General features: G+C 41.4%; 2 protein-coding genes across 3 annotated transcripts; both read right to left on the reverse strand.

Moving 5' to 3' along the window:
• Positions 1 to 14,052: 14,052 nt before the first annotated feature.
• Positions 14,053 to 30,767, reverse strand: ZNF622 (zinc finger protein 622). The gene is made up of 7 exons (XM_075270976.1): positions 30,719 to 30,767; positions 28,037 to 28,658; positions 27,323 to 27,589; positions 26,504 to 26,666; positions 25,545 to 25,660; positions 18,507 to 18,650; positions 14,053 to 15,496 (listed from the first exon to the last, which is right to left on the reverse strand). The coding sequence occupies exons 2-7, from the start codon at positions 28,623 to 28,625 to the stop codon at positions 15,369 to 15,371; spliced, it is 1,407 nt and encodes a 468-aa protein (XP_075127077.1). The 5' UTR covers positions 28,626 to 28,658; positions 30,719 to 30,767; the 3' UTR covers positions 14,053 to 15,368.
• A 6,883-nt stretch (positions 30,768 to 37,650) lies between these two features.
• Positions 37,651 to 121,524, reverse strand: RETREG1 (reticulophagy regulator 1). Of its 2 annotated transcripts, XM_075270982.1 has the most exons (9): positions 121,264 to 121,524; positions 113,497 to 113,603; positions 105,834 to 105,864; positions 50,985 to 51,111; positions 48,955 to 49,039; positions 47,491 to 47,628; positions 45,778 to 45,845; positions 45,282 to 45,408; positions 37,651 to 43,499 (listed from the first exon to the last, which is right to left on the reverse strand). In XM_075270982.1, exons 1-9 carry the CDS (start codon positions 121,416 to 121,418, stop codon positions 43,021 to 43,023), a joined length of 1,317 nt encoding a protein of 438 aa, XP_075127083.1. In that variant the 5' UTR covers positions 121,419 to 121,524; the 3' UTR covers positions 37,651 to 43,020. The 2 variants fall into 2 exon arrangements, with proteins under 2 accessions (XP_075127083.1, XP_075127084.1); XM_075270983.1 differs by lacking the exons at positions 105,834 to 105,864; positions 113,497 to 113,603; positions 121,264 to 121,524 and adding an exon at positions 60,163 to 60,345.
• Between the last annotated feature and the right edge of the window lie 372 nt (positions 121,525 to 121,896).

Raw genomic sequence — 121,896 nt, forward strand, 5'->3', positions numbered from 1 at the left:
GGCTGACTGCCTCTAATACATGAAATTTTAATGTTTTGATGTTTCCATGATGAATATCACTGAAATGTTTAGAAGCCCCAGATTTTCCTACTTTGTCATGGTTAAAGATATCTCTAATATGTTCAGCTATTCTTTGTTTTAGCGGTCGGATGGTACACCCCACATACTGTAATCTACATTGTTCACAAATGATTGTATATACTACATGGTCTGAATTACAATTAGTGTATGAATTAATGTTATAAACTTTGGTACTATAATAACTTGAAAAATTCTTTGTCTTTTTTATAAACTGACAAACATTACATCGTGTGCCACCACATCCAAAAAAACCTTTATGAATGTGTGTGTGCTGATCTTCCTTTTTTGATGTATATTGGCTAGGAGAAATTCTATTACCAATGGTACGTCCTCTTTTAGCAACAAAGTTACATCCTTTTGATAGGATATCATTCAAAGTGTCATCCTGTTGAAGAATGTTAAGATTTCTTTTAATTATATTAATGATATTATTGTATTCTCTACTATAAGGTGTAGAAAAAAATAGCTCTCCTGTTTTTTTATCATGAGAGGGATTGATTTTTTTATCCTGTAGCAGAGATGCTCGATTTTTGTTTTTAACCAAGTTGATGGCTCTATTGAGATTCCACTTGGAATACCCACGTTCTGATAATCTAGAACATATGTTATTGGATTCTAGTGTGTAATCAGAATTTTTAGAGCAAATTCGCCGAGCTCTAATTAATTCTCCTACCGGAATTGCTTTTATTGTATGTGAAGGATGAGAACTTGTAGCATGGAGTGTAGTGTTTCCCGCATTGGTTTTTCTGTAGAGTTTCGAAATAACACATGAATTGTGGAGATCCCCCATCAAAGTTACATCCAAAAAATCGATCTGATGTTCATTGAACGATGATGTAAATTTCAAATTGTATTCGTTGTTATTCAAATGGTCGGTGAAGGAATGAGATTGCGACACTTCCCCCGACCATACAATTAAAATATCGTCTATATATCTGCCATAGAACTGTATATTGTTGACGTATGGATTGTTAAGTGAATGTACGAAATATTCTTCAAACCATGCCATGGTCAAATTGGCAAGGCTTGGAGAGAATTTAGCTCCCATAGGGACTCCTTGTAACTGAAGATAATAAATATTGTCAAACATGAAAAAGTTATGTATCAATAAATATTCCATGACTTCTATGATATATTCGTTGAAGTCTTCTGAAAATTTGGAGTATTTATATAAATGATGTCCAAGTGCTGCTATGGCAATATTGTGTGGTATACTGGAATACAAAGATACAACGTCACAAGTTAACCATTTATATCCCGATTTCCAAATAAATTTATCAAAGATGTTCAAGAGATCTTTAGTGTCTTTGATAAAGCCTGGGACTCTCATAGTTAGAGGTTGTAAGATGGAATCCATCCAGGCACCTAATTTTTCATTTAATGACCCAATGCCCGCAATAATGGGTCTGAGCGGCGGTGGTAAAACATTTTTATGTATTTTTGGAAGGCCATGGAATATAGGGGTAATCGGTTTTTTGACTAATAAATAGTGGTACTAAATTTTTAACTAATTTTTAAATTTTTGACTAATAATTAGTGGTACTAAATAAACAAGACTATGAGACTAGTGTCTTAACAATTTTAGAAGACACAACCACTTACAAAAAACTAGAACAGGACCCTACAACAATTTTTTCTATGAAATTATCCCGATTATTATCAGAGGGTGTTCACAGAGGTTTTTTTAGTGAAAGGGAAGCTGACTATTTATTAGTCAAAAAACCGATTACCCCTATATTCCATGGCCTTCCAAAAATACATAAAAATGTTTTACCACCGCCGCTCAGACCCATTATTGCGGGCATTGGGTCATTAAATGAAAAATTAGGTGCCTGGATGGATTCCATCTTACAACCTCTAACTATGAGAGTCCCAGGCTTTATCAAAGACACTAAAGATCTCTTGAACATCTTTGATAAATTTATTTGGAAATCGGGATATAAATGGTTAACTTGTGACGTTGTATCTTTGTATTCCAGTATACCACACAATATTGCCATAGCAGCACTTGGACATCATTTATATAAATACTCCAAATTTTCAGAAGACTTCAACGAATATATCATAGAAGTCATGGAATATTTATTGATACATAACTTTTTCATGTTTGACAATATTTATTATCTTCAGTTACAAGGAGTCCCTATGGGAGCTAAATTCTCTCCAAGCCTTGCCAATTTGACCATGGCATGGTTTGAAGAATATTTCGTACATTCACTTAACAATCCATACGTCAACAATATACAGTTCTATGGCAGATATATAGACGATATTTTAATTGTATGGTCGGGGGAAGTGTCGCAATCTCATTCCTTCACCGACCATTTGAATAACAACGAATACAATTTGAAATTTACATCATCGTTCAATGAACATCAGATCGATTTTTTGGATGTAACTTTGATGGGGGATCTCCACAATTCATGTGTTATTTCGAAACTCTACAGAAAAACCAATGCGGGAAACACTACACTCCATGCTACAAGTTCTCATCCTTCACATACAATAAAAGCAATTCCGGTAGGAGAATTAATTAGAGCTCGGCGAATTTGCTCTAAAAATTCTGATTACACACTAGAATCCAATAACATATGTTCTAGATTATCAGAACGTGGGTATTCCAAGTGGAATCTCAATAGAGCCATCAACTTGGTTAAAAACAAAAATCGAGCATCTCTGCTACAGGATAAAAAAATCAATCCCTCTCATGATAAAAAAACAGGAGAGCTATTTTTTTCTACACCTTATAGTAGAGAATACAATAATATCATTAATATAATTAAAAGAAATCTTAACATTCTTCAACAGGATGACACTTTGAATGATATCCTATCAAAAGGATGTAACTTTGTTGCTAAAAGAGGACGTACCATTGGTAATAGAATTTCTCCTAGCCAATATACATCAAAAAAGGAAGATCAGCACACACACATTCATAAAGGTTTTTTTGGATGTGGTGGCACACGATGTAATGTTTGTCAGTTTATAAAAAAGACAAAGAATTTTTCAAGTTATTATAGTACCAAAGTTTATAACATTAATTCATACACTAATTGTAATTCAGACCATGTAGTATATACAATCATTTGTGAACAATGTAGATTACAGTATGTGGGGTGTACCATCCGACCGCTAAAACAAAGAATAGCTGAACATATTAGAGATATCTTTAACCATGACAAAGTAGGAAAATCTGGGGCTTCTAAACATTTCAGTGATATTCATCATGGAAACATCAAAACATTAAAATTTCATGTATTAGAGGCAGTCAGCCGACCCGAACGGGGAGGCGACTGGCAACGTTTATTATTAAAGAAAGAAGCCCAATGGATTTTCAATTTGAAAACCAGATATCCCAAAGGAATGAATTTTAAAACTGATTTATCATTTTTTTATTAGATTGATTATATCATATGTAAAAATATGTAAAAAATTCATAAAAAAAGTATTATCATTGATTAATATTTCATATATTTACATATTGTTTAAAATAAACTAAACAATTTAAAATACTTCATACTCACTTTTGTTCCTTTTTAGTTAAGTTTAATTTTTCATATTCTTCAATACTCTTGTAGACAGGTATTCCCTGTTTACAAGATGCTGTTCTGGAATAATATTCCATTGCGCATGCGCAGTCGATACAGTGCGCATGCGCAAAACTTGTACAGATCACACAACATCACAATTATAGATGTCCTTCCTTGCAATGATATTTGACTACCTCACATGTAAAATTAATAAATGATATATTATAAATATCTTATACTCACCTCTACTCCTTCTTAGTTAAGCTTAGATCTTCACATCTTTTCAATCCTTTTGTGAGCAAATATTCCTTGTTCATAAAGTGCAGCTTCGTAATAACATTCCATTGCGCATGCGCAGTTGACATAGTGCGCATGCGCAGAATTTGTACAAAACACACAATATTAGAGCTACATATGTCCCTCTCTGTGACAATATTCTGCTGCGCATGCGCAGTGATTTTAGTGCGCATGCGCGGAATTCGTGCTATACTCAGCACTTCGGAGTTTCTACATCCTGTTAGAGCGTGCTCTTTGTGTTGGTCGTACATTCATGGGATGTTCAAATGATGCAAGTACAAAAACTTGTATGATGATTTATTAATCCTCTGTATAGTATGTTTATCATTTTTTGTTCATATGCTTTTTTTATTTTTCAAATAGTGATGAACAAACAAAGGGGATCGAAGATATTAATAATGGATCAGCTAATTATTGTTTCATTATGCACAATTGTTTAATCAACTAGCAGACTGTATCCTTCCCATGGTGTTTTACTTTCTCGCAGTTAAACAAGCTCGAATTGTATTTATTTGTAAATCAGTGCATGGATGGCTAATCAATGGCTAACCACAGTTTTCTTTGTGTTTTCTTTGTGTTGTCTTTCACGAACGTCTATGTCAGGTGTAATTTAATTAAGATAATGAACGGATGTTTCGTTTCAATACAGACGGGAGGGTTTCCGGTACTTTGGTTTTAAACAGTATATATATACATACATGCTTGTTGGTTTGTAAACCATGATTAAGAGGTGAAGCACCTCGAAACGCGTCGGTTTTTGCTACCTTACCGTCTGCATTATTACATGATATGTATACACCCAGATTTTAAAAGGAGCATGTCTCCGGAATAAAGTTTGTATTTTTTATACAAGAAGTCACGGAGTGCTGGACATTCATCTATTGCCATTCTCTCCTCACCCTCCGGAAGGTTCTCCGTGCATCTCCAGGATACTTCTTGGGTCTCATTGCATCAGAAAAGTAAGATAATAAGCTTTATATATATATTTTTTGATATATCAGTGCTGGGCTGTGATCACACTTTGTTTCATACAACAGATCGGGTAAGCCAAGAGTGCGCTGAATTCAGCGCACTTTCAGCTTTCCAGCAGTATATACAACTGCCTGTTCGTCAGGCTGTGAAGTGCTGAGTGCACGAAACGGATGTAGCTTGAAATTGTTACTTCCCCTCTTCCTGTGTAAAGTGTTTTAAGAAGGATGAAATAAAGGATCATGATTTTAAATGAAGCACCCCTGTAAGTGCCCTGCTTATTTCTTTTTTTTTACAGAAACAAAGGGGGTTCACCACTGAATCACTTGGCACAAAAAGTTTGGAGATTTTTCTGTTAGATTATGCATACACATTTTGAACTTTCAATACATATGATGATTCTTTGACCTTGTTGGTAAGTTTAGTTTTGTAATACAAGATTCATTGCAGCAAGGGAACTTTATTACATTTGTAAATGCTGCAGCCATTAAATATTTAATCAGAATTGTTTAAGTTCTCCATTAAATGAAGATGAACTAAATTTGTAAATGCGGTAATAGCCAGTTTCATACTCATTTCTATAAATGATGCAAGTCCAGGTAAACAATTGTGCTGGGAGAATCCTGTCGTAAAAAATATATACATAATAAAGCACTATGAAAATAGTAAAACGTGCTACAGGTCAGTAGAGTAGGATTTTTCAAAAGAAAAGTTTTTATTGGTACAAGTATTTTTTTTCACATTTTAACTCCCTATGCTGATCATATGGCCTATTTTCCTGTATGACTCCTTCAGTATCGAAATGTGCTGTGGATGTTTGCTTTATTTTACAAGGGTGAACGTTAAACCAAATTATTTTTGGTTTAATAATTCAATCATTCTGAGCGTATCGACTAAATTACCATATGTACAGATAAATGGATTTTTGCGTTTTATAAGGGTTTTTAGAGCTCTGGTCATGTTGGAAACTGCGAACTATTTTTCTCAGTCTGAGGTAAAGACAGCTTTCTGGGCTGCCTTTTACTAATGTTAGTGAGCCCTGTAAAAGATGTAATATATCATGAACAAGGAGGGTATCATCATTCCCAGACTCCGTATAAAGTGAAAGACACAGCTGTGAAGTCAGAATCAAATAAAGGTTACTGAGATAGGCAAAACAGCGAAAAAATGGCGCTTCTGCTCTTGATTCCCCCCCCCCCCCATGGCATTCACTGTATGGGAATTTTTTTTTATGGGAATTTTGTTTTAATATAAGTTTTGTAGATTGGAATGAGCAGTTTCAGACACAGGGGTACCTAATATGTATGTTTGTTCACTCTAATTATTTATTTTTACTTTTATATGTGTTTTAGGGAAAGGGGGTTGATTTGAACATATATATGTACGGTATGTATATATATATATATATATATATATATACTGGACTATAAGACGCACCCAGGTTTTAGAGGAGAAAAATAGGGAAAAATAAATTTTTAGGCAATAAATGGTAAAATATTTAATATATGGGAGTTGTAGTTTTGGAACAGCTGCAAGGCCACATTGACAGGTGACCCTGCAGCTGTATGGGGATGTATAGGGCGTTTTTTTTGTGGGGCCAGGTGTACTTTTTAGATATACCATTTTGGGAAATGTTTATTGCTTAGATCACCTTTTATTTAATTCAGAGGCAAAACAGAGAGAAAAACCCAGCGGTTTAGCACTTTTGATTTTGACGTTCACTGTACATAAAAATATTAGTAGACCGGGCATTTTCAGACACAGGGATACCTAATGTGTATGTTTCACAGTAATGTTATACTTTTATATGTATTCTAGGGAAAGGAGGTGAACTTTTATTTATTTTATTTATTATATTTTTTTTAAGTGTTTTTTTTTTTTTTTTTACTATTTTATTATCCCCCACCTAGGGGGCTTGAACCTGCAATCATTTGATTGCAAGTCCCATAGACGGCAATACAAGTGTATTGCCGTCTATGGGAGATTCTATACATTACTATCGCGGAGTGTCATAGACCAGCCGCGATAGTAATATATAGCTATGACAGGCCTGGGAGCCTTCATTAGGCTCCCAGCTGTCATCGGAACAGGTCGGCTCCTGTGGCCTCGCCGTGCAGGAGCCGGCCTGCATCACTAAAGGTACGGGGCCGGTGGGGACCGGCCCCGGGGCTAACTGACTGCCGGGACCTGCGGAGGAGGAGCGGATTTGCAGCATGGCCGCGCTACTGCCACCGCTGGTTTTCTTCAGCGGCAGGAGCGTGGCAATCTGCTAAGACAGTCCCTGGCATCTGCTGTAATAGACCGGCGGATGCCGGGGAGTGTCTTAGCTGCCGGGGCCTGCAGATTGTCACGCTCCTACCGCTGAAGAAAACCAGCGGTGGCAGTAGCGCGGCCATGCTGTAAATCCGCTCCTCCCCCCACATTCGGACTATAAGACGCACCCTCATTTTCCTCCGAAATTTTGGGGAAAAAAGTGCGTCTTATAGTCCGAAAAATACGGTATATATATTTTTTTACTGTCTTGATAATTAATGCAAAGCCTGGGAGCCTTCAACTGCCTCCCAGTTGTTATGGCAATGGAAAGCCAGCCCTAGATTTTGTTCTTGGGACCAGAGAACTGAGACGCTGGGGGCCTTAAAGCCAGCGATCAGTACAGGCACCAGCTGCGGGCAATAACACTAGGTCTTTGATGTATAATACAGCAGGGACCCGGCCACCATATTTAAATACCCAACGTCCAACATACCATTACAGTGGATGTCAGGAAGGGGTTAATTAGAGGTATGGTTTGTTGTATACTTACTTTCAAAGGAATTCAGTCACAAGTTTTTTAATGAATTAGAGGATCTTTACTGCTTCTGAATGACCATGGCTGTCAGCCAGTTAAAAAGGAGCCAGGGTCAGGCTGTGATAAAATAAAAGAGGGGGAGTTGGTGGTTTAGCCTACAGGCCAGGACTGTGGAGTCGGTAGGCCAAACCACCGACTCCTTTATACATGGCTAACAGCCAGGGTCACTGCGAAGTAATAAAGATCCTCTAAGTCATTAAAAATCAAGTGACTGAATTCCTATGAAAGTATGCAACAAACTATACATGTAATTAATTATACAATATATATGTATAGCAATAAAAAATAATCATTTTATTTTAAAACCAGAGACAGTAACTATTTTCCCCGACTCTGATTCTACCGCAATAGCCTTAGTGAAAAGTAGGGACAGCAATCAAATCTTCAAAAAATATGTGTATTTTATTTTACTATTCAGCTTTTATATCTTGCCTGAATAAATATTTGTTAAAAATTACTAAATTTACTTTATTCTATATATTTTAAAATCATTGTTTGGGGCTATGTAGCCACATATATAATCTCAATACAGTGTTCATTCAGGCAAAATTATTTAGGGGGAACACAAAACTAGACATTTTTTTGCAGTATTCCGCTTAAGCAACTGGAATAAAACATTATTGCATGAAGACTTAGGCGTTGGCTCCACGCTGCAGAAACACACCTTTTTTTGTTGCAATTTTTGCGCCAAAGCCAAGAGTAGGTTAAGTAAAAGGGTGATGTATAAGTACTTCCTACAGTGGGTAAGGGATACAGCCATTGCTAAAATCCAAAAAATTCATTTTATTTCTCATTAATATACACTCAGCACAAATCTTGACAGATAAAACCCACAAATGTAGATATTTTCGCAAATTTATTAAAAAAGAAAAACGGAAATATCACATGGTCATAAGTATTCAGACCCTTTGCTCAGTATTGAGTATTTTCCCCTTTTGAGCTAGTACAGCCATAAGTCTTCTTGGGAATGATGCAACAAATTATTCATATCTAGATTTGGGGATCCTCTGCCATTCTTCCTTGCAGATCCTCTCCAGTTCCATCTGGTTGGATGGTGCATGTTGGTGGACAGCCATTTTCAGGTCTCTCCAGAGATGCTCAATTGGGTTTAAGTCAGGGCTCTGGCTGGGCTAGTCAAGAATGGTCACAGAGTTGTTCCGAACCCACTTCTTTGTTATTTTAGCTGTGTGCTTAGGATCATTGTCTTGTTAGAATGTGAACCTTTGGCCCAGTCTGATGTCCAGAGCACTATGGAAGAGGTTTTCTTCCAAGATATTTCTGTACTTGGCCACATCAATCTTTCCTTCAATTGCAACCAGTCGTCCTGTCCCCGCAGCTGAAAAACACCCCCATAACATGATGCTGCCACTACAATGTTTCACTGTTAGGATTGTATTGGGCAGATGATGAGCAGTGTCTGGTTTTCTACACACATATCGCTTAGAATTAACGTCAAAAAGTTCAATCTTTATCTCATCAGACCAGAGAGTCTTATTTCTCAGTCTGGGAGTCCTTCATGTGTTTTTTTGGCAAACTCTATGTGGACTTTCATATGACTTGCACTGATCTTTAAAGGGGCTCTATCAGCAAAATCATGCTGATAGAGCTCCACATATGCGTGAATAGCCTTTAAAAAGGCTATTCAGGCACCATAAAAGCTATATTAAACCACCCCCCTGTTTTAAAATAAAACCCTAAAAAAGAATGTTATCTACTTACGCATCGTGCACGCTGGGCAGGCATTCAGGGTGCGCCGTCTTCTTCATCCACGCCTCTTCTTCCTGCGATGTCCTCCGTTCCCGTCCTCCTCCTGCGCTCGCGAGCGGACACTGATATAAAAAAAATGGCCTGGGCGCCTGCGCAGTAGACGTAGTAGAAGTCGCATGCTACTCAGCCCATGCCATTTTTTTATATCAGTGTCCGCTCGCGAGCGCCGGAGGAAGACGGGACTGGAGGACATCGCAGGAAGAAGAGGCGTGGATGAAGAAGACACACCCTGAATGCCCGCCCACCATGCATAAGTAGATATTCTTTTTTAGGGTTTTATTTTAAAACGGGGGGGGGGGGGGGGTAGTTTAATATAACTTTTACAGTGCCTGAATAGCCTTTTTAAAGGCTATTCATGCATATGTGGGGCTCTATCAGCATGATTTTGCTGATAGAGCCCCTTTACAATGAAACCAAAATCTTCTTTATAGCATGAACAGATCATGGGGAATTAGCATTAGTAGCAAGGGTTACGGAAATGCCTAATATTCAGCAAAACAACAGCATTAGAGTTGAGCGAACACTGTTTGGATCAGCCGATCCGAACAGCACGCACCCATAGAAATGAATGGAAGCACCTGTGACGCCGGCCGCCGGCAAAGTCAGCGTCACAGGTGCTTCCATTCATTTTTATGGGTGCGTGCTGTTTGGATCGGCTGATCCGAACAGTGTTCGCTCATCTCTAAAGAGCATCATTAGTGCAAACCTTAAATCATCATAGGCTGCACTTCTTGCAACAGAAACAATCTGATGTAATACACCACTGATGCAAATTCTAAAACTTAACATTTAATTCAACCTGTTAAAAATGTTATTTAAAAAAAATAAAAATCTGAAAAACCCAGTCACCACAGTTATAGTCAAAAATATTCACACAAATAGGATTACTATGGGTAATACACTTATACCTATTGTAAACGCAAAGTGACCCACAGTATTAAATACACATTTAGGTAAATAAATTGAAACATCTTACCAAAGTGTCAGCAGGAGTCAGATAATGGGGCTAGGGACAACTAGGGCTGTTTACCAGGGAGAGCTTGGGACTGCCCTTGTCAGGGCGGGAGTCATTGGGGGCCAGGGATTATACAGGGTGTTTACAGGGTGTTTACAGGGATACTCCCGTTTTACCTGTGGTGCTCCCTGTATTGTCTGACTCCTGCTGACACTTTGGTAAGATCATTTCAATTTATTTACCTAATGTGTATTTAACCCCTTCCCGACATGCGCCGTAATAGTACGGCGCGTGTCGGGTCTGTAACTATGGCGACCGCCCGGGAGCCGGGCGGCCGTCATAGCCGCCGGGTGTCTACTGCTTTAAGCAGTAGACAACCGGCTCTAATGCCTCCGATCGGTCCTCGGACCGATCGGAGGCATTAACCCCTCCGGCGCTGCTGTCAAAGGCGCCGGAGGCGCCATCTTCCCGGCGGCGCATGGGCGCCTCCATTTTGGCAAGGATCGTCGGCTCCTGGAGCATGCTCCAGGGCCGACCCCCCGTTGCCATGACAGCCGGGAGCCTTGTTAAGGGCTCCCAGCCAGTCTGCAAATTCTCTCTTTTGCAGGCTGGTGTATACAGCCTGCAAAAGAGATGATGATTTTTTGCAATGCATTGCAATGCATTAGCATTGTAATGCATTGCATTAGTGATCAGACCCCCTGGGGTTCAACACCCCTAGGGGGTCTAATAAATGCAAAAAAAAAATAAAAAAAAGTAAAAAAAAATATAAAAAGTATTAAAAGTTCAAATCACCCCCCTTTCCCTAGAACACATATAAAAGTAGTTAAAAACTGTGAAACATATACATGTTAGGTATCCCCGCGTCCGAAATCGCCCGCTCTACAAATCTATAAAAATATTTTTCCTGTTCGGTAAACGCCGTAGCAGGAAAAATAGTCAAAAGTGCCAAACCGCCGTTTTTTCACTGTTTTAATTCTGATAAAAATTTGAATAAAAAGTGATCAAAGCAATAACATTTCCCGAAAATGGTAGAACTAAAAAGTACACCCGGCCCCGCAAAAAAAGACGCCCTATGCATCCCCGTACACCTATGTATAAAAAAAAGTTACGGCCGTCGGAATATGGCGACTTTTAGAAAAAAAATTTTTTAACACCGTTTTGGAATTTTTTTTAGGGGTCAAAATGTAAATAAAACCATATAAATTTGGTATCCCCGGAACCGTACCGAAACACAGAATACAGGGGACATGTCATTTCGGCTGCACAGTGAACGCCGTAAAACCAAAGCCCGTAAGAAAGTCGCAGAAATGCATTTTTTCTTCAAATCCACCCCATTCTGAATTTTTTTCCTGCTTCCCAGTACATTATATAGAATAATTAATGGTGGCATCATGAAGAAAAAATGTCCCGCAAAAATTAAGACCTCATATGACTCTGGGAGCGGAGAAATAAAAAAGTTATGGGGTTTAGAAGGAGGGGAGTCAAAAACGAAAAACGAAAATCAAAAAATGCCATCGGCGGGAAGGGGTTAATACTGTGGGTCACTTTGCGTTTACAATAAGTATAAGTGTATTACCCATAGTAATCCTATTTGTGTGAATATTTCTGACTATAACTGTGGTGACTGGGTTTTTCAGATTTTTTAAAAAAGAACATTTTTAACAGGTTGAATTAAATGTTAAGTTTTAGAATTTGCATCAGTGTTGTATTACATATTATTGAAATTGCTCCCTGTCAGGATGTATGACAAACATCCATAGCAGGGAACCAGTTATAGAGTACCTTTCATCACTGCCACCAATTCCAGTGATTAGCATCTGTTAATAAGATGCATCCACTGATGCCACCACAGTTGGAATTCTTTCTCTATGCCCCACGGTTCCCAAGCAACAAGTGCAGTAAGTTTTGGTGCTTAATGTCAGAAGGGCAGTGTCAGACAAAGGAGAGTTCCAATCAGAGACAGCCAGTATCAGAGCTCAGAATCACACTCCTTGCCTGCTCATTCCTGCACTGCTTTCTGGAAAAAAAAAATTCAGAATGGGGTGGATTTAGTGAAAAAGTGCATTTTCACCACTTTGCTATGGGTGTAGTGTTTACAACGATCACCGAAGAGCCCTAATGACTGTTTAGCTGTATTCTGCGAGTTGTTACAATTATGGCGATACCAAAATTTTTTATAGTTTTGGTGATGTTTCAATATATTAACAAAAGCCCGAAATTTTGAAACAAAAATTTGCTACATGGGTGAATTCCCTAATCATTTTTCAGCACTACAAACTGGGTGTGTCGGCTAATTCCAACTCCGTTTGGAAGGAAAGTTCCATCTACAGCTCTCCCTCCCTAATTTTTGTCTCCTCTGTTTTATCCTCCTGATAAGTGCCATTTTGAACATGTTAGGAAAAGATGAGGATTAATATTAACCTTAAAGGGATTCTATCACTGGGATTTTACATTTTCAATTAAGCCTATCTTCATGTAGCCTTTAGAAAAGCTATTGTAGACATACCTTTTCTTTCCAGATCGTTGCAGACATTTTCCCAGGGGCATTACCCCTGTGCTCAGAGCACACCCACGTCATCATCCTGGACCTTTCATCATTGCCCCCTACTTACTTGTAGATCACTGCTTCCCCTCCTCTTCTTTGCTTCATTGTTCCGTCAGCACTAACGTACCGCGTATACCCAAGATTTAGTTCTCGCTGATCCTTGTATGCGCCTTTGTTTTGCACCCAAATCATTACCATGATTTGATCCAGCGCCATATGATCATCAAAGACCACGCTGAGATGAGGAAGTATTTTGTGTCCATATTAAAGGATAATCATTGATTAATCTTCCATATGGGATACTACCATGTACGTATTTACAAGTAGGAGATAGATTTGTCCCTCTAGGAGACCATAGCTGTTCACAAGACTACTAGACCACGTGAAAGTAAATGTGACACGTATTAATATAGGGATTATCTAGGCGCACACTGTGTTAATCATACTATCCCTGTGAGTGATCTGCGATTACGTGCTTTGACATTTGACAGCATTTACATCACCAGGTTTTTACACGGATACTCCTAGATATGGGATACCTGATTATCTCTTTGAGTGGAGAGATGGAGGTGGTTCCCATTTCTAATCATACCTACTCGAGGGTACTCTATATTTTAAGTAGTGACCAGGCCATTGAGCCCATTTTTTTCTACGTTACCAAATTTTTAGATTCATCATTAAAAGTTATATTTTAATGTACTTTAATTTCTAATTTATTTTTTTTTGTAGGGTCTATTTGATGAATACACATACTTTGATATTTAAAACACCTTTAAGGCCTAAAATAGCCTAGAGGGCTAAACTAACACTATACATTTGCAATGGTGCAATTTAAGCCCTTTCTTCCATTGGTTTTGGGAAAATGTTGACACTTTTGATATAAACGTCTGCCAAAGGTAAGCTGCTCCTGAAATGACCCATAACCAAGACATGGTAAAGAACATGCAGCTGCTAAAAAGCTGGTTGGGAATACAAACAATGAATTTATCCACTGTGTACATGCTATTTGTCTATCTCTGTGTACAATAATTATACTAAAGATTTTATAATGCAATGGTTTTATTTAGATTAAGAGAACATTAAACATTCATTAGAAACTTTTTTTTGAGGCCTAAAGTACAATTTGCCCAGTAAAATATACTGGAAACGTTCCATGTTTACTTTCAACATTACAGAAATGCCTTTAAAAGAGAAGCTGTCAAGTGTTTTTCTCTCTAGACTGGTCCCTGTGGTTGCAGCATCAAATAATGACTTTTCCTATGGTTCACCTCAACAAGCTTTCTCTTCGTTTTTAAACATTCTGCAAATATACCTTAGCTAGTCACAAAATGCAAGGAGCAGCCGCCATCATGCGAAATCGCAGCCTGTGAGGTTAGCAGTTAGGTAAGGTACCCAGCTGATGTCTGACAGTGAAGGACATGTCAGTCACACTGCACAGATGATTTAATACAACGTCCGCATGAATGCTGCTCCTTGACTTCCCTGACTAGTTAAGGTAAATTTGCTTTTAAAAGCTTATTATTTGACTTTTCAGCAACAAAAAGTAAGAAGAAACATAGGAAACGTCACTACTTGATCCTGCACATGTTAGGACCCCAAGTTCCCTAATCTTACACATGCACTTTTGACTTTTTTTAAACATTAAACTTTTTTTTTTTTTTTTTTTTTTAACAGGACCTTTCACCTTCTGGGGCACATGTGGTTTTATATACCGCTAGAAAGCTGACAGTGCGCTGAATTCAGCGCAGTATCGGCTTTCACGTTCCAGTGCCCTGAGTAAAGAGTTATTGGTGCCGGTACCGTAGCTCTTCACTGTCAGAAGGACATTTATGACAGTCAGTCAGGAACGCCCTTCCTCACAGCAGCGTCTATAGCGCTGTACTGTGAGAGTGGTGAGGGATGCCTCCCTCCCCTCCTGATAGTACTTGTCAGTGTCATTGCTGTGGGGTAAGTAACGACCCCTCTCACAGCACAGCTCTATAGATGCTGCTGTGAGGAAGGGAGTTCCTGAATGGCTCAAAACGTGAAAGCTGATTTCTAGCGGTATATAAAACCGCATGTGCCCCAGGAGGTGAAAGGTCCTCTTTAAATACAGAATCAATAGTCATCCTGGTACTCAATCTGCAATTTCTCTGCTGCTTATGTCTTGTACAATGTGATAAAGTTGTCAGTTGTCGCATGTTACAGTTATAAATGAGAAAATCAATAAGGCACTCCTAGAAAGGTCTTAAATGCAGGGTCCTCCATATGCCACATCTGAAGATATATCAATCACAAGACAAAGTATACTAGATTAAGACTGTATACCATGACCTGGCAACAGCTGAATCATATGATATCCACACATCTCTGTTAACCATACATATGAAGACCTCAAAATCGAACTTGGGGCCTGAAGTACATCTGCTTTGTAGCATTATTGCTCATCCCTGTTTTTAGAATCCATTTAGACTTCATTTTCTGCACATACTGCATGTCACGCCCATGCTGAAGACTGCCACCTTTCAGAGGAAGAAAATAGTTACAGAATTAGTGAATAATCTTACGAGACTTGAAAAACACTTCAAGTACCACACAACATATAATTGTCATTCATTCTATTATAAAATACATTCCATGACCCTAAAATTAGTGTTACATTGTGTCATATATAAAATATTATATATGAAAGGATATGGAAACGTCTACTTATCTATGAAGGCATTATGTGCCACAATAGGCGTAAGGAATGTCAGAAAGACAAGTATATTGAATGCTATTGAATTGATACATGCATATTAGTTAGGGGAAATCTACTTCATTATAGAGACTGATGATTTCTTAAGATTTAGTTCATTCAAAAGAAGAGTTCACTTAGTTCAGAATTTCTCTGGCTACACAGTCACTGCTAGTTCCCTGGACTATAGCTCTATTAATAATCAGATTTAATATGTTTGACCATTATTATTTTAGAAGGACAATCACTTAAACCACAAACTAGCAGCAAGACTCTGCAATGTTTATAGCATTTTCAATGTCAACCTTATAACCTACACTCACCGGCCACTTTATTAGGTACACCATGTTAGTAACGGGTTGGACCCCCTTTTGCCTTCAGAACTGCCTCAATTCTTCGTGGCATAGATTCAACAAGGTGCTGGAAGCATTCCTCAGAAATTTTGGTCCATATTGACATGATGGCATCACACAGTTGCCGCAGATTTGTCGGCTGCACATCCATGATGCGAATCTCCCGTTCCACCACATTCCAAAGATGCTCTATTGGATTGAGATCTGGTGACTGTGGAGGCCATTGGAGTACAGTGAACTCATTGTCATGTTCAAGAAACCAGTCTGAGATGATTCCAGCTTTATGACATGGCATTGCATTATCCTGCTGAAAGTAGCCATCAGATGTTGGGTACATTGTGGTCATAAAGGGATGGACATGGTCATCAACAATACTCAGGTAGGCTTTGGCGTTGCAACGATGCTCAATTGGTACCAAGGGGCCCAAAGAGTGCCAAGAAAATATTCCCCACACCATGACACCACCACCACCAGCCTGAACCGTTGATACAAGGCAGGATGGATCCATGCTTTCATGTTGTTGACGCCAAATTCTGACCCTACCATCCGAATGTCGCAGCAGAAATCGAGACTCATCAGACCAGGCAACGTTTTTCCAATCTTCAATTGTCCAATTTCGATGAGCTTGTGCAAATTGTAGCCTCAGTTTCCTGTTCTTCGCTGAAAGGAGTGGCACCCGGTGAGGTCTTCTGCTGCTGTAGCCCATCTGCCTCAAAGTTCGACGTACTGTGCGTTCAGAGATGCTCTTCTGGCTACCTTGGTTGTAACGGGTGGCTATTTGAGTCACTGTTGCCTTTCTATCAGCTCGAACCAGTCTGGCCATTCTCCTCTGACCTCTGGCATCAACAACGCATTTCTGCCCACAGAACTGCCGCTCACTGGATGTTTTTTCTTTTTCGGACCATTCTCTGTAAACCCTAGAGATGGTTGTGCGTGAAAATCCCAGTAGATCAGCAGTTTCTGAAATACTCAGACCAGCCCTTCTGGCACCAACAACCATGCCACGTTCAAAGGCCCTCATATCACCTTTCTTCCCCATACTGATGCTCGGTTTGAACTGCAGGAGATTGTCTTGACCATGTCTACATGCCTAAATGCACTGAGTTGCCGCCATGTGATTGGCTGATTAGAAATTAAGTGTTAACGAGCAGTTGGACAGGTGTACCTAATAAAGTGGCCGGTGAGTGTATGGTACCAATACATTTTAAAAAGCACAAGCAGATCTACAGTAGCGCCTATAATAAGCCATACAATACTAAGCTTTGTGTTCTGAGGAGGCTGATAGGGAATGTGTCATGTGAACTAAATGAACTATTGAACTATAGAAATACATGGTGAAGGTCTAGTTCAATCAGATGCATATGGCTGAGCACGGCAGTGCCATCTATGCTAGTTTAATGCTACAGACGAATGGTAAGAGTGTATATGAGAGAGCTGAAAAGCAGTGCAGCAGCACCTAGCACAGAGTAGACGGGGCCTCTTGTCTAACAAGATGGTGATTTTTATCACAAAAACAGGAGAGTTGCATGCAGCTACACAAACTATCTCACTCCCACACAAAATTTTCTACTTTAATTTTCCAGCATTAGGAAATAAAAAGTAAGTAGTTGTATTTCCACTATATACATAGTGGAGAATTAGCTAAAATAGGCATACCAGTTGTCTAACACATATGTGGGTGCATTTTTGGTGCATGGTGATTTTGGAAAAATGGGTGGGACCGTTAAGGACAGGGACGCCCAAACACTCTGTTACTCACCCCCCAAAAATATTATACCGGAAACCTTCAGCAGTCCCTGATTTGCATACATTTCAATATTGGAGCATGGGACATCACAAGATGTGTGAGAATCACTAAGTGGTCAGATACTTAATAATTCAGGTGTATTTTGAACCAGTGTGGGACAATGGTAGAGGAAAGACCTGCCTTAAAAAACTTCCCATCTTTTACCTGTTTAGCTTATACAGGTGATATCTATGCATGTCATCTATAGAAGACACATCTTTAAAAGTGCATTGAAAATAGTGTTAATTTATGGCAAAGCCAACTGTGGTTTTGCCATGCAATTAATGCTGTAAATTACACTATAGCTATGTATACAGGCACCCTCACTGTCTGTGTTCAGGGCTCAAAGTACAGCATTGCTTGCAATAAAAATCACTGTAAGCAAGCTCATCTTTTAGGCTGAGTGCATTGATATGGCTATATACAGTGAATCTGGGATCTCTCGAGCCTCCCTGACCAGAATAAACATCTATGGAAGTACAATGTATACTTTGTATACATATTGTCACTGTTAATATATTAGAAAGTGTAGGTAGTGGAAGACATAGTGCTGACATTTTTTTTTTTATATTTATGAAGAACCCCTCAACGCTGTGTGACGCCAACACCTACTACATTCATTACAACACCATTATCAGGCAAATCAGACAACTTACCAGTGCCCCCAGTCCAGCCCAAGGCTTTGTACTGCTGTAAAACCCTGCCAACAACTTTTTGGTTTTTGGCTAAGACCACAGCTCTGGACAAACCAAATTTCTGTTTGTAGTATTTCATTAGTGAGCGATGACCAATCCTGGCACCTGTAATAGAAACATAGATACTTTATTGTGAGAAGCAAAGAAAAACTTTTAAGAATATAAACACACACAGACTTGGCGCACCAACGTTGAGAGTGAGTGCTAATGGTCGACATATTCTCCTAGAACACCTAGCGGATATAGTTTAACTTTAATTATGGGAACCTGCGGGACAATTTGGAAGATCATTCTAACCCACAGAAAGCTAGATATGGATTAGTCACCAGACACCATTCAGTTTGTTTAAAGAGGACCTTTCATCAGATTGGGTGGGCACAGGCAGTTCTATATACTGCTGGAAAGCTGACAGTGCGATCAACTCAGTGTACTGTCGGCTTTGTGCCCCGGGTAAAGCGCTATCGGTCCCGGTACCGTAGCTCTTTACAGTCAGAAGGGTGTTTCTGGGACACCTTTCTGCCCAGCAGCGCCTATCGCGCTGTACTGTGGAGCGGGGAGCAACTCCCCCCTCCCTCTCCTGATAATACTCGTCTATGGACGAGCTGTGTGAGCAGAGGGAGTGGGCGTTCCTCCCCGCTCCACAGTACAGTGCGATAGGCGCTGCTGGGCAGAAGGGCGTCCCTGGCTAAGTGTCAGAAACGCCCTTCTGACTGTAAAACGCTACGGTACCGATAGCGCTTTACCCGGTGCACAGATCGGGAAAGCCGACAGTGCGCAGTATATAGAACTGCCCGTGCCCAATCTGATGAAAGGTCCTCTTTAAGAGAAATAACTACATATTTTTTATGGTGCAACCATAATAATAACATTTAGATTTTTATCTGTGCCTTGCCGTCTGGGTTAGCAAATATGTCTGTATATTAGTTTTGATAGAGTTGTACATTTCTTTTGATATATTATGATATTACTGTCTACTGCTGTGCATAGTTGTCCTTCAAATGGAGATAGTGAGAATACATTGTAGGTATTTAACTTGTTCAAAAAACAAGGACAAAAGTGGTGATATAAATGTATCTATAAGCTAACAGGTATAGCTAAAAGAACCCCAAAAAAGAGAATGAACTCATAATAATGCAATAAAGTTGATACATAAAGCCATACAAAGTTGCAAAATCAAAATAAAGCACCACCATTCTGTCCTTAGAAATATAACATAAGTCTCACCATATGAAAATGCGCCCAGACGCGCGTTTCGGTATATTGGCTTTGCATAATACTGTGTACTGGGGCCACTATGGGGCATAATACTGTGTACTGGGGCCACTATGGGGCATAATACTATGTGCAGGGGCCACTATGGGGCATAATACTGTGTGCTGGGGCCACTATGGAGCATAGTAGAGTGCGCAGGAATGCGGTGATGGTGGTGGTGGTGGTGGGGGGGTCGATCGGTCGAAGTCTTCGGTGTTGGTCAGGAAGGGGGGGGGGAGGGGGCATGTCAAAAGTTCACCATGGGGCCCCGTCATACCTAGTTATGCCACTGTATCCCGCAAATGGTCAACATTCATCTAGCTTCTATAGCCAATTCTAAAGCAGACTGTCTCTATACTAGAATCACCTTAATATACCTACTTTTACAGATATTCCATACTGCACTTCTCATACAGTAATGTTGGTTGAGCACAGTAAAAACACAAAAAAATGGCCACAATTTAGTCCTTAGAATATAATGATCATTTTCTAGTACTTATGCTATAGTACTGCCCCCTAGCTATATAATGAAGAATGAAGCCATGGTAGTCATTTTCACTAGCAGCTGCTCACTCCTGTCCATCAGTAAAATCACTCATCTTGCCAATAGCACACAAATGAAAATGCCATATTTCTCATACACTGTTAATAACAAAATGGCAGTTTGCTAAAAGGTTCCTGACAGATTAAACACTCGCTTAGTGAAAGTAAGCTAGTAATAACTCAGCTTATTGAGCCACACTGACTGCACAGGACTTTTACATTCAGCTTTTCATATCCTTTGGCAGATCAATATACTTTCAGATTCTAATCTCCAGCAGGGATAATACCAAGCCTCAAAGACAGACTGGAAGACATTTAAATGGCAACTAAACTTAAAGAGGAGACATATAAAAGAGCTGCTTATAGAAATAGCATGCAATATCATTCACACACATAAACGGTAATTTTTTCAGGGCATATAAAGCAGCCATCATGGCGGCAGATATATTTCGACTTTCTGTAAGAAATCTAATTGAAAAATCACTGCAATCACTCTCCTCAAACTAAAATGGGTGACAACTGGGAGTAATAGATAGACTGCCTTTTAGACTGATCCCCTTAATATATTCAAAAGAAGGAACTAATACATTCTACACAAGGCACCCAGCATAAAAACCCTGTAAACTAAAAAATACAAAACTGCTTGTTGCGGTTCTAATAGGCTGAGATTTATCACCACTCTTCTGGGTTTTCTTTGTATTTCCCCACATGCAGGCTTTACTCAACCTGAAATCAATACCTAATGCTGAAGCTCTTCTAAAATTAACCCTGCATTATTTCCTCTTGTTAATTTTAAATCAATAGATCCAGCTTTTAAAAAAACCTTTTAAAAACTAGTCAGCCCATTGCTTATCTCTACAATAAGCAGAACACAAATAAAAGGGCTTGCAATGTCTGAAGCCTCAGTCTTATTTCTGGCATCAGCTGACTGAAGAATTTTAATATAATTACGTTATTCTTTTTATTGCCTTGTGTGCAATTACCGTATTTTTCGGACTATAAGACGCACTGGACTTTTTTTTTTTATAAGGTTTTAGAGGAGGAAAATAGGGAAAAAAAATTTTGAAGCAAAAAATGGTAAAATATTTAATATATGGGAGTTGTAGTTTTGCAACAGCTGCAAGGCCACACTGACAGGTGACCCTGCAGCTGTACGGGGACGCATAGAGTGGTTTTTTTTGCGGGGCCAGATGTACTTTTTAGTTATACCATTTTGGGGAATGTCTATTGCTTAGATCACCTTGTGTTGAAAAAAAACCCGGCAGTTTAGCAGTTGTGATTTTGACGTTCACCGTACAGGAAAACTATTAGTAGACCGGGCATTTTCGGACACAGGGATACCTATTGTGTATGTGTTTGACATATGATTTTCTACTTTTATATATATTCTAGGGAAAGGAGGTAATTTAGTAGTTTTATTTATTTCATTTTTTTATTATATATTTTTAAAGCTTTTTTTTTATTTTTTGAAAATAAAACCTGCAGTCACTTGATTGCAAGTCCCATAGACGGCAATACAACTGTATTGCCGTCTATGGGACATTCTGTATATTAGTATTACGGCTGGTCAAAGACCCAGCCGCAATACTAATATAGCAATGACAGGCCTGGGAGCCTTCATTAGGCTCCCGGCTGTCACCCGAACAGGTCGGCTCCTGCGATATCGCCGCGCAGGAGCCGGCCTGCAACTTTACAGGTATGGGGCCGGTGGGGACCGGCCCCGGGGGAGAAGGGGCCGCCAATACAGACCCGGCATCCGCTGTACTAGAGGCGGATGCCGGCGAGGGATAGACGCCGGCACAGGTGCCGGGGCCTGAGACATCGCTACGCTCCTCTGCCCTGCATGAAGCCAGCGGCGGGGGGACGGAGGAGCGGAATAGCATCGCCCCTGCTGGCTTCATGCAGGGCAGAGGAGCGTAGCGATGTCTCAGGCCCCGGCACCTGTGCCGGCGTCTATCCCTCTCTATTACAGCGGATGCCGGGCGGTCACATTCGGACTAAATCTTTCTGAACACCAGAATATGACACTAACATACAAAAATAATAAATGTTTAATACTGAGCTAACATAGAATATACCGTATGCTGAAGAATTATTGTTCTGCAATTGTCCTCCATTACAGTATATTTCTAATATTCAATACTTTCAAGGTGGTCAAAAAGACAAATGTTATCATTTGTATAATGAAAAGTTGTACAATTTTCCTATATACTTTCTGTATCAATGCTTCACAGCTTTCTAGATCTCTGTTTGCTGTCATTCATTCTGCTTACTTTCAGGGGATAAAAATCAGTCCATGGTCATGTGATGTACTGTCCCTGATCATGTGATGTACTGTCCCTGGTCATGTGATGAACACACAGGTGCACAGCTTGTTACAGCTACATGGAAAGGAGCTTTCACCCTCTGCATTTTCTTGTTTGTTCAGATACATTCAGTTGCTCCAAGGAGATAAGGGTTGTTTGGATTCATGGAAATTAAACAAATGGGTGGTAACATACAACATATGGAATAACTGCCCACTTGACTAATAAACCATACATTTGAATAAATATTAAAGAGGTTTTCCAAACAAGGGGAAGCGGAACATCATGGGATTATCAGAAAGTGTGCCTGTGGCGGTCACATGACTGCCCCAACAATCTGGGTAATTATATTTTTTTTTTTTTAAACAGTAAATTAGAAGTTAGCTGGGGAGGGAGGTTAGTGTAGGGTTTAATTTGTATTTTATCCCGGACAACCACTTTAATGGAGCTTATATTTTTGGAAAGGCTGTATGCCTTTCGATAAACAAAGCACTAAAATTCTCAGACATTGCTCAGATGATCTATGTCATTGGGCTTTTCGGACCTGGTGAAAGGTCCTCTTTAAATAAGTAGTCACAAGAACCCAGCATATCAACCCAGCCTAGTAGATCAGAACAATTCCAAGATAAATGGATTTTACGGTGATGTGTATAAACCATGTTTTTAGAGAGGCTAAAAATATTGAAATAAAAACAACATGCAACCAACATCACCAACTTTCCCTGAACCCAAAAATGATCTAAAAAAGACCTGGGCAGGAACAACAAAAAACAAAGATTGGATCTATGTCCTCCACCCACCACTCACCTCTCTGGCTCCATTAATTTCCGGACTGGTGTTGTCGACAGCTGTGTGCGCTGACCAGTCAGTTTGCATGCGCCCGATCTCGGCAGGGCCGCTGCAGACATCACAGCAGCAGCCCTACCATGCAAAGACTCGAGCTGGAGCCTGAGACAGCCCCCTGTCAGCGCTACAGGCAGCTGCCGCTTGACGGGGGCGCTGAAAACTGACATAGTGTCAGCAACCGACCAGAACAGAACAGTCACAGAACATGCGAATGGCAGGGACCTGCAGACATCACAGCCATAAATATACAGATGGACCCAGAGAGGTGAGCGGTCAGCAGAACAGTCTCCTGTTCACCACCATGAATATTCATATGGACTGTTCCACTCACGGCTCACCTCTCTGGTGCCAGCCAATCACCATGGATAGGGGGGAGGGGGTTTGCAAATAAATTCAGTACATGTACTGCAAATAATCGGTTTTCTTAGAGTTACAAGTATCACAAAATGATGAATTTTCTAGAGGTGACACACCACACAAGTCACGCTCGTTTTTTTTGTTGTTGTTTGTTTGTTTGTTTTTTACAAATTTTGACACACCAAGCCAAAATGGTTGGCCATCACTGTTCTAAACCATTCCAAGAGGATGGACTGGGTTATGTCTGGTGTGAAGATTCTATCTTTGGTGTTCTTTGAATCTACATGATGCCTTCCCAGTATCTAGTGTTAAGCATTACACAGTACAGTGTTTACATGATGTTCCTTTAAAGTTACAGGAGATATGCAAAAGGTATACTCCCTTTTCATATCGTCAATAACTTTAATAAGGAGTTGCAACCAAATGTTGCCAATTTCTCCACTGACATATGTCAGTGGGTAGACTTTAAAAGTGATGATAAAGACCACTATTTTAGTATGCATCATTTATCATAAATGCATCCTAAGCATGGAGAAAACAGAGTTTATCATCTTCAGCCCATCCTGTATGGTCCCTCCACCCGACCCATCTATCAAAGTTAATGGAACCCCACTTACCCCTGTCCCACAGGCCCGATGCCTTGGGGTAACCCTGGACTCCGACTTATCCTTCAAACCACATATTCAAACCCTCAACACCTCTTGTCGCCTCCAGCTCAAGAGCATCCACCGAATCCGCTCCTTCCTCACCCCAGAAACTACCAAGATGCTCGTCCAGGCCCTCATAATCTCCCGCTTAGACTACTGCAACACCCTTCTCCATGGACTCCCAGCTAACACCCTCGCCCCCCTCCAGTCCACGCTAAACTGCGCTGCTCGCTTAATCCACCTCACCCCCCGATCCTCATCGGCTGCTCCCCTCTGCCAGTCCCTCCACTGGTTACCCATAGCCCAGCGAATCGAGTTCAAGCTACTAACGCTAACATACAAAGCCATCCACCTGTCCCCTCCAAATATCTTTGACCTCATCTCCCGCTACCTGCCCACACGTAACCTCAGATCCTTCAACGACCTCCTACTCCGCTCTGCCCTCATCCGCTCCTCACACAACCGTCTCCAAGATTTCTCCCGTGCATCCCCCATACTCTGGAACTCCTTACCACGACACATATGACTGACCCCCACAATCACAGGCTTCAAAAAGGCCCTTAAGACTCACCTATTCAGGAAGGCCTACAACCTCCAATAACACTATCTGCATAACGCCATCTGCACAGCCTCCCCCCTCTCCTTCTGTCTCTACCCCCCTCCCCTCATAGATTGTAAGCCCTCGCGGGCAGGGCCCTCTACCCCACTGTGCCAGCCGATCACTGTTAGTATGATATGTACCTGTATATTTTGTGTATTGGAATTAATGGTGCTATATAAATAAACAATAATAATAATAATAATAAGCATTACACAAATAACATAATAAATTCATCCTGGATCTGCAAAGATGATAGCTGAGTCTGTAGACATCTCTGATGGCTTGGGGGGTTACTAGGTTTTACTGCGTGCCCCTTCTTTATGCAATAGCTCTAACCCCAATAACAAGATATAAACACACATTTAAAGGATGGGCACTGTATTAAGGATGGGCATTGCTTTCTTATTTCTGAAACATCAAAGCTGCAAAAATGTCTGCAATTCCTCACCTGATGGCAGGACCAATTCCATTGTCTCCTCATCATATTCTAAAGATTTCTCATGAGGAAGTTCTTGATCACACATTTCTACATCTTCACCTTCTTTGTGATCTGGGTAACTAGACCTATTGCACAATAAAAGAATGGTAATAAGGTGGAGATCATAAATGCAGTAATTCCAGGAATATTTTGTAATAATTTGCTAAAAGGTTGTGTAAATAAAACTTTCACAGAAAATTACTAGGAAGTATAATTAACTTACAGGGTTTGTCTCATGAAAACAAACTCACTCTGTCCATATAACCTACAAGGCATATGAATGTAAGAATGTGAGGTCGGCTGCTTAGGATTCCCCTCTTTATGGTCCAGGTAACAGACCTGGCCCAACCATGCACTACATCTGAATGGCTGCCATGTAATGCTACACTACTGAGACACTTGACCTTATCATATCAATAATTATGACCTATCAAGTACAAACCTGAAAGGGGTTGTATACTTTAGGACAATCTTATGATTTTTTTTTTCTTGGGGGGAGGAGGTGCTAAATTTGTCAAGACAGTTGAGATACACCACGGTGTGCCAAAAAAGTTCCAAGTTGAAGCATATTATAAGCCACTTTCGAGGTGCAGCAGACTTAGTAAACTTGGGCCAGTGCGTAACAAAAGAGGATACAGAGTGATACTCCTGGTCACACATTTCTCCATTTGTGGCCATATTCAGGAAAATATGGCTTTCAAAACTAAGGAGTATAAAATTTCCAACGAATATTTTGTTAAGTCTATATAACGTGTATAATAGGGAAAGTAGCGTGGATGACTGGCCCCTAAATGAGATGGGTGTGTTATATTAAAGCTGCAAGGGGATAATACTTTTTTGCATCCATCTTTAGTTTACTAGAGCAAGCCCAGATTGGCATAAATGTTAAAAGGGTTTATTGTTTTTATGTAAAATCAGCACCGAGATACCTGAAATCATAAAAGTCTGCAAACTCCAGAGCAGCATCACCATCAGCGAAGAGCTTGCAGTGGCTCTTGTCATTCATGTGAGCTTGTACGGATTCTGTTGTGTAAAAGGATTTTCCCCTTTCATTACACCAGAGACATATCTTCCCTACACCAACCTTCTCACCTACAGGAACAGGAAATAAACAGCTAAATATAAGGACATTCACCTCTCTACCACACATGTAGCTATAAATGATACATACACATAATCTGCAACGTTCATCTGAATAAGTCCAATGGAAAATGATCTCCACCCAAAGGCAAATACAGAGGTTTACTTATTTTATATATACCAGTGTTTAGACATACAGGCTCATAACCAAGGTACAATGCACGATTTTAAAGAGGACCTGTCACCAAGTACAAAATACTATCTGACATACATCAGTTGATTCTCGCTGTGCCCCTGATTAATTTGGAGTTTATATATTAAGTCTGTCCATCCGCGTCTGTTCTTGTTGACCTAGCGTACGGGAACCTTTTGGTTTCCTACAGAAATTAAAAAATGACCACCAACTAAGAGCTGGTTTAAATGTAATCTTCCGGGGGCCATATTTTTGAATATGTGGATGGATTTAAAAAATAAAAACATCAAATTAATCAGAGGTACATCCAGAATCAAATAATGTATGGAATTTAGTATTTTGTACTTGGAGACAGATTATTTTTAATGCTGCATTATAAAGCAAGCATCCAAATGGTCCTCTACTATGACAGCCATCATGTATGCTGGATGTGAAGAGCTAGGATAATAAGACAACAACCAAAAGGTCCACCCACCTAAGTAACGAATGAGACCCTCAAGATCCATGAGATATTCAATGTCTGGAATAAAGAAGCTATGGACTTTCGTCATATGGGCAACATTCTTTACTAGAGAGCGGGAATGATGTAGGCAGAACAAGCAGTCCGTGATAGGGATGGCTCCAATAGGAGAAGCGGCGTCTTCAGCTGCTGGTGCACAACTGGCTTCATCAGCTCCATTAACTTCCTCCATCTCCTCATCGCTGTCTATTTCCTCTTCATCTGAATCCACGTCTTCCCAATCTGCAAATGTAAAAAAAAAAAAAAGCATATACTTTAATCAAAGTTACACTATGTGATGCCCACCTTAAGGGTAAAATGATGCTTTTGTCTTTACTACATGGGACTACAACAAAGGAGGTTTGGAAACGGGGATAAATGCTACTTTTTGTTAGAAAGGTCAGTGCCATCACAGATGAAATAAAACTTTACATATTATCAACTGATAATCAATGGCCTCTCTGTGTAAGGCCTTCCAGAATGGAAACAGTGTTAGTAGATGCTCTCCATTCTAGCTCACAGATTATGAACTGCTACCCATCTCCCCACATCATTTCAGCAACCCCTAAGGGTTAAAACAGTTGCGATAGCCAACACAATTTTTTCTTAGTTTTTATACAAAGGGCTATGAAGCATCAACCTAGAATTACTTGAAGTTGTGTTAAACAAGTTACATGCATTGAGTATTACCTTCTTCCTCTTCTGCAGATTCTGCAGTATCTTCTGAAGCTGCCAGTTTCTTGGCTTGTTGTTCATACCACAACAATCTGGGTGGCTTGTCAGGCCTTGCCCTGGCCTCTTCTTGCTTGCCAGGCTCTCTTTCGTGAACGATGCTAGCTTTCTTTTTGGGTGAGGAGGATGGCTGTGCTTTGACAACCTGCTGAATAGCTGCATTCATGGCGTCTTTATCAACATTCTCTGTCTTCATGCCTTTCTCTAAATTCTTCTCATTTAGCATCTCAACCTTCTTTGTAATGGCTTCAGCTGCCTTCTTCTCTAGGTCCAAGTGTTTTTTGGATTTGAGGTGGTTTTCATAAGCATTGAATGTGGAGAACCTCTTGCTGCAAGCAGTACAATAGGTGGCAGTTTCCTTGCTCTGCTCCTCCACTACAGCTCTTTGGGCCAGAACACGTTCTTGGAAATTCTCTGCTGTTACTGGAGGCATGTCTGCCACCTTCCTCTTCAGGTTATATCGGTGCCAGTCAGTCTTATAGTGGGCTCTCTGCATATCAGGATCAGCAAAAGCTACTCGGCATGTAATGCAGGTGTAAGAAGCCATTTTTTTTTTTCTAGAGTCTGGTTTGCTTGAAAACTGGAAAACAAGTCACAACATTTTCAGGATTTTAACCAATGTTTTGTCATAGCAGAATGCAAGTATGAAATATGCTATAATTCTGAAGTCTACATACATAAGTAAAACTGATACCGTATTTACACAACATGTGCTATATGACTTCTGTGTTACCTTATATTACTTTTTATTATAAGGCAAACACACATTACAAAGTAAAGTAATACTAAATACCTTTGTTTTTGTGGTGCACTGAAAAAAAAAAAAAATTAGATTTACCGTTTAAAGGGACCCCATCTTATTAAAAATTCAGTACAGTCCACAGGCAACATTTTATAGAGCAGGAAAAGCTGAGCAGATTGATGCATAGTTTCGTGGGAAACGATTCAGTATAACTTCCTGGAGTCCAATAGGTGGTGCTTATACGTGACAAACTTCCCTGAATAGACATAACTGTCTAAGATCATCACGGATTGGACTCTTAGGCATAGTGAGAGCAGGAAACAAGTTACACTGAATTTTTTTCTGCAATAATGTAGACTTTACCCCTTAACCTACGTAGGGTGTGGAGCAAAAGAAAAAAAAGAAAAAAAAAAAAAAAAAAAAGATACTCACCTACCACTAGTTGGGACAAGGCTGTTCCTTCCAGTCCACAAACTGCCCAGAGCCAGAAGTGCAGCCGCTGACCTCAGAAGTGACCGCCTACATATCGGTGATATATCAACAGTGATACTAACGGTACCCAACATGTAACCCCTGAGAACAGTGACTGAGTGCAGAGGTCATTTGCATTTCTGGTCTCCACAACCAGAGGCAAGGGGAACGAACTGCCCAAACTGAGACCCAAAGGTACATATGATTATTCTCTTCTCTTATTATTTCACCCTACCTCAGGTTTTTCATTTATCTCAGACAACCCCATGAACTTTATTTTATAATTTAGTTTGGATTACAATGACAAATATATATTTTTTATTTTTGTGTTGTCATATTCTGACATCCCACTCCATCTAACCTCTCAGATGGGATGTTTGCCACTGATTGCAGCATCAGAAGAGTTAAATATTCAGGACCAGATGTACGTGGTACTGACTGTAAGGGCCCGTTCAAACGGGCACAGAGGGGGTGGATTATGGGGGGGGGAGGCATTCTTCACAAATTAGCATCATCGCTGTGCAGTAAGGAACACCCCCTCTGACAGTACAGGGCTGTGTACAAGTACTGCCAGGGGACGTGTTGCTCACAACCCAGCTAGACTGTCAGGGACTCCCTTCTGAGAGTGGGCAGAGATCTTTGCCATTATAATGGCACCTATATCTCCAACCCCGGGGCTCATAACAGAAAACCGACAGTGCGCCAAATTCAGCGCACTATTGGCTCTCTAGCAGTATATAAAACCGCATGTGCCTGAGGACATGAAAGGTCCTCTCTAAACATGCTGTTTGATACAGGTCTGCCAGCTGATGTAGTTAAGGTGAATTCTCCCCTTTTGTCAGGCTTGCTGCCTACAGTCAACACTCAAGGGCGCTCAGAAGCTTACTGCACTCCATCAGAAGTTATCTTTTATTTGACTGTGACAATTAGCGCCATACACAAAGCTATTATTTCCATAGAAATGAGATATGAGACGAAGACCAGATATAGTGATTATGTCAATGCTGCCTGCTGCTGATATGTCATATGATGAATATAGTGCTCAGAAATTTGAAACAGAAAGGTGTGAATAGACTCTTACACTATGTAGCAAGCTCCCAGACGGCTTGTGGTGGGCCTATGCAGAGGGTCTGGAGCTGTGTATCAGCAGAACCAACTACTGTAAAGATAGCACATTATTCTGGACGTATTCACATTAAAGGAATGGGGCTTCCTTAACTGCATAGCGTTAGCGCTATGTACATGTTAGTAGCCCTCAGAAAGCAGCATAGCCTCACAGTCCAATAGTTACTTTACGGTGACAGTACAGCACACTGTCCACACACGAGATTACCATTGTATAATGCACGCCCTTCCCGAGCCGCTACACACATATAACCAGGCAATCCCACCATTAGTATGAGGCTTACATGGTAAGTTATACTCACGTTCACTGCTCTGTCACGTTTTATACGTTTCACTTCCTACTTCCGGTAAAACCACGTTGACTTTTGCAATTCAGCGTGCCTCGTGACGTCACACCCGCCTACGTAACAACCTCTTTTGCCATTTTAAGTTCGGGCAACTTATATCAGTACCGTGCTTGGTTTAGTGTACTCTGCTACCACCTGCTGGTCGGCTCAGAGTATGCAGCCCTGGAGCTGTTTCCATAAATTCTATAAAATAGTATGGTGTGTGAAATCGAAACCAGTCCAGCAATAGTCGATCCTGTAAATACATACAATAAGCTGTGGTAAAGAAAAGCCTTGTGGCTCTGCCGCTTGTTGTAACCACTAGTCACAATGGAAGCGACAAGTCCAACAATGACTACACACCGGATAAGGTACACTACAACCCCCTCCCTCTGCTGCCATCTTTAGAACTTTGCTTCTTTCTCCAAGCCATATTTTTCCATTCAATTCAGTTTATATTTTTCTGTTTGCGAGCTTAATTTTGTAGGAGAAATTGTTCTTCATATTGGTACCATTTAATATTCTGTGCGATGTACAGGGAAGCTGGAAAATATTCAGAATGGAGTGGAATTAGAGAAAACTGTATTTGTGTCATGTTCCTAGGGGTTTCATTTTTGCAAAAAAAGGTCAAGCTATGAATAAGGGACCTCATCCTTGTTCCCGAAACGCGTAAGCTTTTCTGTTTTTTGTACGTGACTGGATCCATGTCTGTACTATGTTTTTAAATTTTTGAAGTAAAAGTTATATTTTATATATAATTGGGCATGCTGGAGTAATTTTTTGTTTTTTTGACTTGTTTCATTTTTACGGCGTTCATTGGGGAGCCAAACTAAGGGCTCGTTCACATCTGCGCCCGGTCTCCATTCTGCAGGTTTCCGTTTCCTGCACAAAACAGAGGCAGGAGACGGAAACCTGCAGGACTCTCTCACCCATTCATTTGAATGGGTGAGAAAGCTGTCCAGCCAGGAGCGGCGGTGAGCGTTTTATGCTCTCTGCCGTGAAACCGGGTTTTTTAACCCTTTCGCTGCCAGGCACGTACACTGTACGTGCTCCCAAGGTGGCACTTCAGTAGCCGAGGACGTACTTAGTACGTCCTCCCTACTAATGCCGATATCTCTGGACTGCATCAACATATCTTGATGCCTTAAAATGCATTTTAAAGAAGAGACTCTCATCTTTAAAATGATATCAGGGACTTGATGATTTTACTTACAGTCTTGGAGCTATTCACTGTTGAAAACACTATTTGGCATTGAGATCCAACTGCAGATCTCAATTCCCGACAGCGTTTCAACAGTGAAATTGTCCAAAACTGTACATCCAATCATCAAGTACATGATATCATTTTAAAGATGAGATTCTCCTCTTTAAAATGCAATTGAAAGCATCAAGATATGTTGATGCAGTCCAAAGATATAGAGCTCCAAATTGTCTCCCCCTCCTGTCTAAGCAAGCAATTTGCGATCTAACAAGAAAGGAAGAGGGACACGAAGCAGCCCAGCAGAGAGAGAGAGACAGTGAAACAATCTGACTCTCTGCATAACTTGTATGTGACAGCAGGAGGGGGGTGGCAGGGACTCTATTGTCCCTATTAACCCTATTAACCCTCTCCTGCCATTCAGAGCGTATACTATACATTTGTCTCTGATTGTCACATACAGTTATAATGTAATTCCCCCCTGAGCTTTACTAGTGGGGTATTCTTATGTTATACCTCCTGAACATAACCAGGAAGTTTGTTGGCACTGTGACCCAGACGTTTACCATTGTCGAGGTCGCAAGCCAAAAAAAAAAAAGTCGCACCAAACACTTACACAACATATACATAAAGTCGCAAATAAAGTTTACATTTCACCCAATCCCTGTCCTGTCTATACCTGAGCTTTCTACAGTAAAATACGTCTCTAGTGATATCCGTTACACACTAAAATAATAGTAATAACGATTATCACTAGAGATGAACGTATAGATTGCTAAAATTATTATAGGGGGATGGAAAATAACATTTTTATGTAAAGTCCTATTTAATTTGCATGCACAAAATGGGATGGCGCATTTCTGCGATTTTGGCGATTCTTTAACACCCGCCCCTGTAAATATATACATGTGTGGTATGTATGAACTCCTCACATATTACAGTTTTATGGACAGTACATCATGTTTGCAGAAAGGGATTTCTTGAGCCGCACTTTAGTGGCAAATTTGAATTTTTGCGCAATTTTTGCTAGCAATCTCTGTTTGCAGCAAAGTCGAATGAAGGAGGTTGTATATATAAACTATTAAATAGTGTTTTTATATACGGTATGCTGTGTACTCTGAAAAAAGTTAGATTTTGGTATCACAGTCACAGTTTGGTAGGTGCAGTATAGCTTTTTAACATATTAGTGAACAACAGCAAAATCCTGCTTGTCTTCTGTATTCGTGTTTTTGGGAGTCCGAGCTCTTGTTGTAGTTGATGTTTGCAGTACATATAGTATATATACACATTGTATACACCATAAGCTATTATTTTAAAAGTATTTTGTATATGAATGTGAGATTGAACATGAGTTTTAGGTGCAAATATGTGTTTTAGCGTTTTTTCAAAAAATTATTTGTGTTGGTCGCAAAGTTGCATGAAGGTGGATGTGGCTATCAATGACCCATTAAGACATTTGTAATCTTCAGGTTGTCTACTTTCAAAAAATATGTAGGTTTTAGGGGTTCACTTACTTTTCATGGTGTGTAATCCCTACATTTTATAGGATGATACTTTTTTAGCATTTCCAGCTTCAAAGCAGAATTTAGTTCCTTCCAGTTCTAGCGATTTTCTGAAGACACGTTCAGGCCATAGTGATATGTATGAACTCTGCACATGTTGAACTCTTATTTTTAGGAGGTTTGGTGCATTTAATTTTTTGTTTGGTTTCCGCTTTTAACAACTAATATACATTTATTTGCATTTTTTCATAAAACATTCACTTTAAATCAAAATTGCATGAAGGTGCCTGTTCGGATACAGTACCAAGTGGCATTGAGACAATGCTGCAGGTGTCTACTTTAAGAAAATATATAGGTATGGGGGGTTTGGATGCTTTTTTAATGTGGAAATTTAGATTTGATTTGTCCATCTCAAAACTGTGAAAATTGCTCTGGCTACTGGAGGTGCAAAATTTCCAGAGACCCTTGGCAGTGAAAGGGTTAATGAGTTAATAAACGCACCCAAATGCCTTTAGCAGTGTTTTGAGGGGTTTCTCTGGGAGCTTCTGGCATCATTCTGCATTTGTTTACCTGGGTAGCTTCCTCCTCTACTACCCTACAACTTACATGATGCTTGGCTCTTCACTCAGATCCCCCTCTCCCTCCCCCTCTCTATCCCACACCCTCTCTATTCCACACCCCCTCCCAGTTTCCCTTGATAGCTTGCAGACTAATAGCCCTACCTAGCTAACTAACTTCTCCCCCCACTATACTTACCTATCCTCCTGTCAGGATCTTGTTGGCACAGGAGATTCATCTGTTCTCCTCTGCCGGCGCTTGCGCAATAGAGCATGAGTGCTCCAGCTCTATTGCGCAGGCGTGGGAGGCTGGTTTGTTCTCCTCTTCAAATCTGCTAACATCTCACATCTTCCTTCACTTCTGCTGGCGTCTGAAGACGGCTCTATTGCGCAGGCATCGGCAGAAGTGAAGAAAGTGACAATTTGCGCCCAGGAAATCACATGAAGGTAAGTAAGTATGATGGGGCGGGGGACTTTTGGTGATGTTCCATTTCCGGAAATGGGAAAGTGGGACGTCACCAGATAATCAGAGAATGTGCCTGGGGTGGTCACATGACTGCCCCAGGAATATGGGTAGATATACAATTTTGCTAAAGTAATTCAGAAAGTAGGAGGGGAAAGTGTTTTTCGATTACTGTTGAAATTTCATCTTATCCCAGACAACCACTTTAAACAGACAGGCTGTCCGTCTTCTATGCAAACCTGAACAACGGAGACCCGAACGCTAGTGTGAACATAGCGTAAGTGTCAGTAATGGCACAATACCTTTAAGGCTCAAAAGCTGCCCTCAGTTTAAGCACATAATGCTCAGTATGTCTTTCTGTTCTACCACTCAGACCTGTCTCCTCAATCCTGCATCAGTTCAGGTAAGAGACAGTGCAGGAGGCTGTCAGTGCATAACTCACTAAGTTCGGTCATGTCACAACCTTAAGTTGTGTGTTTTTCTGGTGGGGATTTGATCTGGTGTTCTGTGGTCTTCTGGTGGTTTACTTGCCATGGGACCATCTGTTTGTACGTTTGGTATTGGCCTTCGGAGTATACTTGAGGTTCTTTAGATTGAGCCTCAGGTGTTGGTCGTTACCATTGTCCTATCGGATGCTTCTGGGGCCTGTATAAGGAGGAGGGCTGGCTTCACTTGTTGCCGGTTTTGTTGTATCCAACATAGAATTCGTGGCTCAGGGAGGAGGAGTGTTTTTGGAACTATAGCTGACTAGGAAGTGGTGTGAGTGTTGCCTTGTGTGTGAGTCTGGTTTGTCCCTCCACACTTCAACTCTGCCCAGTCCTTCAGTTCTGTTTGCCTGGCACTATCTGGTTATTTGTGAGATTTGGGTTCCAGTTTGTTTTGCCCCAGTCCTGTGTTAACTCTTTCCTCACCTCTCCACTGTCCCTCTCCTTATTCTCTTGTTGCGTATTGTGTTGTGCTGTATGTCTGTTGTCCAGCACATCCCATCCTGTTTGTTTTGGCTGCAGCTGCACCTTGGTTTCTGTAGGGATGACCACCTTAGTATCCCCAGTCCCTAACCCTCTTGTAGCTCTCGCCGTATTTAGGCCTTCGTGTTAGAGAGCCAGGAGTTGTCGGGGCCAAGGCTTAGCTTGGGAACAGCTGACCACCACCCGCAGGCAGAGCCTAGCTAGCTGCCGTAGTGTCAGGGAAAATCTCCTTCCCCTGTTCTCTTAGTGGTGCAGTCTGCAGTCTGGATTTTGGGTCTGGGCATAGACATGAATGTGACAAGTCACCAGTGCTGTAGAGTTGTCCAGGTACGCTGTGCTGCTCCCACTCAACCCACTATTTCATGTTTTGTGTAGTAGGATGAATAGAAAGTCAATCATTTGTATTGTCCAACTGGGGTGCTTAATGGCAATTAGTAAAATTCATTTGTGGCTCTCACTATACAGCGCATGCAAATATTTCACTTGTTGGCAAACTCCTAAACTGTCAACAACATAAAATGAGTTTTCAGCAGTAGCTTGGCCTAGCTCTTGCCTCTGGTTCTGTCTTGGGGTCCTCCCCGCAGCCTTTTTAACTGCTTCTTCCCTTGGACTAGCCACACAGTAGAGTACCTTAAGCAGCAGCAAGATGTTACAGGATTATTGGTCACTAGGGTCCCTGAGTGTGACTGAGAAGATGGATCCCAAGGAAGAAGGATTCTGTTTTACCTGACTTTTCACCTAGATGTCATCTCAGTTGCCTAATGTCTGCAGTATATATATATATATATATATATATATAAAAACTTGCTACTTTCTTAAATAATTTACCCAGCATATTGATGCATAGCCTGGTTGCTTGTTAGGGAATTGCCTGTTAATCACTTTCCCAGTAGCTGCTGCAGGAAGTGGAAGGACGGAAACGGTGATCCCTAATGCTACCACCCCGCAGTCCCTACCTACTTGCCTCAACTACCCTAAACAGTAGAGGACAACTGGGTGACCTTTCCTTCCTATAATAATTGAACACTAAACGCAGACAAGACAGACAAGAAAAACGGGTGTTCAAACTAGCCAGGTGGGTCGGAACCAGATGAGCAAGTAGGTACAAAATCGGAATCAGAAGAATGGTCAAGAGGGAAAAGCCAAGGTCACAATATAAATTAGTGGTACTTCATAGGAGGCTCTAGCAAGCTGCAGATATAGTTCCCCTATTGTACAAGACAAATCCCCCAGTTCTGTCAATTGCAGCACTGACAGTCTGTCCATGTAAATAGTTGTCATACATATAATCCTGCCACAGAGAGTAGTTACTTCGCAATATGTACATTGGATGTGAATTGGCGTTATCCAGCAGTGCGCTCTGTCTCTGGTCTCAATACTTTTTGAGACCTCAAAATACACTAGTGCTCGTAGCCTAGATCAAAAGGTGTAAGTCTGCAAACAGAGAGTCAGCGTCTAAAGCTGGGAAGTACAAACTCAGCACTGCAGGGACAGTATGGTCTGAAGTGAGGACCCTTACCCTGATATTTAGCAGCAAAATGTGTTTCAGTACAAGAGCGGGGATAGAAGAGACTTATTTAGTGAGATGTAAACAATCTAACTCTGATTAAGTTACCTCATTGTCCCTACACACATTTCGTTGGCTGTAGCGATCCCATCCTCACATTGCAGAAGAAAAAATATGCAGCAGAAAAGATGCAAAGTCAAACCCCCTTGTTTTTGAAAATCGCTGCCTTGTCAATTGTACTTATGGAAATGCTGACATTTTCTGTATACGTATAAAAGGTGCAATGTTCCTTTGCTGACTTTCTGTGAAAAATGCTGCGGATAAAAACAGTGATGTGTTTTTGCTGCGGTCTGTTTTTTTGCGGGGATTCTCTATGTGGGACTTCAGCATGAGGCCCCTCGTTGTGGAAACATAGCTTTTTTTTTTTTTCTAAATGCAATAGCATCTGAAATAAACAAAAAAATATGTTGAAGCAGTTATGAGATTGGATAAAGCATTGCTGCAATTTTCCCAAAACAGTGCTACTTTTGTCCACAGGCTATGTCTGATTTTGCAGTTCAGTCCCGCTTAAAGCTGTCTGTATAATACCAGACAATTCATGGACAAGGATTGAGCTGTCCATGGAAAAGATGTTTAATCCCATAAAATTTGTCATATACATATTTTTCATTTTCTGACATGGGACATGTTATTAGCCGAAATAAAAGGCAGTGTTATATGCTTTAATATTTTATTTAATTCATTGTAATTGTTCTCAATCATTGAATATATTCATCCTTACGCTTATGGTAAACTAAGCAACCGAATCAGTAAAATATGAAAGTGCATTTATTTCCATGTTCTGAGCATCCTTCAGCAAATGATACAATAAATACATAGATAAAAACAAATCAACATACAGTACACATACATATGCTAGCTCTAATGGCATTAATATGGGAAAACAGACAACTGCTTAGAAACAGTTTCCACAAACTACAAATAAACATGGCGTAGAAGAGAATGAAATCATTGTTTTTTTCTTAAACAATAAAGTGCATTTTTAGAAATGACTATGTTTCTCTATGCCCAGAGTCAGTTCTACTATTAGGAAAAATTAGAGGACTCTGTGACTTTGGATAGGGCTAGAATGAACTTTTTTCTTGATTTTGGGTTGTAGTGTTGCGTTCAGTCTCAGATGAGATCTCTGAGTAATACTCTACTAGTTTGGCAAATGATACAAACCTTTATTCTTACTATGGCAAACTATATGTTTACATGTGAAATTCCGAAAGGGTTTCAATCGCAATGCAAGACAGGAGGATCTACTGATCAGTACCTGAGATCATCCTACGATAGATCAGGAACAGGTCATGGTTTCTTAAATTATTTCTATAAAACAATCCTAAATGTTTTGCTCAGGATCAATGTGTTTCTGTATATCAAGCAGAATGCATTGTATCATACAATAAATGTAGAAATCCTGCTAGCAGTGTGGTAACACTAGGTTCACACTAGCGCAAATTGTGTGCATTCTGGAGATTTGCAGATGGGGATTGACTAAGATAAAGAAAAAAGAAAGGGAAACACACTTTGCTGACATTCTGAGGCTCCCTTGATAATGCTAGGCTTACTCCCCAACAGTTTCTGTACCCTGGATGCCAGTGAATGGTTGTAGTGGTCACGTCTACATGACACATCATTGCTACAGACCAGGCTACAGAGGCAGAGAGCAATGAACAAGGCTAGCATAACCAGAGGGGTAGCAGGAGATTGGAAGACTGGGAGGGCAACTAAATATTTTTTTTTTATTAAAAAAAAATAAATTATTGTACAATAATGTGGATTTGTGGGTATCCTGTGACAAAATCCCCAACAAATCATCCGTGTTAGATATCTGCACTGTTGGTCAGTTTCTGTGTTAATAAGATTTGTTTAGAACACATCCATTTTGCTGTTACTGTATTGTGTTGCAGATTTTCTGTCCAAAAATCCATGCATTGATTCTGTAGCAAGATGCATGTGAATGTACGTTTACTGTCAGCTTTACATAATGAAATTAATGCAGAAACAGGCATTGGTAACTGACATCACAAAAGCTCCTGGAGAAATTGAATGTATAGTACATGAGCAGGGGAAAAGGCCCAATTTTTGGTGCATGGCAGATTTGTATTAAAAATTGTGCTTTTTTTCCTCCTCTTTTCACACCCACACCAGGTGAGTGTGCAATTGGCAGGGATAACCACTAAATGTGGAGCCTTGATAGCCCGAGACACATTCAAGATTACTACCCACTAGCTCCTTAAATCTACTCCAGCTGCTTGCTGGAGTAGGTTTCAGGCTCAGGCTTCTTCTGAGTTAGGGTGTATTCACACGCCGCAGGAGCTTTTGCGGGCCGTATATGCTCCCATTGATTTCAATGGGAGCGTGGATTGTATACGCGGCGCTATGGACCTGGCTACACGTGTGCATGCTTCACTACTATGTACTATGTACTCAGTTGGCATGAAAAAACAGACTAGCTGCCCAACCACTGTATTGATAGAATACGCCAAGCAAATGATGGGGCCACCAAACCAGCATATGGAAATTTGTACTTGAATTAGTTTCTATTCATAACTGAAGCCATGATGCTTTGCTGGACCTGCCAATTAGGGCATCCATCTTTTTTAATGGAGCCCATTGGATGCCATTTTGAAGTGAGTAACAGTGCTACATGCTGTACTGAACCTGTGATAGAAGCCATTAATGAAGCAGTTGCTAATACCGCCTTAATTTGTGAGTGAGGGGGAACAAACAAGTTTTTGCCAAGAGTGAATGAAAGTGTTGAAAATGATTGTATTAAAATAAAACCTTAAAGATGACCTTTTACCACCTCCAACAATTCAAGTTTTATCATCTTTAAGGTGCCACTCCACTTATTTCAGCACAGTTGGAATTTTCTCTGTAGCCCCGACTGTTCCCGAGTAACAAGTGCAGTTAGTTTTGATGTGCTGTTTAATCTCTGTAATGTCGGAAGGGCAGTGTCAGGCAGAGCGGAGTGAGTCAGAGCTACAATTGGAGGCAGCCAGTGTCAGCCCTCAGCATCACACTCCTTGGCTACTCCTTTCTGACACCGCTGAGCCTAAATAGGATATCAAGCACCAAAACTAACAGCACTGATTATAGTGGGGGCTACAGAAGAAAATTCAGATGTGCCAGAATCAGTGGGCCAGCAGGTGTTAAAGGATGTAAAGAACTAGGCTTGTTGGAGGTGGTGAAAGATTCTCTTTAAGCAGTATAAGATCTAATAACAGTAGGTAATAGCATCTGATCTGCCTAAAAACCACAGAAAACAGTGATATAAGATGCTGCATCTTCTTCCCAACCTAAAGGCAATGGAATTGGGCTAGGGTTACATGGCACTATGTGTTGCACAAAAAACGAAAATTGTAATGTGGCATTTTGACATTTCATCTAATGATTGTCTATGTACTGAAACACATGAACTACTGCGATTGTGAAGGAACTTTTGCCATCAATCCCAAACTGTTTAATTGGCGGTTGCTAGTCACATATGAAGGTGACTTGCTTGCAACTTGTCTGCAATTTGGCAAATCAAAGAAGTAAAATTGGTAAGTCTCAGACACGTTGCACAAGACATGCAGCCCTAGCCTTAAGTAGAGCATGGTGGACATATTTGGTTCTATGGGATTGTGCTAGCAATATAAATGACAATAAATAAACTACAAATCAACTCTAAATTGCATACTCAAAGTATTGTTATTAAAAATGTTTCCTTCATAAATACTGCAATATTGTTGCAGGGATATAATTTTAGACATAAGCTTTATATCTGCTTTTCAGAAAAAGTCCAGCATGGGAAGCAGCATTTATAACAATAGATGTAAAGCATGGGATAGCAATGGGATGTAAAAGCAATTACATAAGCACCTTACCACTCTGTACTGTACAGAATTGAGCAGAATGAAGTGGTGAATGTTAATCCAACTGCTTGGAGTCCATATTAGGATATCTACTTTTTATTGCTATAAGTGCTGCAGATGATTATACTATATCTGTGTAGAAACATTGGGGTAGATTTATCATGCCTTGCATGGCAATTTTCTGGGGTCACAATTTTGCAAATAGGTGTCATACTTCTGCACCACTTCTGCCACTTCCCCAAAAAGCTGGCTGGTGATAGAGAAATGTAGTGATAATCTCCCCCTGTCACAATGCGCAGTACAATGGAAGATGTGCAACATTTATAAGAAGGTGTGCACATCATCATATATTTGTCATTCGGCAAACCCTCCACTGATGCTAAGAATACTGGTAACACCAGTCTTCATGAATCTGCTCCATTGTTTCTAATAACAATACTTTACACAGTCACTGTAAAATACATATTCAGTTTAGTTAATGCCATTTACAGTATATTGATAGAACAACCTCTTAAGTTTTAAATGGTAATTTGAGAAGTTTGCCTAAACATGTATAATGCTGTATATAGCTGTATAATGATAACTCTATGACTGTAGACTGAATATCTTTTTTTGTAAGATTTAGGCTAAGGCCCCACATAATGGGCTGCATCGCTTTTCACAGAAAATACGCAGAGATTTAGTTTGCGGACTTTCTGCTGTAATTATACCTATAGGGAAACCGCTGGCGTTTCCGTAGGTATAATTGGCATGCTGTGTTTCCCCTGCACATATTTTTCTGCACTGTGTAGATGGATTTGCTAGAATCCCACCCACTTTTAAGGGACTGTAAAACGCCATGGTCAAACTGCAGCAATTACACCACATGGACCCCGGACTAAGGCTACTTATACAAAACAGGTACTTCTTTAACCTGATTTTAATTGTAGATTTATTAAAATATTTTGCAATATTGGGAGCAATTTGTATTGGAAAAAATCATCATGTCGTGTCATCACAAGCTCTTTTCTAAGCAGGTCAGATGCATTTCCAATAATGTAAAGAAAAGTTTTGGTCATTTTGGTCAGTAACTTAACTCACATTGAGAGAATTTTTGGCTGTAGTAACATGGCCCCATTTGCTATAAGTGATTCAGAGAAGATGTGGGCACAGTATTCCTGTTATGGTATCACACTTAAGATGCTTACCTCCTCTAATGGACAGTGAACCATCAATTGTTACAGATACAGGGATCAATGACTCTATAACTCTCCCGCCTTATGGCAAACTATTCTCGATACTTCTGGAAATTACCATAGATGTTCACCCCACACTGAGATGTTCAGAATAACTTCTGAAATAGAGTGATGGATAATTGTTATGTGCTAATTCTAGTAATTGGACTGTTTAGATTGAATGCTAACTGGAATATTGTATATACTGTTCCATAGTCAATTCATACATTAACTGTATGTTCAATTCATATGTAATCTAATGTGTTAAAGGCACTATGCCCAGGGTACCCTATATGAGAAAACTCTGATTTGTTATATCATTTTATTACTGACACACAGAATTTCATGAAAGATATTGTAGAATTTTAGGGTGTCTTCTCGCCATAGATATCATGACCTGTCTAATGTTTTAAAGTGCAAAGATAACCAAACTGTCTGCTTAAGGAGAGCTGGCACTGGCAAGTAACTAGAGAAATCTAACATTAGAGTTTTTAGTCTTCACAATATTCTGCTATTACTATCTCTGGCTAGATAGACATCACTGCTTATAAGAGAGCAAGGCCATCAGTTTGTAAACCTTGTAATGCACAAGTAAAAAGGCAAACATATCTTAACGTTTGTTTCTTTTACCTCTACTATAACAAGTATGGCTCATACTTGCCATGTATATACACACACAACTCCATGCGACAAATCAAGACGCAGTGAGAATACAGCCTGTGGAACAGCTGAAGTTTCTGCAATAGTCCATTTGGGCCTAAAGTGACAACACATTCTATGGGCGCAATACTTAAAGCTTCAGCATTCACAATTCTTCTGATTTATTTTGCTGCTTTACTATTTTACTTTCTTGTACTCTTTTGATTTCTTCTGTGAGGTTTATGGGTTGTTCAGCCTCACAATCTATGATATATATATATATATATATATATATATATATATATGGAGTGGAAATTCTTAAATATTAATGACCCCCAAGTAGACTGGAGAGAAATCCTGAAGATGGCTTCTTGCCCTCTGATTCTTGGCTTGATGAATGTCCTACTTCATCATCTATATCTTCCAGCTCTGACTGGTCCAAAAGTTCAAAGTCATCAGCTTCCTCTATGTCAGTATCCTCAGGCAAGGTGGCAGCTGGAGGCTGTGAACTGAGCAAGGCTGACTGTAACTGGTCAGTGATGGCGGCTGTGACGGCAGCTGTGATGGCCTCTCCAGCCACACCAGTGACTAGGCTAAATGGCTGCTCACTGCCCAGAAGTAGAGACAGCGCCGCTGCTGAACACTTTTCAGCACTAGATTCATGCCCTTTGCCATGCTTTCTCTTTAGCGTTGTAGGTATCCCTATACTAGAGTCTTCATCATTGGATCCCGAACCATTTTCTGGAGATGGGAATTCAGTTAGGTCTCTACAAAATGCCTCCTCTTCACTTGGTCTGTCAAGATCTGCATTAAACACCAATAGTTATAAAAATGTACAGATTTCAACAGTATGTTTGAAATAAAGAAACAATGAAACTCTTAGTTAAAAAACAAAACAAAACTATGTTCCTGTTTTACTACTTTTTGTTAACTATTTTTCTTAGCGAAACTGCTTCATCATCAGCCATGAGAAAAAGCATCTGCTTCCTTAACTAAAGGTGCTGCATCACCAATAAAAGCAATAAATATATAGGCCCCTTACACATATGAGAACCTGCTGATTCTGGGGAGACTGGCCAGCTATCTCCTAACCAATAATGTCTGAGGAATGAAGAATCAGACATGATGAACCTTATCAAGTCAATCCTTTGTTGCCTGGGAAATAAGCAGCTTAGTCTCCTGTCCCCTCTAAGGGTGCATTCACACTGAGTAAACGCTAGCTTATTTTGTAGAGTAAAATTACACTCGTAAATTTTGCTATCCCATTGACTTCAATGATATTTTTTTACAAGTGTAAAAATACGCCTGTAAAAAATACGCCTGTAAAAATACGCCTGTAAAATGTCATTGAAGTCAATGGGATAGCAAAATTTACAAGTGTAATTTTACTCTACAAAATAAGCTAGCGTTTACTCAGTGTGAATGCACCCTAAAAGCACATGTAGGACTAGCGGAACTGAAAGTGTCTGTGTATGGAGAAGTAGGAAGGACAGATTCGTAATGGACTGATGGACTTTTTTGATTAAATTAAAGGGAGTCTATCACTTCCCAAAGCCATCTCACGCCACTGTCATACACTGTAATGAAGGATACAGCTCTGTAAGCAACTTATGGTGGAAAGTTATTCACAGTCTGGGTATAAAGCAAATTCATGTTTTCATTTACTGACAACAAACAGAGCTCCCTGAGGGCTGATGTATCCAAACTGGTGCAAATAAAAGCAGGACTAGTTTCCTAATCTATTTGACCCCTCATGTCCGTAAAGGAAAACTCTACCAACATTCTGTGAAAAGCCTTGTGGGAAAAAAAGCAAAGTTTTCTACCGTGGTTTTTCCCGCAGTGCTTTTTAGCTGCAGCTTGCTATGTAGTGGCCTTAGGCCGGGTTCACACGATGTATTTTGGCACGTAATGTGGCACGTAGATGCCGCGGGAGCTTTTGTGGGCCGTATACGCTCCCATTGTTTTCAATGGAAGCCGGTACCGTATACGCGGCGCTATTTTGCGGCCGTGATTTTGTGGCGGCCGCAAAATAGCGTCGCGTATATGGTACTGGCTCCCATTGAAAACAATGGCAGCATTTTCGCTGAGGTGTAAATGTCATAGCAAAAACGCTGCATTTTACAGTACGTGCAAAGTGGTTGGGATTCTGGCTAATCCCATCCACACATTACAGAAAATTGTGCAGTGGAAAAGCTGTATTTTCAAAAACATGGGAGGTCAAAATGAAAGCAGCAACTTAAGTCACTGCCATGGAAAATTATTCCACTTCTTATTTGCATTGGTTTTGATACATCTGCTCCAAAGTATATTACAAACTTGTATATGATTCGGGAAGGTAAATAGTCACCAAAGACATTTTGGATGATTCATTTACAGTAGAAATATAAATAGATTATGTTGGGATACAGCATGAAAGGATCTGACAGATTTGGTTGTTTAGCTGAAAGTAGGAAGATAACCTTTGGAAAGGATGAACAGGTTACCTAAGTAGAGTAACTCTTATTTGTTTCTTGTTATTTTTACATGACTTTATTAGTATAGCAATGTTTTTTATTCTTGGAGACTGTAATGCTGTATGTGTCATACCATCTGATGTGTCGGTCTGTGGAGTGTACCCTTCTGAGAGGTTGAATGTTCCATTGTCTGTCCAGGACAAGTCAGATGGTTCTGTTCCAGAAACTGATAGTTCTTTAGCTACTGTTTCTGGACTGATCTACAAAACAAGAATGGCAAATAAGTGACGTATCTCCTACTAACATGACCCCATAAACAGTGATTCCTTAATAGTGTCAGCCACAAGATCCCCCAATGCCATCCTCCTTGGCATTGTGCCCTATATATAGTGTGTCACATATATGCCAAAATATTGGTGGGATATATTGCAGAAGTACTGGGTCATTATATTTTACTGTATATCAATACAGTAATATTTCCAGAAACAAATCTGGAATCATGAATCTCAGATGGTCCTACGCTACACATCAAATATTCTATTTCTTGAGTACCCTGGGTTCCTTTAACCCATGGCAGACCACTGTAAAACCAGACCCCCAGTTATAAAAAAAATAAATAAATTGGTCACCTGAGGGCACAATGCAGAAAGCTCCAATTCACTGTCCTCTTCTGCTGTAATTGTTTCTATCTCTTTTTCTGAGAAATACGGAAATACATAGAAAAGTATTTAAGTCACTATTTTGTTTATCTTGGTGCATAAAATACAATACAAATATCTAATCTTCTGGGTACTAAGCTGCTGCAATTAACATTACCTCATAAAAATCAGAATAAAACATAACTTTTAATATAGTCAGCTAAAAACATGCAAAGCCTCCTAGGGCTAAAACCTTAAACATATTAAATAATTAAAGAAACATCCCGGGGATCACTAGATAATTATGAATCCACCTGTGTAACTCCAATGTTTAGTATTAATATTCTAGGGATTTTAGGGAGCGGTGGGTCCAACCTGTTCAGTAATTTAGTGTTTCTAATGGACCTTTTAACTCCAACTAAATCACTGTGTCACCGTCCCCCACCACTGCAACCTACTCCCATATGATAGTCACCTAGGTTGACCCCTAGAGCCTGTTTAACACCTATTGAAAACTCCCTGCCGTTCCTAATTATAAAAGGCTACGGAGGTACACTAAGGATAAATTGGTAACATTTACTCTCTACGCGTTTCAAACCAGTCAATTCTCATCAGGAGAGGATATATCATTGAGATGTCATAAAAAAAATAAAGATCTTGCGGTTAAAACTGCATTTCCCGACTCCCCGATGGTGGGAGCCAGTACTTAATGTCAAATGCCGACTGCTACACTCGCTGGGGTTTAAATAAACCCAGTGCGCTCATATGGGCACACCCCCATCAACGTCATCAGGACTTCCACCAATCACCCCGCGGAACGTCCCTAGATCAGGAGAAAACCTCTGAGTGGGCGTGTCTATCCTTCCCGCAGAGCTCTGATTTACCAGCGCTTTCCTTTTATCATAAGTAGCAAAAAGAGGCCAAGGGTAATTGTAAGTTTTAAACTTCGAGAGGATAAAAGCATGAGGATTCTCTCTTCAGTACTCTATTTTCACTGGTGGTCTTTAATTCAATCACTATCCGTGACCAGCACTTTATCATCATTAGCTCCTCATCCCTTCTCCATTCCTCTATAGACCATGCGATATCGCACCATTACCCACCTGTGTAATTGATGGTCAAAGAAAAGGTCTATGAGGAGATGTCCATTCGGCTCTATAGCTCAAACTTACATATAGAATCAAAAGGAATATTTATTAGGATTGCCATTGATATACTGCAAGGAAGGTAAAGAGGTATTAATGAGCCTATAGAGGGGGTTGATTCAAAATCCCATCCTACATACTTCCACTCTTTATGGTGGTCCTAATGGTCAATGGGAGACTTTTTTTTTTTTTACCTATTGCTTTAAATGTGATACGCGCGTATGCCTGCACTCATAGAAATCAATGGCATCTGTTTTAACGCTGCTCATTCTGAACGAGTTTACATTCAGAATGAGTGGAGCGTAAACTCCGTGTGAAGGCTCCCTTATACTTTTTTCTTTTATTAAATCCGCTCCAGACCATGGCTCAAAAAAACACAGCAAAATCTGCAAAAAAGTAGCTTTACCGCAACGTGGGGCCTCATTATATTTCACGCTTTTTCTAAAACCATTTTTGGCTTTGGCTTAAAAAATAGAAAATGAAAATCTGAAAAGTGGCTGAGTGTGTAGTGTTTTGCAGAGTGAGGGGTATGGGACTACAGACCATACAATACACTTACTGGATTTGGCTTTCATCCACAGGCTCACAAATAACTGCAACCAACAGACCAGTTTCTGCAGAACTGGCTTCAACTTGCTGCACAATTTCTGTCCCATTTCATTGCATTTTAATAACGGACACACAAAGGCACACAATACTGCAAAAATATAAAAACAAACATTTATAACAACGTTCTAGTAACTTTTTCTCAATTTTACTTTTGCAATTGTACATTATCTTACAAACACTGGATACAAGTAGAATTTTGTTATACTGTAGACAAAAGTGGATAATTATAATTTGATGCAGACCTCAAGAGCGGGTTTGTAAGATGTGGTGTGATTTTTCTGATCCTCCTTATTGTAGAATGGTGACTCTTTTATCATTATAACTATATGGGGCTCCCAGCATTTGGACACATAACCATAGCTTAGGGCGGGTTCACGCCAGCGCCCAGTCTCCAATTTTGGGTTTCCGTCTTCTGCCGAGATAAACTGGACAGGAGACAGACACCTGACGGTCAGTTTTCAAACTCATTCACTTGAATGGGTTTGTAAAGTGATCACCCATGAGCGTCTTGTGCCTCTCCTGCATGTCCGACTTTGTGTCCGGTTAAAAAAAACAAACAGTTTTGCCACGGAGAGATAGAAGGCGCTCACGGGCGGTCACTTTGCAAACCCATTCAAGTGAATGGGTTTGAAAACTGACCGTCGGGTATCCGTCTCCTGTCCAGTTTCTCTTGGCAGAAGACAGAAACCCGAAAGCGGAGACTGGGTACAGGTGTGAACCTACCCTCATTAAGACAATAAGTGTTTGGGCCTGTACATGTCCTTTAAGGGTCCATTCACATGGAGGAAAATGATGCTTCATTTGGTGCTGAATTTCCGAAAATGACGCTTTATTTGGCGCTGAATTTCCACTAGTGGAAAAAAAAGGTAGCAGAACCCATTGAAATCAGTGGGAGGGTTTTTTTTCAGCATGGAAAATTCCGCTAGAAGATTCCACTAGTGGAAAAAAAAAGCCAGCAGATCCCATTGAAATCAACGGGAGGCCAAATAAAGTGCCATTTTCCTCCGTGTGAATGGACCCTTAGTGTTTAATAGCTCTCTTACACCTGTGTGAGTAGCACATTTTTAGTCCCCAAGTCCCTGTTGAGAATTTACTGCAAAGTATATTAGAGATTTGCAGACTTTCAGTACTCTAAAGCTTTATTTACATAAAAACAGACTAAACAACTCATTGGTAGAAGTATGTTAAAAATAAGAAAAATCTAAGAATATACTTATTTTATAAGAAACTGTTCCAGTGTCATCAATGTTAGTGCAGTTATTAACAAATATGATTTAGTGACGCAAAGTATGAAAAAAGAACATCTGTAGAGCATGTAAACTGGCATCTCATGTGTTTCTCCTATACAGATGTGTATTGCTCCATAATATCCACTATACATAGCACCTTTCATGTGCATACTGTTAGTACTTACATAAGAAATAGGAGAGAACAACTCCAGGAATGTAGCTTCCCAACAGAATGAAAAATGTGCATACACTGCAGACCAAAAGGCAAAACTGAAAAACAAAAACACATAAGATAACTTTTAGCAAAACTGTCTTTTTAACATTTAATTAACCACTTTTTGACTAGGGCATTCAATTTTCCTGGTTCATGCCTGGATACATTTTCAGATTTTTTTTTGTTTTTTCTTTGGTATGTGCGCTTTTGAAGAATATAATTTTTTTTGTTCATGTTGTTCAAATAATTTTTGCATCTTTTATTTGGTGATACATAGGGTGAGTGATAGCCCTGGCTCATGAGAGGAGTGACACAAGACATTTAGTATGACTATTTGTATAGAGTAGTCCACTGGAGATGGAGCTGAGGCAGCAATTCCCTACAGTGGTTTCACGGCATCCAGGGGTGCATTGGAAGCCAGCCAGGAGACCACAACACTCGGATTGGGAAGATGACCAGATGTCTTAATGCAACATTATCTGTGTCCTTGGGCCATTTTTTGTCTTTTAGTAAAATCTATAGTAGGAAGGTGTGCCCTAAAGAATTTATTTTTTTTCCATGGGTGTTTGAAGTCTAAAAAGGAACAAAAACAGTGTTGCATACACATAGTATACCTATACATACAGTGATCTGCCATACCATTAAAACCTAATATTGTGTACAGTAGGTCTCACTGCTGTTCAGTTTATGAGACTTGACCATTCCATTGCTCAATGGTCCTGTTCTGAAGCTCATACTGTATATCCATTGTACTGCAAGTGTTTTAGGTAGTAGACAGTGGTCAGCATAGACATCACTCTATAGCAATGCAAACCAATATGCCACAAGCTGTGAAGCCCCCTCTGTGTTCCGAGACATCTTTCTATCTAGCCAACATAAACTTTTTTTTTTATTAATTTGTGCTACAGTAGCTATTCTGTGTTACTGGAACAGACACGTTTACCTTCACTCCCCTTGTACATCAAGGTAAGCAGGCTCACTAACCTTCCTAACAAAAAAAACTAAAAATCACAATCCCTATAATATGATATATAATAGTGGATAGCATTTACCCAGAATACCATGGGTCCCAAGCTCGATAAACCCCCACACATACCCCTGATTATACATTGTGTAATCCTATATATAACCCTATCTGTAAAACCAGCTGGGTGCATTCTTGTGCGTGTCCCAGACTAGAACTATTATCAGAAGTATTACCTGACTCATCTGCGTGTCCATATTATAATTAGCAGAATTATAATAACCATTTGCTTAGTCATGTGGTGCTACTATACTATATATATGTTTTAATGGAATGTGTGTAATGTGGCAGACTGTGTATCACTCTTTAACAACCCCAACACTGTTAAGGCCTGTGCTTGTAAAATCAAGTACTAGGATTGAAAAAAATCATATATCACTATGCTATAGGATCTCAAACTTCCCACATAGTCAGAGCCCCAGCCAATACAACACTTCAACCTTGCAATAGTAATACTGCAGTGACATGCTAAAGTGCTGCTAATAGGTTTTGGGGATTCAAAGAACTGACAATCCAGTAAGAAGGGTTTGGCTAATAAATATGTAGTATTTACTAAGAATATTTAACTCAAAAGTTATTTCCAAACAAAGCATTTTTTTAACATAAAAATATACTGGTATGTCAAGATATAACCTGGATGAATGCTAGTACTGTGCAGACCCTTTAAATCAAGGTGTCCCCTGAAAATTGAAAGCGGCAGAGAAAAAAATTTTCAGTACAAGACATTTTCCTCTGCCGCTTTCAGTTTAAAAATGATGGACACCAGACGTGCCTTGTGTGTAACCGATATTTTAGCGCTTCATTTCTATCTCGACAGACCCTCACTTATGTCTTCTCCTGACATGTCAGTAAACTAACCTGGATGTCCTCTGATGCAAGCTATGGTTTTTGAGACATGGCAATTATGGGGTTAAGGAAACATTGGCGCTGGAGTTGTCCAAATTAACATGTAAAAATAGATACTGTTAGATATATACCTTGCCTGGATTGTGCTGCTTAAAATGAGATAATTCATGTAGAAATATTGTGTAGCTTGACCAGGATTCTGCAATGCACTGGCTGAGTCGAGGTTTGCATTCTGAATTAGTGCTGATCATCTCCCACCTAAAAAAATAAAGCAAATAATTTAAAAAATATATAAATTAGCACATTTTTTTTTTTTATAATATGCTCATGATGTTTAAGTGTTCACATGCTTCACGACACACAGAGTATTTGTAATAATGAGTAATAGTTGTAAAAACCCAGAGACAGTTGCCAATTCACATTACTTGGAGGCAACTCACTTTGGGATTTATTATATAAAAAAATAGAAGACCAATGTCCTTCACATGTCCCATACCTGCTTTGAAGAATACTTCTGTAATGTGTAGAAATGTTTATGTGACTGACCAAATTGTCATCTTCTCACATAACAAATGATAACATCTGCTAAGGTTTTGTCAGCTTGGCAGGTGCCCATATTGCATTGCTGGAGAGTATTAATAAGCTTATACATTGCAAGAAAAAGAAAGGCCGAAATGTCAGGACACAGGTGTGAGTTACTCGCTGTGATCCTCAAACACTTCGAGAATTCCAGTGAGAAGTCACCAAAAGTAAAAGTCTAAGTAAAACAAGATAGAATAAAGAGTAGGGCTATGTTCACATTTGCACCAGTTGCAGTGTCCCCTGAAAATTGAAAGCAGCAGAGGAAAAAGTCCTCAGTACAAGACATTTTCCTCTGCCGCTTTCAGTTTAAAAAATGATGGACACCAGACGTGCCTTGTGTGTAACCGATATTTTAGCGCTTCATTTCTATCTCGACAGAACCGAACATTAGAAATGCAACACTAGTGTGAACCTAATTTGCCAAAAGTACAAAAATATATAGACACATACTCTGAGGGGCACATTCATCAAGACCAGCATTTTACATGCCAGTCTTCATCTCTTGTCTGCTGGCGTCTGATGCGCCAAAGTTTAGAAAAGACACAAGCCTCTTAATGATCGTGGCGTATCTTGAGAAGTCCATACTCCAGAAACTGAAGTCGATTTCAGCAAGGAGTTAGATTTCAGGTGTTACTTATGCCAATTTGCTGGCACAAGTGATCTTACATGTGTCATGCTGTGAAGGCCAAACCCTTCCTCTCCAGGCCCTCTCACACCAAAGCAGCGAAAAAATGAAAACACTGGTGTGTGCCAAAATGATTATTTCCGTAATTTATTTTTAGCGCCAGTTTTGAATCTAGAATCAGCCCCTATGTCTCTTTGCTATAATACTGATGTAATAGTGCCAGTAACTAGTGCTTCTGAATACTTTGTATGCCTGACTTCTACTATCATGTCAGTAAGAAGATCCTTCCTGTCAGTCATATCAGCTCCCATAGGATTAATACTTGTCAGCCAGCCACAATGTAGAAATATAGCTAGAGCTTGGGGCTGTGTGCTGTCTAGTGTTTACATATGTATTATCATACATCCTTGCTAATCTCTATAGGGGATTTCTCAAGATTGTAAATTCAGTATTCTATTCCTAGCAGTGCCCGCAGCTAAAACTGCTTCCGGTTAAAACAACAGGTTATGCAGGAGGGTTTGTATACCTGTATGTGTGCCCTATTAAGGCTCATACAACTTGGAGGTATCACCAATATATGCAACTATGTCTATCTGTATTTTGTCCTAGGCACTCAAGATCCAATGCCTCTAGCAGCAGCCAAAAAGACAAAAATGTAACTGATGCAGAGCCACTATATACAGTCCTATGAAAAAGTTTGGGCACCCCTATTAATCTTAATCATTTTTAGTTCTAAATATTTTGGTGTTTGCAGCAGCCATTTCAGTTTGCTATATCTAATAACTGATGGACTCAGTAATATTTCAGGATTGAAATGAGGTTTATTGTACTAACAGAAAATGTGCAATATGCATTAAACCAAAATTTGACCGGTGCAAAAGTATGGGCACCCTTATCATTTTATTGATTTGAATACTCCTAACTACTTTTTACTGACTTACTGAAGCACAAAATTGGTTTTGTAACCTCAGTGAGCTTTGATCTTCATAGCCAGGTGTATCCAATCATGAGAAAAGGTATTTACGGTGGCCAATTGCAAGTTGTTCTCCTATTTGAATCTCCTCTGAAGAGTGGCATCATGGGCTACTCAAAAGAACTCTCAAATGATCTGAAAACAAAGATTGTTCAACATAGTTGTTCAGGGGAAGGATACAAAAAGTTGTCTCAGAGATTTAACCTGTCATTTTCCACTATGAGGAACATAGTAAGGAAATAGAAGAGCCCAGGGACAGTTCTTGTTAATCTCAGAAGTGGCAGGCCAAGAAAAATATCAGAAAGGCAGAGAAGAAGAATGGTGAGAACAGTCAAGGACAATCCACAGACCACCTCCAAAGAGCTGCAGCATCATTTTGCTGCAGATGGTGTCACTGTGCATCGGTCAACAATACAGCGCACTTTGCACAAGGAGAAGCTGTATGGGAGAGTGATGAGAAAGAAGCCGTTTCTGCAAGCACGCCACAAACAGAGTCGCCTGAGGTATGCAAAAGCACATTTGGACAAGCCAGCTTCATTTTGGAAGAAGGACCTGTGGACTGATGAAAGAAAGATTGAGTTGTTTGGTCATACAAAAAGGCGTGCATGGCGTCCAAAAAAAACAGCATTACAAGAAAAACACTTGCTACCCACTGTAAAATTTGGTGGAGGTTCCATCATGCTTTGGGGCTGTGTGGCCAATGCCGGCACCGGGAATCTTGTTAAAGTTGAGGGTCGCATGGATTCCACTCAGTATCAGCAGATTCTTGAGAATAATGTTCCAGAATCAGTGACGAAGTTGAAGTTACGCCGGGGATGGATATTTCAGCAAGACAATGATCCAAAACACCGCTCCAAATCGACTCAGGCATTCATGCAGAGGAACAATTACAATGTTCTGGAATGGCCATCCCAGTCCCCAGACCTGAATATCATTGAACATCTGTGGGATGATTTGAAGCGGGCTGTCCATGCTCGGCGACCATCAAACTTAACTGAACTTGAATTGTTGTAAAGAGGAATGGTCCAAAATACCTTTATCCAGGATCCAGGAACTGATTAAAAGCTACAGGAAGCGACTAGAGGCTGTTATCTTTGCAAAAGGAGGATCTACTAAATATTAATGTCACTTTTCTGTTGAGGTGCCCATACTTTTGCACCAGTCAAATTTTGGTTTAATGCATATTGCACATTTTCTGTTAGTACAATAAACCTCATTTCAATCCTGAAATATTACTGTGTCCATCAGTTATTAGATATATCAAACTGAAATGGCTGCTGCAAACAGCAAAATATTTAGAACTAAAATTGATTAAGATTAATAGGGGTGCCCAAACTTTTTCATAGGACTGTATTATATGCCATACATTTATATGGGGAACCTCGAGGGTGTTTTCACATTGCAGATTAGTGCCTCTGTTGCTGAGATATCACTGTTTTGGTCAGTATAGAAATGATCTCTGTGAAGCAATGTTGGCGTTGCCTCTTTCCTATTTGGAAGAATAGCAATGCCTCCATTGCTCCAAAGAGCTCATTTGAAAATTATCAAAAACAGTGTTATCTTGGCAACAGAGGAATGGATCTATAAGGCGGAAACACAGTTTGATTTAGGTTACCATAACCTGTCTGTCTGATATGGTGGGTTTTGGAGAGAACACCCTTTAACTGTTTATTTGTCCTAGCTAATCCCATGTGCTTTGTTACACTTTATTGTAATATTTAAATCTTCATATATATTTTTTATATCAACAACATATTACGTATTACGTATTATTCAATCAATGTATATTAGTGGTATTGTTCAGTCACAATATAGTGGCGCTATTCAGTCATATGGTAGGAGTTAGTTACAGCATGGTACTGTAGGGTAATACAAGGTGATGTATGGGGCAGAATTATAGCATCGGTATTCAGAACTGACAGAATAGAAAATAATTTTTTAACATGAGAAGACATACTATCTATCCCAGTTTTATTGATACATTATAAATGTTCAATGGGATTTGTTGTTTGGTAGACCTTCCTCTGTTTGTGGCTTAAACCATTTATTTAGCATGTTTAGGTAACCAGGGACAGTAACCTCTAAAAGCAGGGACAGTAGACTTTGCACCTGCTGGTCCCTCATCTCCTTAATAAAGGCATCTGGTTTTCCTGAGCCTCAAATTCTAACATTGACCTTACCACTAATGTGAAAAGTAACCTCATAGATGAACACCAGGAATCAGAGAATTGATCCTCTTCCAACCAGCCCTGAAGTTAATGTATATAAGTCACAGCATTTCGGTTTGTCATCTGTGTTCCTGAAGAAGATGTAGTCTGTATGATTTACAATGTAGACGTTTTCATAAGATAACACATATAACTTGGCACCTGCAATTCCATACTAGTCATACATTGACTTCAATGGGAACTGAGTTGCAGTAGTGGTACCTGGCCTACTGCTTCCAGTCCTGTATTGTATATAGTATAATATAGTACATATGTTATACATTGTACCGGCACAGGAAGCGGCTCTGTACAGCTGATCGGTGCAGGGGCTGCCTGGTGGCCCTACACTAATCAGATATTTATTTTCTTATCTTAACGGTAGGCCAAAAAATCCATATTCATGGACATCCTTTTTATTTTATATTAGCACTGCCATACAGCATATTTCATCTCTGCCTTCTTCTAATGATGGCACTTAGCCAAGCTACTGAAAGCGAACCAGTCTGGGCACAGACCTAGATACACACACAGTGCTCATGTAGTCACCAGTCAGCTGCTAGACACAGCTGCCTCTCTATATCACTGTCATTTCATCTTATGATTTCCCATTCCATACAGATGACAACTGACCTTATACTGGTGTGTAGTAAATGTGTGGTGAGGCAACCCTGTGGTGTGGCCATACCTAGTGACCAGCCCCCAGACCCACCTCCTAAAGGTCACAAAGTCTCACATTGCACATTTCCAAATCTGCAGCAATCTAATCATGTGAGTAAATAGTAAATGCCATCAATTCACAGAGCAACACCATGGAAGCTAAAAACAACACAGCGGGGCAGTCACGGTATCACTCATACCATCACTTGTAGTCTAATATCAATTTCTTCTGCAGCTAAGTAAATAGAATGAAAGCAATAATCTGACATGTAAAGAGGACATGATCGGGGATAGACGTTCACTTACTGCACTTCCATGTAGCAGATCATCACTGCTGTGTGGGGATGAATGACATCTATGACAGCACATTGCTCTATGTACACAGGGCGATATGCAGCCGACAATCTAGCGTCTTTTATATTAGTGTTTATTTGTCAGGTGATCTTTTACACATTTACAAGAATGACATTTACTAGGACTGATAGTTCCCAATAAGCAAATTGATAACAGGGTTGTGTAAGAGCCATTTGTGCAGATTTATGATGTACCCTTCAATGAAATTAAAATATCCTACTTCTTAGTATATATTGTATATAGCTCCTTTGTAGAATTATTTGTCTCCATGGTTACATACTATATACAAATTCTGTGAAGGCTGATTTTCCTGCTTATAAGAAGAAATGTTACTAAGTTGTAGGGTAGGGGACAGATAAAGGGAGTATGATGGGGTCAGACTACATATGGTTGGTTTGCAGTCAGGAACCATTGAGCCACATAGGCCTGCATTGAAAATACTAAAAATGAAAAATTCTTTCACTAGGGACTATTTGCATAGTTGCTTCATTCTTTTGATGTATTGGATCTATACAGATAATGGTTCCAGACATTCCACTATTAATACAATAGTGGGACAAGTTGAAACAATGGTGACTGCTTCCACAATTTAAATTATCCCTCAAGTGAACTCCACATAATGCCCCCATCCATCAATACATATTACACCATCACCGTCACCATCAATATATATTACATACAAATACAAAGAAAACTGTTATACTCACCTAACCCTTTCCCCATGAAGCTGCCTACAGGCTCTGGTTGTACTATTGTCTGCGGCCCATCATGCCTTCCTGACCAAAGCCTGAATGGTGCCTCCATGCTACACCAATATATCCAAGTCTATCTGCGTCCTAAAGATGCGCTTAGAGTTAAACTTTCTACCTGCAGCTCTGAATAGTGGGATAGCCAACCCTTCACTACCACAGGACCCCCATTTTCTCAATGGTTAAAGTGGGCCTGGTTCTAATGGTGCACATACAGTACTGCTACATTTGTCATTTTGGTTTAGAATTTGTCAGACAGTGAAGTCCCGCCCCTCTCAGTTTTCCTTTCCTTAAAGGAAATGTAATGTAATGTAATGTAATATAAAAACTTTATGCAAATAGAAGATTTTAGCAATACCTACAAGCTGAACACTTTCTTCATCTCCGAACCCACCCTGGAGAAGTTGGAATATTATTTATCCACTTATCCATTTTTCAGACGTGTAACAAGTCCTAGAAAGTGATGCTTGTATTGCTGTCATTTTCAGTTGTCTGTTCCATCAGAGAAGCAGAAAATAGAAAATAGCAACAAAATGGGTCCATAGGATGCATATGTGAACCTATGCCTATGTGAACAAGCTTCTGTCGCTGACAAGCTGAGGTAGTTCTCCAGTTGTGGGATATTGATGGCAAAGACTAGGCACTGCTATTTAAGATACATCAATAAATGTATAGCTTACCAAACTGCATGTGACTGAATCTACAATGTAACAACTTCTCTGCTTTATAATAGGCAAATACACGCCAATAAAGGTTACTATTTACAGTAGTTATACAATCATTTATGCATTCAAGTGCGACAACGTACTGTATGAGTCAATCATGGCAACCCAAATCCAAACTAACTTTTTAGGCTAGGTTCACATCTGGAGACTCCTCTGCAGAAAACACTGAAAATGTGCGGAGTGAAAAGTCTTGCATGGAGGACCCCACCCAATGGACACCCAGTGGACCACATTAGAGTCTATGGGGTCCACGGGTAACTGATGTTATAATGGTTCAGCTTGTGCGTAGCCTTAATATGTCAAAAGAGACTGTCATAGACTTTGAGAGTCCTTCACATCAGACCCTAATGATGTTTACAAGCTAAGTCTCTGTTCATATTGACTGGAGATCCATTTGTTAACTGGTCCCACTGGATTCTAACAGATCACATTGTCATTTTGAGGATACATGAAGTTTCAATTTGGTTCAGATTTTTTTTAAAACATGACACCACTGTGAACACGTCTTAATAAGTGAGACAAGACATGAACTCAATACATTTCTGCCAGTGATGCACAAGAATAGGAAGAATTTATGGCACATTTCTCTCCTGATAGGAAGATGAACAGATGAGAGTGATGCATTGTCAGTATCAGAAAGATTATAGAATGATGTTTGTTTTGTTAATTCAGACATTTCCACTTTAGATTACATTACATATCTTTATTCACCAAGGCCATGTTCTAGGTACATTACAGTCATAAAATGTTAGTCATCAACAATCCCATATACTGTAATTATTTCACCATTCTTGTACTTGAATGTAATACTTGTAGAATTGTGGCCTATTGTAGAAATATTGTTTAAAATAATGGATAAGTAGGCATTGTAATTGGCATTAGAGGCACTGTGGCTGGCATCAGTGACTAAGACAAGAGTTCTGTAGCTGAGAGTCTTGTTACTTTCAAGGAGCCTTTTGTGGTTGTCAGTGGGACTCTGTATACGGATTCCAACTCTGACTTCAAAATTAAAATATTAATGAATTATATTATTATTATGAATTCTATCAATATTTTGTAATTCATTAAACTAATATTTTATTACATATTCACTTTTTAGGAATTTGGAACTGTTTAGTCATGTGATTCGTATAAACAGATTTTATGTTCTATTAATGTAAGCTCCCATTTATCAAAAACTGTGATAAAAACCCAATGTTAACATTTTACTACAGTAAATTACTTATTTCTTATTTCACGAGTCAGTTATGAAGGATTTGTAGTCAGAACTAGAGTCAGAGACAGTAGTTTGGCATGCTGATGCCACAGTCTTGCTTTTGAATAGGTATAAAGTCACTAAAGCTGTCATGGGTCCTCACAATTTTCCACTATGGCTTTCATAGGGACCTTGTCACTTTAATTAATGGTACTGTGACTGACTGTTATGGGGAGCACTCTGGTTGCAATGTGGCTAGTGATAGTCTTCCACTAGAAAGCCTTGTGACTGTCAAGAAAACATTGAGGTTTGAAGCTGCACAAGGTTCCTTGTATTTGTCAAGGGTGGCATTGTGGCGGTAACAAACGCACTGTTGCCATATGGGTAGCTTATGGCTGTTTGAAACAATGTACAGAAATAAAGGAAATCAGTGCCTATGGTTCAGGAGACATGTCATTCTAAAAAAAGAAACATTCAACTTGACTGAGAAGCAATGTGCAAAACCTGTTGTTTTGATTTGCGACAGTTTAAAGTGGTTCTCCAAGACTTGATATTAATGGGTTATCCTTGGGATAGGGTACCAACATCAGACCATTAGAAGTCTGACACCCACAGGGTCCGCTAGTATGGACCACCAGATCTGCTCAACATATGGATCCAGAAGCAGACAGCTCTGTACACTGTGTAGTGACTGTGCTGAACTATAACAGCTTGGCTCACATTCTGCTCCCTTTCTCACTTGCTGAAGCTGGTTACACTAGTTTTTATGCATCCTATCATGATGTTATTTCTAAAATACATTCTAAAATATATGTAATGAAGCTTGATATATACTCGCTGCTGTGTGAAGATGGAAAATACTTCTTCACTATTTGAAAGTAAAGTATCATAATCCATAAACTATTACTATCACTTCCTGAAAATACCATGGATACATTTCTTAAAGAATATCTTAATTTTACTCAAGAAAAAAATTTAATCTAAAAATGTCATATCTTCTGAATGGATACAATTATGGATTGCTGGCTCTCTTATTGCATGGAGCTTTTATGATGCTAGCAGTGATTGTAGGCTTCATGGGAGCATCATTCAGCAACACACAGAGTGCCTATGGTTCTGTTAAAAAGAGACCGATAGATGGAATAATATTCTAAAATATATTCTATCTAACAAAGGTCAGCTCAAAGCCTTATGTGTAACACATACCCATGAAACCTGGAACATAAAGTAAGAATGTAATACCTTTCATCTAGTTCAAAATCTTCTTCAGGCATTTCTGCCTTCTTCTCAGAGACGACTGTGCCAGTCAGTATAATCCAGATATAGAAGCTTTTTCTTCCACTTAACCTTCACCAGGGCTGCCCAGGTCCTGTAAACTGTAGGCTGTGAATGTGTGTTTACAAACCTCCCGTGTGTTGCTAGTCTTGAATGAAGCTATCTGTGAGCGTGCAACCATTGGCTGATATAAATAGGCCTGACTGTGCACACACACTGGTCTCATGAGCCGCCTTTCTTCTCCAGCTTGCTGGAATCTCCTCCAGAGCTGCAAGCAGGCAACACCTCTGCTTGATTCTTATTGTGACAGTTCCTGCTTGTAGACATGCCACAGTGTATTAACCTATTGACAAAGTGTTAATTATTTGTTGACTTGGACTATGTCACTTGTCAATAAAGTCATGTTAATACACTGATGTTAAAATGTAAAGTATTTATAAGCAAAAAACAAGGAAGTATTTCCATGCTCTGTCCACTTAACTGCAGTGAATAAGTGATCTCAATAACAACATATTGAAGGAGAAAGCCTACAAAATGCACGTACAACTCTCTATAAGAACTAGTACTCTCTAAAATTTACTTTGTGTCTTTATAATTTCAGTACAACCAAGTGACTATGCTGTGTCTCCTGAGATGCCTTAATGTACCCAGCAGTGTTTGGGAAAATACTTTGGGAAAGTATTTTAAATACAAATACTACTTCAAAAGTATTTTAAAAAATACTAAAATACTTGAAAAATTTAAACAAAAAAAATTAATAAAAACAAAAAAGTGGAGCAATTGAACATAGGCTAAAAGAAGCTACCGTATATACTCGAGTACAAGCCGACCCGAATATAAGCCGAGACCCCTAATTTTACCACAAAAAACTGGGAAAACTTATTGACTCGAGTATAAGCCTAGGGGGGAAATGCAGCAGCTACTGGAAAATTTCAAAATATAAAATGGCCGGAATTTTTGGGTGCAGTAGATGTTGGGTGCTGGGGAAGGGGAGGGGGTGTTTTGGTTGTCTGTCTGGCACTTCCCTGAGCTTGAGGACTGTTTTTTTTTCCCCCTACTTGGAACTCAGCCTGGCTGAATATAGAGTATCTGCAGTTCTCCTATTAACCCCTTCCTGACGGAATAGGAGCACTGCAGATCCTATATTCAGTAGACCAGGGACTTCCAGATACAGGGATACCTAATGTGTATGTTTCACAATAATTTTCTACTTTGAGGACAGGTTCACACCAGCGCCCGATCTCCATTATACAGGTTTCCATTTCCTGCCCGAGAAACTGGGCTGGAGACGGAAAACGGCAGGCAGTTTTCAAACCCATTCATGGGTTTGAAAAGTGTCTGCCGGTTAGCGTCTTCTGCTCTCCGCAGTGAAACGTTTTGTTTTTTTTTAACCGGACACAAAGTCAGACATGCAGGACTTTGTGTAAAAGAAAAAAACTGTTTCGCCACGGAGAGCAGAAGACGCTCACCGGCGGACAATGAATGTCGGTTTCCGTCTTCTGCTGACAGAAAACGGAAACCTGCATAACAGAGATCGGGTGCTGGTGTGAACCCATCCTTATATGTATTCTAGGGAAAGGACTGACTTAGAACTTTTATTTATTATATTTTTTATTATATTTTTTTCACTATTTTATTAGCCCCCCCAGGGGACTTGAACCTGCAATATTTGATTGCAAGTGTATTGCCGTCTATGGAAGATTCTCTACATTACTATTACGGAGGGTTATAGCTTCATTTGGCTCCCGGCTGTCATCAAAACAGGTCGGCTCCTGCGAGCTCGTCGTGTAGGAGCCGGCCTGCAACTTTAAAGGTATGGGGCCAGTGGGGACCGTCCTCGATGCTAATTTTAATCTTGGAGGGGGGCATCTCCAGAGGGCACCTCCGCTGTAACTCTTACAGCGGAGATGCCGAAGCAGCTCCGGCATTACCCACTGTAAGAGCTTACAGCGGATGTGCCGGTTTCTATGGTGACCGCTCTGCAGTGGCGCCATTACACTTATGCCCAGTTCACACATGCTGATGTGTTCCGTCCTTAAGGGTCCGCGTGAGGACCCCTACAGATGGAACACAAGCGCAACTGCAAGCGCTGTGCAGTTCAAGCGCACGGGCCCCATAGACTATAATGGGGTCCGTGGGCTTGCCGCGCACTGCCCACACGAATCGTGCAGGCAGTTTTTTATTTTAATTTTTAATAGTGTGGTAAAAAAATAAATCGTCCAAAAGAAAAAGCTAAAGGTTTTTATCACTTTCAACCTACGCACCCCTAAACGTCTGGTTTTAAAAATTTGCTTTGGGGTTGGGGATTGTAAAATAAAAACCAAACCATGATGTAATTAAATAACTTACCCTTAAGTGCTTAAAGGGGCTCTATCACTGGGAAAAGTAATTTTTAACTAATCACATCCTAACTAATTTTTAACTAATCACAGGCTTTAGAAATGCTATTCCACACCTACCTTTTGTATGTAAATCGCCTCAGTGGTTTGTGAATAAGTCAGTTTTTATTCATAAGCTAATGAGCTTCCAGCCAGAACAGGAAGTTCTCAGCAGCACTTGTCTCTGCTATTATCTCCTATCTGTGTATGCAAACAGGAAACTGAGTCATCAGCAGCAGCAGCCAGTGCATATACTCCCAAAGGAAACAATAACAAAGAGGTGCACGATGTATCGTGCATCAGTCTAATTAGCATATAAATAAAAACGGACTTATTCAGAAACCACTGAGGCGATTTACATACAGAAGGTAGGTGTGGAATAACCTTTCAAAAGCCTATGCAAGGATGTGATTAGTTAAAAATGACTTTTCCCAATGATAGAGTCCCTTTAAGGAAGTTGGACGTTGAGTTTATTTGACCCGTGATTAACTTGTTTGGACAGGCCTTGCAGTAAGCATACAGTTTTTGTCCTGCCCCTGCCGCTTCGGATTTAGTCTTGTTAATTTTGAAAATGTTCCGTCCAAAATTGCAGGGAGATGTGGGTCTTCGAGATCTGAATCATTGTTCATCGTTGTGTCCTCTTCACTGTTATTATGATTTTCCTCCATTCTTTAAGTAATTTTACGGAATGGATCACGCAATCAGGATGATTAAAAACTAAAAATAAATCAATAAATTCACTACAAGGCAGACTTGCTGGAACGCACTGGAATTTTCCCTCCTCTCGTCGCACCTCGCATGAGATACAAGAAACGAGAGTGATGATGTGACTCGCGCTGTTTTTTTTTTTTTTTTTAAGTGTGGTGAGGCGGGTTATTTTAATTACAACATTTGTTTTGAATTTAGACAGCAATTAAAATACGTAAAACACTTCCTAAGGGCTAGTTCACACGGGGACATGGACGCTGATTTTGACAGCAGATTTCGCGGCCAAATCAGCGTCCATACAATGTATCCCTATGTGAACTGCTCGCTTTTTTTTTTCTGCTAGCTCGCTAGCAGAAAAAGAAGCGACATGACCTATCTTTCGGACGGAAGCCGCTCGTGATGAGCCGCGGCTTCCGCCCAGCCGCAGCGCCCTCCATGTCGGCTCATTCATCTGAGCCGACAGCGGAGGTGAAAGCCGCGACCGCGATGGTCGCGGCGGGAGCAGTTCACATAGTGTGGACATTGTATGGACGCTGATTTGGCCGCAAAATCTGCTGTCAAAATCAGCGTCCATGTCCCCGTGTGAACTAGCCCTAAGTATTTTAATTACAAATACAAAATACTGAATAAAAAAAGTATTTTAATTACAAAATACAAGTACCTGACAAGTATTTTAAATACTATTTTAATTACTAGTATTTTAAATACTCCCGAACACTGGTACCCAGGCTGTGGACATCCCATTCTAAAGCTTGGAACACTTGGTCTATTCCTACCTAATCCGCTAAGTGTCTGCCAACTCTCTTCTCGACCCCTTACAATCAGGTTTTGCTTGCCATACATTGTAGAGAAACCACCCATACACAAATCTCCAACAATCTCCTGATGGCTAAATCTAAAGGGAACGATTCACTTCTTATTCTTCTGGATCTCTCAGTAACATTAGACGTCGTAGAGCAGGGGTCCTCAAACTACGGCCCACTGAAGACATTTTTCCGGCCCGCCACAAGTGGCCCACGCGTCGTTGCCTGGATCACTCATGAACGGGGAATCTGGTACAGGATTCCCCATTACAGAATGATTGCTGCTTTCAGTTGTATGTGCAAATATATGTTGTCTCAGTTGTATGTGTAGTGTGACCACTGGCCCGACTCAGGCACGATGATGTAAGTCATCAGCTCCTGCAGTCAGAAGAAGGAGGACATCCGGCGGCTATTCATGGGTAAGTATAATACTGTGCCTCTTCTCTCTTCCTTCTGATCTTCTATCATGGACACAATGTGAGCAGCGTGCTCTCTGGTCTCTCCCCTGAGGGGGAGGGGACAAAAGGACAGGAGGCCATGTGCTGATGGATCTCTCATGGACTATGATGAACTCTGATGGACTGATGGAACTCTCATGGACTATGATGGACTGATGTACTGGTATGGACTAAAAACTCTCTATTATGGGGCTGTGGCCTCTGTGTGTTCTGTGGTGGGGCTGAGTGTTCCACCACTAGAGACACTATTGGACTGTAATCTCTTACCATGTGCTAGGGATAGAGAAGCCATGCATTCTGGCTTGCTCTAGATGGCTCTGTGATGGGGCTGTGGGTTCCGCTACCTTGGATAGTATTGGACTATAGCCCGTACTGGTTGTGGAAATGCCACGTGCCTTGAACTGTTCTATAATGGAGAAGTCAAACCCCCAACAATCTGTGGACTACCTATAGACGTTAAGAACTGTGCCATGGATTTCATGAGGTGAATCCCAATCGGGTATATTTCTGTTTTTAATCTTTAGTTCTTTTTATCTTATTGTACTGTATCATACCTGTCTGTAACTATATAAGCTTGTATCCGTTAGCATATATCTCTATGTATGTTGGTTGTCTAGTATCGACCCTCTTGGTTTAATAAACATAAAAACTTTAAAAAAACAAGTATAATATCGTGTGTGTGTGGGAAGGGGGGGCGTACTGAGGAGCATATAATACTGTGTGAGGGGGAATACTGAGAAGCATATAATACAGTGTGGGGAGGGCGTACTGAGGAGCATATAATACTGTGTGGGGCGGCATACTGAGAAGCATATAATACAGTGTGGGGAGGGCGTACTGAGGAGCATATAATACTGTGTGGGGCGGCATACTGAGAAGCTTATAATATTGTGTGTGGGGGTATACTGAGGAACATATAATACAGCGTTGGGGGGGCATACTGAGGAGCATATAATACTGTGTGGGGGGGGTGTACTGTGAGCATATAATACTGGGGGGCTGCTGTGGAGTGTATAATACTGTGGAGAGAGCTACTGTGGAGTGTATAATCTTATTTTTAAAAAAATACTATATATTGGCCCTCAAATGGTCTGAGGAACAGTGAATTAGCCCCTTGTTTAAAAAGTTTAAGGACCCCTGTTGTAGACCATTAACTCCCCCTCACTATGCTCCATTCTATTGGCCTCAGGGACACCGCCCTCTCTCGGTTTTCTTCCTATCTCTCTGACCACTAATTTAGTGTATCATTCACTGGTGCTATTTCCTCTTCTCTTTCCCTTGCTGCTGGGGTTCCTTGGGGCTTGGTCCTAGCCCCCCACTCTCCTCTCTCTCTCTCTCTACAAAGCCACTATTGGACAATCCATCAACAGATTTGGCTTTCAGTGCCATCTTTATGCTGATAACACCCAATTATATACCTCATGACCCTTCATCGCCCCTGCTGTCTCTAACATCATGTCTTTTCTTTATCTGAAACTGAATCTTTGTGTTCCCTCCATATTGTAACCAACATTTCTGTCTGCAGTCTTACTATAAAATTGAGGTAGTATACCCACTGTCTTCGGGTTAAATTTGACTTGGATCTCTCCTTCAGTCTACATATTCAGACATTTGCATGCTCAAGTCACCTGCACCTCAAGAATCTGTTCTTTTCTCACTGTGTAAAAACCCTCATTGCCACTCTGAGTCTTTTTTATCTTGACTATTGCAATTCTCTACTAATTGGTCTTCCTCTTACTAAACACTCCCTTCTACAATCTGTCCTGACTGCACTGGTTGCTCATCCACCACAAAATACAATGTAAAATTATCACACTTATAAATCCATCCATAGCACTGCATCTCCTTACATCTCCCTTGTCATCCGTCCTCTTCATTCTGCCAATGACCATAGATTTGTATCCTCTGTTCTCCGAACATCCAACTCCAATCTCCAAGACTTTTCTCAAATTAAAGTGACATGGTGACAGTTGAATATGCTTGGGGGAGATGATACATTCTCTTTAAAAGTTTATCTGGAAGTAAGGGGCGTAGCCAAACCCCTGAAAAACAACCCCATAACATTATCCCACATCCACCAATCTTTACAGCCAGCACAATGCAGTCGGACAGGTAACGTTCTCCTAGCGATCACCAAACTCATATTTGTCTATGGGACTACCAGATAGAATAGAGATATTTGTCACTCCACAGAGCATGTTCCCACTGCTCCAGATTCCAGCAGCCTCATGCTTTATACCACTGCATCCATTGTGCTTGGTGATGTAAGGTTTGTATAAAGGTGCTATGCCATGTAAACCCATGCCATGAATAGCCTGGAACACAGTGTTTGTTCTGATGTTTATGCATAAAAGGTGCCATATCTCTGCTGACTCTTCCTCTGGCACTATGTCCATCAGCACTTGATGACCTGCTTATGGGTGCAACTGTGATGTGTATTTACTTTTTGCTTCTTATTATGTATTTTATGATGTGTATTTTGCTGAATATGTATGATGTTACAATGTGCCTTTAATTGTGTATTTGGTATCTCAAATTGGTGTTTTATAGAAAGAGGAAGCCACAATATTTTAAACAGTGCAGAATAGTATTATACACGATCGTGCAGTCTTTGGGCACTATGACTTGACATCTTGTAGTCACATCATGCAGTAAAGGTTCTCATTTAAGATAGGTTTTCCCAAACCTTTGGGACTTCAGGACCACCGTTCCACTTTCTGTTTGCGTGGTGCAATTCCAGACCCCAGCCTGTTTCCAAAGGCCAGTGTTGTCATTGTGAGCCTAAGAACCGATCATTATAAATGCTTGAATGCTGTATGGTACCCTGGAATTGAGTTGCATAGATTCTGTGTGGTGCTGTACAAGCTCTGTCAGGTGCCATATATACAGTTTGGAGATATTTTGCATATTTGGATACTGCTAGAGAATGGGGCAGTTTTTTTCTGGCAGTCTTTTTTCTGTCAGAGTTATATAAAATCTAATACAGAAAAAAACTTTCTATGCCTCCACATGAAATCATAGGCATCATGGTTTCAGTTTCATGTGCATGAGGCCCAATTATTATGTGGCTTTAGGAATGGGATAAGAAATGTTACAAGCGCAGCAAGAATGTAATATAAGTGGGCATAGTGGCTTCAGTTTTAATTCCTTTGTCCCTTATGACTTACATGAAATGTCAGTTACATTTTATCCATGAATGATCAAAGGTTTCAGCGATTCCTTCTGCTAAGCCATGATGACCAGCGATATAGTCTATCACTGGAATAGCACAGTCATCTGACACTTTAGTCTTGATCCTACTCTTCCTCTTCTTATATAAGATTGTAAGAAATGGAAAGTACCTATCTGCCCATGTACTGGCATACCTAGTGTTTTATGTGCTCTCTTCCCCAAATATTGCACTTGAGGGAGCCTTCACACGGAGTAAATGCGCGTGTATTTTTGCAAAATACACGTGTAAAAATAAGACTCCCATTGACTTCAATGATATTTTTTACACGTGTAAAAATACGCCTGTAAAAATACGCCTGTAAAATGTCATTGAAGTCAATGGGAGTCTTATTTTTACACATGTATTTTGCAAAAATACACGTGCGTTTACTCCGTGTGAAGGCTCCCTAAGACTCTTCTGCTATTAACCCCTTCTATTGCAAGGTCTCTTTCCTATAGAAGGAGTGCCTGCACTGAGAGTTACCCAGGGTCAATACACAGTAACTCCTTGAATGCTGGGACATTTTTTAAGTGCGGCTATAAAAAGACTCAATGAGAGATAGAACCATACTCCAGAAGTTGTGCCTCCAAATTTCCTTTATTTTTACTAGTGTAACTTTTGGGTGTTTTACCCTTCATCAGGCACTTATAGCTATATAGTGTGAAAGAAACCATCTACGGATGGCAGCATGATCCAGTGGAGTCCAGATATTACAGAATCCCTGGTGATAGAGATGGTGAGCCTAAAGTGACTAGTACCGCCGGGTCAGCTAGGAAGCTCATGTGGACTTGCCAAGGCAATAAATGGAGGCCTGGGTTAGCAGGTCCATATGAGCATCCTAGCTGACCCAGCAGTACTAGTCACTTTAGGTTCAACAGCCCTATCCTCTCCACTCCACTGTATCATGCTGACATCCATAGATGGTTTCTTCCACACTATATATCTATAAGTGCTTGATGAAGGGTAAAACACCCGAAAGTTACACTAGTAATAAAGGAAATTTTGAAGCATATCTTCTTCTGGAGTGCAGTTCTAGCTCTCTTTGAGTCTACGTTGCCCAGTAGGGAGGTGGCCAGCCCTACACAGAACAAGCACTAATCATTCTTCTAATACCTGTGTGCTTCCTTTACACATTTGGCTGCTATAAAAGGAGTCTCTGCAGGGGTCATGACCATGGATTGCAGGGATCCCTTGGAAGGGGATAACGGGGCTGTCCTGGCCCCAGAATTTTCATATTGATGACCTATCCACAGGATCAATCATCAGTGTGTAATCTGTAGATGTCCAATTCCGAATCCAGACAGATCAGCTGTTTCTGTAGCTTCGGGGTGCTGTAAGCTGTTAATGGATGAGGAGCGCATGCACCACCCCTACTAGTCAAGTGATTGGAGCAGTGCAGCAGCCCCATCCACTGCATAGCAGTGGTTCCATGGAATTGCAGCACCACTCTAAGGCTAAGGCCCCACTGGACAACCCACAGCTTTAAAGCACTGTGGGAAAACCCATGGTGGCAACACAAACAGAAAGTTCGTGGATTTTCTGTTTCAATTATGTCTATGGGGCAACCGTCAATGTTTCCATAGATATAATTGACATGCTGCGATTTCCAAATCCACACCGGTTTTGGAAAACGTGGCATGTCTGTGCCACGGTTTTTACCACAAAGTGGGCACGAGATTTGCAAGAATCCCATCCACTTTGTAGTAACTGTAAAATGCCACAATTTTTCCTGCAGCAAATGGCGGCGTTTCTTACCCGTGGGGCTCCGGCCTTATGGATAGGTCGTCAGTATGACACATTTCTGGACTTTTTCATACATGTGGTTTTGAAGGCTATAACATTTTTTTTTCTTTGGGTTATTGAAATTTTTTTTTTTTTTTCAGTGATAAATAGGGTTGTATTTATTTTTATGTTGTTTTTAGGTTTCCATGATTTTCTTAATTTTAATATTTGAGAAAATTAAGGAGGAGAAAATATGTCTCTGCTATTTAATAATAGCAAAAATGAAAATTCTTTAAATAGTTTTTCCTCTTTGTACGGTTTTAATTTTTTACGTAGGTGGCACTTATTTATGTAATTTTGCGTGCGTTATATGCCCATAACGACCCATTGAAATGAATGGGATCTGTTTTGAGCGCTCACATTCTGACACGTGTATACGTGCCAGAATGCGCGCACATTAACTCCTTGTGAAATGGCCCTAAAGCTGTTACCATGATTAACCATTTAAATTCTGTAGCAGAAGAAGTCCCTTCACTTGAAAGGGTTAATCGGGGTCATAACTTGCCTGTGCCTAACCACAGAAACAACTCTTGACTTCTTGACCCTTGTATTCAGGATTAGATATGGTCAAATTGTTACTCTGATTAACCCTTCAACTTCTGTAACAGAAGGAGTCCGTGCACTAGAAAGGGTTTACTGTGGTGATGAACTGATCATGACTAACCCCAGAAAGAGTCTTTGCACTAGGAGTTACTCATAGTTAAAGGGGTATTCCCACGAAGCATACTCACCAGTATTCACTGCTATAAAATCTTCTTTCTTCCTGGTTTCTTGCATCATTTGGTGGGTGGGGTTTCACATGCAACCTGCCGTTTAGCTCCACCCCCAAATTAGTGTGTAGCTTCGCCCACCCATATTGGACTATGAAGTACAGGCAGCAGCAACTCCATTCTGTGTTACATACAGAGACTGCCTGTCTCTGCCATAATGAACACAATTGAATTAGCTAGCCTGATAACTGGGAGAACAGAAGACATTCAGAAATGAAAGCAGCTCCTCTCCTCTATCTGAAAGCAGGAAGCTAGGTCATGTGGTGTAGACACAGGAATAGCTAGAAACACAGGCTCGCTCCCGTGCACTTAGCCCCTCCTCCCTCCCCCCTGAGAGCAGCAGATACATAACTTAACTTTTGAGCAGCTAAGTCAGGGCTGTGGCCACAAAGAATTGAATAAAGTAAGATAGTGGACAAACAAAGCAGTTTTGCTGAAGCAGTGTATGTAGGAAGAGTCTTACACCCACATTAACAAGCAGTATAGATAGGATCCTTGTGATGGGACAACCCCTTTAAGCTATGTCTGTGTATCTTTTTGGCCATAACTAATCACTGTACATGAGGTTAGTTGCGGTTAAAGTATGTCCACGATTAACCCTTTCTAGTGCAGAATCTCCTTTTGTAGTAGAATGAGTCCCTGCACTAGAAAGGATTAAAGAGGTTGTCAGGGGGTAAATAGAAAATTAATTCCTAAACTAAACCCCCTTCCCCCCCACCTAATTTCTAATTGACTTTATTTTATAAAATATTTATATATTTACCTATATACCTGTGGAGGTCACATGACCGTCCCAGGCACATTTTCTGATGGTCTGGTGATGTTCTGTTACCTCATTTCCAGGAATGAAGCATCACCAATACCGCCTTTCCCCCATTCCTCTCATACTTGCCTATCTTCAATATTCAGTCATCTGACATGAAGCATCACTTCCTCCGCTTCTTCCAGCTCCTGCGTAATAGAGATTTATTGTACAGTCGCCAGCAGAAGTGAAGAGCTCATACCCTGCATGCACAAGAAGTCAAAGAAGAAGACGCAAATCTTCAGGACACAGAAGACAGGTAAGTATGATTGCGGGGGAGGATTGGGGCTGAGTGAGTTAGGTAGGTAGATAGATAGATAGATAGATAGATAGATAGATAGATAGATAGATAGGGCTAGTAGTCTGTGTGCTAGCTAGGGAAACAGGGAGGGGGTATGAGAGGGGGAGTGAGAGGGGGATCATGAGAATTGTAGGCTAGGACAGCAGGAAGCTAGGGAAGTATGTAAACAAATGCAGAAGATGCCAGGAGGTCCCAGAGAAAGTCAGAAATCACTCAAAACACTGCTAATAGTGGTCACAATTTAGCTGTGAATATACCTCAAGTGCAGGGAGGGACTCCTTCTATAGCAGGAGGAATCTCTACACTTTCGTGCACATTGTGACCGAGATGACATAGCATCACATCTTGAGCCTCTGTGTGCCAATGAAGTCAATGAACTCTAGTAACTCCTATCACATAAGTTACAGTAAACCAGCCAATGGATTGTCATAAATAGGAAAGGGAGGCACATTTTACCTATTGAAAAAAATAGAACAATGAGTTTTACACCCCAATTTTTTATGTCAATGCCTAGCACATCCTATATATATATATATATATATATATATATATATATATATATATATATATATAATATATATATACACACACACACACCTAGCTATATAACAGCACCACATCCATCTGCAGGTTGTGAATGGTATTGCGTCTCAGTCTCTTTCACTTCAATAAGGTACAATACCACATACAACATACAGACAGCTGTGGCGCTTCATTTGTCAAAGAAAGTGTCATCCTGTTTACATACTGCCATTACTAGTAGGCAATATTACAAGGAACTGAAATAAGAGGACCTGTTTGTGAAGTTCATTCTCAATGGTAGTTCCGTGAGACTTTGTTCCTTTATTAGGTGCTTATCATGTGATAAGCAATTTATTCTGCCATGTGTGGGTAAGACTGAGACATGATACGGATTTATAGAATTATCGGGAGACTTTTTTTATAACTATGATATCAGACTTATGGAAGGCATTTGGTTTAAATCAATATCATAAGCCTACCACCAGACAAGACTTAAACAGATTTAGGAACTAAGGCTACTCCTGGGCAGAGCGTCCCATAATGAGCTTGTAATAGGAACACAGTGCATGTCTCCTGAGCAAACTGGCAGCAGCTGTTTTGTTCATTCCTGTTAACAGTATATCATGTGAGCAGGCCAGAATTTCCAGAAGCCACATGATAAACAAGTTCAAGTTATGTAAAGAATTACTTATTCCATACAACCTGATAACATTTCATGGCCTTTGCAGGGAAATGATTAGCAACACTGTATTCCAGTATCCAACCTACTGGAGATGTCTATGTGCTGTGTTATGCTTTCTTTATTTAAAGGTCAGGTTTAGCCAATCATTGTCAATCTCCTAAAGCTTATCAAAACTTTTCCTACTATGACCTGCCATAGTGGGGTGGAACCTGGATCTCATGAGCAGTAGACATCAATTATCATACTGTCTCTTCCATTAAAGGGATCCTATCTTTTAAACACAATTTTTTCTCCCTAACATGTCAGAATAGACTTAAGAAAGGCTATTCGTCTCCTACCTTTCCTTTTGTTCTCCGTGCCGCCGTTCGACGTAACGATTTTTCGGTATGCAAATGAGCTCTCTCACAGCACTGGGGGCAGGCCCCAGCGCTCAGACAGTACTGGGAGCATCCCCAATGCTGCCAGAGAGCTCTCCAGCGCCGTCTCCATCTTCTTCTGCGACAAGGTCTTCACCGCGTCTTCTTCCGGCGGCGTCTTCTTACTTCTAGGCCACGAGATAATGGCTGCTTACTGTGGAAGCGGCCATTTTTCTTGTGTCCGTGGGCACGCACAGTTGGCTTGTCCAAGGCCTAGAAATAAGGAGACGTCCCCGGAAGAAGACGCGGTGAAGACCTCGTTGCAGAAGAAGCTGGAGGCGGCACTGGAGAGCTCTCTGGCAGCATTGGGGATGCCCCCAGTGCTGTTTGAGTGCTGGGGCCCGCCCCCAGTGCTGAGAGAGAGCTAATTTGCATACTGAGAAAAAAAGGGACTGCAGGCGAACGGCGGCACGGAGAAGAAAAAGAAAGGTAGGAGACGAATAGCCTTTCTTAAGTCTATTCCGACATGTTAGGGAGAAAAAATTGTGTTTAAAAGATAGTATTAGAGATGAGCGAGTAGTACTCAATCGAGTAGGTATTCGATCGAATACTACGGTATTCAAAATACTTGTACTCAATCGAGTACCACTCACTGTTTGAATGTAAAAGTTCGATGCAGAACCAGCATTGATAGGCCGAATGCTATACAGTTGGCCAATCAATGCTGGTTCTTCTCCTACCTTTAGAAGTCTTCTCCGTGCAGCTTCCCTGCGGCGTCTTCCGTCTCTTCCGGCTCTTCATTCACTCTGCCAGGCATCGGGCCTGGGCAGAGCCAACTGCGCATGTCCGCTTGTAGTGCGGGCAAGCGCAGTCGGCTCTGCCCAGGCCCGATGCCTGGCAAAGTGAATGAAGAGCCGGAAGTCGCCGCGGGGACGCTGCAAGGAGAAGACTGCACGGAGGATCCAGCCCGACCCTCACTCGTGGACTTGGTAAGTATAATTTGATCGAATGTTGCCTACCCCTGAAACGAGCATTTTCCCCCCATAGACTATAATAGGGTTCGATATTCGATTCGAGTAGTCGAATATTGAGGGGCTACTCGAAACGAATATCGAACCTCGGACATTTTACTGTTCGCTCATCTCTAGATAGGATCCCTTTAAAATCTTCATAACCGTCAGCTGCTAAGATACATTTAAAGCTGGATTCACACCTGCGCCTGGGTTTCGTTCAGGGTTTCCGTCCCCGAATCTGCTTAAAAAATGTCTTAAAAAAGGACTTTTCTCTCTGCATTTTTCCCACATTTCCAGGGGGAAACCGGGTGGAAGCCATTATAGTCTATGGGGTCTGCAGTTAACTGCTTTGTAAGCAGATTAAGTTTCCATTTTTTGGGTCCCCAAGTGGACCCAAAGAACGGAAAGCCAAACACTAGTGTGAACCTAATGTAATAAGCTAAGCAGCTAGCCGATTGCATAGTGTTGTATTCCTATCAATGTGCTTTCCACTTACTGAGGTAAAATACCTGCCATTTGTCAATTTTCCTGTACAACCACCTTATCGCAGGTAAACTTTATGGATATACTCTATGACATCATGTAGTAAAAGACTATTCAGCAGAGCAAACTGTAACATCACCATTCTATCACAGACCTACTAGCTGGATAATAAGCATAGTTCCCCTATGGCATCAAATTCTACTCACATAGTGTTTGGGTGGATAGACTATACACATATAGTACAGCCATATTTGACAACAAGGATTATAGGACTTGAAGCATCCTGCAGCAAATCAAGTTATTAGAGCCAGTAAACAATGGCCTGCACTACTCTGCTGTGTTACCTCACAAATGCTGATGTAGACTCCCTAATATGTTGTGATAGGCCCATGGGCGTAGACATTAGCATAATACAAACTGTCACAACAGGATCTGTAAGTGATATATATGTATAGTGATGGTGATGGACTTTAGTAAGCGGAGACGTGCTCCAAATCTAGTGGACATCCAGGGGACAGGCATTCAGATTGTCAAAACCCATAAGTACCTGGGTGTGCTCCTCGATAATAAGCTGGACTGGGTGGATCACCTGGATGTGCTGCACAGAAAGGGCTACAGCAGGCTCTACCTGCTCAGGAGGCTGAGGGCTTTAGGTGTTCAGGGGGCACTTCTTAGGGCCTTTATCAACTCTGTAATAGCATCAGAAATCTTCTTCGGAGTGGCCTGCTGGGGGAGTAGCATACCAGCCAGGGGTAGAAATGGACTTGATAGGCTGATTAGAAGGGCCGGCTCTGTCCTGGGGAGCCCCTTGGACCCAGTGCAGGTGGTGGGTGACAAAAGGATACTGTCCGTGGTGAGCTCCATGCTGGAGAATAACTCCCATCCCATGTATGAGACTGTGATAGTGCTGGGCTGTACTGTCAGTGACCGACTGTTTCACCCCAAGTGTGAGAAGGAGCGCTATCGAAGATCCTTCTTGCCAACTGCGGTCAGGCTGTATAATCAACATCAGACTAAGCGTAGATCACTCTGCACAGAGAACTAAAGGATCCTGAAGTTTTTCTTTTACTTTGTTATGACTCCAAGTATCTTTTTTTTTTTTTATCTTCTATTCTGAGCTTTGTATATGTTTTTTCTTGTTCTATTATTGTATTATCCATGCTGCTGTAACACACTGAATTTCCCCATGGTGGGACTATTAAAGGATTATCTTATCTTATATGTATATTTACTGTGGTGGCGAATAGCTATATAATGCAGTGTTCCTTGAGTGACACTGCTTTAATGTCTTGTGTTTTATGTTGTGTTATTTTATGGTCCCTCTAGTTATATATGTATTGTATGTTTTGCAGCTTCCCTTATGTCACAGGCTATTGGGAGGAGTTTGGGAGACAAAAGTCTCCAGAGAACTGTTGGGATCTCATTGTAGTTGTAGTGTGTGCAGTGAGTCTTGGCAATGTGACACTGTGCCCTGTAGTTGTAGTTAGCCCCTAAGAGAGAAGATCTTGGCCCAAAGCTCTGCCAGAGACATCCCTGAGACAGGGATCATCAGCCTGTCTGCTGTACAGATTGTCTGCCAGGAGGAGAAAAGGAGTCCCATCTGACAGGAACTGTATTGCAGGACCCACCTCATAAGGTATCTGGACCTAAGGGATTTCCTTGCTACCAGCCTTCAGAGCCATCTACTGGCTAGGCTTGTTAAAGAGTTGTTGGAGTGGAGTACAAGGCACTCATCTACCTGGTCTGGGCATCCCCAAGCCTGGGTGAACCCAACTACTACCCCCATCGGGAAGCTGCACCTGTTCAGTCATACAGTTTGCCACAGTACAGTTACCTCTGTTTCAACTGCATCACTGCCTACGGAGTTGTTCCTGTGATTTCCATCAGGGCCCTTTATACCACCTTCACATACTTCAGGGAAATAGGGGAACCCCCTCCAAATGGAGGCACCCTGGGGGGGGATCTACCACTATCCCATAGCATGCAGGCCCCCCTCACCTGTGCTCAGCCTAGGAGGTGTGCTGGAGGTGTTTGCTTGAGGGCACTTGGCCTTCTTTGTGACATCGCTACACCCATTACTACTCCCCTCTTCCGGTTCCCTCCATGTGGGTTGTGGCAATAATATGTTCTGATCACTAAAATATGTCACAATACTACTACCCTGTCACATTGTGATTTATGGATTGCCAGTATATGGCACCAATGACACAGCAAAATAGGCAGCTGTGTTTTCAGCACATCTTAAGTTATCTTCACGTGATGTCACTTTCTACTTTGAGAAAATAGCTGGGAACAAAAACAGTTTCTAGGAACAGAAGAACACAGTGTCATCGACATGCTTGCAACATAGTGTACATGCAGACATGTAGTATAAACATATATATATGTATATCTGATGTAGCTGGTGTACATTTAAAAACACCAGTCTTTGTAAATCTATGTCAGTAATTTATATTGACACAATCACTTCTAGCTGCGTGGGAGTGAAACTAGTCATTGTGCTGCTATGTGCCTTATGTAGGAGCTTTTCTTTACTGAATTACACAAGAACCTATTGCACTGACTGTACCTTGGCTTAGTCAATAAAGTTGAAAAAACATGTTATTGTGCTAGCTTGTACACAGACATATAAGGGGCGGTCTCAGCTGTGCTCTCTGAAGCCAATGATACATGAAGCTAGGGAGCACACCCTCCAATGTTTGCAAACAAAATACAAGGATACGCCAGCACGTCAGTACTGCTTGTCAGAGTGAAAGGAACAGCATAGAACACAATGAACAATAGTAACAATAGCTAAAGTAGTTCTATCGTGGTGCATTATAACAGAGATGGAGAGAATGATGTGCATTTCAGGAACCAAATACCACACTTAAACAGCAGCGAACCACAGCCAATAGACTGTCGCGGAAACGCATCACATTTTTTCCACAGTGCTTTTCACAGAAAATCTACAAGAGTTTTCCTCTGCAGACTTTCTACATCTATTACACCTATACAGACACTGCCAGCATTTCTGTAGGTATAGTTGACAGGATGCAATTTACAAAAACAATTCAGTTTCTGAAATCACAGCATTTTGGTACGGATATTTTTCTGCAATGTGTGGATGGGATTAGACTGAATCCCATCCACTTTGCAGGTACTATAATACATGTCGGACCTTAAACAAGACTATACTATGCTTTTTTACATGATCTGAGGCTAGAGCCCCATGTAGCAAACCGCAAACAAAACGCTGCTCCTCACGCCACCAAACCCAACTTGCGGGGATTATACAAGACCTCTACAAGTATCCTGTGATATCATTTATGTCCTGTAAGTTGCAAGGTGGGACAACCAAATCCTACAAAGGCTCAACTGCTGCAAAACCTCACTGACGCTAGGTTCACACCTGCGTTCAGCCTTCCGTTCTGTGCTTTCCGTCTTCTGCATGCCAGAAGACGGAAAGCACAGACCGGGTCCGGCCGTGAGCGGCGGTGAGCGTTTTATGCTCTCCACCGCGAAACCGGATTTTTTAATCCGGACACAGAGTACTGCATGTCCGACTCTGTATCCGGATGATAAAACCCGGTTTCGCGGCGGAGAGCATAAAACGCTCACCGCCGCTCACGGCCGGACAGCTTTCTCACCCATTCAAATGAATGGGTGAGAGACTCCTGCAGGTTTCCGTCTCCTGCTCTGTTTTATGCAGGAAACGGAAACCTGAAGTACGGAGTGCCGAGCGCAGATGTGAACGAGCCCTGATATTGTTCAATACTGCTGTGAAAAGAAGTAATTGGTCTGCAATAATATTCAGGTGGGGGTGGAATTACGCATCATGCAAGACTGCCATTTTGGAGACAATCTGACATAGTAGTCTAGACCAGTGATTCTCAAGCTATGGTTCACAACCCCTTGGGGGTTGTGTCAGTACTTCGGTGGTTAGTGGTAATTATGCTGTGCAACGCTGCAGTCTTGATATGGGTGCTGGTAAAGATCAGCAGCCATATCAGTAGCAGAGCACTTAACAGCCTTCAGCAGTGGGCCTAGGTGAGGTGATTGATACATAACAAATAGTTATATTCACTTCTCCTGGTGTCCCAGAGTTCTCTTCAGGCCTCTGGATGACGTCGCTGGTGTCACTGCAGAGGCCTTTGAATGGGCTTCATTGGTCACGTGGGTGCAATGGTCAATGCGTCATGACGTCAAAGTTTCCCACTTTTTTCAAATGCAGTGGTAGGTGGGTCCCTAGCAAAATTCTCATGTAAAAGTGAGTTCTGCCTTCAGCAAGTGTACGAGCGAATGGTCTAGACAAGTGGCTCTCAAGTACCCCCTTGGTGAGAAAATGTCCCAACCAAGTACCCCCAAAGTAGTGATCACTTGTTAATAATATAAGGCTTTTTTTGGAATTTTCATTAACAATTATGTTAAGGCTCCCCTCAGTGTCCCACGTGTAGTATAATGGCCCCTACACTCAATATAATGGCACCACTAATGCCCCCACATGTAGTATAATGGACCTCACACTCAAGTGACCCATGGCACCACTAATGACCCCCACATGTAATATAACGGCCTCCATGTGTAAAATAACCCCACAAAACCATAGCAGCTACCATATAGTATAATGACCTATAATGGCCCCTCCCTACAGTATAACATCCCTGAGAGGCCCCACTATGCAGCATAATATCCTTGAAGGGCCCCTCTATGCTGTATAATGTCCCTGAGTGGCCCCTCCATACAGTATAATGTCCCTGAGGGCTTTCCAAGCAGTATAATGTTCTTCAGTGACCCCTCAATACAGTATATTGTCCCTGAGTGGCCCCTATGTTAAAAAAAAAAAAATCACACATACATAGGGACTTTTTTTCTTTGGTTCAGCCAAACCTGATATTTTGGGGTTTTGTCACACACAAACTACAATTATACTCTGATGGTTTCTTCAGATGTCAGATGGCCATGTAGCGTATGTGTCTTTACTTCTACGTTATCCATGTCACTGCCTAATGCCATGTCTGTAGGCCAGAGGGCCATGGGTAGTAGCACCAGAGCCCATGACAGGTGAAAAACACTCTTATTATGTTTGATTACCTCAATGTGGCCTCCACTAATTATACTCTGAGGGTACAAAGAGACCCTCTGAGTATAATTGTAGTTCATGGTAGACGAACCCCACAAACTACCATGGTGGGGATCTCTCATCCCAGAAGTATGTGTACCATGCCTTTAGAACCACTGGTGTAAACTTTACAAAGTTCCAAATGATGAAGTGGCTCAAATACTTTTACTTGCCCATTTTTCTTGCTTCCATTACATTAGTTTCAAGAACTAGTTAATCATTTGCAGCCTAATATATTCTACCTCACTGACAGATGACATTGTATGTTATGTTCGATGTATGTGCTGCCCACGATCTAAATACTTCTACTAGCAGGCAGGTTTTTTTTCTGCACGCTACATATGAATTGCACAAGGTGGTGATGTCATGGTAAGTTGTATTAAAGGGATCCTATCACTGAGAATTAATTTTTGTCCCTAACACGTCGGAATAGCCTTAAGAAAGGCTATTCGTCTCCTACCTTTAGATGTCTTCTCCACGCCGCCGTTCTATAGAAATACAGTTTTTTTGCTGGTATGCAAATGAGTTCTCTCGCAGCACTGGGGGCATCCCCAATGCTGCTAGAGAACTCTCCAGCGATGCCTCCATCTTCTTCAGGAACATCCTCTTCCTGTGTCTTCTTCCGGCATAGACACAGGCCCCAGGCCTGGGCAGAGGCGACTGCGCATGCCCATGGCCACAAGAAAAATGGCCGCTTACACAGTAAGTAAGCGGCCATTTTCTTGTGGCCTGTAGGCATGCACAGACAGCTCTGCCCGAGGCCTACAAGTTTCAAAGTCTGCGCCGGAAGAAGACACAGGAAGATGATGTTCCTGAAGAAGATGGAGGCAGAGCTGGAGAGTTCTCTGGCAGCATTGGGGATGCCCCCAGTGCTATTTGAGCACTGGGGCCCGTCCCCAGTGCTGCGAGAGAACTTATTTGCATACTGTCGAAAACCGGTATTTTTACGGAATGGCGGCGTGGAGAAGACATCTAAAGGTAGGAGACGAATAGCCTTTCTTAAGGCTATTCTGACGTGTTAGAGACAAAAAATTCATTCTCAATTATAGGATCCCTTTAAACTTTGTTCGACCCAGGGTATGATTCTGTTAACCCTTTATCTGTTAAATCTTTATCTAAATCAGCGATATTCAACAGATGGACCCGCACAGTATAATGCCATGTTTGTACCTTCCCACACAGTATAATGTCACATTAGCACTCCCAACACACAATATATAATTATTAGGGCTCCCATTAGGACCCCCACACAGTATACAGTTCCTTCGTGAGTGTCCCAAACACAGTTTAATACCATGTCATCGCCTTCCCACACATAGTATAAAGCCACATTAGTGCCCCCACAGTGCAATGCAACGTTAGTGTCCAGACGCATGTTATTGTCCAAAAAGTACCGTAATTGCTAGACGTGTTTAGCTACCGTTCTGTTGTACCTTCACTTTTTGTTGGACCCCTGTCAATAGTGCTTTACTAAAAGTAGTTGAGTACCCCTAAACTAAATCTAACCATCTTTGAACAACTACCTGGTGCTCCAGCTGCAGAAGATGGTCTGGCACTACCTCCTCTAGCTACACCCCGGAAAGCCACCAGTTGAGGATTCTACACATATTATAATCCAGGCCTCTCTGGTTACAAAACAGTTAAGGAAAGGGTAGAACTCAAAAGACGTATTATATCCTTTTCCAGCAGAACGATTAATCATCAACCCGTTTCTCAGCTTTCTAGCACTTGACTTTGTGATTCCTGAATCCCTGGAGTAAAAATAAACTTTATGAAGTCCACCCAATGCCGCAGTAGCATTTTAATGCCTTGCAACTTTCCACCTGCCCCCAAACAATCATCTGCTACCAAGAGATAGACCAAAGCAACAAGAAAATAACAACATCACAGATATATCCCAACAATATGAAGGCAGAAATGGTATGTGAAATATCTCCTTATACTCCCAGTCTATCAGCAGCGGAGTGCTACTCTAACTAAAAGGTCAGCCTGGTGCCCGCTTTAATTAACTTTGCAGAAATAGGTAAGCATACTGTGCCAAACAGCGTCCTGCTGCCAGGGCAGGTTCCCCTGACACTAAAGGAATGTCCACTCATGACATGTCTCTGTGAATCATTCAGCTCCAGCTAAAATGTGACTTTGAGGTGACCATGACTCAGGAAATAAATTGTGAACATGTGTCTTCAGAGTTCTACCATTACTATTATAATTATTTTAAGAGATAGGGTCACCTGCATCAAAACTGTACCAGTTAAAAAAAAAAAAAAAAGTCACATTACAGTGACGACCAGAGTCCAGCCTTTGCTTCTAAAGCACCATTTAGGAAATGTCAAAATCTAAGTTATTGCCATTTGGCACGAAGGTCAGGTTTTCTCTAGAATGATTTTGATGTATTGATGCATGAGGCCTGTAAAATTTGTTGAATGAGCAGTAAAGTTATTTTGGCAGTAAAGACCATTTAAGTATTATACAACAATGTTGAATACTATACTATTATATTAAAGGTGAAAGTTTGTGTGTTTGGATGTTTGTGGGTTTGTGTGTTTGGATGTTTGTTCCTCAATCACAGCCAAACGGCTGAATGGATTTTTGTTGAAATTTCACACACACAGACATATTGCCCAGGAAGAAAGGATAGGCTATGTTAAATGTGGGTTACTCACCCCAAATTGCCACCGTGACCCTCCAAAGAACCCTCCGGCTCTGCTGTACAAGCTGGCATTCCGCTAGCGCTGGTCTGTCCATGCACCTCCTATTGGTGCATGGCTGGGTGTGGGCGGGCTCTGGAGCCAGGGCTGCGGCACCATACATTGGGGGTTGAATGTGGGCGTGACGATTGAGCAGGGAAACTGTGAGGAAGATGTTGGCAACCCACATGGTCCCGGCGCCACAGCTATCCCAGGCTGCCTACACACTGTCACTTTGCAGGCGGCTAAAGAGGAGCGCACATGCCGGCTGCTGCTGCACCCGACACACCACATAACTGGTCAGTGCAGGGATACAGGGCGGTGGGTGGGGGGGTTGCCCCAGGTGGGTGACCCGGCCGGTGTCCTCAGGGATCAACCACATTCACCCTGTACACATTTCCTCCGTCGGTGCGTGGGCGCAGCCATGTTCCCTCTCTGAGGCCAGCATCAGGTTGCTATGACAGCTGGGAGCCTTGCGCTGGCTCCCCGGCCTGTCAGTCTTTCGCTTTTATTGCAGCCTAGGCTGCGTAGCCTCCAATAGAGGCGCCGGTATTATGCAGTGCATTGCATAAAACTGGCGCTTCAGTTGCAGTCTACCTGCCATAGGCTGCAATCGAAGTGAAAGACTGACAGGCCGGGGAGCAACTTGACGCCGCCACCCGCTTCAACCTCCGGGAGCCTGCGATAACCGCGATCATAGCAGCGCCCACGCGCTGCTGGAGCAACTGCATACTACCTGTCGGTGGCCGCAATGATTGGCGACATTAACCCTTCCAGCGCCTCAGTGACAGCTGGGCGAGGTGCAGGAAGGGTTAATGTCGCCGATCGTTGCGGCCACCGACAGGTATTATGCAATGCATTGCATTAAACCAGTCCTCCTATTGCGGGCTATGCTATGTGGCCTGCAATAGAAGCCCCGGTATTATGAAATGCATTACAATGCATAAGCATTATAATGCATTGCGTTGCTCATCAGACACTCTGGGGTTCAACACCCCAAAACACAGTGTAGGAAATGCACAAACAAATTTAACAAAATAAATAAATAAAATAAAAACAGCAACCAAGAATAAAAACAAAAACATTCACCACCCCTATCCCTAGAACACATACAAAAGGTATCCCTGTCTCCCAACGCCGCCAACTTCCGTCTCTTACCCGCGACCCGGAGTAAGCTCCGGCCCCACCATAGGTGGAGGGGCACGTGTGGAGCCTTTGGGGAGAGGGATTAGGGGGGACAGTGAGGTTCATAGGGCTTTGGAGCAGGGAGGAGGAGTTCATGGTGTGCCGTGCGAGAGGGATCAGCGCAAAAGAGGGATTTGTGAGTCAGCGGGGGTCTGTGGGCGCCGCAACATCGTCCCCAACCGCGAACCGCCGCCAAAGTCACGGGTAAATGCTAGTTTTTACATAAATGTGCACGTATTCATATATAGATGCCATAGTGCAATGGACGACAACATAACACTAATGCTACAATTTTCATTAGATTTATAATTTTCCATTAGTTTATTTATTATGTGTAGATATCTAGTTTTCTGAGAAAGGACACCAATTTTAAGAGAGCACGTGTTGGAGTTGTGATGGCTTCTGTCCAAGACAGCAGCCTATCACAACTCAATAGTATGGTCCAATGGAAATGGTCCTACTTCAAAAATTAGTTTCTGTCTGTCTGTCTGTTCTTTATGCGCGACCAAACAACTTAACCGATCCTCATCGAATTTGGTACATAGGTACATTGTGTATCCAAGAAGGTTTTAGACCAGGTCTCAGCTTTCTAGGAGATACCATTCCTGAGATAAATTATTCTCAAAACAATGACCTGCATTAGCCAATTCAAACCTGCAGGTCTTTCACTCATATTCCAACTGCCATGCACGCGGTGACTCCACATGCACACAGCATTACTTCAGGTGTATCCAACACTGATATCCAAACTGAGATGCACACATCAGAGGATTAGATACACAGCTCAGCACACACCAACACACATTAGAGGATTAGATACAAAGCTTAGCACACAGTATCAGACATCAGAGGAGTAGATACACAGTATGATATTTCAGATAATTAGATACACAGCTCAGCACACTATCACACATCAGAGGATTAGATATGCAGATCGGCACACATCAGCAGGATTAGATACACAGCTCAGCACACAATATTACACATCACAGAATTAGATACACAGTTCAGCACACATCAGAGGATTAGATATACAGTATGACACATCAGAGAATTAGATACATAGCTCAGCACACAATATCACACATCAGAGAATTAGATACACAGCTCAGTACACAGTAGCACACATCAGAGAATTAGATACACAGCTCAGCAAACAATATTACACATCAAAGCATTAGATACACAGCTCAGTACACAGTAGTACACATCAAAGGATTAGATACACAGCTCAGCACACAATATCACACATCAGACAATTAGATACACAGATCAGTACACAGTAGCACACATCACAGAATTAGATACACAGTTCAGCATACACCATGACACACCACGAGATTAGATACACAGCTTATCATAGCTTTCCTCCCCTCTTTCCCTTGCTGTTGGGGTTCCTCAGGGCTCGGTCCTAGGCCCCCTGCTCTTTTCTCTCTACACAGCCCCCATTGGACAAACCATCACCTGATTTGGCTTCAGGTACCATCTTTATGCCGATGACATCCAATTATACACATCTTCCCATGACATCACCCCTGCACTCATACAGAACACCAGTGACTGTCTTTCTGCTGTCTCTAATATCATGTCCTTGCTCTATCTGAAACTAAATCTCTCTAAGACTGAACTACTACTGTTTCCACCATCTAATAGATCTGTCCCTGATATATCCATTGTATCCTTCGTATAACTCCTAGGCAGTATGCCCGCTGCCTCGGGGTCATGTTTGACGCAGACCTTTCCTTCACCCCTCATATTAAATCAATCGCATGTTCATGTCACCTCCACCTCAAAAACATCTCCAGAATACTCCAGAATTCCTTATCAGAGATACACTAAAGACACTTATTGTCTCCCTGATTCATTCTCGCCTTGACTACTGTAACTCTTTACTAATCGGTCTTCCCCTTACTAAACTCTCCGCTCTACAATCTATTCTCAATGCAGCGGCCAGGCTCATCTATCAGGCTAGACGCTAAAGCGATGCCTCGGGTCTGTGCCAGTCGCTACATTGGCTGCCTATTCATTATAGAATAAAATATAAAGTTATCACTCTCATCCACAAGGCTCTCCATAATGCTGCACCTCCCTACATTTCCTCCCTCATCTCTGTCTATCGCCCAACCCGTGTTCTCCGTTCACTCAATGACCTAACACTTACATCCTCTATTATCAGAACCTCCCACGCTCGTATACAAGACTTCTCCCGAGTTGCACCACTTCTCTGGAATGCTCTACCCCGTACAATCAGATTAACTCCCAAATTCTACAGTTTCAAATGCAAACTAAAGACACATCTTTTCAGGCAGGCCTATCACAATTTCTAACGTAAACTCTTCCATTCTATAATTAGAATCCCCAAAATTTAACCCTCCTCTGTCCCCGCTCCGACATTTCCCCACATGCCATTTCAGGCTAACTTTATAGGTCCAAGCTCCATCCACATGTTAAAGGACACGACTGGTGACAGCTCATAAAGTTTTATGTTTGTGTAATGACAGTAACCTCTATTACAAACGTGTCTGACCACTGTATAAGCAATGCCACCCCTGCTACCTCTTGTGTCACCCCCTCTACCTCATAGATTGTAAGCTCTTGCGAGCAGAGTCCTTAGTCCCATTGTGTGAAATGACTTTCTTTGTAATGCATCTTTCTGTCTGTGTTTGAACCCTACAATTTGTACAGCACTGCGGAATATGTTGGCGCTATATAAATACTTTTTTTTTTTTATTATTATTATTATTATATACATGCAAAAACACAAAAGTGTCCCCTACTAAAGTACTATAAAATATAACTTTTATTAAATAAATTTAAAATGTCGTGGAAAAGAACTCATGTACTCCTTATGGAAGTGAGCACCTATGATTACAATCCACTGTGGGACTCGAGCTGTAATGGAATGGTGTCTAATATTCCTGAATAAAGATTTACCTAAACAATGTATCTATGTCTCTATCTCATTTAAGACAAAGTGCAACTGTTTATAAACACAGGAGATATTGCGTCCAATTAACAGCCAGAGCCAAAGTGGCAAGTGGTGAGCTGCTATCTTACAAGGCAGCAACACCAAACAAATTGGAGTAGGCTAACATTTATCTTGAACAAGTGCTGCCCAGTTTGTGATGACCACCCGCAGCACTGGTATGTTCAAGCCCTATTCCAGCTTAACAGTCAGGGTACCTAAACATACTGGAGTGGCTGCATTGGTATATAACAGCCGTCTACTCCTTAAAACAACATGATTAGTCTCGACGCGTTTCATTTAAATCTCATCAGGAGACTAGCATAGCCCTATCTATCAGGTTGAGACACCTAGATGATGGTGTGCGGTAAAAACCGCAGTTCGCGGGACCCGTATGGTAGGTGCCGCTACTTTCATAAGGTCTGACACTGCGTTCACATAATCTCACTCCTATATAGTCACGGAGTGAGGAATCACCCGCCCCCTCTCGCCACCGTCCAATCCGGTTAGGAAAGGGCGGTTCCATGTGTGTCACAAGACCCGGAGGGAGTGTCATGGGCGTGTCTAAGGCTCGGCTAGCGAGAGACCTCGTTCGTTTCCAGAGAAGCTACAATGGGTAAGTATGTACATGGGTAAGTATGATTAGAGTAGATTTAAGCAAGACAGCCAGTGTCATCCTATCATCAGCCAACAGACCCCGGTATGGCGACATAATCCTGTCCCTCGCTCTGCAAGGGATTAGTCAAGTTCAATCTACAAAGTTGACAGAGGTGGTCCGCTATAATAAAACCCAGTGCGTTACCGCATTTTATGGCCGCACTGTATGAACCATCACCAAATAAATAATTAATATAATCAGGAATTATGTCCTACTGCTCATTCTCAGCATGCTGATATGTCTCCTAGCACACCACCGTAAATCAGAAAGTGCGTGTGATGGAGATCTACATGCAGAACTATCGACTCACGATACTAAAACGTAACTGATGCTGATTAATATTAATCTAGACAAATGGCAGAAATGAAATATTATCATTAAGACCCCGGGGCTTAACAGATGAAAATTGGAATATCCAGAATGCTTCACGACGCAAAATCTGATTATCCCAGTTGCCTCCTCGTATGTGCTTGGGGATTCGTTCAATGACCTGAAATCTCAGGGAAAAGGGGTCACCCCCATGGCATTCCCAGATATGTTTGGAGACTGGGGTGTCAGTTCTCCTTACAACATCCCCCACATGATCGAGTACCCTCCGGCGCAGTTCCCTGCGGGTTTTACCCACATAATTCAGTGGGCATGGGCATGTTATCACATAAACGACCCCTTCTGTCTTGCAATTGGAATAATCTTTGATCTGGTAGGTTTGACCCGTGGCACAGGCCCTGATTTCAGTGCCCCGCTGTATATAGGCACAAGCCCTGCACGAGCCACATTTAAACGTGCCGGCCACTTTAGTCCTACCCAACCAGGTATTATCTTTGCTCAAAGGTGAAAGGTGACTGCGTGTCACAATGTCACCTATATTCCTTCCTGTACGGAATGTCACCGAGGGTCGTTCTGGGATCGAATCCCGGATCTCTGGGTCCTGTTTCAGGATCCCCCAGTAGTTTTTAATGATATTCGTTATTTCCCGTGAGAAATTGTCAAAAGGCCCAATCAGGCGTATCAGTTGTCTGTCATTGTCCCTCTTCCTTGGGACCAAAAGGGAATCCCTAGGGGTTCGTCTCGCCGACGCTCGAGCTGCATTCAGTAATGCCCGTGGATAACCCCTGGCTGCAAATCTGTCTACCAGTTGTCCACTTTCTGTGTCATAATCATCCAAGTCGGAGCAGTTCCTCCGTAAACGGAGAAACTGCCCCTTTGGGATACCTCTTTTCAGTGGGCCGGGATGATGACTCCCCCATTCCAACAGGGCATTAGTGGCGGTCGGTTTACGGAACAATGTAGATTTAAATGTACCGTCCATGTTCAAGGTGATGCGAATATCCAAGAAGTCAACGGTATTTTGATGATAATAGGATGTAAAATGTAAATTCAAATCATTGACATTTAGATGATTTACAAATGACCTGAAGTCCTCAGAGGTACCTGACCACACAATGATAATGTCATCAATAAACCTGAGCCACAGCACTATGTGCTGGGCCCAGGTCTCAGCGTATTTGCCAAATACCACCACCTCCTCCCAGTAACCCAGGTAGAGGTTGGCAAAGGTAGGTGCGGCGGGGCACCCCATCGCGGTGCCCCGCCGCTGATGATACACCTTGCCGTTGAACATGAACACATTGTGTGTCAACACAAATCTCAAAAGTTGGATCACCAAGTCATTATGATCACCAAACTGCTCCCCCCGGGTCCCCAGGTAATGCTCCACAGCCCCACACCCCCTGTCGTGGGGTATGGAGCTGTAGAGCGCCTCTACATCCAAGGTCGCAAGGGTCGCCCCACTAGGAACATGGATGCCCTCTAAGTGTCTGAGGACATCCATGGTGTCCCTGACGTATGAGGGGAGAGCCAACACAAAGGGCCGCAACACAAGATCTAAATAGTTGCTGACCCCCTCGGTGACTCCCCCCATGCCAGAGACAATAGGGCGGCCCTTGAGGGGATGGTAGCCCTTATGGACCTTGGGTAGGGCATAGAACGTGGGGACCCGAGGGAACTCAGGACGCATAAACAGATACTCCTGATTGGAAATAAGACCACGCGCCTTTCCCTGGTCCAAAATTTCTGTGAGAGCCTCGGCATAATGTATTGTGGGGTTGGTGGAGAGGATCTCATAGTTGGAACGGTCTTCGAGTATCATATTGCACATATTAATATAGTCATCACGATCCATGATGACTATATTGCCGCCTTTATCCGCAGCCTTGACTATAATTGAGTCATCGGTCTCTGTGGATCTCAATGCGGCGCGTTGGTTCTTATTCAAATTATTGTGCTTATAAACCGATTTTGAAGCCAATTCAGACAGTTTTTCCAAGACCATTTTTTCGAAAACATCAATACATTTGTATTCACATGGAGGTGGATTTTTACGATTTTTAGGTCTCAAGTTCGTAGCTTGTATGACTTCATTGAGGCCCTGTGCTTCAAGATATAAACTTTCCAGGGTCCTAATACCCTCCAGATCCTCCACTTCTACCCCCAATTCCCTTGCCCTTCTGTTCTCAACTGTTGCCATGAATTTAGACCAGCGTAATTTACGTGTGAAGAGCGCGAGATCCTTAATCCACTCAAACTGCCTAAATGAGTTGGTTGGCACAAAGGACAGACCTTTTTGTAATACCGATACTTCACAAGATGATAAAGAGCGCTTGGATAAGTTAATAACCTGTAATGAGTCTGACAGGGGGGTTCTTATTGTTGTAATGGGGCTGGTTCCGTCCTGCTCCGTAACAGGTACTGTGTGATTTGTGGAGTTTGTGCTAAAAAACCTCCTCCACTACTGGTGCCAGCACCATCTCTTCCCTGCTGCCTCAACTTTGATTTACCTCTATTACCTGAGTTAAACCCACGACCCCTGTGGGTACGAGATATCTCCCTCTTGCGACTATAGCGTTCACTATCCGAGTATTCAAAATCTGATGACGAAGCATCACTGGCTGATACTCCACGTTCTGTATCCCAATATGCTTTGTTATCCCTAAACTCCTGCATATCTCTAGTGAACTGTTGATGTTTACGTAATTTGATGTGGTTAGTATATTTCTCGATATTAATTTGGAGATCTTTCTCCTTTTTACTGAACTCAGGGTCATTACTGTAAGTTCTTGCTTTAGTAACCAGTTCCTTTAACTGCACATCTAATGCTTATGCGTCCTGAGTTCCCCCGGGTCCCCACGTTCTATGCCCTACCCAAGGTCCATAAGGGCTACCATCCCCTCAAGGGCCACCCTATTGTCTCTGGCATGGGGGGAGTCACCGAGGGGGTCAGCAACTATTTAGATCTTGTGTTGCGGCCCTTTGTGTTGGCTCTCCCCTCATACGTCAGGGACACCATGGATGTCCTCAGACACTTAGAGGGCATCCATGTTCTTAGTGGGGCGGCCCTTGCGACCTTGGATGTAGAGGCGCTCTACAGCTCCATACCCCATGACAGGGGGTGTGGGGCTGTGGAGCATTACCTGGGGACCCGGGGGGAGCAGTTTGGTGATCATAATGACTTGGTGATCCAACTTTTGAGATTTGTGTTGACACACAATGTGTTCATGTTCAACGGCAAGGTGTATCATCAGCGGCGGGGCACCGCGATGGGGTGCCCCGCCGCACCTACCTTTGCCAACCTCTACCTGGGTTACTGGGAGGAGGTGGTGGTATTTGGCAAATACGCTGAGACCTGGGCCCAGCACATAGTGCTGTGGCTCAGGTTTATTGATGACATTATCATTGTGTGGTCAGGTACCTCTGAGGACTTCAGGTCATTTGTAAATCATCTAAATGTCAACGATTTGAATTTACATTTTACATCCTATTATCATCAAAATACCGTTGACTTCTTGGATATTCGCATCACCTTGAACATGGACGGTACATTTAAATCTACATTGTTCCGTAAACCGACCGCCACTAATGCCCTGTTGGAATGGGGGAGTCATCATCCCGGCCCACTGAAAAGAGGTATCCCAAAGGGGCAGTTTCTCCGTTTACGGAGGAACTGCTCCGACTTGGATGATTATGACACAGAAAGTGGACAACTGGTAGACAGATTTACAGCCAGGGGTTATCCACGGGCATTACTGAATGCAGCTCGAGCGTCGGCGAGACGAACCCCTAGGGATTCCCTTTTGGTCCCAAGGAAGAGGGACAATGACAGACAACTGATACGCCTGATTGGGCCTTTTGACAATTTCTCACGGGAAGTAACGAATATCATTAAAAACTACTGGGGGATCCTGAAACAGGACCCAGAGATCCGGGATTCGATCCCAGAACGACCCTCGGTGACATTCCGTAGAGGAAGGAATATAGGTGACATTGTGACACGCAGTCACCTTTCACCTTTGAGCAAAGATAATACCTGGTTGGGTAGGACTAAAGTGGCCGGCACGTTTAAATGTGGCTCGTGCAGAGCTTGTGCCTATATACAGCGGGGCACTGAAATCAGGGCCTGTGCCACGGGTCAAACCTACCAGATCAAAGATTATTCCAATTGCAAGACAGAAGGGGTCGTTTATGTGATAACATGCCCATGCCCACTGAATTATGTGGGTAAAACCCGCAGGGAACTGCGCCGGAGGGTACTCGATCATGTGGGGGATGTTGTAAGGAGAACTGACACCCCAGTCTCCAAACATATCTGGGAATGCCATGGGGGTGACCCCTTTTCCCTGAGATTTCAGGTCATTGAACGAATCCCCAAGCACATACGAGAAGGCAACTGGGATAATCAGATTTTGCGTCGTGAAGCATTCTGGATATTCCAATTTTCATCTGTTAAGCCCCGGGGTCTTAATGATAATATTTCATTTCTGCCATTTGTCTAGATTAATATTAATCAGCATCAGTTACGTTTTAGTATCGTGAGTCGATAGTTCTGCATGTAGATCTCCATCACACGCACTTTCTGATTTACGGTGGTGTGCTAGGAGACATATCAGCATGCTGAGAATGAGCAGTAGGACATAATTCCTGATTATATTAATTATTTATTTGGTGATGGTTCATACAGTGCGGCCATAAAATGCGGTAACGCACTGGGTTTTATTATAGCGGACCACCTCTGTCAACTTTGTAGATTGAACTTGACTGTAATCCCTTGCAGAGCGAGGAACAGGATTATGTCGCCATACCGGGGTCTGTTGGCTGATGATAGGATGACACTGGCTGTCTTGCTTAAATCTACTCTAATCATACTTACCCAGGTACATACTTACCCATTGTAGCTTCTCTGGAAACGAACGAGGTCTCTCGCTAGCCGAGCCTTAGACACGCCCATGACACTCCTTCCGGGTCTTGTGACACACATGGAACCGCCCTTTCCTAACCGGATTGGACGGTGGCGAGAGGGGGCGGGTGATTCCTCACTCCGTGACTATATAGGAGTGAGGTTACGTGAACGCAGTGTCAGACCTTATGAAAGTAGCGGCACCTACCATACGGGTCCCGCGAACTGCGGTTTTTACCGCACACCATCATCTAGGTGTCTCAACCTGATAGATAGGGCTATGCTAGTCTCCTGATGAGATTTAAATGAAACGCGTCGAGACTAATCATGTTGTTTTAAGGAGTAGACGGCTGTTATATACCAATGCAGCCACTCCAGTATGTTTAGGTACCCTGACTGTTAAGCTGGAATAGGGCTTGAACATACCAGTGCTGCGGGTGGTCATCACAAACTGGGCAGCACTTGTTCAAGATAAATGTTAGCCTACTCCAATTTGTTTGGTGTTGCTGCCTTGTAAGATAGCAGCTCACCACTTGCCACTTTGGCTCTGGCTGTTAATTGGACGCAATATCTCCTGTGTTTATAAACAGTTGCACTTTGTCTTAAATGAGATAGAGACATAGATACATTGTTTAGGTAAATCTTTATTCAGGAATATTAGACACCATTCCGTTACAGCTCGAGTCCCACAGTGGATTGTAATCATAGGTGCTCACTTCCATAAGGAGTACATGAGTTCTTTTCCACAACATTTTAAATTTATTTAATAAAAGTTATATTTTATAGTACTTTAGTAGGGGACACTTTTGTGTTTTTGCATGTAACATTAGTCTCCTTTGATCCTGGTTTAGTAGTTATTATTATATACACCATCATACATCAGGGAATCAGATACACAGATCAGCACACATTATCACACATCAGGGAATTAGATACACAGCTCAGCACACACCATCACACATCAGACCTTTATTCCAGGTTTCTGTAACAACCCAGTCATTTTTCTTCACTGCTGTACATCAGCTTTAAAGGGCCAGAGTACTGTGGATGACACTGTTACATAAGGTCACATACACACAGCTTTACTCCAGGTTTTCATAACAACTGATCACAGGTTTTTCACTGATATCCAAACTGAGATACACATGATCACATGACGCTTATGGACACACACTTACAAATGACATACAAAATATACCAATGCAAAATTGGGCAGTTCTGATGCGGTCACTACACAAGCAAAAATCAAATATACTGTGCAACAGCAGGTTTTTCTGCTAAGTATAAACATATATATATATATATATATATATATATATATATATTTACATGTCATGTACTATTATCACTCTATACTACCTGCTACACTGTACTTTTTGGAATCACAGGTTGGGTGAAAGCTAGATGAATGCCTTAAGGTGTGTAGTTTTTAAATGAGATCACTTCTCAGGGGTCTAAACTGTGCTGGTACCTCTGGGACTCTGCATAAATGTCTTAGAAGGGATGCTTTCCTGCTGCCAAGTCCATGATTCTTCCTTTCTGCCCAAATAGAAGTTTATACCCAACCAAAAACAAGGTATTGTATTGTTTTTTGTTTTTTTTTAAGTTTCATTTAGTTTCATAGCCAATTTCAAATGAGTTCAGTGAGAAACGTGTGTTCACAATGATAATGATATCATTCCTTAAAAGGGGCTGTCCAGAACCTAGGAAAGCTGGATACTTATGACCTATCCACAGATGCCCAGTCGAATGGGAGTAGAGCTGCAGTTCCCAGTGTCACTGCTACAGGGACTGTACCTCTGCTCCTTTCACTTTATTAGAAGCAGAGCTGGTTCTGGCGTGAACTAGATATACGACTTTTGACAGGTGAAACAGCTGACCTGCAGGGTCTGGATTTCGGATGCCAACTGATGTGATAATGATGAACTAGGTCATCAATATCCAACTTTACTAGGTCCTGGATTTAAGGAATCTAATTTCCAAAATGGGCTCTTTCATTTCTCAGGACTGTGTTTGAGTCAAGTGAACTAGGGCCACACACGGCATATTTCTATAAATTGCAGAATTATGCTAATAAAAAAGGAAGGTTTGTTTTGCTGATACTCCTGTCTTTGTTAGAAAGAGTAAAGGCTAAAAAATGGAAAATTTGAAAAAAAAAATTGCATTCAGAAATTTTGCCTCCATTTTGTTTTTAATTCCTGTGGAACACCTAAAAGGTTAACAAAGTTCCTAAACAAGGTTTTGAATAATTTCAGGGGTACAGATTCTATAATGAGTCATTAATGGAGATTTTCTATTGTTTAAGTACCTTATAGTCATTCCATAGCTGAATATGTCCCTAGAAACCAGAATCTTAAAGTTTTCTGGAAAATTTGCTCCTAAATATAGAATTTAGAAGTCTTCTAACATCCTACAAAAATTAAAGGACATTGAAAAAAATGACGACAATATAAAGCGGACATATGAAAAATGTTAATTTTGTGTAATATGGCTTATTAAAACAATTGACACTATCCAATTTGATAATTTTATGAAATTATTTTTTTTTTTTAGAAATAAACCCAAAGCATAATAACCAAACTTAATCACCAACATAAAGTACACTAGTCGTGTTAGTACAGGAGGAGTAGCTGGAGGGATGGTTGGGTGTAGTGCAGAGCTCTTTCATCTTCCCGGAGTAGCCGGGCTAACCGCATGGCCAGCTCTGCTATATCTCACTATAGAAATGCATTGACCAGCGTTGATTGGCCAGTCTACGGTATTCGGCCAATCAACGCTGGTTCTGCCGGAGGAGGCGGAGTCTAAAATCGAAACTGCTGTGGATCAATTTTAGACTCCGCCTCCTCAGGCAGAACCAGCGTTGATTGGCCGAATCCCGTAGACTGGCCAATCAACGCTGGTCAATGCATTCTTATGCGAAAAAGTCAGCTCCGGCATATCGCAAGCTGACAGGGATCCCGATATAATAAAGGTACTTGATGCCCCCAGACATGCTTCCCCTGCTGTCCCAGTTGCTTTCCAGGGTGTTGGCATCATTTCCTGGGGTGTCTTAGTGGACTTGGTGACCCTCCTGAGTCGAATGGTAGGATCCCCTGTAGTGAAGCATTTTCTCCCATAGACTATAATGGGATTCGATATTCGATCGAATATTGAGCGGCTATTCGAAGCGAATATCGAATCTCAAACATTTTACTGTTCGCTCATCTCTAATAATTACCCATATCCCTGGGGTGTTCATGTGATCTCCCCAAGGGCATTTGCTGGTTATCTAGTGACAATCTGCTTCCCAGTTTCACTACTACTCCCCCACCATCCACTCCACCATATTTACCTCATAATCTTCCTTCCAGGCTTCTTCCTGCAGGATGGCTCCTTCTTGTTTTCTGTCTGCTGGGGCGTGCTATAGATCCAGCGCTGCTCTGTGCAGCTGATAATCCACCGATACTGCGTGCAAGCAACATCAGAGACCTGCGTAGTAGAGGTGGATCGTCGGCTACAGAGCACCGCTGGGTTTACAGCGCACGCCAGAAGTCACAAAAGAAGGATGGACTGTTCCACAGGAGGAAGACTGGAAGGAAGAAGGATAAGTACATAATGGAGGCCGGGTTGAGTAGGTAGGGAAGGGCTAGTAGTTGTGAGCAAGATAGCTAGAAAGACAGGGAGAGGGTGTGTGATGAATGGCCCAGAGTTATGTTTTTTTTCAGTGTCCATCTCATATATATTTCCTATTTGCCAGGCCAATTTTCCCCCTGCTAATCAGTCTGTAGCAGGATGTGGAGATAGTGTCAAATGTCCAAGCCTAATTACTCATTGGAAGTAGCTTTGATCATCCCTTTGTCTCACCCTAGGTACAGCATTAGCATGCCTGTGCTAACTTCGTTACCCCCACAGTGGGCTTTCCTGTAACACAGGGCTGGAAACAAACCTTATTAGACACGTCGGTGCCAGCACAACTTCAAAGCGTTATGGATTTATGATGATATTATCCAAGGAAAATATGATACAGTGATCACAATAGATTCCTCAGATGCGCAGTGCAAAAGCGCACGTTTCAAGCCCAAGCGCTACCAGATCAGAGGCCTAGGAAGGGCCCCAGCACTGGACTCATTACCCATAGGGGATTGGGGTATCGCCCTTGGTCTCTACCTGATGGGGACTTCGTTAGGAGCCCCATCATGCCCTTAGCCGAACAGTGGTTTCACCTGATAAAGAGTTATGGTCGTTTATAGTTATTCTGGTACAAGGTGAGGGGGCCGAGCTGCCCACCCTGCTGACCTCATTGTGGGAGGGGGCTGAGGGGAGATATATTATCACCCATGACAGGACCCCTGGTCTTCTTGTTCTTCCTGGTCTGCTGGCATTTGTCATTAGGTGCTGTGATGCTGGGGAAACTGTATTCCTTGGACTATTGTCTCTATTGCCTATGGAAATACCATGCACCCTGGACTATTCTGTTAATGGGGTAGTCAACCCCCTACCATCTGTGAACTACTTAAATGACTCTAAAAAGTCATGTGCCCTGGATTTCATGAGTGGAAACTCCAGAGACCCAAACGGGTATATTTCTTTTTCTAATCTTTTATTCTTTTTATCTTACTGTACTGTACCATACTTTTCTGTAACCGTATAAGCTTGTATCCGCTAGCATATGTCTCTATGTATGATGGTTGTCTAGTGTTGACCCTCTTGGGTTAATAAAAACTTTAGAAAGCTTGTGTCGTTTTATCCTATAAGACCCGATCCTTCTCAGGTTGAGAGCGGACAGTAAAAGGTAAGAAGGTGATTAGGTGGGCTTTGGCAAGGTGTGATCCTTCACAGTGTGTATGGAAAGGAGGGAGGTGAGAGTGTGGCTAGCGTTGAAGTTACATAGCAGGAATCTGAACCTTGTAAACAAATGCAGAAGATACCAAGAGCTCCCAGAGACACACAGAAATCACTCAAAACACTGCTAACTAATTAACCCATTAATAGCACTAACAAACCTTTTTTAAAACATTTTTGCCTGGAAAACCCCTTTAACCACTTCCATACCGAACCAATTTGTTGTTCAGAATCAGATACATTTTCAAGTTATTTGTATGTGCAGTTTTGAGGGCTGTAACATTTTTATCATTTGGATTATTCAACTTTCTTTTTTTTTTTTTTTTTTCAGTGACACAGGGGTTTTATTTTTATGTTGTTCATATTTTTGCAGGTGTTTTATTTTATATCTGGGAAAATATGAACAAAAGAGGTGGGAAAACGTGTTTGTTTTTCACTTTTCTTTTTTTTCTATTTAATAACAGAAAGTACTATGTTTTTTTCATACTGTGTCCCCATAAGGTCCTGATAAAAAAAAAATTTTATTCGGAAGAGGCTGATTTTCCCTGTAACTGAGGCTGGTACTCTTAGACCCAGTTGCAGGAAGTATATAGTCTCCTGCCCATTACTATAGAGCTGATCTGGGTCCTATAGCAACTCTAATACAAGCTGATCCCAGATCACGTTACCGCGGGGTCAGAGTACAGCCACATCATTGCGGCGCCCTTAGCGGTTTATACACTGCTCATTGAATCGCTCAGGTAGATGCTTGTAGCAGTGCAGGAAACAGGAACACAGACACTGAATTGCACACAAGTTCAGGCTTTATGTAACGCATACACTGCTTTTGCAAAGCCACAGGATAAACAAAAACAAAAAACAAACTCCTTCTCGGATGAGAAAACTAACTTAAACGTAAGGAAACTTTTCCCTGACTATACAGGAGACTGGCTACCAGTCTCCCACCTTGGCAACAACCACGGGTGGCACAGTACCTGCTTTGGAGGTCTGGTCTGGACAGTTCAACTCTGTGTGGTGCCACATCGCTGGAGTTCACACCCAGACTGCCACTAGGGCCCGACCAGTCAGCTGACCTGCCTGGTGCGAATCTCCACCACACACCCTCCAGGTGCCTGGCTGGAATGTACCCGACCCCCAGACCACACCCTTCACTCTCTCACATACCCCCTCCCCCTCTCAGTTCTGACCCCTTGGGGTGAACTCCAGCCACCAAACAATAAGTTCGGGACAAGGCATCCGCATTGCCTTGCAGTTTCCCGGCTCTGTGAACCTAAAGTTCTGAAGTGACAAGAACCACCTAGTCACTCTGGCATTCTTGTCTTTGGTCCTGCTCATCCAAGTGAGCGGCGAGTGGTCAGTCACTAAACGGAACTGCCTCCCAAGCAGATAGTACCTCAGGGCCTCTAATGCCCATTTTATGGCCAGACACTCCTTCTCCACTATGCTGTAGCTCTTTTCTGCTGGCGAGAGTTTCCTGCTCAGGTAGTTGACTGGATGCTCTTCTCCATTCATTCGCTCAGGTAGATGATTGTAGCAGTGCAGGAAACAGGGTCACAGACACTGGATTGCACACAAGTTCAGGCTTTATTCACATGTAGCGCATACACTGCATTTGCAAAGCCACAGGATAAACAAAACAAAAAACAAACTCCTTCTCGGATGAGAAAACTAACTTAAACATAAGGAAACTTTTCCCTGACTATACAGGAGACTAGGAAAATGTTTGTTTTGGTACCGTGTTAGCCAGTGGTTATGAAATATAAAAAAACAAAAAAACTTTGCAAACTGAAGACTTGCAAAGTTTTTTTGTTTTTTTAAATTTCATATACAGGAGACTGGCTACCAGTCGCCCACCTTGGCAACAACCACGGATGGCACAGTACCTGCTTTGGAGGTCCGGTCTGGACAGTTCAACTCTGTCAGTATAGTGCCACACCGCTAGTCTTCACACCCAGACAGCCACTAGGGCCCAACCAGTCAGCTGACCTGCCTGGTGCGAATCTCCACCACACACCCTCCAGGTGCCTGGCTGGAATGTACCCGACCCCCAGACCAAACCCTTCACTCTCTCACAGAGGCTAAATATGGAGACTGACATAACGTAAACAAGCATTCAAAATTAAGATAAGGAGCAGTAGCAACTTAATTAGTGGTGAAGAAAACTGATCTCATCAATAAGATATATTATAAAGTTTCTTATGTTAACCTTCATTATTCATTAGAGGTATCACCTACAACCCAGTCAAAATTCTTTAGGCAGAATAGACTTTCAGAATATGAAGATGCCTCACCTGCTCTCAGGATGGTTCAACACACAAAAGCTAAGGCCGTGTTCACACAGGGTTTTTTGGTCTGGAACCTGAGACGGAGGCCGATCCAATCCAAATACGGGTAGCTGTGACTGGATGCTAGGGCAGTGCACTTGCATCCAGTCGCGCACTCTGCTCTGGATTAGGCCCAAATGAATGGGCCTAATCGGGAGGAGGGAGAGTCTTCGGGCGGATGCGAAATGCAACTCTGCCTGAAGAATGAGCATGTCCTTTCTTTTTCCTGGGAGCCGGAACAAACGACTCCCGGAAAAAAGAACTGACCGGCTCCCATTGATTTCAATGGAAGCCGTCTTTTTGGTCAGGATTTTGAGGCGGATTGAGCCACTGAGTCTTTCCTTAGGATGATTCAGCAAATAATATTTAATCAATATATTTTTTTAATATAAATATTTTTACAGGACAATGCCAGACCACTTGTTGCTGTTCCTACACATTCTACCATGGCCTGTAGCACCTCCGGACATGTCTCCCATCTAGCACATCTGCGGACAATTTGGATGATTTGTAGGCCCAAGTGCATTCAGTGTGGCATAACATTCCTTAGACATACATTAATAACTTCATTGATAGCATGAATAGGTCTTTGAGTGAGTATATGGTATACGGCACATGGTGAATAAATGGAGAAGATTTGAATATTTTGTTTCTGTTTTTTTTTTATCATTTACATATCATTAACATGTCTACTGGCCCTACGATTTCCATAAGTCAAAGACTTTTCCTTCTTGGTGTTGCTATTTCAATGTTGAGGAGCATATAAAAATAGTTTCAAAGTGGTTCTAAGAACTGGGTTACAAGGAAGAGTAGTTCTAGTGAATGGACATCAATAGTGGAATTTAATCCACACATGAGCGTCCCAAAGGTAGACTGTTTATTGGCAGATGATGCATATGGAGTGGTTTGAGTATATCTTGCCAGGAATATTCAAATAAAATGTACAGTCCTGTAGTGAACTTTGTAATTGATGTTCCTGTGATGTTAGGGCAGCTAGACAAGTGCCCTGTCAGCATAAGTAGCACCACGCAGACGGGTCCATGTTTAGTCCATTTTAGTAGGCAGCTGTTTCAGATTGTCAGATTATCTGTCTACACTATTTAAGTAATATTACTAACAACACATAACCTCAAACATCCAGCCACATAGCACTTTTTAATGGATGTAGTCAATTAAATTTATTAATTGTTGTACTGTATTTGCTTTCTTGTAGAATTGCTTTTACATTAACCACTTGAAAAAGCAAAAGATGGAATAACAAAATAAACATGACTGAAATCGGTCTCCATTAAAACAGTGGAGAGGTCACGTGTGACAATATACAATTTATTATATAGAGTACAAGTAGATGTACAATTTACAGTAGATCTCTGAAGCTTGCACAATATGCTCCAAATATTGCCATATACTCCAAACTAGCTTCAGAAACTACTGCATGATACAGTAGTAGCACATTACACAAACCATATACAGTGAGATCTGTATTGCAGACTTACATCTTTAATAGTCTTTTCTGTATTATTTGGAAAGTGCCTCGAGACCTACAAAAGGTAGAGGATTCTCACCTTACTTTACATTTTCAAAAATGATATATCAAATGCTAATATAGCTTTTGTGTATACTATAGAATTGTTATATTTTCTTAAATGAGACCTTCCAGAAGTTTCCTTAACACAGCTCATAATGCATTAGCTCGCAATGAGTGGCCGTCAGTTAGCACTTCATGACAAGTATACACTGATAAAGTACGGACTGTTACTGTACCCATGTGATCAGCAGCACAGCAATGGCTGTAATACACAGCTGCAACCCCAAGCTGATGGCAGACATCTGAGGAATCTGAAGCTCAGAAGTAAGATATTAAAAGAAACTGTCAGATAATCTGCCAAGTTACTGTATCTTATTTGATAGTTCTTCTTTAACCCCTTAGCGACCCTTGACGTAACTGTACGTCATGGGTCGCATGGGGATGTATGGAGCGAGCTCACACGCTGAGCTCGCTCCATACACGGCAGATGCCGGCTGTATAATACAGCCAGGACCTGCCACTAACAGCAGCGGTCGGTGCCCGAGCCGATCGCTGCTGTTAACCCTTTACACACTGCGGTCAAACGTGACCGCAGTGTGTAAACGGCGCCGGCGGCATGGGCGCCGCCATGTTTTGCCGATCGCCGCCCTCCTGAACGTCACATGTGGGCGGTGATTGGTTGCTATGACAGCCGGAAGCCTATTGAAGGCTTCCAGGCTTGTCTCTGCACTAGATCTATTAGACGATGCCAGAGGCATCGTCTAATAGAAGTGCTGCGATTTTGCTATTCACTGCAATACTGTAGTATTGCAGTGAATAGTATGAGCGATCAGACTCCCTAGGTTTCAAGGTACCTAAGGGGTCTGATCATAAATGTAACAGAAGAAAAAAAAAAGTTTTTAAAAGTATTAAAAAAATAAAAAAAATATAAAAGTTCAAATCACCCCCCTTTCCCTAGATTAGCTATAAAAGTAATTAAAGAACATTAAACATAAACATATTAGGTATCCCCGCGCTCCAAAATGCCCGAACTATTAGAATATTAAAACATTTATCCCGTACTGCGAACGGCGTAGCGGCAAAAAAAATAAAAACAGCCAAAAAGCGTTTTTTTCAACACTTTGCCTCCTATAAAAAATTGAATAAAAAGTGATCAAACCATCAGATCTTTCCCCAAATGGTATCAATAGAAACGTCATCTTGTCCCGCATAAAAATACACCACAACCAGCTCCATACATGGAAATATGAAAAAGTTACAGGTGTTAGAACATGATGACACAATTTTTTTTTTATATTTTGCAAAGTTTATCATTTTTTTAAAAGTATCAAAACATTTCAAATACTATATAAATTTGGTATCACCGCATTCGTACTGACACGTAGAACACAGGTAACATGTCATTTGTACCAAACAGTGAACGCTGTAAAAATTAAACCCATAAGAAAATGGCGCAAATGCATTTTTTCTCCAATTGCACCTCATTCTGAATTTTTTTCCAGCTTCCCAGTACATTGCACAGCATATTGAATGGTGCCATTACAAAGTACAATTTGTCCCGCAAACAATAAGCCATCATGTAACTCTGTGAACTGAAAAATGAAAAAGTTATGGCTCTTGAAATGTGAGGAGGGAAAAACGAAAATGCGAAACCAAAAAAATGGCCTGGTCCTTAAGGGGTTAAAGAGTACCTACAATTCTTATAGATATCAGTAGAGGGCAGTAAGCTGTGATTTCCAGTGCTCTCAGTCACTCAATGTCATGACTTGGTAACTGCTACAATACAAGGTACAGGACACACTCCTACAACATAACTTAATAACTTCCTCCGCTTTATTGTTTAGAAATTTATCATTATGAATCATTGAACAGGATGATATAGGTTATGGAGAAAAATTTTACCAAAACCAGTTCCAACCACATCCAAAATGATGGAAGAAATGCAAACTGAACAAATGAATGACAATTTGTATCTTCATATATAATTGAAACAATTAACCAGTATTGTATGAGAGTCTATAGCTGGCTGGCATAGGTAAGTGCACTTCTACCTATTGTCACAACTGTACTTTATTTTCTTCATAGTTTGCTTTTTTCTGAAGTGTGCTCCATGTAAAACGTATTGTGACATTTATGAAACTCCAACTGGTGTCAAAAAAGGAGGAATTGTAGGCACACTTCACTTTAGTGCCAAAAATAGTGCCGTTTTTGTGCTGCTCACACCACTAAACAAAAATGAACAAGGAATGAGCAGGGCTGTATAGGGAGGGGTGTAGCATACACTGAGCTGCACATTTATATGGGTTTTGTACAGACACTTTTCAAGGATAGGGCATATATGTCAGACCGCAGCAGGTACAATGTGAGCAGAAACTCCCCTAACATCTTTCTTGAGAATGAAGTGCTACCACAATCTCAGGAAGAAGCATAGAAGTGGAGTGCTTGTTTCTATTTTCTATGTTGTTTCTATTTTTAATCATTTACAAATATACTTTTGAACATCACATTTTACAGATTTTTTTTCATTAAAATTTTGTACACCATGTATCATTTTCCTGTCACTTCACAATAATCTGCTACTTTGTGTTGGTCTATCAATAAAAAATCTCAATATAACGTGTATAAAAATGTTAGTGGTTGTAAGGTGACAACATGTGAAAAAGTTCAAGGGATATGTATTCTAGCAGTGGCTAAGGAAAGAAAGGACATTAAATATGGAGATGCACCTCTCTTTTACCAAGATTTGGTCCCATCCATTCTAAGCATATCCACTAGAACATCTGATGTGTGGCTATTCCCATTCAGGCTCCCTTTCGCTCATAATGGTTGTGGCATACTGATTCACACCCCAGGACCTCAAATACATTTGGGACATATCAAGTATTTCCTCACTGGAGATCCCATCTTGGTTGCAAATTATTGGAGCTGCTACCTCCAATCCTCAAAGACAGTCACTCGCAGCTGCTGCAGAAGCTCAAGCAACCCAAGCCCAGATGCACCATGCAGAAACAAGATACAGCAACTTCTTAGTGGACACCCAGTATCCCTTCACTCCTATGCTGCAGAAGTGAACTCAGCTTGTTCTCAGAGATGTTGCAGCAGAGTTATCATCTTCATGTATCCCTTGATGGTTTTAGATTGATTTCACTTCTATACCACAGCTCTCTTCACTATGGACTGAATTATTCAAAATATTTGTTTCGTATGCAGAATCCCCAGGAGCGTGTCAATATGATTCCTCTAGGGCATGTAACATACCACTTCCATTTATATATGCTGTGTTCTAAATCCTTTGATAGTATTACGTTTTCTTAAACTGTTCGTTCATGTGTAGTTCAGAAGGTATGATCGTATAGGCATTCGTCAAATGACAGACATCCCATACCACCTTCCTTATACTGGTACACATCTCAGAGTAGCATTACCAACTAGTGCTATTGGTTTTTCCACCAAAAACAGAGTTTTTATTGAAGAAACTATGTTAATCTCTGTACTAGCTCGCAGAAGAGTGTACACTAGCTGACCTGACACCCACTATCCCATGCACTCCCCCTCCTTAGTGATCAGAGGCCCCAGGGTACTCTGTGGGCTCATTTGCATAAAGTTATTAACCATGATCACAATGGAACGGCGGGGAGAATTTAAAAAGAGAAGGTATTAGTTGAAGGTATTAGTCTATCATTGGTGTCAAAACCACTGACACCAATGATAGACTTCCTTTAAGGCTAAGGTCCGTCGAGGCAAGCAAATAAACGCTGCAGAAAAGAACGCAGTGGCAACACATCACGGTTTTCCCTGCAGCGCTTTTCACACATACCTATAGGAAAACCACCAGCAGTTTGTCCTCTGTGCATATTTTCCCCCAATGTGTAGATGGGAATCACAAGAATGCCACCCACTTTGCAGGGACTGTGAAATGCTGCTTTTTTTTTATTGTGTCATTTCCGACATGGTTTATGCCAAGTGGCACTAAGATGCAGCACTAAACAAATCCCATTGACAAAAGTGACCCTATTCGTAGAAGACAGCAACTTAGTCTGAGTCACATGTACTGATCATGCAGTGAGAACATGAGCAGAGGCAAGTGTAACAGAACAGGTAAGATAAAATATGGTATACACTTCCTGACCCTGTTATTCACAAGAAAGACGCCTGATATGCTGTGTTCTGGTGACACATTCCCTTTAAATGATTGTGATCTGCTTGTGCCTAAAACTGAGCTGCTGAAAGGAAACAAAGAATAGTCCCTGGATCAACAATGTAGGGGATTGTAGGGTTATAGGTTGGACTTGGTGGACTGATGTCTTCATCCAACCTCACCTACTATGTACCTATATGTAACTATGTAATAGTAATAGCCGTGACTAGTAAACAGTTTGCCATTTCCTGTTATAGCACCTTATTACAATTATCTACTGTGCCATGTGACTAGTGCATCAACAATGACGTCAAAAAAGTTCTGCTTGAGGTTAATTATACAGTGTTACGTAAGACAAAATAAAAGTTAGATAGAAAAAAATACAGCATTTAAAATACATTATTGCTAAAAAATACTGTGGTAAAGTAAGAATTTTGATGGATCATTCCAATAAGGCTAGGTTCACACTACTGATGGCCGTTTGTTGTGCTGATCCAACAGAGCTTCATAACAAAGTTTCACTAACTGACCGATGGAAGAGTTCTTTCATTAGAATGATACATCATCTGTGTTCCTGTACATTATTGTATTATGCTACGATGTATTCTGCAGCGGATATGTTTCATATTACCAGGGACATGCTATTCTCACATATGACCTAAGCCATTATAAAGGATACTTCATGATGTTTATGATACTTTACAATAGTGTCACAATGTAAGTACATCATACCTTTTGACAATACCTCTCCACACTTGTGCACCTGAAAAATGTAAAGCACGAGTCAGAAATGATGACATATTAAGAATAAAACATCTGTATAGTATTCACATGGCATTTCAGGGGCTACTAGTCTCTAATATGAAACACTGTCACTCATTTCTTTTTCTTGTTAAGTAACTTAAATCAGAATTTGACATGGTCTGACACTACAGCGGTTCCTAAAGTTACAATATTAATTGATTCCGGTAACTTGAGACCATAACTCTATAGAAAATTAATAATTGGTTCCAAATACCCCAGAATGTCATCAAAAACAAGAAAAAAAAAATGAATAAAGAAAAATTCTATAATTAATATAGGCATAGGAAATCATTTTACATAAAAATCAGGAATAGCTTCTTGATGCTGTGGATCATTTTCTATGATGTGACCCCAACTTTTTCAGGGTCCTGAAAAGTATACTATGTAAACACCTGAGAAATGACATGGAGCTGCTCTCACATGGTGTCCATGGCACAGGTAAATAGATGCACAGAACATGTAGTACTGCACCATACTCTGGAGAGGTGCTGATAGTCAGGTACATGCACATCACTAGTACAGGAGGTTTACCAGTGTAATGACAATATGGATTTGTTAGAACCTACACGTACACACACACACACACACACACACACACACATATACGCACAGCCCTCTACATTGAAATTGCAACACCAAGAAGGACAAGCATTAGGCTAAGGCCCCACATTGCGGAACACAGCTACAAAATGTAGCAAAAGTGTTCTCCTCTGCGTTTTTTCTTATATTAACCCCATCCCACTCTGAGGCGTACTATTACGTCATGCTGAGCACATAGTTAATGCTCAGTGCTGTGCAGTGTGATGCTGCGGGCACAGAAGCTGTGTGTGTGGCATTTGCTTCCAGCACTCGGCTGTGTTACACGAGATTTCCCCCATGACCCCTCAGACCACCCGCCATAAGATTTGGAGGTTCCGAGGGGTTGCCATGGCAGCCAGAAGGCTGGGCAACAGCCTCCTGATCGCCTTTGTACAGTTCCCACTAACTAACATGGAACTAATGTGCGATGTTCTGCAATACTATCTATTACAGGACATTGAACTGGGAATCTGAGACCCAGCTTCAAATCCCCTTGTGAGACATATAAAAAGTGAAAACAAAAACACACACACACAAAGTTTAAAATACACACTAAAAATAAACAAAAGTTAAAAAAACAACTTTATATTTAATAAATACATAATGTGAACAAAAGTAAATAAACAAACATGATAGGTATCCCCACGTACGTACAAGGATCTGTTCACACTGAGTTTTCTGCAGATGGATTTTGACGCAGAATCCGCCTCAAAATCTGCCTGCAAAAAAGGCTCCCATTCACTTCAATGGGAGCTGCTCACTTTTTTCCCGCTAGCGATTTTTTTCAGCTAGTGGGAAAAATAAGAGACATGCTCTATCTTCCGGCGGATTCCGCGACTGAGTCAGCCGTGGTGTCTGTGGCGTGAGATTCATTCCCAATTAGGCCCATTCATTTGGATGCACTGCATGGGCATCACGTCGCGACTAGCCATGCGGAGAATTCACATGGCGGAAAAGGTTTCCACCACGTGAACATACCGCTAGGGGGTGTTCACACTTGAGCCCCTGTCCGCCCGCCAGGTTTCCATCCTATTTCCTGGAGAAACTGCATAAGGGAAGGCTTGCCGGCAGTCCGTTTTAAAACGTATTCACTTCAATGGATTTTTAAAGCAAACTGCCATTGTCCGTATACAGCCTCTCCACGGTTAAACCAGTATTTTCACACGGACAAAATGTCCTGCATGTCTGACTTTGTGTCCATGCAAAAAAACCATGAAGAGGCTATACACTGAACATACTTCAGTGTATGGCTGGTCTTACACGACCGTAGTTTTGCACCGCAAATGGTCTGCAATTGCGGGTTCAAAATTGCGGACCATTTACGGTCCCATAATTTTCTATGAGGCCTCTTACATGATCGTAGATTTTGTCAGTGGTGTGGTGTGCCGCAACCGTGGTCCGGACAGTATACCGCATGTCCGTAATGGGCTTGCTTTTACGGCACGGCACGGAAGGTCCAATAGAAGTCTATGGGCGCGTGCATTTTTGCGGATATACACTGAACATACATCAGTGTATATCCGCAATTGCGGATATCAACATGCGTGTTTTGTTGTGTGTTTTGTTTTTTGCGGATCCGCATAATACTGCTACACATGGAATGTTGCGGATACACTTTGCGGATGTCTGTGGAATTAATTTTTAAAGTGAAATTTGTGTTGCGGATCCGCAAATTGCAGACCGCAAAAACTACTACGGTCGTGTAAGACCAGCCTATATCCGCAACTGTGGATGTCAATATTGTGATTGGGAGTGTGTGTTGTTTTTTGCGGATCCGCAAAAAAACGGGTGCACACGGAGCCTTGCAGATGTACTTTGCGGTTGGACATGGACATCTGCGGAATGAGTTTTTTCAGTGAAATTTGTGTTGCAGATCTGCAAATTGCAGACCGCAAAAACCACTACAGTTGTGTAAGCCTCTGTAGATATGGAATAAGTCTGTTTTTATTCACATGCTAATGAGCTTCCACCGTCCACCAGAATTGTCTCTCTGCACTGTCTGCTCTATGTGTATGTACAGCAGAGACTGCTGTGCTGATAACTCATCTCTACTGTACATACACATAGAGCAGACTGTAATCACAGACACTTCCGGAGGACGGTGGAAGCTCATTAATCTATGAATAAAAACTGACTTATTCCAAATCTACTGAGGCGATTAACATACAAAAGGTAGGTGTGAAATAGCCTTTCTAAAGCCTATGCAAGGATGTGCTTATCTAAAAATGACTTTTCCCAATGACAGAGCCCCTTTAAATACACTTTGGCTATAAAAAAAAAAAAAAAAAAAACGCAGCAAAATCTGCAACAAAAAAATGCTGCTTTTCCGCAATGTGCAGCCTCAGGCTAAGGCCCCACGGGCTGGAACCGCCACTCTAAAGCGCTGCGGGAACAAATGCGGCGTGAACGCATTGCGATTCTTCCCGCAGCACTATGAACAGAAAGTTCAAAGAGTTTTCCTCTGCGGACTTTCTGTTACAATTATCTCTATGGTAAAGCCACAGGGTGTTTCTGTAGATATAATTGACATGCTGTGATTTTCAAAACTGCAACGGTTTTGGAAATTGCAGCGTGTCCGTGCTGCAATTTTTTCTGCAAAGTGGGTATGGGATTTGCATGAATCCCATCCACTTTGCAAGTACTGTAAAATGCTGCGATTTTTACCGTGGCATTTCCGGCTCGTGGGGTCCCGGCCTCAGCCTGAAAGTGACGTTTTTCGCCACAGGAAACCTCAAAAATTAGAAGTGTTGTGGAATGATGTGCAGTGTCTCCTGTTCACTGACATGCTAGTTATCACCACTTGTTGCAGACTGAGAAACCTTGGTTTATCACTATCCCTGTTTATCTGATCACTACATGACTAGGCCGAGATGTCAGTACTGTTCAATCTCATGTGTTCCGGTGGTTGGGAGAGCACTGAAATAATGGAATATCAGCAAGAAGTACATTGTGGTGAACCTCTGCAGGGATGTATCATATGACTCGAGGAACAGCAAATAGTGATCCATTCTGTACTGCCAGTGAAATCGGACGTCACATCACAAGTCTAGGGCGGCAAACACTGTTAACGCTGGGTTCACACCTGCGTTCATGTCTCCGTTCTATGGTTTCCGTCTTCTGCATGGCAGAAGACGGAAACCATAGACCGGGTCTGGCCGTGAGCGGCGGTGAGCGTTTTAGGCTCTCCGCCGCGAAACCGGATTTTTTTATCCGGACACAGAGTACTGCATGTCTGACTCTGTGTCCGGATTAAAAAACCCGGTTTCGCGGCGGAGAGCGCAAAACGCTCACTGCCGCTCACGGCCGGCCATTTGAATGGGTGAGAAAGTCTCCTGCAGGCTTCCGTCTCCTGCATCTGTTTTATGCAGGAAACGGAAACCTGCAATAAGGACAGTGAACGCAGATGTGAACGAGCCCTAACACAAACCATCAAAAGGCATTTGCATAATATTGGACCAGACGTGTTAAACATTTTGTTGTCATTTTTTTTTTATCATTATTGTATCGTTAACATGTCTTTCAATCCTGTGATTTCCATAATTTCAACTTCTTTTGGTGATGCAAATTCAATGTTCAGAAATAACTTACCGGTACATAGATAGAGACAGACACATACATACTCATTGACAAAATATAATACACCCAATGTCAGATTGCCGCAAAACTCAGCATGCAGATATGTAATTGATTCCAAGTGGGATTTCATTGGACACTGCGGCTTTTCACAGTAGGATGTACAAGTGCTTCCCCCAGGGAGACTCAATGCCACAGATAGTTCATGTTATTTTGTTGATGGCCAAACACTGCCTCCTCCTGGTAACAATACATAACCCCATCCAGGACAGAAGTCACCTCACAAATGAAGGTGTATCTGTATACTGACAAAGTAGAAACAGAGGAATTTAAGACCAACAAATTCTTTAAAAAATTTAGAAAAATTGTTATGTCAAATCTAACACCCACAGAAATTAGAGAGAGCTTAAAGGCCTCATCTTGGATACCATCTTGTACTATGCAGAAAACCTCCTGAGCAACTGTGTCAGATGGTCTTTTCTGTTATTAAGATCATTAAAAAAGGGTCTCAAAAGCTACTTTCAGGTAGTTTGCATCCTGACGGGAGATCGGTGACTGCTAGACTGCCTCTACAATGCACTAAAAGACATTTGACTCAGTTTATAGACTCTAAGAGCGGGCACATCATTGGACTAAGAGAAGCAGGATGAACATTTTGACAAATCGCTTTACATCTAGGAAATTCTGAGGAGGTTTTTGCAGGACCTTTCGCCTCCTGGGGCACATGCTGTGTAATACACTGCAAGAAAGCCGACAATTTTTTACACGTGTAAAACACGTGTCAAAATACGCGTTACGGTTTTTTGCCGCGTATTTCGACGCGTTTTTTTACACGTGTAAAAAATTTCATTGAAGTTAATGGGAGTATGCTATACACGTGTATTATGCTAAACTATCCTTGCGTTAACTCCGTGTGCACAGTCCCTTAAAAATCAATAGCGTCAAAATGCCACTTTTTCACTGTTTCGCCTTGGTTAAAAATTTGAATAAAAAGTGAACAAAGCAATAGACATTCCCCAAAATGGCATAACTAAAAAGTACACCTGGCCCGGAAGAAAAGACACCCCAACTAGGCAGCACGGTGGCTCAGTGGTTAGCACTTAAAGAGGACCTTTGATCAGATCGGACACATGCAGTTCTATATACTGCTGGAAAGCTGACAGTGAGCTGAATTCAGCGCACTATCGGCTTTCCCGATCTGTGCCCGGTGTAAAGCGCTATCGGTCCCGGTACCGTAGGGCTTTACAGTCAGAAGGGCGTTTCTGACACTTAGCCAGGGATGTCCTTCTGCCCAGCAGCGCCTATCGTGCTGTACTGTGGAGCGGGGAGGAACGCCCCCTCTCTCTGCTCACACAGCTCGTCCATAGACGAGTATTATCAGGAGAGGGAGGGAGCGTTCCTCCCCAGTCTTAGAAATTCGAAATTCGATTTGAGTAGACCTCAATATTCAACTATTCGATCGAATACCTACTCAATCGAATACTACTCGCTCATCTCTAGTGTTTATATGTTCTCCCTGTGTTTGCATGGGTTTCTTCCCACACTGCAAAAAAAGACATACTGATATAGGGGGGAAAAAAACCCACCCTAGGTGACATGTCATTTTGGCTGCAGAGTGTATGCTGTAAAAACAAAGCCTGTAAGAAAGCCACTCCATTTTCCAGCATTGTACAGAATAGTAAATGGTAGAATGATGAGGAACAATTTGTCTCACAAAAATTAAGCCCTCAAATGGCTCTGTGAACAGAAAAAAGTTATTGGATTTGGGAGGCGGGGAATCAAAAATGAAAATTGAAAAATTCTCCCGCTGAAAGGGCTGTTAGGACCATCCACTGTGAATCTAGCTTTATACCGCTTGAGTAAACCAGCTCCATTTTTTGCAACATGCTGGTGGAGTTGCTGTTTTCATAGCTTAACTAGTTTACATTTGACAGTGTTCACATCTGATGATCACAGGTGTTTAACCAAAGTAGTAATGTACTAACTGGAGATTTTTGGCTTTATGATAATGAGACAGCCGTACAAGAGATATACCCTTCCTGTTCCATTTTAGCCATAACAAAAAAAAATATCATGAATAGTGCAGTTTTTACATCAGTCATTGGCCGCTACCACCCTTTCTGTAGAGAATCAATTCTCAACAGTTATCTCATTCTCACCTCAGGTAGCATTTCAAAAGAAAGGCAATGCATTTATTATAAGGCTGAAGACGCATGACAATCTCACCACTGACAATTATGCCACTGCAAGGGAACATGGGAAGAATATGCAAATCTGTCTCCCAAGATGTAAACAGGGAGACAGTGCCTTCCCATGTTCCCTTGCAGTGGAGCAACTATGGCTGTATAAGTCTCCACACACCTGAAAAGGTGGTCTCTCCCTAAGGATGGACGTTATCCCCATAATCTGGTCTCTCACTTCTACCAAATCAACTCTCTCTAAGCTGCGCTGATGAAGTCCAACCAGACAGAAACGGTGCCGTCCGTAGCTGAGAAACTGATTTGGTTATAACCTCGCATTATGCAGTAAAGACTTCTGGGAAAGTCGGGCATGATGTTCAGGGTGCTTCCCATAGAGGGCGGCATAACAGAGGCACTGTCTCCCTGTTTACATCTTGCAAGACAGATTTGCATATTCTTCCACTGACAATAGGTGATAGTCAAAACTCACATTCTCTGTACAGGGACTTGTGCACCCTGTTGCACCATTCATCTCTACTACACCAATCATCTCCACTCAGCAGCCTCTACTACAGAATCTTACAGCAGACTACTATTGGCAGTCCCAAAGCATTAAATGGAGCTTCAGTGCATAAAGGTCACTATGTAGGGGAGGGGAGTAATTGTGACTTTCACCTCTTGTCCATGGTATACAGTGACTGTGAGACTGCTGTTCTGTTCAGAGGTAAAACTGACCCTGTTCTTGTGATCAGTGTCTGTCCCAGCAGTTGGACCCTCACCGATTAGACACATTCCCTATAAGTATGCGAATCAAGTTGTAAAAATCCAGCATCCAACGTCTTAGTATAAAACTTAACTTTTAATAAACTTGAGGCATAAAGGCTACGTTTAAGGAAGCATGGACATTCCGAAACACGTCAGTTAGCATTTTGTGATGTTGCTTATATTCTTCAGCTTTGTTTTATGCCTCAAGTTTATTAAAAGTTAAGTTTTATACTAAGACGTCGGATGCTGGATTTTTACAACTAGATTCACATACTTCAGTTGTTTCTTGGCCGAAGGAACCAGTTATTCGTGCATGAGGTTCTCATTTATATACATTTCTTTGCAAATGGACACTAATTTTCCTCCCCCCCTGTTCCCTACTCTGTGCACATTCCCTATAATGTGGATGAGGAATAAGGTGTCTTTGTGGTATAACCCCTTTAAACATTCACAGATAACCACTAGAAGGGTTTTACATTATTAGAGCTGCTTACCTCGACTTCTGGACAGTAAAAAATGTTTGGTTATCTGAATCATGACAAGTCCAATTGAAATGAGTGACAATAAATGATATATCCTCCATGGAGTAAAGGCAATAAACCTAAAAAAAACAAGAGAATAAAAAATCACACCTCTTCTGTATATATCATATCACATGCATCCATCATCACATCATGAGTAGTAGTAGTTGAGCCTTTCTGATAAAACACTCCATATGGCGAATGCATAAATTTACATATAGAAAAACACTAATATACAATTATACTTTGTTTTAGTGTCCAGAGCACAACTAAATATCATGGCACTATGATGATATGATATGGCCTTAAAAAAAACAAAAAAAAAACAAAAAACTTTTTTTGCCCGAAAACCCCTTTAACATTAATAAAAAATGCTATCTAAACATCCTCCAAGAGCAACTTAGTCCAATGATCCTGGAGTACTGTGGTCAGTGAACAAGATATTTAAATTTTGGGTCCATGGCCAGGAAACTCCTCAGATCTCAACCTGTGGTCAATCCTCACAAAGTGGCTAGACAAACAAGGGAACAGAGGGAACAGATTATGGCGCGGAATCCACGTCATAATCCACCCCCTCACAATGGTGGTCTATGGAGACCGCCAGCGAGCTTTTTTCAGTGAGCGGCGTGTTGCCGCTCATGGGAAAAAAAAAGCGAGCTGCCTCGTGGCAGCAACCTCCGGAGTCGACTCATTTATTTGAGCCTACTCTGGAGGGGGAAGCCACGACTGTCGGAAGCTGCAACAGTCGTGGCAGGCACATTTTGGCCCGAGGGCGGCTCCCGCGTCACTCTCGGTGCCAAAATCCGCCCTTCCGCTCCCCATGTGAACGGGCCTAAGGGTCAACAGTGAAATATTGAGTGTTTGCATAAATTTGATGTTTTGTCAATAAAACTGTAAAAACTTCAAATTCCTAAAATTGTACTTCAGTAATATCATAGAAACATCTGGATAAAAGCTCTAAAAACACTAGCAAATACCATCAAACTTTGTGAAAAACTACATTTTTGTCGGCCTTAAATCTTATGGCTGTGAATGTAGTGATAGAGTGGCTTACAGCACCATAGATAAATATGAGTCAGGGTCTCTAAGCAGAGTACAATCCAGGATATACAGCTGATACTACATAGGCTTGCGTGCAGCCACCCTACAGCAGGGATTGATCAAGTTTGTTTATTCAAAACCAAGAGAAGAAACAGAAAAAGGGGAAGAACAACATATCCATACTGGATTGTGTGAACAAGGTCTTATAAATGTCCTGGTCATGTCCAAATTACAAAGTTATTGGACGTCTTTAAGGGAATGACTGACTGAGACAACTGCCTTTGCCATAAAAGGGTCCCCCGTTTGGTATCTCCATTTATAAGCCAGAACTGAGAATTGCTTTGGCAGACTGAATCCTATTGCAATAACCAAAGTGCAAGTAAATATAAGAAGCTAATAGTACATTTTCTGTCTCAATTGTTTTATTTGGTTCACTACAGTTATTTATCTGAAGAGTTTTATTTACTTCTCTATAATGTCTTATAAGGTGATGCTGCTAAGTGAAATTACGAGTTACGGCTCATTCACACAATAGGGTTCACTATCTGTGTGCACACAGCCCATACACTTTACCATATCTATTCATACAACCCACTGAGTTCACCTGTCCCCCAGTAAACAAAAGTCTGAGTGTTTCCTTTCACTGACTGCAAGCAGACATCTTACATATACAGGGCTTATTAAAGGTTACATAAACTGTTTGCATAAAACCTTTTATTACCACTGAGTATTTACTTACAAGGTGTTTCTTTGAAGTGCCCTATAAATAAGGACAAATGCTCAGAAGAGAAATGTGCTGGCCTCTCTGCTATCCTTCAGTTATTGTCCTTAATAGCTGGGTGTTAACTTTAGAACAGGATACTGTGAAAATCCCATCAACACTCTCAGTTTATCAGGTTGCAAAGCTAATAGACTCAACAAAGTAAATAGCTAGTCCAACAAAGTTATCTTACACAATGCATCATTGTAGAGGCTTATACGTCCATTGATCATATCCATAACAGCAATGGCCCCTTGGTTAGACACAATGATCACAAGAAACATATTGTTAAATTGGCCTTGATGAATCATTGCTAGGTATAGCAGCCAACTCCAAAAGTTAGGAACCAGTTAAAAAATATAAGGTTAGGGGCCACATGGTGGCTCATTGGTTAGCACTGCAGCCTTGAAGCTGGAGTCCTGGTGTTCAAATCCCACCAAGGGCATAAAACCATCTGCAAGGAGTTTGTATGTTCTCCCCGTGTTTGCATGGATTTCCATCCCATATTCCAAAAAAGACATAATGATAGGGAAAAATGTACATTGTGAGCTCTATGTGGGGCTCACAATCTACATAAAAAAAAATATATATATATATATATATATATATATAAGGTTGAGTTCACACAGTTTTTTGGAGAGGAAAAAATCCACTTCAGGAATTAGGAAATGGTTTTTTGAAGCAGCTTTTTTTAATTGAGGCATTTTTTTCCCTCCAGCGCAGTGCATGGACCTTGAAAAAACCATTAGCGGTTTTTGAAGAGGTTTTTGGAAAATCTGCATCAAAAACTGCAACGCAGGAGTCCCTAAATGCATTTAAAAATACTAAATACTCACTGTTACCTTGTGCACTCTTTGCTTGGCTTTTTTTTTACTTGCTGCTCCTTATATCATTGTTATTTACATGCAGTGAATCTGTAGATAAACTACATTTCCCATTATTCATCTGCCTGCTCTGTGTACCCCTCCCTTTTTCACTCTTCCCTGCAATGAAATCACAGGTAATAAATCATTCCCACATCTGAGGTGACATACTGCTGTGATGTTTTGTTTGCTGACTATACTGCTCATAGGGGTCAGCTTACAAATGAAAAATCACAGCTAAGGTCAATTACCTGAAAATAAATTAGATAAAAGGTGCTAAATTTGAACAGGATATATTTTAGGAAGTGTTTTCTATTGATGCACACTGTTATTGGCTGATATTTTTTTTTTAAAAAATGCAACTGGATATCCCCTTTAAGGACTGAAATCCCATTTTATTTATAGCAGCAGTTACAATCATAAAGGTGAATTCAAATGTATGCTATCCAGCTATGGATTTTCCATGTGACTTATGTGCAGCACATCATAGTAGCAGCAAAGTGGATGAGATTTCAATAAATGTAATCCAGATGCTGTGAACTTGTTCCCCGTGAAAAATGACCTAGGGTGTAAGCTTGATTTAACATGTCACTTTCTGGCTTTTCTGGAGATTTTACCCATTAACTTCAATCCACATCCACGTGTAACCCCATTCCTATGGTTTATCCCTGGATCAACATCACAATCCACAACTGCTAATCCAAAGTCATTAATTTTTGTGACAATCCACAAAAAATATGCAGTATCAAATCTGCATCAAAATACACATGATTTGGTGTGGAAAATTTCTGCAGCAAATCTGACCCCTGTGACTGTAACGGCAATCAGGTCCGGTATCCCCACTCTTTTTCTGGCAATTCTAAAATGATAAAAAACAGTTATCCGGGACCTAATGAAATTTTGGTTGTTTCATTTTACCAAGAATGGCACCGTTGTATCAGGGTCCAAGTCCTTTTTGATAACAATAACGTAACAGCAGCTTCAAATATTACAGAGGAAGTTTCACCTCTACGACAGCTTACGCTCACACTAGGGTTCAAGTTTCCGTAATTTGCGTCCACTTGGGGACCCGAAAAATGGAAACCTTATCTGATTAAAAAGCAGTTACCCACAGAAATCCTCAACCGGTTTCTGCTAATTTTATACCGAAATCGGCGGCTAGAAAGGTCCTGCATGCAAGACTTTTCTCTCAATCTATTTTAAGAGAAAAGGGGGACAGAGTTCCCAAACACTAATGTGAACCTAACATTATTTAGGATCTCAGAATTATTATTGCATTTAAGAAACTTAACAGATTACGCTGGGTTCACACCAGCGTTCGGAGTCCGTATTCAAGTTTCCGTCTTCTGCTGGCGAAACCATTTTTTTCAAACTGGACAGAAAGTCCTGCATGTCCGACTTTGTGTCCAGTTAAAAAAAACTGGTTTAGCTGCGGAGAGCATAAAACGCTCACTGGCGCTCACGGCCGGACACTTTCCAAACTCATTTAAATGAATGGGTTTGAAAAATGCCTGCAGGTTTCCGTTTCCTGCCCAGGCAGGAAATGGAAACCTGTATAATCGGAGACCCCGAGTGCGGATGTGAACGGGCTCTTAGTCATTTATATTCTAATATTTATATATACAGTGACATGCAAAAGGTTTGGATACCCCTGATCAAAATGACTGTTACTGCGAACAGTTAAGCAAGAAATGATGAAATGATCTTTAAAAGACATAACATTGAAAATTAAACACACTTCTCTATCATTTTAAGCAATGTCAGTGTATTATTATGTTTGAGAACAATTTTAGAGTTTTTTCAAGGAGAACATTGCAAATTTTGGGAACCCTTGTAGATTTGTATGTTCAGAAAACTTTGACCAAGGTCTCAGACCTCCATTAGCCAGTTAGGGTTATGGCTTGATCACTATCATTGCTAGGAGAGGCCAAATGATGCAAATTTTACAGCTTTATAAATACCCAGCCTCCTCTAACCTTGTGCCAAAAATCAGCAGCCATGGGTTCTTCTAAGCAGCTGCCCAGCACTCTGAAAAAGACAATGGTGGAGGCCAACAAAGCAGGAAAAGGCTATAAGAAGATAGCAAAGTGTTTTCAAATAGCCCTTTCCTCACTTCTAACAGGAAATTATTAAATGGCAGTTACAGGAACAGTGGAGGTCAAGAGAAAAGCTGGAAGACCAAGAACCCCTCTTGACTGGAAAAGACCTTCAGGAAGATTTAGCAGACTCTGGAGTTGTGGCACATTGTTCTTCTGTTCAGCAATACCTGCATAAATATGGCCTTCATGGAAGAGTCACCAGAAGAAAACCTCTCCTGCATCCTCACCATAAAATTAATCATCAGAAGTTTGCAAAAGAACATCTAAACAAGCCTGATGTATTTTGAAAACAAATCCGGTGGACCGATGAGGTTAAAGGAGTTCTCCCATCTCAGCCAGGCTGTATGCAGTGTCTACTTCTCACTTCCTGTTTTTCTCTCCCTCCCTCCTGCTGACCGGGACAAACAACACTTCTGCAGGTCAGATAATCTGCAGATTATTGTACAGAACGGACTCCTGTTATCTCTGTAGCTGAACGGATCGTCCCGCCAGCACTGAGTAAGTGACATCACTTGTCCTATCTCCCAGGTCCGTGGTTAAAGCAACACAGTGTAAACAAAGGGTGGAATAAATTCACATACCAGGCAAACAAAGCAGAATTTCTAAAGCAATATATTTAGAAAAAGGCCTCAATTCACATAAGTTACCAGTATAGATAGGATTCTTGAGATGGGACAACCCCTTTTAAAATAGAATTCTTTAGCTACGATCATCAAAGGTATGTTTGGAATAAAAAGGGCTCAGAATTTCAGGAAAATAACATCTCTCCAACCATTATGCATGGGAGTAGATCAATATTTTGGGGTTGTGTTGCAGCCAATGGCACAGGGAACATTGAACGGGTAGAAGGGAGAATGGATTCAATGAAATTTCTGCAAATTCTTGAAGCGAACATAAAATCATCTGTAAAAAAGCTGAAAATGAAAAGAGGAGGAGGAAGTGGATGGCTTCTGCAAATGGATAACGATTCTAAACAAAACCCACCATAGACTCCCTAAAAAGGCGCAAGCTGATGGTTTTACCATGGCCCTCACAGTCCTCTGATCTAAACATCATTGAAAATCTGTGGCTAGACTTTAGAAGAGCAGTGCATGCAAGACAACCCAGGAATCTCACAGAACTGGAAGACTTTTCTAAGCAAGAATGGATGAAAATCCCTCAAACAAAAATTGAAAGACTCTTGGCTAGCTACAGAAAGTCGTGAGGGCCATCTACTACCAAAGACTCTCTGCCCACATCCCAGACTTCACATCTGCAGACGAGAAGAGGAAACTCTACATCCTACTGGGAGAGGAGGAGGCCACTGTGGAGATCGCTGCCCAATATGTTTCCAGCTGTCACCAAACAAGAGGAAGATGAGACGCATGGACTATCAAACCACCCATTTCCTATGCCCCCCATCACCTGTCTACCCCATACCAACCGACACCCGCACGCCCCAAACAAGAACGACGACACCTTAAAGACACTCAAACCCCCAACCCACAGACCCCGTACCCACCCCCCTCCACCACCCCCAACTTTCTTTTTGCTTTGGCAACACCAAATGTTTTTTCTTTGGTAATGCTAATAAAGCTCATTTGTATCTTGTGTCTTTGTGAAAGTGTTTAATAGCTGTGATACTTGCCAAAGGGGGTGCTGCTAGGTGCTAACAATGGAGGGTGCCTAAACCTTTAAATTGGGCCATTTTAATTTGTTGTTGTTTTGAAAATGTAAAATCTGAAAATATTTTTTTTACCAAAAGATACATTGGGAATGTGTTTTCTGTAATGTTTTTCCCTATCAGTATGTCTTTGGAATATGGGATGGAAATCCACGCAAATACAGGGAGAACATACAAACTCCTTGCTGATGTTTTTTTACCCTTGGCGGGATTTGAACTGAGGACTCCAGCTAACCACTGAGCCACCATTTGGCCCCTGTCTTCTGTAATGTTATGCCTTTTATCTTTAACTTGCTTAATTGTTCACAATAACAGACGTTTTAACCAGGGGTGTCCAAACTTTTGCGTGCCACTATACCAGTGACATAATCCGCAGGGGTGTATACAACACCTATAATTCACCTATCAAATTTATCATCTAAATTTTCTATCCCTCATACACACACTATTGTCATATAAAAACTAATTGATCTGTGTTTCTAGACAGTGGTATGAGATCCAAGTAGCAGGAGAAAGCCTATACAAGCAAGGTGACATACAACTCTTACTCAAAGGCTTTACAAACCACTACCCGTCCCCAAACCCATTTGAAAAATGTGGACAGAAAAGTCCTACAAGCGGGTGGAAAGCAGGCAGACCTCATTATAGTCTATGTGGTCCGTGGGTTTCCATAGGTAACCGCTTTTTAAGCAGATTGGGTTTCCATTTTTTGGTCCCCAAACGGACCTGAAGAATGGAAATCTGGATGCAGTTGTGAACCTAACATAAGTAAAGTGCAATCCTACTGCAGTTCAGGGTTTTTTTCCTAATATCTCTGCCTGTAGGTGGCGCTGTTAATATAAAGATCTGACCAGTATAAAGTATGCAATATTTCCACCTGCCATACACAGTCTGCAGTATGAGAGATTCAGTAACTTTTCACATTGTAAGGGCTTTGTGCTTCTGCCACTGTAGCAGAGTCCGATAGTCGGCTGTGGGTTGTGCAGATTGCCAGGGCTTTTCCCAATACATTTGCCCTATACAAGGGGCTATTTATAGAGCTGAGGGTGATGAGCTCACCGTGCTGCAGGAATTACATGGCAGAAAACAATGCACTGAGCACTCCAGCCTCACATGGCCTTGTATGACAATGCAGCCCCATGTCCTTCCTGTTACATGTCAGCACCTAGCCATCTGATGTATATGGCCATCTGCCGCTCGGCATTCCTCCCATATAGATCCATTCATCTATCTCACATCAGCTTCCTTCTATCTATTATCTCTATCCAGCACCCCTTATGCCAGCTGATGCCCTCCTGCTCTGTCATCACCTACCAGAAGAGGAAGTTGCAGCAGATGAAGACTGCCAGGCTGTACAGGGGCCTCTGCCAGGTTAGAGTGTCCGTCACCCGCACTAGAGTCTCCCCCCATAAGGGCTCCAGCCCTGCCGCCTGCTGCCCGATGTCACTGTGAGCTGCTATGCCGGCCATGCTGGATGTGTTTGGCCCAGCTCCTGTGTCTCCGAGTGTGGGTTATGGAGCGGCTGCTATGAGGATACACGCTGCCCCCATGTAGGACCGGCAGGTGGGATCTCCTCTGCCCGCCTCCCCACCTATCCGCCTGAGTGAGGCGGCCTCCCCTCACGTCACACTGGGCACAGCGCAGTTGCCCGCGGCTCCGTAGTCCAGAATGGCTGTGTGCTTGTTGTGTCATTGACTACACCCATGTGTCTGCCAAGAAAGCTGCCGGCTCCTCAGACTAATGGCCATGTACAGAGCAGCCACAAGCCTTTCATCCCAAACCCACCTCATAAGCCCTTGTCATGCAGGACCCCACTCCCTCAGGCTGGACCAACATTACCACACAAATTCATCGGGTACCTTATAGTGGACCCATTACCCAATATAGAAGAACAGTAGTAAACATTGGGCCTTAAATTGTCCTTTTATGTCAGATATTAAGAAAAAT

The sequence above is a fragment of the Leptodactylus fuscus genome, chromosome 4 (assembly GCF_031893055.1).
Source record: "Leptodactylus fuscus isolate aLepFus1 chromosome 4, aLepFus1.hap2, whole genome shotgun sequence".
Classification (NCBI taxonomy): Eukaryota; Metazoa; Chordata; class Amphibia; order Anura; family Leptodactylidae; genus Leptodactylus; species Leptodactylus fuscus.

Coding starts and splice junctions, on each gene's coding strand:
- RETREG1 (XM_075270982.1), bottom strand. CDS start 121,418: ATGGCCGGCATAGCAGCTCACAGTGACATCGGGCAGCAGGCGGCAGGG. Junction 47,629..48,954: donor TGTTCTCTCCTATTTCTTAT/GTAAGTACTAAC, acceptor ATATTTTTGCAG/TATTGTGTGCCTTTGTGTGT. Junction 45,846..47,490: donor GTGGATGAAAGCCAAATCCA/GTAAGTGTATTG, acceptor CGTATTTCTCAG/AAAAAGAGATAGAAACAATT.
- ZNF622 (XM_075270976.1), bottom strand. CDS start 28,625: ATGGCTTCTTACACCTGCATTACATGCCGAGTAGCTTTTGCTGATCCT. Junction 27,590..28,036: donor ATCTGCAGAAGAGGAAGAAG/GTAATACTCAAT, acceptor TTACATTTGCAG/ATTGGGAAGACGTGGATTCA. Junction 18,651..25,544: donor GGAATTGGTCCTGCCATCAG/GTGAGGAATTGC, acceptor TTTCTATTACAG/GTGCCAGGATTGGTCATCGC.